Source organism: Mobula birostris, chromosome 4 (genome assembly GCF_030028105.1).
Source record: "Mobula birostris isolate sMobBir1 chromosome 4, sMobBir1.hap1, whole genome shotgun sequence".
NCBI lineage: Eukaryota > Metazoa > Chordata > Chondrichthyes > Myliobatiformes > Myliobatidae > Mobula > Mobula birostris.
This window is the reverse complement of record NC_092373.1, coordinates 179901552-180045730: the sequence shown is the minus strand read 5'-3', so window position 1 is coordinate 180045730 and position 144179 is coordinate 179901552. Positions and strand designations below refer to the sequence as shown.

The 144179-nt window shown below is 41.5% G+C and overlaps 1 pseudogene; it reads left to right on the top strand.

Annotated features, from left to right (window-relative positions):
• The first annotated feature begins 13122 nt into the window (after positions 1–13122).
• Positions 13123–14524, top strand: LOC140197088 (uncharacterized; annotated as a pseudogene).
• Positions 14525–144179: the final 129655 nt, after the last annotated feature.

Sequence of the window (144179 nt, the reverse complement as noted above, 5' to 3'; positions counted from 1 at the left end):
CTTGCAGTGAGAAAAGGAATTGACTGGTGGGGAGTTGTCCATGTGTCCACCCTTGCCTGGGTTGATAGCTCCACCGCAGAAAACTGGTCCCCTTTGTTGAAGTCACAGTCGGTGACTCTTAAAGGATTTCGGAGGACAACGAGAAGATTGATGGCATCAGCTCACCTGAAGACTCAAATCTCTCCCTCTCTCTCTCCATCACTACTCAACTCAATACCACGAACTGAACTGAACTTTACTCATTATGGTAAGACTGCATCTTTTTACCCCTAGACTTAAAGAAGCTTGGTTTTTCACATATATTTCCACACTTACTGATATACTTACTTATATATAATCATTGCTAACCTGTTTGATTTATCTACATTTAGATTACTGTATTGCGTAGTTACTAATAAATATTATTAGTTAGTAGCAATACTGGACTCCAAAGTGTTTTCCATCTCTGCTGGTTCTTTATTCCTGTCACGGGGTACGTGACAGTACAGACTATTATCTAAATGGGGAGAAGGTTCAAACATCAGAGGTGCAGAGAGACATAGGAGTCCTCATGCAAGACTCCCAGAAGTTTAATTTACAGGTTGAATCTGTGGTAAAGAAGGCAAATACAACGTTAGCATTTATTTCAAGTGGAATAGAATATAAAAGCAAGGAGATAATGTGGAGGCTTTATAAGATACTAGTCAGGCTGCATGGAGTATTGTCAACAGTTTTGGGAATCATATTTCAGAAAGATTGTGTTCCAGGAATGAAAGGGTTAACATATGAGGAGGGTTTGGCAGCTTTGGGCCTGAACTCACTGGGATTTAGAAGAATGTGGGGGGTCCCATTGAAACCTACTAAATGTTGAAAGGATTATATAGGGCGGATGTGGAGAGGACGTTTCCTATGGTGGGGGTATCCAGAACTAGAGGACACAGCCTCAAAATTGAGGGGTTACCTTTTAAAACAGAGATAAGGAGGATCTTTTTTTAGCCAGTGTGTAGTAAATCTGTGGAGTGCTCTGCCACGGACGGCAGCGGAGGCCAAGTCTGTGCGTATATTTAAGGAGGAAGTTGATTGTTTCCTGATCTGGACAGAGCATCAAAGGATATGGCGAGAAGGCAGGTGTATGGGGTTGAGTGGGATCCGGGATCAGCCATGATGGAATGGCAGAGCAGACTCAATGGGCTGAATGGCCTAATTGTACTCCCATGTCTTATGGTCTGATGGTCCTATCCCTTTAGCCATGCATTAATTTAATCTATTTTGCTACTCTTCTAAGGAGTGTGTGACACAAGAAGTAACCCAAAGATTACAGTCTTAGAAGTTCTGAAATTTTATCTGCTAACAAACTCTCCAAATTCATGTTCCAGGAAGATTCTAAATAAGTGTAAACCTTATTTTTAATTCTACATCTTTATTTCTTCTCTCTTGATTTTTTTCCCAGTATCTTGTGTTCAAAGCTTTGCAAGTTATGTGGGCACAGTAGTGTAGTGGTTAGCACAATAGATTATAGTAGCATGAGTTTGATTCCCACTGCTGCCTGTAAGAAATCTGTATGTTCTATCCGTGATCGTGTGGATTTCCTCCCACAGTCCAAAAACATACTGGTTGGTCAGTTAATTGGTCATTGTAAATTGTCCCATGATAAGGCTAGAAATAAATCAGGGAACTGCTGGAGGCACAGCTTAAAGGGCTGAAGGGGCCTGTTCTGTGCTGTATCTCAATAAATATATCAATCAATTTATTAAGAAAGCCCGTAAAGGGAGAAATTGAGAGTTGAAATATCTGTGTAAGGTTTATTTATTTGTTGAGATACAGCACGTAATAGGCCCCTCCGGCCTTTCAAACCACGCCGCCCAGCAATCCCTTGATTTAATCCTAGTCTAATGACTTGTATCTCTGAATGGGGTGGGTGCCCGGTGCTCGGCCGGGGGCCGTAGTCAAGTGGTCAGCAACTTGGGCCGGCTCCCCTACCGGACTTAGTCTGGTGAGGAGGGTGTGAGGACATCCAGCAGGACAAAAAAAAACAAGACCTGACAAAGGGCCAATGAACTCCTTGTGAGCCAACGGCCATCTTCCGTGGAAGAGATTAAAGCCTCACCACGTATCTACGAATCGTATGCTATGCACCTAGTTAGAAGAGACATAATGAACTTGGGCGCTGCACCGTGTGCCTGGACCTACCCAAGGCCTCTGCCTAAGGAAGGGCCGAGCTCGAAGAAGCAGCCACGGCTGGAAGCCGACATGGCCTCGGGCTCGAGTTCGGTGGGGGCGGCGGCGGGCGGTGCCAAGGCTGCCAGCAAGAACAAACTGGAGGAGAGGCTTACTCGGTGCTGTCGCAAGATCGAAGAAGATGGAGGTGCATAGCCACCAACCCCGGATTCGGGACGGCACCCACCGACTGACTGACTGAATGCCGGGACAATTTACAATGACCAATTAACCTACCAACCGGCATACCTTTGGACATTGGGGGGAAAGCGGAGCACCCGGGGGAACCCATGCAGTCACGTGGAGAATGTGCAAACTCCGTACAGGCAGAGAGGGGAATTGAACCAGGGTCACCTGTACTGCCAAGCATTGTGCTAACCACTATGCTACCATGTCATATGTAGATACCTAACACTGATGTACAAGTCCATGGAAAATGTCAACTTAGAATATCATTTAAATTTATTAAACATAGCATGGAGGTAAAAGTTCCAATAAGGCACACATATACGAGGGGCAATTGATAAGTTGGTGGCCTAATGTAGAAGGAGATGAGTTATTAACTTCAAACTTTCTGCATTATCACTCAAAGAGTTGAACTGCATGTGCATGTAACGAGAGCTGTATAACTCATCTCCTCAAACACGAGGAATTCTGCAGATGCTGGAATTTCAAGCAACACACATAAAAGTTGCTGGTGAACGCAGCAGGCTAGGCAGCAACTCTAGGAAGAGGTACAGTCGACGTTTCGGGCCGAGACCCTTCATGCAGACTACATCTCCTTCTACTTTAGGCCACGAACCTATCAATCACCCCTGCTGTGGACCACTTTCTGGAGGTCCAAGACGCCGACTTCTACAAAGAAGGGATCCGTATGCTCCAAGACTGCTGGATTAAGTGTGTAAATGTGGGAGGGGAGTATGTTGAAAAATAAATGTGCTAGTTTTTCTAAAATTGACTCCCTCTACCTTAGGCTATGAACTTATCAATCACCCCTCGTAAAAACCTCCTTTTTATGTTATTTGAGATCAAGATGGGGAATAGATTTTGGATAGAGGAGAGGAAGCAGAATCTCTGAAATCATTTGTGAAAGGATTGATGGCACAGTGAAGTGAAAGGCAGCAGAATCTAGATGGATGAATCAAATGGACCAAACGGCTCTCTTCATCCATTATCATCTAATGATCTTGATAACGTTCAATTGTTTCCAATTGCCCACAGGGGAGACCTTTTAATCTTCAACTGTTTCTATGATTTCTGACAGCTCATATTCATTGTACTTCAGATTGAAGACAATCTTCAGAGTGCCTTGTTTGGGCTGCGTGGTAAATGAATGATGGTAGCAAAACTGTATCAAAATCTCCATCACTTTCATATCCAGCCACAGTTTGCCTCACTGAAATGTTTATTCATTTTACCAAGCATTGCTTAATTGTGTACTGTTGAAAACTAAGCTATCAGAAATCAGACCTTTAGAAAGGTGTAGTCACTTATATTTTAACCCTTTCATCAAATTAATGTGCTAGATAATTCCAAATGTATAATTTACAAAGATTTTTTTTAAAGGTCTTCAGGTAAGACAGTGACAAGTTTGGATGCAGTGGCCAACAGAAGCAGTTTTTATGATTGTAGGACAATGCTGGACATTAAGAACTTAACTTCTGTAGGTCTAACCCATCAACAAGTTCAATGATGGTGGAGTAGCTGGACGGTCTGGACTGTGTTGTTCCCCACTACAGGAAGGCATTGAAGGCGGTGTGCAGTCTAACTGTGAGTGACTGTCTTGGATGTTTCTATTACGATCCCAAGACCCTGTTAGATGTTGAAAGTGTAAAATGCTGCAAGTCTGTTTCCCTTGTTTACTGGCAAGACAGGCAGTGGGGGAACTGTGTGGCCTTGTGTAGTGAAGACTAAACCTCAAGCCATGAGCTTGATTGTTACAGCAGTCCAGGAGAGGAGGTGCCAGAGGCAGCGTAGCGCAACATCTGTGCTGCATTGAGAGCTGGTCCCTTCTATTGGTGCTGCCCTCCAATATTCCGTCGGTGGAATGACAAGTTGGATTGCATGTGTGCACGTATTCATTCATCTCCGGACTGCAGAGAACTGCTTGTTCTTGCCGATAATATCCATGCACCATCAATTTACAAGACATGTCACTCAGGTATATATATTTCTTTGTGTGACTGTACATTTACTTACTATCTTATCACCTGGTTGAAGATGGCACTGTTGAAGGTGAGCAACAGCTTACTGGTAGTTCAAAAGGCAAGAAACTTGACTAAAAACATCATTACTAACACCCTTTTTTTTGAAGTAAATGATGGTAAACCATCACCGCAAGCAATGAAGAAGTGAGTGAAGGCAAAATGAATTAGAGGGATGCGCCGTGATGATGCATTGAAAATCAATGTAGATGGAACTGGAGTGTGTGATTCAGAGAGGAGGAGTTGAGACAGAGGAGTTTCCATGCCTGTCCAACTAGACTGGGTGCGACGTTGGTTCGCTGTAAGCAGCAAACCGATTTGGAGGGATCGAGAATGGCTTCGGGCTGGGCGGCGAATTCTAGGCCCGGAGCATTTCGATTATGGAGGGGCTCATTTCCTAACGTGAGGCACGATCTGCTATTTGTACAATTTAAATGCTAGCCCAGATGGAATGGAAAGCCAGGGTTTCAGGACTGGAGCGGAGAGTCGGGCCAATTTCGCTTGCTCTCCTGTGATGTTCACCACTCTCTCTGTGGTGCTGAGGCGGTGAACTGCTCTAGCCGCTGTGCATTGTGTCTGCAAGCTTCGCAGTGGTTCACCCCGCTAATATGATGAACTGAGACCGAGGCTTTAGGCCTACTCTGGGCTTCTCTGGGGGTATGGATCTAAGGGCTCAGTTTGGTTCAGAATGCTGCTGCACACTTCTATTGTTTGCATGATTTGTGTTTTGTTTTCCTTTCTCTTTGCGCTTCGGTGTTGTTTTTACTTTTTAACATTGGGTTCTTTTGGGTTTCTTGCTTTGTGGTTGCCTGTAAGTAGACAGATCTCAAGGTTGTATAATTTATACATTCTTTGATAATAAATGTATTTAGAATAAGTGCTTCCTGTGCCTTGTGCTATGTATGACTGTTGGTACTGTGTTTTGCACCCTAGCCCCTGAGTAACGCTGTTTTGTTTGGCTCTATTCATGGGTATTCGTGATAGTTGAATGACAATTAAACTTGAACTTGGGATTTCATCTCAATAACAAGTAAAGGAGAACAGTAGAAAGAATATTGCAAAACACAGCTGTGATAAGATGCCACGTGCTCAAAACATTTATTTCATCTGGATGTAAATGATACTTCTGCAGATGTTCCTTGAATGGCATTGAGCATATCTACGTGAAACGTTGTCGCAGGAAAGCAGCATCCATCGTGAGGAAACCCCACCCCCCCGGACATACTCTCTTCTCACTGCTGCCATCCAGAAGAAGGTACAGGAGCCTCAGGACTCACACAACAGGTCAGGAATAGTTAATACCTCTCAACCATCAGGTTATGAACCAAGGGGGATAACATTACTCAACTTCATCATTGAAATGTTCCCACAACCTACAGACTCACTGTCAAGGACTCTTCATTGTCATGATTATTATTTCTTTCTTTTTTATTTGCACAGTTTGCTGTCTTTTGCACACTGGTAGAACACCCAGGTTGGTGCAGTCTTTCATTAATTCTATTATGGTTATTATTCTATTATGGATTTATTGAGTATGTCTGCAAGAAAATGAATTTCAGGGTTGTTCATGGTGACATACTTGTACTTTGATAATAAACTTACTTTGAACTTTGAAGACTTGGAACAAAGAGGTGGTCATTGACATCAGGAAGAGGGGTGGTGCACATGTTCCTGTTTCATCATCAGTATTGAGGTTGAAAGGGTTGACAGTTTCAAGTTCCTAAGAGTGGACATCACCAGTAACTTGCCCTGGTCCAACCACGTAGACATCATGGCCAGGAAAGTGCTTCAGTGCCTCTCCTTCCTCAGGAGGGTAAAGAAATTTTGTATGTCTCTGTCGACCCTTACCAATTTTTAATCAACACTCCATAGAAAACATCCTTTCCAGAGTCATTATGGCTTGGTGTGGTAACTGCTCTGCATGTGACCACAAGACCCTGCAGAGAGCTGTGAGCAACATTCAACACATCACAGTGTAACTCTCGCTTCGGCTTATTGCTTGATATAGGGGGTGATAACCCCCGGTCCGGCCAACTTAACGAATCTCATTTGGGTGGATCCAAGGAGACCTTGCTTTGTGGATCCAGAACTGGCTTGCCAACAGAAGACAAAGGGTGGTTGTAGATGGTTTGTATTCTGCATGGAGGTCGGTGACCAGTGGTGTTCCACAGGGATCTGTTCTGGGACCCCTCCTCCTTGTGATTTTTATAAGTGACCTGGACAAAGAAATAGAAGGGTGGCTTAGTAAGTTTGCTGATGACACAAAGGTTGGGGGTGTTGTGGATAGTGTGGAGGGTTGTCAGAGGTTACAGCAGGACATCGATAGGATGCAGAACTGGGCTGAGAAGTGGCAGATGGATTTCAACCCAGGTAAGTGTGGACTGATTCATTCTGGTAGGCCCAATTTGAAGACAGAATATTATATAAATGGTAAGACTCTTGGCAGTGTGGAGGATCTGAGAGATCTTGGGGCCCGTGTTGATAGGACACTCAAAGCTGCCGCACTTTGGAATAAAAACATATACCATTTTCTAAATGAGGAGAGAATTCATAAATTGGAAGTTCAAAGGGATTTGGGAGCTCTAGTGCACAATTCACTGAAGGTTAACTTGCAGATTGAGTCAGTAGTAAAGAAGTCAAATGCAATGTTAGCAAATCTAAGGGTGTTTTGACTATGAAAGGGTCCCGAGAAGTTTTATGAGAATGATTCTGGAGATGAAAAGGTTAACATATGATGAGTGCTTGATGGCTTTGGACCTATATGACTGGAGTTCAGAAGGATGAAGGAGGGATGTCTCATTGAAACCTAATGAACATTGAAAGACCTGAATAGAATGGACATAGACAGGATGGTTCCAGTAGTTGGAGAGTCTGGGACCAGATGATAAAGCTTTAGAACAGGGACGAGGAGGAGTTTCTTTAGAATCTATCCTCTGGCTATGGAATCTATGAAATATACCCAAGTCATTGGGTATACGTAAAGTAGACGTTGATAGGTTCTTGATTAGTAAGAGTGTCAAGGTTATGAGGAGAAGGAAGGAGAATGCAGTTGAGAGGGAAAAATAAATCAGCCAAGATAAAACGTTGGAGACGATACAGTTGGCCGAGCGACCTAATCCTGCCTCCATGTTTTATACTCTTGTAGTCTTATAGTAATCCAGTCCAATGATCAATTCAAAGATATATATGAAATCTTCCCCGCCACACACTAACCCCTTCAGACCCTGCAGCTCCCCCACCCCACACACAGATATACACACACACACACACACACACACGGAAAACAGTAACAGAATTAATGTTTCAGGTCTGTGATCATTCTCATGTCATTTTTTAAAATCTCAGTTCTGATCAGGGCCTTAAGGGCCTTCATCTTGAAGCACTAACTCAACTTCTCTTTCCACAGATGCTGCCTGACCTGCTGTGTGCCCAGTACCTTCTAATTTTTACTTCAGATATCTAGTACCAAGACTGTTCCTTCTGTCTTTGTGATGATCAAAACTAGATAAAATCCCTTCTATCTCCTGTCAAGACGTATGGGCAATTTGTAAACCTAGTCATTATACCATGAAGTAAATCTGAGACTAAGATTTCCTCTTCACTGATGACGCAATTCCACTCATCGTTAGGTTAGCTAAATGGACAGATTGTGCTGTAGTTGTTTACAGGCTGCACATGTCACTGTGTGATTTGATTCAGATACTCTTTTCACTTGGTTAAGTCAAACATTTTGTCTTCTCAGTGAAGGGGAGGAAGAATTTGGACCAACTTAATCCAAATTTAATCCCAATTTTTGTGAAAACTGGCTTTAAACACCACTGTTTAGCAATTACCTACCTGTTCTGTGAGCAATCCTATAGTTACTCCCATGCACTCAGTGCATAACAGAGCAGAATCTTTCCTGCAACCTACTTCAATCAACTCTACAATTTTCATGGTGAACTGTACAATGAGCAAAAAAATAGGCAAATTACAATATAGATTTGATATATATTACCCAACAAAAGATGAACGCAGCCTGCAATCCAGTGTTCTAAATTATAGAAGATTATGATAGGTAATAGAATAGAGATGGTGTAATATTTCAATATTTTCATGCTGCCTGCATTGCAATTATGATGTTAATTAATTATACAGCTGGCAGTTAACACCATCCTAAGGCACAACCATGGTCAATTCAGTGATGTTCTGTGAGCGAGTAATTAACCTCTCCTTTTCCCCAGGATTCTCTACAAGGCAATCATCATGTTGATGATATAATTATTATTAATTCAGTTTCTGTGTTTGGTTGACATTGTTAATTACTTGTCGGTAATCAGCTAATGTTTAATCTGGCTGTTGGATGGTTTTCTAACAGCTGTTCAAAGTGCCTCTGAACCCATATATGGAACACTTTAAAGTCACTTTCCATACACACCCCCTTCCCCCACCCCACTTCAGTCCCCACTGCACTGCAAGTGTCAGCAATGTTGGCACTCATAATTAATTATTATCTTTTTCGCTGCAAAGATCTCTTCAGATCAGGGGTTTTCTCAATCTAATTATATCAGTGCTTCAATTATTTCAACCAGGAAGGCAATACTTGCTTGTCAATAAATCAAGAAAAGCAATGGTACCTCATTAGTGCCAAATTTCAGAAACGATCCTATTTACGCACTTGCCAATATAACCCTAGTCAGAATTATTCTGTCTAGATATGTGAGTTGTTTTCTTAACGATTGAACTCATACATTGCAGCTAAATTGCCTGAGATGACATTTTTTTTCTCTTAATCTGTCAAATCAAATCTCCTCCCCAAAAAAACATTTCTAAACGACAGGAAACATGGTTTTTAAGATGTTGTGATCATTGATGACCCTTCTAGACTGCATGCTACATTTATTCTACAGAAGACTCCTTTACTGTTCTTCGCTTTGCAGGTCCTTTGGTCCACTGACTGGAAGATATGCACAGCCGTGCTGTTGGAATTTCTGCTTTTTTTAATCTTCGTACACATGAGATTCAGGAAGTAAAAGCCACCCCATACTGACATTCAGTTTCCCTTTCAGTAGTTTACTTTCATGACATCAGTAAAGACACTTACAGGAAGAAAATAACTTTTAATCAGCTAATTCCACTTCAGTGCAATCTTTCCATTGCCCTGTATTTGTTTCTCAATAACATTTATCAAATTATTTATAATCAATGGTTGTTTCATTTGACAGTATAAATCTATACAGTTGAATGACAATAAACTTGAACATCTGATCTGAGAACACAGCACTGCCCAAAATGCCACATTTTGAGCTTGATGTGGCAATGGGAGACAACACGTTGGTTTATGAACTGATTAGGGCTCAGAGGTTTGATGAAGTCTCAAACTTCAAGCGAAATTAAAGTTTGTATTTGTTGGTGTTCTAAGTCAGGTTTCCAAAGGATCTTGCTCTTACTAGCTTGCCCCATCATTAGCAATATTATACATTTAACTTGCTTGTCCATACAATTTATTCCAGTAACGATGTTGATCCACATTTGGAAGCAAAATAATGCGCTTTCTTCACAGTTCAGATCTAAGCAGGATTTCAGTGGACTTAACTATCCCAAATTGAGAATTGCTCTAATGTGTCAATTTGATGATTTATCATGCCCAGTGGATAGATGTTGAGCTGTTGTTTCCCTTGAGTGGGATGTTTAGAAATTGGAGTTGCAGTCTCAACATAAATGCCATTCAGAACTGGGCTGAGAATACATTCTTCACCCTGAGGGAATTCTTTAACCAAGAAAGCTGTGAGGATTTTTTCTGGAAAGGGAGAAATATTTTTCTAGGCACTATATTTAAGAAACAAGGGAGATGGGGATGGCACTCGGGGGCAAGGGGGAAGCATCGGACATTATCTTATTCTATATCAGGGTGGGAAAGAGGGACTGAATAACTTACTGTTTTCATTGTCTGTTATGCTTAAGTACTTCATGGGTGGATAGGTAGAAATTGGGATGCTCTCCTCTGGTAATTAAATTAATTGCTTTGCAAACTGAAACTATTGATCAGAATCAGGAATTTGGATCTCACCTTAGCAGCTGGGTAACTTGAATTCAGTCAATCAAAAATTGGAATATATAAAAAAATACTTCCAATAATGGTTACTACCAAAGTGCTGCATTGTTATATAGACCTATCTATTTCACTAATGTTCTTCAGGGAAATCTGCCATTCCAACCTGGTGATTCCAGATCATAAAACCATAGAACATAACAGCACAGAAACAGGCCTTTTGGCCCTTCTTGGCTGCACCGAACCATTTTTCTGCCTAGTCCCACTGACCTGCACCTGGACCATATCGCTCCATACACCTCACATCCATGTACCTGTCCAAGTTTCTCTTAAATGTTAAAAGTGAGCCCGCATTTACCACTTCATCTGGCAGCTCATTCCACACTCCCACCACTCACTGTGTGAAGAAGCCCCTCCCTAATGTTCCCTTTAAACTTTTCCCCCTTCACCCTTAACCCATGTCCCCTGGTTTTTTTACTCCCCTAGCCTCAGTGGAAAAAACCTGCTTGCATTCACTCTATCTATGCCCATCATAATTATATAATTTTATATAGCTCTATCAAATCTCCCCTCATTCTTCTACGCTCTAGGGAATAAAGTCCTAACCTATTCAACCTTTCTCTGTAACTCAGTTTCTCAAGTCCTGGCAAGATCTTTGTAAACCTTCTCTGCACTCTTTCAACCTTATTGATATCTTTCCTGTAATTTGGTGACGAAAACTGCACACATTACTCCAAATTCACCCTTACCAATGCCTTATACAACATCACCATAACATTTCAACTCTTATACTCAATACTTTGATTTATAAAGGCTAATACCCTAATCAACCTGTGACGCCACTTTTAGGGAATTTTGTATCTGTATTCCCAAATCCCTCTGTTCTACTGCACTCCTCAGTGCCTAACCATTTACCTCGTATGTTCTACCTTGGTTTGCCCTTCCAAATTGCAATACCTCACTCGACCAATGACTGTTAAACTTCTCTCTGTAGAGGCTTAGAAAACAGCTTTGCTCAGGGAAATTAGGAAGGGCAATAAATGTCGGCTTAATCAGTAACCCATGAACCATTAAATTGAAAACAATTCCTCTGATATACCTCCAAAACTCTGCATTCTACTCTATGCATTGCATCTACACTATTCTAACTCCTCTATTTGAATGATTCTAGTGTCCATCATTAAGGACTCATACCACCCAGGACATGCTCTCTTCTTATTGCTACCATCAGGAAAGAGGTACAAAAGCTTGAAGACACACATTCAATTTCCCCTCTGTCCCCTCTGCCATCTGATTTCTGAATGGACATTGCAACCATGAACACTACCTCACTACTTTATATTCTATTTTTTGCACTGCTTACTTAACATAATATAAATAAATAAATGAATATATTCAAGTGCCTATAGTTTCATTGCTTTACAACATTGAATCACAATGAAGATAATTTGGCTTTTTTGACACTGATCGGCAGAAAAAGACTCTTTCGTGTCAAAGTGAAAACAGATCTCTACAAAGTGATCTAAATTAATTACAAATATAAAACACAAAATAATTGATTGTGTAGTTACCAACCTTTTCAAGTCAGTATTTAGAAAATGCACCTTTGGCAGCAAATACAACCTTCAGTCTGTGTGGATAGGTCCCTATCAGGTTTGCACATCTGTATACTGCAATTTTTGCCCATTCTTCTTTACAAATCTGTTCAAGCTCTGCCAGATTGCATGGGGTTCATGAGTGAACGGTTCTTTTCAAGTTCAGCCAGAAATTCTCAATTGGATTGAGGTCTGGACTCTGACTTGGCCACCCAGGACATCAACTTTGTTTGTATTTAAGCCATCCTTGTGTAGCTTTGGCTTTATGCTGGGGGTCACTGCCTGCTAGAAACCAAATCTTCTCCCAAGCCATAGTTCTCTTGCAGACTGCATCAGGTTTTCCTCCAGGATTTCCCTGCATTTTACTGCATTCATTTTACCCTCTACCTTCACAAACCTTCCAGAGTCTACTGCAGTGTAGCATCTCCACAGCATGATGCAGCCACCACCATGCTCCATGGGAAGGATGGTGAGATTTTGGTGATGTGCAGTGTTTAAAGAACAGTTCCAGTTTTATGAAGTACTGCAGCACCTCCTGGATGTGATACCAAAAATGGATGTTATATTTATCATTGGAGACTGGAATGACATAGTTGGAAATCACAGAACACTTGGAGTAAGGGGCAACTTTGGCCTTGGAGTACGGAATGAAGCAGGACATTGACTGGTAGAATTTTGCCTAATTAACTCTCTGGTTATAGCAAATACCCTCTTCCAACAGCCTAAGAGGTGGCTGTATATATGGACATCACCAAATGGTCAATACTGAAACCAGATTGACTATATATTTTGCAATCAGTGATGGAAGATCTCTATACGGTCAGCTAAAACAAGACCAGAAACAGATTGTGGCTCAGACCATTAGCTGCTTGTTGCAATATTCAGAATGAAACTGAAGAGTATCAGGAAAATCAATGTACCAGCATAGTTTGATGTTGATAGCATCCCTCAAGAATATGGTGTGGAAGTGAAAAACAGGTTCCGTGCATTCAGCCTGGTAGAGAGAAGGTCAGAAGAACTATGCATAGAAAAGAAGACGAGGAAAGCAAAATGGCTTTCTGCGGAGGCTCTACAAGTGACTGAGCAGCGAAGGGAAATGAAGGCCAGTAGAGATTGGAACAAATACCTCCAACTGAACGCAAAGTTCAAGACAATAGCAAGGAAAGATAAAGAAACTTATTTAAAGGAGCAATGCAAAGAAGCTGAAGAAGCCAACAGAATTGGGAAAACAAGAGATCTATTCAAGATTAGAGAAATAGTCATAGTCAAACTTTATTGATCCCGGGGGAAATAGGTTTTCATTACAGTTGCACCATAAATAATTAAATAGTAATAAAACTATAAATAATTAAATAGTAATATGTAAATTATGCCAGGATATAAGTCCAGGACCAGCCTATTGGCTCAGGGTGTCTGACCCTCCAAGGGAGGAGTTGTAAAGTTTGATAGCCACAGGCCATCCTATGACTTCCTATGATGCTCTGTGTTGCATCTCGGTGGAATGAGTCTCTGGCTGAATGTACTCCTGTGCCCAACCAGTCCATTATGTAGTGGATGGGAGACATTGTCCAAGATGGCATGCAACTTAGACAGCATCCTCTTTTCAGACACCACCGTCAGAGAGTCCAGTTCCATCCCCACAACATCGCTGGCCTTACGAATGAGTTTGTTGATTCTGTTGGTGTCTGCTACCCTCAGCCTGCTGCCCCAGCAAATCAAAGGAACATTTCATGCAAAAATGAATATAGTAAAAGACAAAGAAGCGAAGGACCTTACAGAAGCAGAAGATATCAAAAAGAGATGGCAGGAATACACAGAGGAATTGTACAGGAAAGATCCCAACAGCAAAGACACCTGCAATGACTCCCTCAACAATCTAGAGCCAGACATTCTGGAAAATGAAGTTGAATGTGCGATAGAAAACATTGCCAATGATAAGGCTGCAGGATGTGACAGGATTCCAGTTGAATTGTTTAAAACTTGACAAGGTGATGCTATAAAAGAGTTGCATGTAATTTGCCAACTAATCTGGAAAACCCAACAATGGCCTTTAGTCTGGAAAAGATCAGTTTCCCAAGAAGGAAATGTAAAGGAATGTTCAAGTTACTGAATAATTTCACTAATTTCACATGCTTGCAAGGTAACGCTAAAGATCATGCAAGCAGGACTCCAGCAGTATATGGATTGAGAATTGCTAGATGTACAAGCTGGTTTTAGAAGAGCCAGAGACACCAGAGAGCAAATTCCTACCTACGCTGGATAATGGAGAAATCGAGGGAATTCCAGAAAGTATTTATCTATGTTTTATTGACTACTCTAAAACCTTCGACAGTGTGGGCCATAAAAAACTATGGCAAATCCTTGAAGAAATGGGGATACCTGGACATCTAATCTTCCTTAAGAGAAACTTGTATGAAGTTCAAGAAAGAACAACAAATATTGGTTCAAGATTGGGAAAGGAGTATGATAAGGCTGCATACTGTCACCCTACTTATTAAATCTATATGCTGAACACATCATGAGGAATGCTGGTCTAGCGGACTCAAATGTTGGAATCAAAATTGCCGGATGAAATATTAACAACCTCAGATCTGTAGATGATACTACTCTAATGGCTGAAAGTGAGGAGAATCTGAGGAAGCTTCTAATCAAAGTGAAAGAAGAAAGTGCAAAGGCTAGCAACACACATCAAAGTTGCTGGTGAACGTAGCAGGCCAGGCAGCATCTCTAGGAAGAGGTACAGTTGGCATTTCAGGCCGAGACCCTTCGTCAGGACTAACTGAAGGAAGAGCTAGTAAGAGATTTGAAAGTGGGAGGGGGAGATCCAAAATGATAGGAGAAGACAGAAGGGGGAGGGATGGAGCCAAGAGCTGGACAGGTGATTGGCAAAAGGGATACGAGAGGATCATGGGACAGGAGGCCCAGGGAGAAAGAAAAGGGGGAGGGGGGAAACCCAGAGGATGGGCAAGGGGTATAGTCAGAGGGACAGAGGAAGAAAAAGGGGAGTGAGAGAAAGAATGTGGGTATACAAATAAATAACAGATGGGGTACGAGGGGGAGGTGGGGCATTAGCAGAAGTTAGAGAAGTCAATGTTCATACCATCAGGTTGGAGACTATCCAGACGGAATATAAGGTGTTGTTCCTCCAGCCTGAGTGTGGCTTCATCTTTACAGTAGAGGAGGCCGTGGATAGACATGTCAGAATGGGAATGGGATGTGGAATTAAAATGTGTGGCCACTGGGAGATCCTGCTTTCTCTGGCGGACAGAGCGTAGGTGTTCAAAGTGCAAATGCTAGCTTGTTTCTCAATATTAAGAAAACCAAGGTTATGTCGACCAGCCCAATTAACTCCGTGGTAATAAATGGAAAGGAAGTGGAAGCAGTGACGGATTTTGTCTTCCTCTGTTCAAAGATTTCTATAGATGGTAACTGCAGCCACAAAATTAAACAGCACTTACTTCTGGGGAGCGCAGCAATGGCAAATTTAGATAAAATACTGATGAGCAGAGACATAACATTGTCTACAAAGATCTGTATAGTCAAGTCTATGGTATTTCCAGTTGTGATGTATGGCTGTGAGAGCTGGACTATTAGTAAGGCTGAATACAAAAGAATTGACCCCTTTGAACTTGGATGCTGAAGGAAAGGGTTAAGAGTTTGTTGGGGAGCAAGAAGATCCAACAAGTCAATACCTGAAGAAATACAGCCAGACTGCTCACTAGGAGGCTTGATTATGAGACAAGAGCTCAGATATTTTGACTACATCATGAGAAAACAGGATTCTTTGGAGAAGACTCTCATATTAGGTAAAGCAGAAGGTAAAAGAAGGAGAGGACAATAGAGGCTAAGATGGATAGATAATGTTACTCAGACAATGTGTATGATCTTGAGGGATCTTAGCGGGGCAGTTTCCAACAAGAAGGCTTGGTGTGCAGGAGTCCATGACGTCATGAAGAGTCAGATTCGGCTTAATGACTGAACAACAAGCAGTTTTTGGCTTACGCCAAACATATCGTTTAGTCTGATGGCCAAAAAGCTCAATTTTGGTTTTATCAGACCATAGAACCTTCTTCCAACTGACTTCAGAATCTCCCACATGCCTTCTGATAAACTCTAGCCCAGATTTCACGGGAGTTCTTTTTCAATAGCGGCTTTCCCTTTGCCATTCTCCCGTAAAGCTTCGACTTGTGAAGCACCCGGGCAACAGCTGTTGTATACAAAGTCTCTCCTATCTCAGTCACTGAAGCTTGTAACTCCTCTACTGTTGTCATAGGTCTCTTGGTGGCCTCCTCACCAGACCCCTTTGTGTATGGTTTTTGAGGACGGCCTGCTCTAGGCAGGTTTACAGCTGTGCCATATTCCTTCCATTTCTTGGTGATTGACTTAACTGTACTGCAAGGAATCTGCTGAGACTTGAAACTTTTCTTGCATCCATCTGCTGACCAGTGCTTTTCAATAATCGGAGTTCTTGGAGTGTTGTTTTGTCTTCATGGTGTAGCTTTTGCCAGAATACTGACTCACCAGCAACTGGACCTTTTAGATACAGGTGTATTTTTATTACAATCAATTGAAATAACTTGAATACACACAGGGGATCTACATTTAACTAACTATGTGACTTCTAAAACCAATTGGCTGCACCAGTGATGATTTGGTGTGTTATATTAAAGGGAGGGGGGAGGGGCTGTAATCATTATGTAATCATTTACTTTGTGTTTTATATTTCTAATTAATTTAGATCACTTTGTAGAGATCTGTTTTCACTTTGACACTAAAGTGTCTTTTTCTGTTGATCAGTGTCAAAAAACGCCAGATTAAATCCACAGTGATTCAATGTAAAACAATAGAACATGAAAACTTCCAAAGGGGGGTGGGGGTGTGAATATTTTTATAGTAACTGTATATACTTGATGTAATTCACAATTATTTTTTCTCTATATTGTCATGTATTGCACTGTACTGCTGCCACAGTGTTAACAAATTTCTCAACATATACTCATGAAGAATTGCAAGGGACATTTTGGGTCCTCTGGAAGACCAGAATGGTAATCCATGTGTGGAGCCAAAACAGATGGGAGAGATCTTAAATTCATTCTTTGCATTTGTATTTACTCGGGAGACGGACAGAGTCTATGGAAGTGAGGCAAAGCGGCATCCACTTTGTGGACCCTGTACAGATTACAGAGGAGAAGGTGTTTGCTACCCAGAGCAGATAAATCCCAGGGCCTAACAAAGTGTTCCTTTGGATCTTATGGGAGGGAAATAGAGAAATTGCTGGGTCCCTCGCAGAGTTATTTAGCACTGATGATTGGAGAATAGCCAGTGTTGATCTGTTGCTTAAAAAAGATTCTAAACTGAAAGCAGGAAATTATAGGCTGGTGAGTGTGACATCAATTGTGGGAAAGTTATTGGATGGTATTCTAAGGGATTGGATATGTAAGTTTTTAGATAAACATGGACTGATTATCTGGAAAGTGAATGAAGGCAAGACAGTGGATGTTGTCCATATGGACTTTAGTAGGGCATTTGATAAGGTCCTGCATGGGAGGTTGGTCAAGAAGGTTTAGTCGCTCAGCATTCAGGGATGAGGTAGTAAACTGGATGAGAGCAACACTCACAACACATATCCTCATATACCGTTTAGGTAGTCTCCAGCCCCTTGGTATAAACATAGAATTGTCCAACTTCCAGTAATTCCCTCCCCCTCCCTTCCCCTATCCCTATGTCACTCTGCCCCCTCCCCCAGCTGCCTATCATCTCCCTCATGGTTCCGCCTCCTTCTGCTACCCATTGTGTTTACCCCTATTCTTTCTTCACCTTTCCTGCCTATCACCTCCCTGCCTCCCCTCCCCCACCCCTTTATCTTTCTCCTTACTGGTTTTTCACCTGGAACCTACCAGCCTTCTCCTTCCCACCCTCCCCCCACCTTCTTTATAGGGCCTCTGTCCCTTCCCTCTACAGTCTTGACAAAGGGTTCCGGCCCGAAACGTCGACCGAACTTTTCCACGGATGCTGCCCGACCTGCTGAGTTCCTCCAGCGTGTTGTGAGTGTTGCTTTGACCCCAGCATCTGCAGATAATTTTGTGTTTAAAATTGGATGAGACATTGGCTTTGTGGGAGAAGGCAGAGAGTGGTAGTAGATGGTTGCCCTCTGACTGGAGGCCTGTGACTAGTAGGGTGCCACAGGGAATGGTGATCGGTCCTTTGTTGATTGTCATCTATATCAATGATCTCGATGATAATGTGGTTGACTGGATCAGCAAATTTGTAGATGACCCCCAAGATTGGGGTGTAGTGGACAATGAGAAAGGTTATCATGGCTTGCAAAGGGATTTGTATCAGCTGGAAAAATGGGCTGGAAAATGGCAGATTGAATTTAATGGAGAGAAGTACAAGGCTTTGCTCTTTGGTAGGACCAGCCAGGGTAGATCTTACACAGTGAATGTAGGGCACTGAAGAGTGTGGTAGAACAAAGGATCTGAGAATACAGGTATATGATTCTTTGAAAGTGGCATCATGGGTAGATAGGGTCATAAAGAAAGCTTTTTGCACATTGCCCTTCATAAATCAATGTATTGAGTACAGGAGATGGGATGTGTTGAAGTTTTATAAGACGTTGGTGAGGTTCAATTCAGAGTATTTTATGCAGTTTTGGTCATCTACCTACAGGAAACATGTAAACAAAGTTGAAAGAGTACAGAGAAATTTATGAATGATGTTGCCGGGCCTGGAGGACCTGAATTATAAGGAAAGATTGAATAGGTTAGGACTGTATTCTTTAGAATGTAGAAGATTCAGAGGAGATTTGATGGAGCTATACGAAATTTTGAGGTGTATAGATGGGATTAATGCAGGCAGGTTTTTTCCACTGTGTTTGGGTGGGTCTACTACCAGGCGCTATGGGTTAAGAGTGAAAGGTGAGAAATTTAAGGGGAACATGAGGGGAAGCTCAAACACGAGGAATTCTGCAGATGCTGGAAATTCAAGCAACACACATCAAAGTTGCTGGTGAACGCAGCAGGCCAGGCAGCGTCTCTAGGAGGAGGTACAGTCGACGTTTCAGGCTGCGACCCTTCGTGAGGGGAAGCTTCTTTGTTCAGAGGGTTGTGAGAGTATGGAATGGGCTACCAGGACAATTGATCCATGCCAACTCGATTTCAATGTTTAAAAGAAGTTTGGATAGTAGCGATATGGAGGGTTATGGTCCCAGTGCAGGTTGATGGGAGTAGGCAGTCTCAATGTTTCAGCATGGACTAGATGGGCTGAGGTGCCGGTTTCTGTGCTGTACCTCTCTATGGCTCTATGATATTAAACCTGATTCAGAATCCATTCAGTCCTATGTTTAATGAATCTGAGTATCCAGTATGCTTTTAGGACAATCATGCTAACTTGCCCCATCACTAACAATATAACAAATAAATAATAAATAATATAATACATTTGTTCCTGATTGTTCATTACAATTTTTTCTAGTATCAATGACACGTTTAAGATGGTTACAAACTAGATGGGGTTGATTTTAATCTTCAATTAAAGGGAAATTTAGCATGACTGGAATTTCACACTAACATAACCAGTGTTAGCATCCATGAAGGCAAAAAAACAATGACAAATCTGTAAACAGAGCGGCGAGTGGATATGAAGGTCTCCATTATCCATGAACACACAGCTATCCTAAGCTTTGGAAAACTGAGTTAGAGAAGGAGAAAGTCTCTCATTCAGTGAACTCCTCTGAAAGCTGGCTTGTGGACCATTGATTTCTATGGTAGGAGAGACCTTTACTTTGTGCAAGGGATAGCATTTTTATTTTTTTATATTAGAGACACAGCACGGTAACAGGCCCTTCTGGTCCAATGAGCCTTCACTGTCCAATTACACCCATGTGACCATGTGGCCATGAACTTATCAATCACCCCTCATATGTTTGGAAGGTGGGAAGAAACCAGCACACCTGGAGGAAATCCACATGGTCATGAAGAGAATGTATGAGCTCCCAATATTACTACTAAATATTATTGCCACTGACTTCAATTGAACAAGTTGCGGACTAGTTAGCTGCCTTTCATTTTACACAACTGCATGACAATGTAATGCTTTAACCTAACTATGGACAGTGGGAAGCAGCTGGTCAGTTGCTGGTGAGGAAACATTTAAAAAACTAAACAGAAGGCGTAAGGTAGTAAGTAATGCAGGATAGTGAAATGGGTAATGATGACCAGAGGTGTTTTATTTGTTTATTTATTGAGATACAGTGTGGAATAGGCCCTTCTGGCCCTTCAAGCTGCGTCGCCCAGCAATCCCCTGATCTAATCATAGCCCTATCACGGGACACTTTACAATTCCCAAATAACCTACTAAGCTGTATGTCTTTGGAGTGCAGGAGGCACCACAGCTGGTCATGGGGAGAACATAAAAACTCCTTACAGGAAGCGGCAGTTGGTAGGAAAGATCGGAGCATTTAAAATTATGAGTAAATCTCTAACTCAAATCAAGGTTTCGAAAATGGATAGCAACGGTAAAGTTGAAGCTTTTTGTGCAACACTTATGGAGTCATTGTGAGAAACAGCACTGGAATGATGCCTTCAGCTGATCATCTGGCTCTCATATACACTACTCCATCTTTCATCTTATTTTATCCTCCCCATATTCCTAGCAGCTGCAAGTTCTACTGTAGGGGCAATTAACACTGGCTAATTAACCTACAAACCTTCATATCTTTGTGTGCAGAAACTGGTGCACCCAGAGAAAACACATGAGGTGACAAGGAGAACGTGCAAACTCCACATAGACAGCATGAAAGGTCAAGATTGAACCCAGGCTGTTGAAAGTATGAGGTAGCAGAGTCCTACCATCTGTGTCACTGCCATCTACTGCCTCTAAGCCCATAGTTCCCTTACCTTGCTTTGCTTGCTTCCACCTCCAACCCAAAATCCATAAACCTGACTGTCTGGGTAGGCCCATTGTCTCTGCCTGCTCATGTCTGCGTACTTCAACTCCATTCTATCCCCCTTGGACAGTCCCCTCCCACCTACATCCACAACACTTCTCAAGCTCTTGATCTCCTGACTAACCATCAATTTCCTAGCCTCATTTTCACCATGGTTGTTGAGTTCCTATACACTTCTATCCCCATAAAGAAGGCCTTAAAGCTTTCCGCTTCTTTCTCAATAAACGAACCAAGCAGTTCCCCTCCACCACCCTCCTCTGTCTGGCAGAAATGGTTCTTACCCTCATCAATTTTCCTTACGGCTCCTCCCACTTCTTCCATACTCAATGGGTAGCCATGGGCACCCACATGGGCCTCAGCAATGCCAGCCCTTTCATTGGCAATGTAGAACAGTCCATGTTCCAAGCCGTCCCTGGTAATACTCCCCAAATCTTCCTCTGCTACATTAGCTACTGTACTTATGCTGTTTCGTACACCCATGCTGAGCTCATCAATTTCATCAACTTTGCTTCCAACTTCCACCCTGCACTTAAATTCATTAGGCCCATTTATGATACCTGCCTCCCCCTTCCTCGATCTTTCTGTCTCCATCTCTGGAGACAAACTGTTGACTGACATCTTTTATAAATCTACTGATTTCCACAATTATACTGACTATACCTGTTTCCACCCTGCCTGCTGTAAAAATGCTAATCCCTTTTCTCAGTTCTTTCATCTCCATTGCATCCATTTCCAGGATGTGGCTTTCCCTTCCAGGACCTCAGAGATGTCCTTCTTCTTCAAAGAGTGGGGTTTCGCTTTCTCCACCATTGATGCTGCCCTCACCTGCATCTCCTCCATTTCTCAAACATCAGCGCTCACCTCACCTTCGAATTGCCTTAACAGTGATAGCGTTCCTCTTGTCATCACTTACCATCCCCTGAGCCTCTGCATCCAATGCATCATTCGCCACAAATTCCACCATTTCCAAAGGGATCCTATCACCAGACATATCTTTAACTCTTCCCCACTCTCCGCTTTCCACAGGGATTGTTCCCTCTGTGATCCCCCTGTCTATTCACCCCTCCCCATTAATCTCCCTCCCAGCATTTACCTCTGTAAGCAGCCAAAGTCCTACGCCTGCCCACCTACACCTCACCTACATTCAGAGCCCAAAACAGTCCTTCCAGGTGAGGCAATACTTCACCTGTGAACCTGCTGGGGTTGTCTTTTGTACCTGGTGCTCCCAATGTGGCCTCCTCTACATTAGTGAGAGCCTTCGTAAATTGGGGAACTGTTTTGTTGAGCATATCCGCTCCATCTGCCAAAAGCAGAACTTCCTGGAGGCCAAACATTTTAATTCCGATTCCCAATCCCGATCCATGGTCCATCCATCCTCTTGGGCCACAATGGGTCCACCATCAGGGTGGAGGAACACCACCTTATATTCTGTCTGGGTAGCCACCAACCTGATGGCATGACTATCGATTTCTCCTTCCCATAAAAATAACTTCCCTCCCTTTCCCCTCTTTTTCTATTCCATACTCTGGCCTCTTCCCTCTTCTCACCTGCCTTTCACTGGCCCCTGGGTCCCCTCCTTCTTCCCTTTCCCTTACGGTTTACTCTCTCTCTTATCACATTCCTTCCTCTCCTGCCCTTTACCTTTTCTAGCCACCTGGCGTCAGTTTTTAGATATTGTCCTTCCCCTCCTTCCCACCTTTTTATTCTGGAGTCTTCTCCCTTCCTTTCCAGTCCTGAAGAGGGTCTCGACCTGAAACGTCGACTGTTTATTCATTTCCGTAGATGCAGCCTGACCTGCTGAGTTCCTCCAGCATTTCGTGTGTGTTGATCTGTGTCACTGCACTGCACAGCTTCGTAATGCTCATAGTAAGCTGGATCAATTACTAGCACAAGGTGCAACCTAATAGTCCTTGCTAAGACTTAGTTACTAGGGGACTAAGATTTGGAAGGTGTTTAATTTTTTCAAGAGAATGTAAAATGGAAAATCCTTAGAACATAGAACATAGAAAACTTACAGCACAATACAGGCCCTTTGGCCCACAAAGCTGTGCCGAACATGTCCTTACCTTAGAACTACCTAGGCTTTACCCTTAGCCCTCTATTTTTCTAAGCTCCATGTACCTATCCAGGAGTCTCTTAAAACAGTGGTCCCCAACCACCGGGCCGCAAGGAATGTGCTACCAGGCCGCGAGGAAATGATATGATTTGGCGATAGGAGTCAGCTGCACCATTCCTCATTCCCTGTCACGCACTGTGGAGCCATTACGCATGCAAGATCATTACCCGCATGTCAGCCATGTCAGCGCGGGTAGGAGATCAACTCCTCGAGCTTGCAAATGACGGTGGGCTGAAAAGTATGTTTGACATAACATCTCTGCCGGCATTCTGGATCAAATTCAAGGCTAAGTATCCTGAGGTAGCCACGAAAGCATTGAAAACGTTGCTTCCATTTCCAACATATCGCTGCAATGAATGCAACGAAAACTAAATTGTGGAATAGACTGGACACAAGGAACCCCGTTCGACTATCGCTGTCTCCCATCACCCCTCGATGGCACTGTCATGTTGCAGGGAAACAAGCCCAGGGCTCCCACTGATTCAGCGATATTGGTGTGTTGCAATGATTTTATATGTTCATACGGGGAAAATATGTGCTGCATGTTTAATATCCAAACGTTACTTAAAATGTTATGATGCTATTGACTTATATAACCATATAACAATTACAACACGGGAACAAGCCGTCTCTGCCCTTCTAGTCCGTGCCGAACGCTACTCTCACCTAGTCCCACTGACCTGCACTCAGCCCATAACCCTCCATTCCTTTCCTGTCCATATACCTATCCAATTTTTCTTTAAATAATAATATCGAACCTGCCTCAACCACTTCTACTGGAAGTTCGTTCAACAGTTACTTCAAGCTCCCCTGTCCTCCCCTGATAATTGACTTATCACTATATTCACGCGAGGAGAATATGCGCTGTGTGTTTACTATTAAATTTGTTAGATAAACCCTTTTAGAAATGAAAATGAGTGTATTAGCCACTTATCACCTATATTCCAGTCGTGATTAACACCACCCCCACGAACAGAATCGCCAAAAATGATGTGCAGAAAAAATTGGCACGTACACACATGCACAGGGTATGCATGCACGCAGGTGCCCACGCAAGGCCTCATGGTCATTGTAGTCTTTCTCGGGGTAAACAACGTATTTGACTGCTACTCTTGTCCGTTGGCAACCCTACCTGCCCCCTGCTCCCCCCTCCCACCGGGGTCGCCTGGTCCGCAAGAGTATTGTCGATATTAAACCGGTCCACAGTGCAAAAAAGGTTGGGGACCCCTGTCTTAAAAGACCCTATCATTTCCGCCTCCACCACTGCTGCCGGCAGCCCATTCCACGCACTCACCACTCTCTGCGTAAAAAACTTACCCCGATATCTCCTTTGTACCTACTTCCAAACACCTTAAAAACTGTGACCTCTTGTGTTAGCCATATCAGCCCTGGGAAAAAGCCTCTGACTATCCACATGATCAATGCCTCTCATTATCTTGTACACCTCTATCAAGTCACCTCTCATCCTCCGTCGCTCCAAGGAGAAAAGGCTGAGTTCACTCAACCTATTTAGAAAATATAAAGGCAGGAAAGTTGTTTTCACTGATAAATGAGATTACAACTAGGTTACTTAGCCTCAAGAAAAGTGCTTTTCCCAAAGAGTAGTAAATCTGTGGAATTCTCTACCAGGGAAGCAGAAAAGGCTACCTTATTCTTTATGTATTTCAGACAGTTAGATTTTTGCTAATCAGGGGAACTAAGCATTATGAGGAAAGGAAAGGTAGGTGGAGTTGACTCCATGGCCAGGTCAGCAATGAGCTCATTAACAGGTCAGATGGCTTACTCCTGTTCTTATTTCTTATGTTCTTATAATGGGTATGGTGCACTGAGGGTTTCAGAGGGCTTTGAAAAGATCCCACATAATACATTATTAAACAAAATTCAATCATATGGTATTGAGGTAATGTAATGGTGTGAACTGAAGATTAGATAATGGACAGTTACAGATAAATGGTCCAATTTTGTTTGGGAAGTTGTGACTGGTGGGGTTATGCAGGTATTGCTGCTGGTAGCTCAGCGGATGCAATCTACGTAGACAATTTGGATGAAGGGACCAAATGCAATATAACCAAGCTTACTTGAAGATACAAAGCTAAATTAGAATGTGGGCTGTAAGAAGGATGCAGAGGGCTTCACTGGGAGATGGACAGAAGTGAAAAGTCAAAGAAATAGAAGATGGAGTATAATATGTAATAATGCATGTTCATTTACCTTGGTTGACAAAATAGTCCTGGTGAAGGATCTCAGCACAAGAAATCGATTGTTTATTTCCCTCCATAGATGCTGCCTGACTTGAGTTCCTCTAGCATTTTGTGTGACTTGTGTAGCATCTGCAGAATTTCTTCTGTCTCCGGAAAGACAAAATATTTTTTTTAAATGGTGACGGACTGTATTGATATTCTGAAGTACTGGCTTTCTTGTATGTGCATCAGGGAAAGATAATGTATGTATGCAATAAGCAATTAGGAAGTTGCTGCTTATTGCAAGAAGGCTTAAACATCAGACTGTAAGGCATCTCGTTACAACTATAATGCACAAATTGGAATAAAATCTGGGATACTGCGTGCAGCTTTGGTCACCATATACAGAGAAATGCAGTATATATTGGTAACAGAGAGAGTGCCATGAAAGTTCACTTTAATGATTCCCTACTATGGAGGATTTGTTCTATGAGCAGAAGATATTTATACTCTTTATAGAAGATTAAGAAGTTGTTGCTTTGGAACATTGAGGATTTGCATATGGCTTGACAGGGAAGATGCAGACATGACATTTTCCATGGGAGGGTCTAGGACCAGAGGTCACTGTCTTAAAACATGGGGTAGGCGATTGAAGACTCAGATGAGAAGAAGCTGTATAACATAGAAGGTAGTGAATTCCTATTTAAGAGGGCTGTGGATACTCATTTTATGGATACATTTAAATCCAAGATTTGATTTTTGGACAATGAGGGATTAGGGCAGGAAAAAAAAATCAGCCATTGACTGGCAAAGTAGGTGTGAGGAGTTGAATGACCCAGTTCTATCTTTATCTCTTATGTTCTAGTTCGGTGAGTGAGTTAACCTGCACATTGGAATCTATTACTATTAGTTTGGAAACGCAAACATGAGGAATTCTGCAGATGCTGGAAATTCAAGCAACACACAGCAGGTCAGGCAGCATCTCTCGGAAGAGGTACAGTCGACGTTTCGGGCCAAGACCCTTCGTCAGGATTCAGCCCGAAATGTCGACTGTACCGCTTCCTGGAGATGCTGCCTGACCTGCTGCGTTCACCAACAACTTTGATGTGTGTTGCTACTATTAGTTTGGATTCAACTTGCACCTAACATTCACTATTTACTGAATAGAATTAAGAGAGCTAGGGCTTTACTCTTTGGAGAGAAGGAGGATGAGAGGAGACATGATAGAGGTGTACGAGATAATAAGCGGAATAGGTAGAGTGGATAGCCAGCGCCTCTTCCCCAGGGCACCACTGCTCAATACAAGAGGACATGGCTTTAAGGTAAGGGGTGGGAAGTTCAAGGGGGATATTAGAGGAAGGTTTTTCACTCAGAGAGTGGTTGGTGTGTGGAATGCACTGCCTGAGTCAGTGGTGGAGGCAGATACACTAGTGAAGTTTAAGAGACTACTAGACAGGTATATGGAGGAATTTAAGGTGGGGGCTTATATGGGAGGCAGGGTTTGAGGGTCGGCACAACATTATGGGCCGAAGGGCCTGTACTGTGCTGTACTATTCTATGTTCTATGTTAAGATTTGAAAACTGATTTGACATGAATATTGTTTCTCTGAAATAAGACACCACATGAAATCTTGTGTAAAATAACAGCTTCACAGTATAGAATTACATTGAGTTACAACAGGGAAGCAGCCATTCGGTCCAAAATGTCATGTCCCACACAAGCCTCCTGACACACTTCAAAGCACAAACTTCTATTTTTTCCATTTCATAATTTATTTACATTTTTATAAATGCATTTATGCTATTTATACCAACTACTTTCTGTACTAATCACTTTCTGGTTTCTGCTTGCACACAGCAAAAATGAATTAAGGAATGCAATATAGTTAAATTTCTCAGAAGGCATCATAAACCATTCTGACAGGAGATTGGACGTTTTATCAACACTTATTTAGATTGTGGCCTTGAATTTACCACACCTACTGAATATTGAAATGCCTAGATAGAGTGAACATGGAGAGGTTGTTTCCAAAATGGATGTGCCTAAGGGTATAGTCTCAGAATGGAAGGACAGCTCTTCAGGACAGAGATGAGGAGGAATTTCTTTAGCCAGAGGGTGTGCTGAATCTACAGAATACATTGCCACAAATTGCTGTGGAAACCAAGTCATTGGGTATATTTAAAGCAGTGATTGATTAGTTCTTGATCAGTAAGGGCATCTAAGGCCATGGGGAGAGGTGGGAGAATGGAGTTGAAAGGAAAAATAAATCAGCCATGATCAAATAGTGGGGCAGACTCGATGGACTGAATTCTGCTCCTATGTCTTTAGGTCTTATTGACTAGTTTTTGAGACAATTTTAACATAATTACATTTATAATTCTTGATTTGTTTTACCTATGTTTCTCTTACTTTCTGACAATTTCAGGCTTCGGAGATAAATGTCATCTACATTAACACACATTGACAAATTCAAACTGGTTTGGAATGTATTAATGCCATTTAAGTGATAATTAATTTGTAATTGATTACTGGGCTCTCCAGTGAATAAAATATTCCTTTTTTGACCTTGGTCAAATCTTATATGACATTTTAACAATTTAATCTTTCTAAAAAAGAAAGCAAATATCATCTATGCAACAAATATTGAGAGGGAATACTTAATTTCTAACTCTTTAATTTAATTGGAGCCTTTGATCAAAAATTAAGTTGGCTGCTTGAAATTCCCAGTCTGTACATTTGTTCTTATCTGATTTACAGAGCTTCTCTACTCTAAAAGGACTGCACCATTGATAATATCATGGGTTGATTCTAATCCGTTTCCTGTAATCTTGTTTTCAATCCACTGTATTGTGCAGAGGAATGAATGTGAATGACAGGGAAACTGTCTAATTTAGGCAATGAATTACAAAGTACAGATGAAGGATTTTGAATTTCTGAGGACAGCATCTATTGAAAGCCTCCCAGGATGTAAATCTAGATAAGTTTGTCAAAGGTGTATTTTAATGAATCTTTTTTACCACAGTATAATTTCTTCAATGCATTAATGGACGTCCTTCTGGAGGACCACAACCTTGTCGTAGAGTTTGGAGGTCTCACTGACCCGGAAAGCTACATTGGCTGGAGTCAGGACCTTCTGCTTTGGCTCTTGGTAGGGTCACCCATGCCAAAAAGGTTACAGAGTAGAGGCCAGACTAGGAATGGTCCACTGATCCTCTAGGTTCAGGGGTTCAGCTCAGGGCTAACAACCCTGACTGGTTAATATAATTATTATGGGAACAGCAATGAAGAATCCTTCTTCTACATTTGTATGTGTCTGTATGGACAGACAGAGATGGATGACTTTCATTGCTGCCCTAAATGTCAGCGGAGTAGGTAAGTAAGTAATTCTTGGATATATTTGTTTGGACAGTGATTTGCATGTCCTTCACTCACCCAGTGGCAGACTGGTACAGCATGGAGAAAGGATAAAGGTCCTTTACTCTCTGACTGTTCTTGGAAGGAGACCCACCCACTCTCATGCAACATCTTTTATTTCCCACATTGGGCATGTTGCAGATATCAAAATGATTTGCCCCTAATCTGTTCACAACTGAGGGCAGTTCAATGCATTGGAGCTGACTGAACTGTGCATGTGGGACCATTATAGTCAGCAAACCAAAGAAAGATTTTAAGGAGGTACAGGAAGCTCAATTCCTACGTTTTTTTTTTGCTAATACTAAACAGTATTACTTGGCATACTGCTTTCAGAATTCCGACATACATGAAGATATTTTAAGGTGGAATTTTAAGAAATGCACATTAGGTTATTCCATGAAATGTTGGGTTATACACACAAAATGCTGGAAGCACTCTGCAAATCGGGCATATCTAAGGAGAGGATAAACCATCAACATTCCAGGCCGAGACCCTTCATCAAGACTGGAAAGAAAGGGGGCTGAAGCCAGAATAAGAAGGTGAGGAGAGGGAAGGAGTACAAGCTAGTATCTGACTGCTTATTCTTCTCCATAGAATCAGCCTGACCTTTCAAGTTCCTCCAGCATTTGATACGACTTGCTCAAGATTCCCAGCATCTGCAGAAACTCTCGGTTTAGGTTCTGTGGATTATGTTGTACTGGCATCTTGGAAAAGCTCTTTGTATTGCAAATATAAACTTGGAAGCCTGAGCTTAAACCAACACATAGTATATGTTAACTACAGGAGAGCGTTTCTGCTTCAAAAGCAGATGTCCGAGTAATGCATTAAATGAAAGAGCGCATACCTAGTGCTCAGAGGGATTTTGGTAAGCTGTTGGAGAACCTAGCAGACATTTTCTTTGGAGAATATGGAAGACATTATCTATGCGCATGGGAGGCAAGTATATCTTCCAGGATTTCAGGCCAGTGCTCCTGCCAGTTTGTTGCCATGTCAATCTGTATAAGATTACATAACTACAGAGCTTAGTGGCATCCATAATACAGCAGTGAACTGGCCCTTCAGCTTAACAGCAAAAGTAGCTGGTGTAACTATCACAATTTCATTCATTTGTATGGGGTCATCAGGATGGATTGAAAATTATTTATTTTTCATATATTTATCAAATTTTCTGGTCTTTAAATAATTACTCAGGCATAAAGCTGTTTGTAAGTGCACTCATTTAAGGCATTTTAAAATATTTACATCTATTTGAACAACTTATAGACGTCTTTGATCATGAGAAATATTTTTAAATTGTTCCAAGGCCTTTGAAAGCCACTCCATTCTATTGGATTTAAAGTTCAACGTACATTTATTATCAAGTATGTATACTATATACAACCTTGAGGTTCATCTTCTTTCTTCTTGCAGGCAGCCACAAAGCAAAGAATCACAATAGAATCCACATTTTAAGAAACACACACACACACACACACACACACACAAAGACCATCAAACATCCAATGTGCAAAAAATGAACAAATTGTGCAAACAATATAAAAGTAAACAAATAGTACGCAGAGCATGGACTGCAGATTCCCCGATCATGAGCACACAGCCAAGGAGCCAGCTCAGGGCTCAGGCAAGTGAAGCCTTGGGAAGCAGTAAGCTGAACACTGGTTTATTCTTTGTCCTCAACCTCAACTCCTTAATCTTTTTAATCTGGCTTGGTGCTTAAATCAAATTGCCATGAGAGCCAAGGTTTGTGGACAACTGACCCACTTGGGCCATTGTGAGGAAAAGTGCAGAAGGCCCTGATCAAGCATGATCCAACCTTATGTTTCTACTGTTAAGGAAAATTCTGCTAGAAAATCAAGGATTGAATTTACCACTGACAGCTATGGGAATCATAAAGGATCCAGATTCTTCTTTATCCCAAGTCTATCTTCAACTGCTCAGTCTGTGGCTCTTCAGTTTTGTGAGTAGCTTTTCAAGACCTGGATTTTTAATTAATTAACTCATAGTCAGATAATTCCTGAAGGTTGTCGTAGCTGGGGGTGGTAGTGGGAATGAGCTCCCACTGCCTATGAAACACCAATGGTGTGCGTCTCAAATAGCTTCTGACAACCAAGTCCAGCTCCTGACCTTCACAAGTGGCTTAGTTACTGAGCTTGGCGGTAGTTTCTACTGACAGGAGAAAGGGAAAAGTCAGGTTACTGGTTCCTTAAAACCAGTCGCTCTAGGCAGATGGGGCTCATCAGCCATGGTTGGCAGCTCCTCTAGGAGAAGGAAAACTCTGATCTTAAACTCCACTGCCTTGTGGCTGTACCTACTCATGGGGAAGGCGTCGGGAGTAACCCTGAGAAAAAAAATCCAGATCTGGAGTCCCTGACTGGAAAATCCTGCAATGTCGCTGGTGCTCTGTGTGGAAAAGGGGATCCTGCTGCATGGGCAACAGCTTGTTCTCCTCATTGTACTGCCCTGGTTTGTGTACCAGCTTGTGCATCACAACTAGGACAGAACATCCATGGTCAAATCTGCCCAACAGAGGGCCTCCATTGAATTAAATAGCATGACAACAGGCATATGGCCCACAAAGTCCATGATTTGACTAACTTCATTTTATTTTGCCCAGCTTCTCAGATCCTTCCACACCGGAGGAAATTTACAGTGGCTAAATAGTTTATTAAACGTTATCTTTTTTTTAGGAGAATAAGCAAACTCCATATGTAGAGAACAGGAGGTCAGGAATGAACCATGGAAGCTGAAGGAAGCAGCTCCATTTGTGCACTGGTGTCACTGTTAAGGAATGTGTAGAATGCCAACATTTCTTTCCATCCTGAACAATACCACAAAACTGCTCACTGAGGCATTCAATGTAGATCGGTGTACAGGTAACCCTACACTACAGCTGTTTGGGTAATGGAAACTTAACCATACAGAACTCACAAACTGCTACGCAAAATTTTGAGATGCAGAATACAATTCACTCTCATGGATTTTATGTTAAAAACAAGTAAATAAACAAAAAATCTATTTTTTCAACTCGTGTCCTTGATAACAAGTTTGATAATAGTTCTGTACTTTGATAATAAATTTACCTTGACTTTGACACATGCACAGATGACGTGGTTTCGCATTAAGGAAAATCACAATATGGAACCTTTCCTCAGAAGGTAACCTGTAACACAAGGGTTGTCTGTATCCTTCTAAGGTCAGTCAGATCAGATAAGAGTCAATAAACTAGTGTGCTCTTGGGGTGGTACTGATGCCAAACCACTAAGGCAACGTGTTTCCTGTTCGTGATAGATACTTCGGAACCATTGGGTGACTATGCTTGATGCCAACGCAGCTGCATCCACTGGAAGCTTTGGTGCCTAACAACATAGTTTCATGATAAACATTAAGGATACTGACATTTTAATGACAGATTGCTTAAATAACTGAATTTAAGTTACCCAAACTACTACACGGCTTCAGTAACTTTACCACCCTGCTGTCACTCAAAACACCTTACCTGCCACAACTTGAGTATCCTGCACCTACAGATGGGGAACAAGTTAAAAGGAAGATTAACTGCTGCTTGATGGGCAGGAAAATCACTTTAACAATTGGTTTGCTTCTAAACTAACCAGTCCAAGGTCTGACATGATGACGAGGAAGTTCAATGGCACCTCTCTCACCTGTTTCACAGGCATGAATTAGGCATCGAAGCAGCCAGACTATCAGGGGGTGTTTTGTACACGAAATGTGCAGAAGCTGAAATCCGGCCCGAAACGATCTGACAGTACTTTTTACCATAGAAGCTGCCTGGCCTGCTGAGTTTCTCCAGCATTTTGTGCATATTACTCAAAATCAGAATCAGATTTAATATCAACGGGAAATTTCGCAAAGTTAACAAATTTCATGACATTTGCCAGTGGTAACTTTTTCACCCAGAGAGTTGTGGTTGTGGATCTGTGGAATGCTCTGCCTCAGAAGGCAGTGGAGGCTAATTCTCTGGATGGTTTCAAGAAAGAGTTAGATAGAGCTCCTAATGATAGTGCAGTCAAGGGATATGGGGAGAAGGCAGGAACGGAGTAATGATTGTGGATGGTCAGCCATGATCACAGTGAATGGCAGTGCTGGCTCGAAGGGCCGAATGGCCTACCCCTGCACCTATTGTCTATTGTCTGTTGTCTATTGATATTAAACCTGATTCTGATTCTGGTTCTGAGTACTGTGCAAAGGTCTTAGGCACATATGCAGTGCCTATAAAAAGTATTCACACCCCTTGGAAGTTTTCATGTTTTATTGTTTTATAAACATTGAATCACAGTGGATTTAATTTGGCTTTTTTGACACTGATAAACAGAAAAAGACTCTTTCATGTCAAAATGAAAACAGATCTCTACAAAGTGATCTAAATTAATTACAAATATAAAACACAAAATCATTGATTGCATAAGTATTCACTCCCTTCAATATGACACCAAATCATCACTGTTGCAGCCAATTGGTTTTAGAAGTCACATAATTAATTAAATGGAGATCACTTGTGTGCAGTCAAGGTGTTTCAACTGATTCTAGTAAAAGTGCACCTGTATCTGGAAGATCCAACTGTGGATGAGTCAATATCCTGGCAAAAACTACACCACGAATACAAAAGAACACTCTAAGCAACTCTGTGAAAAGGTTATTGAAAAGCACTTCAGGAGGTGGATGCAAGAAAATTTCCAAATCACTGAATATCCCTTGGAGTACAGTTAAGTCAATCATCAAGAAATGGAAAGAATATGGTACAGTTGTAAATCTGCCTAGAGCAGGCCGGCCTCAGAAACTGAGTGACTGTGCAAGAAGGGGACTAGTGAAGGATGCCACCAAGAGACCTATGACATCTCTGGAGAAGTTACAAACTTCAGTGGCTGAGATGGGAGAGATGGCAAATACAATAACTGTTGCTCGAGTGCTTCACCAATCACAGCTTTATGGGAGAGTGGCAAAGAGAAAGCCACTGTTGAAAAAAAACACATGAAATCTTGGCTAGAGTTTGTTAAAGACATGTGGGAGACTCTGAAGTCAGCTAGAAGATGATTCAATGTTCTGATGAAACTAAAATGGAGCTTTTTTGGCCATCAGACTAAACACCTTGTTTGGCGTAAGTCAGACACCGCATATCATCAAAAACACACCATCCCTACCGTGAAGCATGGTGGTGGCTGCATCATGCTGTGGGGATGCTTCACTGCGTCAGGCCCTGGAAGGCTTGTGAAGGTAGAGAGTAAAAATTAATGCAGCAAATTCCAGCGAAACACAGGATTTGTTTTGCAACAAGAAAATGACCCCAAGCATAAACCCAAAGCTACACAGGAATGGCTTAAAAACAAAAAAGTTAATGTTCTGAAATGGTCAAGTCAGAATCCAGACCTCAATCTAATTGAGAATTTGTGGCTGGACTTGCAAATAGCTACTCACTCATGAACCCCATGCAATCTGACAAAGCTTGAGCAGTTTTGTAAAGAAGAATGGGAAAAAAATTGCAGTGTCCAGATGTGCAAAGCTGATACAGACCATTCACACAGACTCAAGGCTGTAATTACTGCCAAAAGTGCATCTTGAAGTGGATGAGTAATTATGCAATCAATTATTCTGTGTTTAATAATTGTAATAAATTTAGACAAATTTGTAAAAATTTAATTTCACTTTGACATGAAAGTCTTTTCCTGGTGATCAGTGTCAATAAACCCAAATTAATTCCACTGATTCAATGTTGTAAAATGATAGAATATTAAAATTTCCAAGGGGGTGAATACTTTTTATAGGCACTGTGTATAGCTAGGGTGCCTAAGACCTTTTCACAGTACTGTAGTAATTTTACATATTGTGCTGTACTGCTGCTGCTGCTATAAAAGAAGAACAAATTTCATGACATGTGAGTGATGATAAACCTGATTCTGAAGTGGTTCTCTATTGTGGACTCAGAGTAAGAAGGGGGCAGGGGAATCATGGTTGGGAAAAGGGGAAGGGAGATGGGAGGGAGCCAGAAGCACCAGAGAGACATTCTTAATGATCAATAAACCAATTGTTTGGAATCAAAATGAGCTTGCCTGGTGTCTCACGACTGGGTGTGTCTGCATCTGTACCACCCTTGCCCCCGTCATTCTTTCTCTGCCACATGTTCCATACCGCTGCTCCACCTTTGCCATTCCCTACTGTGGTAGAAATGGTTAAAACTAGTGTCTGATGGGATACTTGACCATTTTGGAACAGCTGGGCTTAAGACTGCTGATGCGTGTCGAGAATAACCCCGGATGATAAGCGCAGTACCAGGAACTCCAATTAATAAGATACTAGACCCCTGGAACCAGGCGGGAGGATGCGTCTGGGGGTAAATTATGAGCCCTGATAACAGGGAACAAAGAGGACTGTTAGACTCGTGCTGAGAGATAATTGACATGTCTTTTGAACGATTGATCATGTACTGACGGTGGGATGCCAAACGAAGTTATGTGAAGTTGTTTGCCTTGCTGTATAAATATGAGTTCTTTTTAACCTAAAAACCAGAGTTCTGGTGGCAGTGGAGACTGCTGCAGACTCTCCATGATATCATGTTAATAAACTCTTAAAACGAAACTCAAAGTCACTCTGGGTGTTCTTAGTTAGTGTTTCCACGACAACTACATTCTCTGCTCCCGCCAGATCAGAATCCCAAACAGAATCAGGTTTATTATCATTGGCATGTGTCATGAAATTTGTTAGTTTAGCAGCAGCAGTTCAATGCAATACGTAATATAAAAGAAAAAAATAAAATGATAATAATAAATAAATAAATAAATTACAGTGTACGCCTATTGAATAGAATAAAAATTGTGCAAACACAGAAATAATATATATTTAAAAAAGTGAGGTAGTGTTCATGGGATCAATGTCCATTTAGGAATCAGATGGCAGAGGGGAAGAAGCTGTTCCTGAATCAGACTTCTGTTTCTCCTACCTGATGGTAACAGTGAGAAAAGGTCATGCCCTGGGTGCTGGAGGTCCTTAATAATGGACGCTGCCTTTCTGAGACACCGCTCCTTGAAGATGTCCTGGGTACTTTGTAGACTAGTACTCAAGATGGAGTTGACTAAATTTACAACCCTCTGCAGCTTCTTTCAGTCCTGTGCAGTAGGCCCCCCATACCAGACAGTGATGCAGCCTGTCAGAATGCTCTCCACGGTACATCTGTAGAAGTTTTTGAGTATATTTGTTGTCATATCAAATCTCTTCAAACTCCTAATGAAGTATGGTTGCTGTCTTGCCTTCTTTATTACTGCATCAATATGTTGGGACTAGGTTAGATCCTCAGAGATCTTGACACCCAGGAACTTGAAGCTGCTCACTCTCTCCACTTCTGATCACTCTGAGGATTGGGATGTGTTCCTTCATTTTGCCCTTCCTGAAGTCCACAATCAGTGCTTTTGTCTTACTGACACTGAGTGCCAGGTTGTTGCTGCGACACCACTCCACTAGTTGGCATATCTCACTCCTGTATGCCCTCTTGTCACCATCTGAGATTCTACCAACAGTGGATGTATCATCAGCAACTTTATAGTTGGTATTTGAACTATGCCTAGCCACACAGTCATGGGTATAGAGAGAGTAGAGCAGTGGGCTAAGCACACACCCCTGAGGTACACCAGTGTTGATCGTCAACGAGGAGGAGATGTTATCACCAATCTGCACAGATTGTGGTCTTCCAGTTGGGAAGTCGAGGATCTAATTGCAGAGGGAGGTACAGAGGCCCAGGTTCTGCAGCTTCTCAATCAGGATTGTGGGATTGATGGTATCAAAATGCTGAGCTGTAGTGGGTGAACAGCATCCTGACATAGGTGTTTACGTTGTCCAGGTGGTCTAAAGCTGTGTGAAGAGCCATTGAGATTGCATCTACCATTGATCTATTGTGGCGATAGGGACATTTACAAACTCGTTCTCTGGTCCACGTTGACAAATAGAGTACTCCACAAGTCCTAGGCACCCTAGTTTCTGTGTTCCTGGGATTTCAAGAAACTGCTAATCTACTAGGAACGATGATGCATTTCTTGGATGTGCACAGACCACGTGACCAATTGGATCCTCGGGAGCCCACTTGAGAATGTTTACTCAATAAGTGGCAGCTATTGGCTCAAACTGCTTCAAATCGATCGTGGCACTCAGTAAGTAGAGAGACATAATTTTTGTAATTTACCGGCATTTTATTGGTATAATATTATTCATTACTTTATCATAGACTGGATTTTAATAGTTTCTCTTTTGCAGTCAAACACCTAATGTGTACCCAGCTGGCAAATATTAAGAGCTTTGCATCTTTTTGTTCATTGGCGAATACTTATTATACTATACATTGCATTTATTCACACTCGCCTGTAAATTAAAAGTAATTTTGAGCTATTAAGAGTTTCGCATGTAGTATTTTATACAATACAGAACTATTTCTCAGAGCTACATGGGTCCGTTGCAGTTCATTGTGTTATGCCTTGCTTGTCACAGAATCATAATCCCAATGATTTGACACCCTGCAGTGGGTAATGAAGCAAAAAATGACAAATAGCGGAGGTGTGTGAAAAATCCCTCAAGATCAGTTTGTTCTTGTCAGATGCTACAGTTCAACCTGTGACAAGCATCAAAGTAAACTTATTACCCAAGTTTGTATCTCTGTGTGGAGAGTTAGTCTCAAACACAAGCTCCCACTGGTCGCAGAACCAAACGGGGTATTTGAATTCCAGAGCTGCATTAAGATGTAACATTTTTAAGAGACATGGGCATGCTGAATTGGGTCAAGGTCAGGGTGCAGATTGGGGCAGGGGGCAGGGGGCAGGGGGCAGGAGGAGCCATTATGGGCATTGAGAGCTCTGTCAGAAAACAGACTAACTCTCTTTATTGTCTCTCATAAGTCAAAATCGGAATCAGGTTCATTACTCCTGACTTACCTTGGGAAAATAGTTGTTTTGTGACAGCAATACAGTACATAAAAATTGCTATAAGTTACAGCAAGAAATAATTAAAAAAGTAAAATAAGTAATGCAAAAAAAAAAGTAACATACTGCCGCCGTGTTCATGGGTTCATGGACCATTCAGAAATCTGATGGCAGAACTATTCCTAAAACATTGAATATGTAGCTTCGATCTCCTGTACCTCCTCACTGACAGTAGTAATGAGAAGAGAGCATGTCCTGCCTGGTGTGGGTTCTTAATGGTGGACGTTGCTTTTTTGAGGCATTGACCTTTGAAGATATCTATTTTGTTTTTAATTTATTGAGATGCAGCTTAATGTAGGCCCTTCTGGCCCTTCAAGCCATGCTGCCCAGCAATCCCCAGATTTAATATGAGCCTAGTCGTGGGACAATTTACCATGACAAACTAACCTGCCAACTGGTACACCTTTGGACTGTGGGAGAAACACATGCAGTCATGGGGAGAACATACAAACTCCTCACAGGCAACTGCGGGAATTGAACCCAGGTTGCCTGTACTGTAAAGTGTCATGCTAACCACTATGCTGCCATTCTGCATGGTGGGGAGGCTAGTGCCCATGGTGGAATTGTCTGAATTTACAACCCTTTGCATCTTTTTCCAATCCTGTGCATTGGTTCCTCCATACTGACAGTGATGTAGCCAGTCAGAATGTTCTCCATGGTACATCTGTAGAAGTTTGTGAGAGTCTTTGGTGACAGACCAAACTCCTCAAACTCCAAATTAAAAATAGTCACAGGCATGCCTTCTCTTTAATCAGGCATGATGATCTTCAGAGATGTTGACACCCAGGAACTTGAAACTGTTTACCCTTTCCACTGCTGACCCAAGCAAGACATGCATCAATTTCTGATACTCTTGCTTCTAAGTTAAATGGTCCAGAGGCAAATTCCACCCTAGAGACTTGAAGCCACACACCTTGCCTAACAGTACAGTGCAGTATTTAGAAGTGCTGCACTGTTGGAGGTGTTGTCTCTCTATTGCCCATTATGCCATTGGCATTTAGTGCAGCAATGAATGTCTTCCATCTCTGGCATTGTTCAGGGCTTCCTTCACCATGCCAGTAGCTTGGTTTTCACTACTGTCAGTCATGCAAGTTCAGGGTGGAGCCTCAGGAATACCATCGCACTCAGATGTAGAGGATTACTCATTGCTGTTTCGATAACAGTTCTGTTTTACCAGTCAGGGTTGTTAGCTCTGAGCTGAACCCCAGAACCTGGAGGACCAGTGGACCACTCTTAGTCTGATCTCTGCCCTTTGACCTGTTTGGCTTGGGTGCCCCTACCACAAGCCAAAGCATAAGCCCCTGATTCCAGCCAACAGAGCTCTCTGGGTCATTGAGGAATGCAGGCCTCCAAACCATGACAAGGTTGTGGTCCTCTTGGAGGCTGTGAGAGGTATTGTACTGAAGTCTAATGCTCCCTTGGATAGAATTAAAAAAAACTATAATGCTAGTATGAAGATCAGTGGATAAGTCTTTCTAGGTGTCCATAAGCATTAATTCTTGAAAGATCTGGACTGTGAACCTGACATCTGGATTGGGACAAACAAATGAAGCCATTAGAGTAAGTAGATGGCAGAACAGATACAGAGACAAAAGAGCAGTGGGCTTCAGGATATCCTGAATTGTTTGCATCCCTGAATTGCAGTACAGAGCTCTGACTTGCTCAAAGATCAAGGATCACCTTTGCTCTCCAAATACATTTCAATGCACTAGGAAATTGAATTGCTGTGGTGTGTTGGCACTACATGCAACAAAAATGATGACATTCAACAATTACACAGAATAAAAAATTACACACACATTGGCCACTTTATTGGATACCCCCCGTACTCATAAAATGGCCATTGAGTGTATGTTCGTGATCTAATCACAAACAAGAGAAAATCTGCAGATGCTGGAAATCCGAGCAACACACAAAATGCTGAAGGAACTCAGGCCAGGCAGCATCTATGGAGGGGAAAAAAATACAGTCGACATTTCGGACCGAAACTTCGACTGTACTTTTTTTTCCATAGATGCTGCCTAGCCTGCTGAGTTCCCCCAGTGTTTTGTGTATCTTCGTGGTCTTCTGCTGCGGCACATCCACTTCAAGGTTTGACATGTGCGTTCGAGATGCTCTTCTGCACATCACTGTTGTAATGCATGGTTATTTGAGTTACAGTCGCCTTCATATCTACTTGAACCTGGATATTCTCCTCTGATTCCTCTCCTTAAAAGATCTGCCATTCACTAGATTTTTTTTTTTTTAGTTTTTTACACCATTCTCTGTAAACTCTGGAGACTGTTGTGTGTGAAAATCCCAGCAGATCAGCAGTTTCTGAGATGCTCAATCCACTTTGTTTGGCACCAACCATCATTCCACAGTCAGAGTCACTTAGAACACATTTCCTTCCCATTTTGTTATTTGGTCTGACCAACAACTGAACTTTGACCATGTCTGCATGTTTGTATGTATTGTGCTGTTACCTCATTACTGGTGGTTTATTAATTACTGAAGTTGCATTAATGAGCAGGGGTACAGGTGCACCTAATAAAGTAGCCAAAAAGCATATAAAAATAAAAATTAGAAGTACAGGTATGGAATAAAATGTGCATAAATACCAGCATGTATTTACAATGTAAACAGCATTATAAAAAGTGGTTTAAACTGTTTACCGTGCAGAGATCTTTACTGCTCTCCTGACCATTTTTGATCCTCAAGCAACCTGACAAATAAAAATGGATTATTTGATTATTATCTTATGGCTATTATAAGGGCCAGCCGTGCAGATTGGTGGATGTTTTTCACTATCCAAACTACTCTAATGGCTGCAAATTGCTTTAAAGCAGGAGGATCTGTATGCGTGGGATAAGACAATGACGCGGCTGCCACACATTCTCCCGGTGATTGTGCCAATTTTCTCCCACAACCTGAAGATGTACAGATTACTTGGCCACTTGGTGTATCAGTGAGTGGTAGAATCTGAGATGGGCAGAGTTGTTGGGAACGTTAGGAGAATAAAATGTTTCGGGGTAGGATTTGGATAAAAATAAGAACTTGGTGGGTGGGCAACACAGACATGGTGGGCAGAAAGGCTGTTACTGTGAAGTATTGTCTTTCTCTGGAATTCTCGATCTCCAAGACTGGCGAAGGCCAGATCATTACATATAATCAAGGTGAAGCTAGACTGAGGAATTGAAGATTATGGGGAGCTGGCTCAGAAGAGAATCGAGGCTGGTGTAGATCATATTGAGGATTGAGGGCTTGAGCGACCTAGACCCAATCCTAATTTAAAAACGCAAACACGAGAAAATCTGCAGATGCTGGGATCTCCCCCTCTCCCTCCCACTTTCAAATCTCTTACGATCTCTTCTTTCAGTTAGTCCCGACGAAGGGTCTCGGCCCGAAACGTCGACTGTACTTCTTCCTATAGATGCTACCTGGCCTGCTGCGTTCCACCAGCATTTTGTGTGTGTTGCCCAATCCTAATTTCCTGTTTTCTTGTGTTCTGTCTAAGACTCTACAACTCCAAGTGAAGTGCTGGCTTGCTTCAGTTATATAAGGTACTTGGATTAGGAGTAGAAACGCTGTCTCCCTAGCTAGGAAGGATAATAATTGCGATACAGTACAACAAAAGTTCATCAGATTGGTTATTGGGTGGCAGGTTTTCTGCATGTGGAGAAGTTATGAATGGATCTATGCTCTCTAAACTTTAGATGAACAACGTGCAACAAAAAACAAGATCATTCAAAAAATAAAGAATTATATTTAAAAAAAGTTGAAATACAGATAGAGATGATCTCATTCAAAGGCACATTAGTTTTTGGGGGGAACGTCATGGTAGGTGCAGTGATTTTTTTTTCCCTTGGCTGAGTAGTCTTGAACCAGGTATTACAGTCTTCAAATGTGCTTTGTATTTTCCCAGATTATTTATTTACTCATTTATATACTTGTTTATTCATTGACACAGCATGGAACAGACCCTTCCACCCCTTCGAGCCACGCCACCCAGCAATCCCCTGATTTAATCCTAGCCTAATCACGGGACAATCTACAATGACCAATTAACTTGCAAACTGGTACATTTATGGACTGTGGGAGAAACTGGAGCACCCAGAGGAAATCCAGGCAGTCATGGGGAGAATATACAAACTCCCTATGGGCAGTGGCAGGAATTGAACCCAAGCCCCTGTACCGTAAAACATTGTACTAACCGGTACACCACCGTGGTGCCCCAGTAACACAAACTGATAAAAAAAACAAGCTGGTTATAATTGTTACTATTTATTCTGCACATTGAGCTTCATTCCATTGGAACTATAACTACCACTGTTAACAGTGCTTTCTTCTGATCATTTCGAATTCTTTTTGAAATGTGCATAGACCGGTGGAACACAGTGATATTACAAATTCATCACAGGGTATGAATATCAATTAAGTGCAATGAAACCACAATAAAGTGATTAGTAACTTTGCACACACCACATTTGCAGATCCTTAACATTCTTCATGTTCAGTGCATTTATCTGAATCTGCTCACATGTAATGACTAGCAAATAAAATAGTTTTATTATTGCAAGTAGTTTAATGAAAATTACTTGCGGGTTTCAAATTTTGTTTGATAATTTAAACTTAGAACTTGAAACCTTGACATTTGACACTGAAGAAACAGTCACTCTGTAACCTATTTCTGATCCCCAATTTTGCTTTCAAATGCTTGGTAAGTACTTGCAAAGGAAATTCTACGCAAGTAGCCCCAGGACACTCATTATACATTTTGCAATTTTTTTTCCTTGAGCCCTAATCAGCTGAAACCACTCTTTTGCCCATAAATTTCACAAGAGGATTGCAATATAATAGGCAACTGTTCCTGATGTGTCATCACTATTGTAGCTGGTCTCTTAGCTGTTATTAACTGACTGTGTCTTCGCTTTTCAGCACATTCAATTGTGTTTTACTTTAGCATTCTTGTTTATTCACTATTTTCTTTTGTAGATCTAATTCCTGTTGTGTTCACATCCCATGACCTTTTAGCTTAATTCACTAAACTTTGAAGTAGGAAAACCCTAAATTAAAGAGAACAGAGCGACAAGTAATCAGATTGGGTTTACGTGGAAAAACAATTGCATGTAAGCTAGAAAGAATACATTTACACAGAGCATGGCGGAGTTTGGCTGAATTGAGTGGAAACTAGAAACTGATTGATCCCATTATTCAGCTCAGGGGCTTGATTCCTCATACAGGAAAGCAATATATCGAAAACTATTGACAAATATAATGACAGATACCATAAAATATTAGCAAATATATATATATGTCTGGGAGTGCAGCTTTACATGTATTATAACATGTATTGATTAAATGTATTAGAAATATTGAATACATACGTTGAGTAAGATATATGAAGTGACATACCATCAGTCAAACTGAGAGAAATCCGTTGAAGTTCTGTTCCAGTGATTGGCTGGAAAGAGCCAACATCAAGGATTAGGGTTCTTGTATGTATGTGGTAACTTTGTTTTATCGCTCTACAAATGATACAGCACAGAATGAAGTTACTCAGAAGGTGATTGTGTTGTTCCTGATACTTTGAAAACAACAGTTTCAATATTACTGTTGAACCTGTTTCTTCCATGTCAGAGCAATTTGTGTTTTCTCTTGCTCCTATACCACTCACTTTAAATATGTTGCATCTGTCTCCAAACCCATCTTCCACTCAAACAGCTTCCCCTCACTTATTTTTCTAAAACTATTCTTAATCCTGACAAGACTTTTTAGGAGCACTAATATTGAGAGGGAGCTTGGTGTGCCAGTCCATTGCTCCCTGAAAGTGTCAATACAAATGGTCGGGTAGTAAAGGAGGTTTATGGCGTGCTTATCTTCATCAGTCAGGACACTGACTATAACAACTGGCAAGTCATTTTGCAGCTGTATAAAAAATATTATTGAAGTATTTTATGCAGTTCTGGCCACCACTCTTTAGGAAGGATTTGGAAGTTTTGGACTGGGTGCAGAGGAGATTCACTAGGATTTTGCCTGATTGGAGTTATTAGATATAAAGAGAGGATTGACAGATTATTCCCTCTGGAGCATTGGAGACGAAGCGGCACCCTAATAGAAGTGTTTAAACATATGAGAGGTGTAGGTAGGGTAGATAGACTGCTTCTCCAAGGTAGAGAAGTGAAATAGTAGAAGGCATAGGTTTAAGATGAGAGGAAGGAAGTTTAAAGAAAATTTATGAAGCAGGTCTTTTGCACAGAGGGTGCTGGGAGCCTGCAATGCTTTACCAGGGGAAGGGGTAGAAGCCCATACAATAGCAACATTTATGAGGTATTTAGAAAGACACATGAACAGACAGGAAATAGATGAATACAGATGCATCAGATGGGATTAATTAGATTGACATATGGTTGGCACAGGTGTAGTGAGCCAAAGGACCTGTTCCTGTGTTGTACTGTCCTATATTTTAAGTTCTGTTCGTTATAAATGCCTGTATTAAAGCTGCTTTTTTTTTGCATTAAGGTGAATATTGTGAGTGTAGTGATGTGTGTCATTAGTGTATAATATAGGCACATGTCTGCAGTATGTATGGAGCGGAATAACGAGAGAGATTTTTAAAAAATGGCTGTATTTGTCACATATACATTGAACCATACTGTGAAATATGGCATTTGTGTCAAATCAAATCAGCAGGGACTGTGCTGGGCAGACTGGAAAAGTTGCTTTGCTTCCAGTGCTAATGTAGTTTGCCCACAAATCACTAACCCTAATCTGTATGTCTTTGGAACATGGGAGGAAACTGGAGCACTCGGAGGAAACCCATGTGGTCACAAGGAGAAGGTATAATCTCCTTTTAGACAGTGGCAGGAACTAAAACCCAATCTTATAGCTGCCATGCTGGAAAGTTTTGTGCAAACTGCTGCGCCGCCCTGCTGCGCCATTACGTTCAAGGTGCACGTGTTTTGTCTTTCTCCTTGTCTTTTAGTGCTTTATTGTATTCTTGACAGAATGTTGGAATAAGAATTCGCATGTACAGTACAATTCAGCGGCAGGGATGCAATGAAAGAACCTTTCATAAAGTGGATGCAAGAGCCAATTATCTATCATCTGCATATGTTGTATTGTGTGTTGCGCATTTATTATGGCTATTTTGCCACGTGTGTTGGGGCATGGTAGAAGCAAAGGATATAGTTACGTATTCACTTGGTCTTTAGTTCAGTTCTTAGTCTAGACTAGAACCAGAGGCAGCCAGAATGGTGATTTTTGTTGACTGCTTAAACACATCTAAGGTCATTTAAATACACTAATGTTTAAATGCATTTGAATACGGTTAGACTACCTATCTTGCTATATTGCTAGTTTTAGTTTTGTAGGTTTTTATCGTTACAAGATTGTTCATTTTCTCTTTGCTGATTTCTTAATAAAGGATCAAATGTACTTTCTTCGACTTGGAGCTGCGTTATTCTGGATAGCGCATCATACCGTGTCATCCCCCTCCGTGCTGAGTCTTTGAGCGGTTTTGATTTGTTTTGAAGTAACCGCTACAGTGAAAAATAAACAAATTCCAAACTATGTAAGAACACTTACTTATAAGCCAGCAAGTGTCAGTGACCGCAGTGATAGTCTGAGCCACAAGTAGCACTGCTGAGTAGAGAAACAGCTGAGTGTGACTGAGCACAGCTAGAATGGGAACTGCAGAGAACGGTGTCCAAGGACAGGAAATACTACAGTTTGATCCGCGAGTACTTTGGGCAAGTACAGGCAGGATTCCGGTCAGGACAAGAGCACATAGCTACAATGTGACGTTAAGTGTGCACGATCTGGGGTGAGAGAATTTCAGACAGGACCAGCTTTGCATTGGGAAGAGGATGTAACCGGCAAAGGAACTGCTGAAATAGTGAGACCCTTTGCACATTCCAGTGTGACGTCATCAGCTTGGTGGGGATGACGTCAGAGGAAGAGAACAAAATGGCCGGTCACAGTGCCCCCTGTTGTATAGGATTAGAGTGATGACACTTACAGCTCTTGCACAGAGAGCATGGGAATAGCTTAACCAGCAACAATGAATAGTGGGACCTTTTGGCAATGGCGTAAATGCAGCTCCACAAAATAATGCCATAGAGGAGTGCAGAGATCTGTCTTGTTAGCTGATGGAGGATCTGAAATGTACAGTATGTTAATGAATCTTCTGCTATCATTAAAAATAAAATATCTTTCATTTCACAAGGTTACAAGGTAACTCAATCTTGGATACCATCTGCTATATAAAAGGCAAAATGGTTCCTTCCAAAAATGCCAAAAAAAGGCCACATTTCCTCAATGCACAAGTCTAATGCCAGAATAATTAGCTAAAGAAACATCAGAAAGTACTACTCCTTCACAAAGGAAAACTTTCCCAGGGAGAAGCCACATAGAGCAAGTTTCAATAAATACTAGAGTCAAAGAGAATAACAGAAGATTGTGTTTATAAAGCAGCAATGTTTTAAAGCAGGGTTTCCTTTACGGAAAGCTTGGTAAAAAGGACGACCTATTGACATGGAGGGTGATTGCTCAACTATTGTCAAAACTATATATCTGTGTAGGTTCATCCAAGAATACAGCAAAGCTGCACCCGTATTTAGGTGATGTATTGAAGATTTTAGGCCAGATGAACTATTCAGTGAGTCACAAGAGTCAGCAAATAGAACGACTAATAATTGTCGCTGATTACATTAATCAGTCAACATTGATGAGCAAAAATTGGCTCAGGAAATTGAAACCAGATTGGAAAAAGATTTTCAGCATGGTTCTGTCAATATCACACTTTGACATATCATTGGGAAAGAATACAGAAATGTTTAAGGAAACCTGCATGGGTATTACAGAATATAAAGCCAATATGTTTCATATTGCAAAACTAATCCTGATAAATCTACAATTATTTCATATTCTGAAAACCAGAGGAAGTTTGGATAAATTAGAATGAAGACAAGCCAGATTGACTCAGAAACCCTAATTGCATTAGTGTTTAACTCAAACAAAACTATTCCACTGAACTATTACAAGTGACATTTAAACAGGCAGTTAATGACAACACTATATTAGCGATGACACAGAATCTATATGCAGATTTGGCAGGATATAAAGTTCGATGAAACCAGAACTATTATATGCATAAGCTCAGTTGAATGTGGATAACAAGCATCATTAATATTTGGCAATCTATTTATTTAGCGATTATTGTATGGAATAGGCCCTTCGAGCCTTTCGAGCCACCCTGCCCCAGCAACACCACAACCCTGATTAACCCTACCCTAATCACAGGACAATTTACAATGACCGATTCCCCTGCCCAATACAACTTTGGACTGTGGGAAGAAACTGGAGCACCTGGGGAAAATCCAAACATACTACTTGAAGGACGTCACAGACTCCTTACAGAACAGTGCTGGAGAGTGCCCTGAAATGTTAGCACTTCGCAACGAAGGCGTCCATTAATGCATGTGATAGCTTGTATTCACGCATAAAAATACTTCCGTATGTAAAATCATTTCTGGAGATATTCCAATGTGCAATATATAGATGAGAAACCATATGGTATGGATATGGATCATTGTCTATGCAATCAAAATGTCACACCTACAGGAACAAAAAAAATATATTCATATAATGGAAGAGTTTAGGTGGCTACATAAAAACATAATTTAAGCTCACAAGAAATGAGTGGTCATTTAAGCAAAAAGTAGTTCACCTTGGGTAAAGTATAGGTACAAATGGATGGGAACTTGTCAATAAACAGGTGAAAACAACTATGAAGTGAAGAAAAGCTGAAAGTATTGCAGTTCCTTATCTAGTCCTAAGAGTGGGGTAGTATTTTGCTGGATTTAGTGAGCACAGTAGCAATAACATCATGACAGTAAAGGCCCAGAAAAGCTTCAAAGTATGGAGCAGGACCTGCTCCCGGTTATGTATTATATAATCGTGTTGGCATTAATTTAGAGTGAGATGAACTATACTCACATTCAGAAAGGGGCATTAGGAATTGAGGTGGAGAGTTCATTAGTTCCTATGGGCAAGGCATTTTACATCAGTCACTTGTGCAACTCTTGGTCTTGTATCAGCAATACCAACAATGGGTAGAAGCCAAAGGAGAACCTTTCTCTGATTTCAATGTGAGTTTTTAAAAAATGTAAATGTTTTTTGAGTTCTAGTTGTTTATGGCAAGGCCAGGGATTTTATTGCCCAACCCTCACTACCCAGAGGATGATAGGAGAAGAAGGGCACCAAGTTCAAGTTCCTCGGTGTTATCACTTCTGAGGCCTGGTTCTGGACCCAGCATGTAAGTGCAGTTACAAAGAAAGCACAGCAGCCCTGTAAGTTTGCGAATATTTGACATGACATCTAAAACTTTGGTAAACTTCTATAGATGTGTGCTTGAGGTTGGCAGCATCACACCTGGGTATGGAACCACCAATGCCCTTGAACAGAGAATCTACAAAAGGTAGTGGACACAGCCCAGTCTACCATGGGTAAAGCCCTCCCCACCATTGAGCACATCTACTTGAAGTATTGTTGCAGGTAAGCAGCATCCACCATCAGGGACCCCCAACAATAGGCTCTCTTCTCATTGCTGCCATCAGGAAGAAGGTAGAGGAGCATCAAGTCTCTCACCACCAGGTTCAGGAAGAGTTATTATCCCGCAACTATCAGGCTCTTGAACCGAAGGGGATAGCTTCACTCAACTTCACTTACTTCATCACTGAAACGTTCCTACAACCTATGGGCTCACTTTCAAGGACTCTTCATCTCCCATCTCATGTTCTCAATATTTATTACTTTATTATTATTATTATTTCCTTTCTGTATTTGCACAGTTTGTTGTCTTTTGCATAGTGGTCTCGCACCTGCTTGGTGTGGTCTTTCATTGATTTTATCATGGTTATTATATTTAAGAACATAGAACAGTACAGCACAATACAGGCCCTTCGGCCCACAATGTTGTGCTGACCCTTAAACCCTGCCTCCCATATAACCACCCTCCCACCTTAAGTAGTTGGATAGAACATAGAATAGTACAGCACAGTACAGGCCCTTCGGCCCACATTGTTGTGCCGACCCTCAAATCCTGCCTCCCGTATAACCCCGCCCCCCATCTTAAATTCCTCCATATACCTGTCTAGTAGTCTCTTAAGTTTCACTAGTGTATCTGCCTCCAGCACTAACTCAGGCAGTGTATTCCACACACCAACCACTCTTTGAGTAAAAAACCTTCCTCTAATATCCCCCTTGAACTTCCCACCCCTTACCTTAAAGCCATGTCCTCTTGTATTGAGCAGTGGTGCCCTGGGGAAGAGGCGCTGGCTATCCACTCTATCTATTCCTCTTATTATCTTGTACACCTCTATCATGTCTCCTCTCATCCTCCTTCTCTCCAAAGAGTAAAGCCCTAGTTCCCTTAATCTCTGATCATAATGCATACTTTCTAAACCAGGCAGCATCCTGGTAAATCTCCTCTGTACCCTTTCCAATGCTTCCACATCCTTCCTATAGTGAGGCGACCAGAAATGGACACAAGTGTGGCCTAACCAGAGTTTTATAGAGCTGCATCATTTATCGAGTATGCTTGCAAGAAAATTAGTTTCAGTTATAGAGTATATGGTGATATACTCTATGTACTTCGATAATAAATTTGCTTTGAACTTTTAACTTTGAACTACCCTTGAAAAGAATGGCTTGCTAGGCATTTCGGAGTCACCCACATTGTTGGGTCTGGAGTCACATACAGGAAGACCAGGAGAGGGTGCTGATTTTCTTTTCATGAAGGACATTGGGTATTTACAACAATCTGGTAATTTTGGGATCATCTCTTCCCTAATGTCTAGTTTTTCTGCAAAATAATTGCAGGTCATGAAACAAATTCAAATATCACTAGAATCATGCTGTATGTATAGTTAGGTTTTAACCCTTGCACCACCAGAACACACTATCAACCACAGAGCTTCAAAACAAGTGCTGATTGCAGATCATAATGAGAAATAAGCTTTGGGGTGTGAGAGTGCAATTCTCATGCTGAAAACGGGACAGAGTGAAAAGACAGAATTGTGTAGCATTTAGTTCCTGGGTTGGATCTAGAAGGTAATATCAAGGAGCTATATAGCATGGCGTCTGTAAATAAGTGACATATTAATGATGTGTGCACATGGACAGTGTAGTTGAAAAGGGTGGAATACAAAGACATACACATGGCAAGTCATACTGAAAACTGTAGGTGACGAGTTTCTACTTCTCAAGCAGATCAGAATGAAACATATTGGATCCCTTGCCACAATACACCTTACCATGGAAACACAGATCCATTTTCTCATGTCATGCTTACTCGAAGAGCCGATTCTCAGTTTTATTCATTGCTAGTTCACTGTTTTAGGAATCAACAAGGCATTAAATGCAAGCTGATTTAATCATATTATCCGGTATCAAATGGTGCACTGAGTGATCAGTGAGAATTGCCAAAGAAATGTTGAAGAAACAAATGCTACATGGGTGCTCAAGTTTAACAAACACCACATTCTACAGCAGGATTGAAATTGAAACAACCACATCCTGTCCATGTACAAATATGCCATTAATATATTAGTAGGCAGCAGTCAATCCCAGGGGATCATGGGTTTGTGCCTCTGGTGGACTGTGTCCTTGCCAGGACGCAAGCCTGGACAGGAAGACTTGAATAACCAGCTGTTGCCCATGCAGCAGGTTCCTGCACTCTACGTCACTGATATAGTTCAAGGGAAGGGCAAGCGCCAATACAGCTTGGCATCAGTGTCGTCACAGAGGTTGCCAGCGTGAAGTTGTAAACAACATCAAACTGCCTTAGGGACCCCGGCTCTGGGCTTCTTCCTCGGGGTTTACCCCCGAAGCCTTTCCCATGGGTGGGTATGGCTGCAAGGCAGCGGAGGTTTAAAATCAGTTTTCCTTCTCCTAGGCGGGCTGCCATCCAAGGCTGACGAGCCCAATCTGCCCGAAGCAACTGGCTTTGAGGCGCCAGTGGTCCGCCTTTTCCCCTTTTCTTGTTCGTAGAAACAGGGCCTAGTAGCTGAGCTACACGTGAAAGCCAAGAGTTGGACTTTGTTGTCAGAGGCTGTAAGAGACGCACACCATTTGGAGCACTTTATAGGTAGTGGGAGCTTATCCCCACTACCACCCCCAGCTATGACAACCTTAGGAACCATTATATTACTCACATACAAGCACTACATTGCTTTGCGAATTTTGAACATGAAGTGCAATTTACATATTCATTACGTATTCAAACTTTGCCTCACTGATTTCTAGATTTCCTTGACTTATTTCTTCCATTGTCTTCACCAGATGAACTCTAGAATACACTCTGGATTATGGAAGCCAGGAAACTGAGTCAGGAACAGAAGTTTAACACTAGCCAAGAAGAAAAGCATTTGAAATTGCATGCTAGAGTTTATTCGTTGATATCCAGATGTCAGATTTATGAGTTGATATGTTATAGTGGAGTGGCAGTTAGTATTTGTGAAAATAGGACACAGAATTGACTAGCATTTAGTTCCCAGGACTGCCATAGAATGGCTACAGTAGATGGCGTAGTGTCTGTAAATAAGTGACATATTAGTAACCTGTGTGCACATGAGCAGTGCAGTTGAAAAGGGGGGGATAATAAGATGTATATCAACAACAATTCTTCTTATCTCTTAGAAAAACTTGTTATATATCTTGCATTATATACTGTAACAATAAAAATGCACACATACGTTACAATGGACAACCATAGTTTTTCCTAATTAAGTCAAACAGCCAAAGCCCCCAATTCTCTGTGCTGTGATACTGGGGTCAAAAATCAGTCATGATCTTACTGACTGGCAGGACAGGCACAGGGGTTAAATGGCCTACTCTTACATTAATTCTTCAATTGCTTCCTATTTTGTAAATCCCTTCTATACCTTTAAGACTTAGAATCCTTCCTGAGATATGCACTCAGTGGCCACTTTAGTAAGTATCTCCTGTATCACTAAGTGTATGTTCGCGGTTTTCTACTGCTATAGTCCATCCAATTCAAGGTTTTGTGTGTTGTGCGTTCAAAGATGATTTTCTGCACATCACTGTTTTATGCGTCATTATTTAAGTTAATGTCACCTTCCTGTCATCTTGAACCAATCTGGCTGTTCTTTCTGATCTCTCATTAACGAGGCATTTTCACCCACAGAATTACTGCCTGCTGGATTTTTTTTTTTGTTTTTCTTGAGTTCTCTGTAAATTGTAGATTGTGTATGAAAATCCCAGAAGATTAGCAGTTTTTGAGAAGCTCAAACTACCCAATTTGGAACCAACAGTTATTCCAGTCAAAATCACTTGGATCACATTTCTTCTCTATTCTAATGCTTGGTCTGAACAACAAATGAACCTCTTGACCATGTCTGTATGCTTTTATGTATTGAGTTGTTGTTACATGATTGGTTGATTACTCTACATCTGCAATTTGTTTCATCATGCATTTCCAGTTGCTCTTTTGTTCGTTGACTATACACCTTTCCAATATGATAATCATGGAATTTAACCCCAGGATTTGTTTCATGTCTTTTTGCTGCTTTCAGTGAATAATCCTCGCACACAGGAAGATAAATGCATTCTCCATGATAACCACAGGCTGCAGAAGATTGAAAATATGACTTGTACAAAGAAAAACCAAAGAGCCATCTAATAAATACGCAAAGAACAGCAAAGGGCAGTCTGGTAGCTTAGTGGCTATTACAGTGCCAGCAAACTGGGTTCATTTCTGCTGTTGTTTGTAAAGAGTTTGTTCATTCTCCCTATGAACGCATGGGTTTCCTGCAGGTGTTCTGGTTTCCTTCTACGTTCCAAAGATGAACGGGTTAATTGGTCACATTGGATGACATGGATCCATTGGGTCAAAAGGGCCCATAACTGTGCTGTATCTCTACACAGAGATGTTGGGCCAGAAGGTCTATGTCATATGCTTCACTGAGACGTGGCTGCACGAGGACATATCCGATCAAAGCGTTTCCATAGGGGGCTTCCAGACCGTTCGAGCTGACCGGAATTGCACTGAGAGCGGTAAGCGTAAAGGAGGGGGGCTGGCGGTCCTGGTAAATAACAGATGGTGCAATCCTGGGCATATTACGATCAAGGAACGGGTCTGTAGCCCGGATATTGAACTTTTTGCTGTTGGACTCCGGCCATATTATTTGCCAAGGGAAATCTCGCATGCAATTGTGGTTGTTGTGTACATCCCTCCCTCGGCCAACCCGACGTTGGAGTGTAACATCATTTATACCATCATAGCCAGACTACAAACCCAGCACCCGAGTGCCCTCATTACCATCTCGGGTGTCTTCAACCAGGTTACCATGGCTAGAACACTGCCCAACTTCACGCAGTATGTGAGCTGTACACCAGAGGGGAGAGGGCTCTGGATTTGATGTACGCTAACGTTAAGGATGCATACAGCTCCTCTCCCCTCCCCCCACTGGGAAGGTCAGATCACATCCTGGTGCATCTAAAACCCTGCTACGTGCCCCTGGTGAAGAGTAAACCTGCAGCCTCGAGGACCATGAGAAAATGGTTGGAGGAGGCTTATGAGGCGCTCCAGGGTTGTTTTGAGGTGACAGACTGGCAGGCACTCTGTGAGCCACATGGAGAGGATATTAATGGGCTCACAGAATGCATCACTGATTACATCAACTTCTGTGTGGACTGCAATGTTCCGACAAGAACTGTCCTTTGTTATTCAAATAACAAGCCATGGGTGACAAAGGACATTAAGGACATCCTGAACGCTAAAAAGAGGGTGTTTAGAGATGGAAATAGGGAGGAGCTGAGGGCAATACAGAGGGACCTGAAAGCCAGGATCAGGGAGGCTAAAGACAGGTACAGGAGGAAGCTTGAGTGGAAACTCCAGCAGAACAACATGAGAGAGGTCTGGAGGGGAATGAGGACCATCACTGGGTTCCGGCAAACTAGCAACAGAGGAGCGGAAGGCAGTATGGACAGGGCCAATGAACTTAATCCGTTCTTTAACAGATTTGACATTGTGGCCCCTGTCCATCCCACACATGAGCCATCTGTTGTCGGCCCCCAACCAACACATATTCCACTCTCCCCTCCTACCCCTCCTCACAGTCCCCCACCCTGCTCTCAATACTATACCCCTTCCCCACACGAAACCACCACGGTGGGCTTCACAGCTCTACAGGTGAGAAGACAGCTGAAACGTCTCAACCCAAGCAAGGCTGCAGGACCGGATGGTGTCAGTACCAGGGTGCTCAAAGCCTGTGCCCCTCAGCTATGTGGAGCACTTCACCATGTATTCAACCTGAGCCTGAGGCTCCGGAGGGTTCCTGTACTGTGGAAGACGTCCTGCCTCATCCCTGTGCCGAAGATGCCGCGCCCCAGTGGCCTCAATGACTACAGACCGGTGGCATTGACCTCCCACGTCATGAAGATCCTGGAGAGACTTGTTCTGGAGCTGCTCCGGCCTATGGTCAGGCCACACTTAGATCCCCTCCAGTTCGCCTACCAGCCCCGACTAGGAGTTGAGGATGCCATCGTCTTCCAGCTGAACCGTGTCTACGCCCACCTGGACAAGCCAGCGAGCACTGTGAGGGTCATGTTTTTTGATTTCTTCAGTGCGTTCACCACCATCCGCCCTGCTGTGCTGGGGGAGAAGCTGACAGCGATGCAGGTGGATGCTTCCCTGGTATCATGGATTCTTGATTTCCTGACTGGCAGACCACAGTACGTGCACTTGCAACACTGTGTGTCCGACAGAGTGATCAGCAGCACTGGGGCTCCACAGGGGACTGTCTTGTCTCCCTTTCTCTTCACCATTTACACCTCAGACTTCAACTACTGCACAGAATCTTGTCATCTTCAGAAGTTTTCGAATGACTCTGCCTTAGTTGGATGCATCAGCAAGGGAGATGAGGCTGAGTACAGGGCTACGCTAGGAAACTTTTTAACACGGTGTGAGCAGAATTATCTGCAGCTTAATGTGAAAAAGACTAAGGAGCTGGTGGTCGACCTGAGGAGAGCTAAGGTACCGGTGGCTCCTGTTTCCATCCAGGGGGTCAGTGTGGACATGGTGGAGGATTACAGATACCTGGGGATATGAATTGACAATAAACTGGACTGGTCAAAGAACACTGAGGCTGTCTACAAGAAGGGTCAGAGCCGTCTCTATTTCCTGAGGAGACTGAGGTCCTTTCACATCTGCCGGACGATGCTGAGGATGTTCTATGAGTCTGTGGTGGCCAGTGCTATCATGTTTGCTGTTGTGTGCTGGGGCAGCAGGCTGAGGGTGGCAGACACCAACAGAATCAACAAACTCATTCGTAAGGCCAGTGATGTTGTGGGGATGAAACTGGACTCTCTCACGGTGGTGTCTGAAAAGAGGATGCTGTCTAAGTTGCATGCCATCTTGGTCAATGTCTCCCATCCACTACATAATGGACTGGTTGGGCACAAGAGTCCATTCAGCCAGAGACTCATCCCACCGAGATGCAACACAGAGCATCATAGGAAGTCATTCCTGCCTGTGGCCATCAAACTTTACAACTCCTCCCTTGGAGGGTCAGACACCCTGAGCCAATAGGCTGGTCCTGGACTTATTTCATAATTTACTGGCATAATTTACATATTACTATTTAACTATTTATGGTTCTATTACTATTTATTATTTATGGAGCAACTGTAAGGAAAACCAATTTCCCCCGGGATCAATAAAGTATGACTGTGACTATGACTATGACTGTCTCTAAATAAAAATAAGCACTAAATAAATAAATACATTTCTGATGAGTGGTCATCCAGAGGACGAAGAATGGCCTTCCCTTTTCCTTGTGTGTTATCTGAAAAATTATAAGGTTCACAAAATTATTTGTTTCGATGGTGATTTTACTATACTTGGCTCTGGAATAAGGTCATAGCCCTTCAAAATTAATTCATTGTGGGAAAACTGTGAAACATTCAACAGGATAGGCATGGTTGTGGAATGGTTGTTTCTGTTTCATATTTGTATTCCAATGGTTTACCAGCAGTGCACCAGAGGATGGGAAGATTACACTTCCAGTCATAAAGTGGAGGCAGATTAAACCCATCAACTACAGCACAGTCAGAGGAAACATTTAAAGAACCCAGGTAAAATTAATTGGAGACACAAGTGCCTGCAGATGCTCTAATCTGGAGCAATAAACAATCTGCTGGAGGAACTCAACAGGTCGAGCAGCATCTGCGGGAGGAAAGGAATTGTAGATGTATCGGGTTGAAATCCTGCATCAGAAGTGTGTTAATTGGTGTTCCTTCAATTTAATTGGTTTTCATTCAGTCAATAGGCATTTGGAAAATCGTGGCCTAATAAATCAGAGCCAATGCGGATCTGTTAATGACAACTTGAGAGTGATTTTTAAAAAATTAAATCTTCAAATAATGACAAGGCTTGAAGATAGTACAATTTATTGGGTGTTGCTAACAAGGCTATCATTTTATTGTTGTCCCTAACTATGCTCAAGAAGGTAGTGCTGAACTACCTTCTTGTAGGCCTTCTAACGAAACTATTCCTAGTCCTGATGAAAGGTCTTGGCCTGAAACGTCAACTGTTTATTCTTTTCCATAGATGCTGCCTGACTTGCTGACTTCCTTCAGCGTTTTGCATGTGTTGCTTTGGATTTCCAGAATGAGCAGACTTTCTCATGTTTGCTATTCCCATACTGATAATTGAGGAGGGAGCTCAAAGTCCCATCCCTGCAAACAAGAAGGGATAGCAATATATTTCCAGATCTGTTTAAAGTGTTTTTTGGAGTTGGCGGTATTATCATTGATCAGAAACCCTTGATTTGGATGACTTCAGCGGGACTAATTGTACAGAATTGTCCGTTTTCATCAGCGTTCATCATTGAAACACAATGAAACTTTTCCTCATGACCCTTACTCTGGTCTAGCAAAAATCCACCCAGTCCTTTGGCGATCGGAAACTGAGAGCCTTTGCAAATGCTGGACTGCAAAGGGTCTCAACAATAGAACACCAGAGGGCTGGTTGGATTTTTGCTAGATCTAGATGATGGAATTGATGGCTTTGTGAACAAATTTATGGATGATACAAACATGGGTGGAAGGGCAGGTAGTGTTGAGGAAGCAGGAAATCAGCAGACGGACTTGGACAGGTCGGGAAAATGGGCAAAGAAATGGCAGGCAGAATGCAGCATAGGCAAGTGTATGGTCACGCACTTTGGCAGAAGGAATAAGAATGTGGACTACTTCCTACATGGGGAGAGAATTCAGAAAATGGAAGTGCAAAGTGACATGGGGATCTTGGTACAGGATTTCCAAAAGGTTATCTTAGGTAGGGAAGGGAGGCAAATGCAATGTTAGCATTCATTTCAAGATGACTAGTATATAAAAGCAAAGGTATAATGCTGATGATTTATAAGGTATTGGTCAGACCTTGTTTGGAGTATTGTGAGCAATGTAACACAAAATGCTGGAGGAACTCAGTAGGCCAGGCATCATCTATGGAAAAGCGTACAGTTGACATTTCAGGTGGAGACTCTTTATCAGTCCTCAATTCCTTTTCTTCAATATTGACAACTGAACTTCCTATCCTCTAGGTTATATGATCTAGAAATCCCTCTGCTTTCATGTTACTCTCCTTAGTACATACTCTGTTATCCAAATACCTCCTTTATAATTAAACACTATGTCTTTTTGAGCCAAAGATTTACAGAGCAACATCTCTTGGAGTCAGGCACAACTTACCACCAAGATGCCGGTCTAAGGCAGTCCTATTTGCCCCGATACCACTAAATCAGGAGTCCCAACCTGGGGTCCACAGACCCTCAGTTGATGGCAGGGGTCCGTGACATAAACAAGTTTGGAAACCCCTGCTCTAAACCTTTCCAATCCATGTATCTGTCCATCTGCCATGTGAAGTATAGGCAAATTGTCTCATTTAAGGTGTGCACAGTCGCTTTAATTGACATTGCAAAAAGGTTCATTGTTTGAAATGAATTACATCCAGTAGAGTGAAATGTATATCCCTCAGCCATTTAACGGACGTTTATTTTGCTAGCTGAAGGGAAATAATTTAAGCTGGCAAACCACCCGGCAGACAGTGGGCCAATCTTGTACTACATCCACTTTGTATAAGAACATGGAATACAAAAACATCCGTTCTGTACAAACATGGAAAATAGACTGTACAGCTCTTCAGAACTAGCCCACCACTCAACAGAACTGCCTTGCTTCTGAACCTCCACTTTCCCAATAGACCCCCACATCTCTTGATTCTTTTCCCCAGTCTTGCCTCCCGGGCTGAAGCTCCAGTATCTCAGTATTCAGCTGCAGTCTCACAGGAGGCAGCTGCTTGGGATCTTCTTGTCACAAGTTTCCATCAACAGTGATTTGGAACTGTAGAAAATAATGTTATAAAGGAACAGGTGTGAGTGAAAAGGGTGAAATTGAATGAATTAGCATTCAGCACTCTGTGCCTTATTACCCCTGACTGTAAAATATTTGGAAGCCACTAGGGTCCCCTCAAATGTTATGATTTAGTAAATTCTACCCTCATGTGTTTTTATTCAACGACTCTTATTGAAATTGAATTGATATTTTATATTTACTTCATTGGTGGGTAATGCAATCTGACAGGGACAAATTTGAGATAGAATTGTTTTCAAAGCTTCTTCAAATGAAACTTATTATTGAATAAATGTGGATTTCTTTCTTTTTTTTCTCTCTCTCTCTTTCCCTTTGTTGGCTTTCCCCCCTGTGCCTTCATGCCCTGAATATGTATCAACCTTTTGAGGTAATTGAATTGACTGTATCACAAGGAGGGAGGACAGAAATGGGCAACAGAGAATAGTTTTGCTGATAAAATTGGGAGAAAGAGAAATTTCTTTTACCCTGAGCCTGTTAGGTCATACTGCCATCGTATGAAAGATCACAGCAGTGTTTTACTGATTATCCGGCAGGCCACAATTGTCTTACAAATAATCGCCCTTTGATATAACGCAGACTTTTCCAATTTCAGAGGCCTGTGCGGGGCCCAGATGTGTTACATATTAATTTCCTTCCCAGAAAATTTGCCGAGCTTTAGCTCAAATTCAGTTAGCCGGATTGATGAAAGTGGCAAAAGGATACGACGTTTACTGATTCTCTCTTTTCACCTTTGATTAGCTCGACCTGTGAATTATTCTTGCCCTGTCACTGTACGATTAAAGAGCCAGGGCCAAGGTTGCTAGTTCATAGTTTCTGATGCGGCTGAGGCTTGCTGGAGGAAATAGGCTGGGTGATGATTTGTCTGACACAGGACCCGGGATTACTTTAATGCTGTGTGGCTGCTACTTCCAGCAGGCAAATTCACTTCACAAAACACCCATCCTGACCCTGACTCTAATCCTTTTGTACCTCTTTGCCTCAACATAATCCTGCTTTGATCACCAGGCTCTTATGTAAAAGAAGATGCCTAGACACTCTACTGCAAAAAATGAATTCCTTGTTAACCTTTTTTTTCCTGAACTGTCCCTTCTGATAAATTAAATTAGATATTCCTTTTTCTTCAATAACTGCTTCCCTGAAGTGAGTATTATGGAAGCAAATTAAACGACAGGAATGTAAATGAAATAGCATAATGTACTAAAGCTAACTTGAAGCTCCATTTCAAGGCACATGAATAATCTTTGAGTAACATATTACCTGAGCGGTAGATCTGAATTCACGGAGCTCTTGGCTTTTCATTTTTTCTCTGTCTGTTTTTTCTTTCTTTTGCAGCAATGCTACGCACAATTTAATATCGGACTTTAGAACGCACTTATAATGGTGGGGATCTCAACAAAATGCCTCAAGATTGGCCTAATTTTAAAATACATAAATGTAACACAGGAATGGAAGTTCTGTTGACAGCTACTTTAGGTCTACAACCTAATAAAACTGCACACGTGCTCCAATAATGAAATCTGTTTTAATTTGTTTAGCTAATAATTGTTGCCATTACCTGCTTTGGAAAGGGGTTGTTCATGGAATTTCAGCTTGTGATAATAAGCAAATGTGGGTTGAGGGGATAACTTGTACCATGACCTTCTGTGAGAGCTAATGGTTGGTGATTGACAAGGATACACATAAGAAAATTGAAGTAGATGTATGCCAACTGACTCCATAAGCCTGTCTCACCATTCATGGCTACATTGTCCTAGGCCCCTTTCCTTCCTTTGTGCCAGTTCCATGACCCCTGGTTTCTCAATTTTTCACCATTGTAAACCTTTTCCTTAAATATCTCCATTAATCCAGGCTTCACAACCACTGGGGCAGAGAATTCCAGAGATTTACCATCCTCTGTGAGACATTGCTTCTATGCACCTCTGTTTGAAATAATTGTTCACTTTTCTTATATCTGTGTTTCCTCATTCAAGACTCTCCAACTAGTAGAAAAGTCTCAACAACTACTCTGTTATGCTGACTAGGATCTCATTTGTTACAATAAAATCTCCCTTGATTCTTCTAAATTCCAAAAGAAATGGGTCTAACATGTTAGCCAATTATGTTAGTACAACCTTTCTTTCTGTGCTGAGTTAACTGGCTAATTTACATATAAAGGCATGAAAATAATAGAATATTATTTTTTGCTAAGCTAGTAATAAAGAAGTAATAGTTGACCATCTATTCGTAGCATTTGAAATTCATAGTAAACCTTTTCCTTGTTGGTTAATTTGCACAGTCCAAATTGTTTTGTCTTGGAAGCACACACAGTTGCTTTATTAGCTAAGTTGAGCTCTGATTCAGTTTTTGCAATTCACAGGGAATCTTTTCCTTGTTGGTCAATTTGCACAGTCCAATTGGTGAGTATTGTAAGTGCACAGTTGCTTTATTAGCTAAGTTGAGCCTTGATTCAGTTAAGTTCCCCAATGGTGTGGATGTTGCACGTTCAACACAATGGAAACAAAAATCTAGATTGATAGTAATCAGGCAGTCATTTATTGTCAACCATAAAAGACTAGAGCCACAAATTGCCCATTAATTCAGGTCCTCTTGGAGTAAAGGCTTCCATCTCTGTGCTGTCTGCTTCTGCCTGTTGTTGTTGAATATTGGAATGAAATTTCCCCGGTCAAATTACTTTCGTATGATGACAGAGAACTGCACGCAATTAGAGCTGCATAGTTAACTGTATTTGATAATATTAGTGCACCTTTTCTTAGATGCTTGCTCAACTGAAAGGTAACATCAGAACACATTCAATTATTTGTAGATTTTTAACTTGCAGGCAAATTACAGGATGTGGATTGCAGCAGTCATCTTTCAGAAGAAGTAAATCGAGGGGAACATCTAGCTATTTTGTGAGCTGTCCACAAAAATGTCACTTTATGTCACCAGCGGCACCTTGAAGATCAGGTAGGGGAGGAAGAGGGGTGGTGAGCTGTCTTTGACAGCAGCCTTCAAATTTAATGTGGAGTTGAGAGGAGCATTTGTATTCCTTTTAGCTTCATCATGAGACAGGAAGTTATAGACTGACAGTCTCCAGTGAACAGAAGGATGACTTGTTTTACTGCTGAATGGCAGTGAAAGGCCTTGCCAGCATGCAATGACAAAGTAATTAACATATTTAACAAATGGGGCCCAAAATAGAATCTAGGTTCTCAATTTGTTCTGTGAGTCAAACCAAACACCAGTACAGGAACCTCTGCCAACACACTACATACTGTTATGACCAGTATGCATGCATGCAGCTAGCTTTATGCATGCTTAAATACTTAGTCTACTTCTATAGAATGAGCAAGGGACAAGAGTACAATAGTAGGACCTCTCTCAGTAGGACCTACTGTAAGGGTCCCTCGTGAACTCAAGTGCAGGAATCTCAAAGACTTCAGCAACTCAAACAAAACAAAACTAACAAGCCCAAGCAAACTTTGCAGAATCTTGAAGAATTGACATCACTCATGATGCACAGTAGAACCGGGTTTGAGTTTCACCAGACAAGGATCCACAATGACCAAGCAAACAGAGGTTGGCATGTCCCCCTGAAATACACCCTGGAGTACATAAGAATTGCAGTGACTAGTGGGGTACCGCAAGGCTCAGTGCTGGGACCCCAGTTGTTTACAATGTATATTAATGACTTGGATGAGGGAATTAAATGCAGCATCTCCAACTTTGCGGATGACACGAAGCTGGGCGGCAGTGTTAGCTGTGAGGAGGGTGCTAATAGGATGCAGGGTGACTTGGATAGGTTGGGTGAGTGGGCAAATTCATGGGAGATGCAATTCAATGTGGATAAATGTGAAGTTATACACTTTGGTGGCAAAAACAGGAAAACAGATTATTATCTGAATGGTGGCCGATTAGGAAAAGGGGAGGTGCAACGAGACCTGGGTGTCATTATACACCAGTCATTGAAAGCGGGCATGCAGGCACAGCAGGCGGTGAAAAAGGCGAATGGTATGCTGGCATTTATAGCAAGAGGATTCGAGTACAGGAGCAGGGAGGTACTACTGCAGTTGTACAAGGCCTTGGTGAGACCACACCTGGAGTATTGTGTGCAGTTTTGGTCCCCTAATCTGAGGAAAGACATCCTTGCCATAGAGGGAGTACAAAGAAGGTTCACCAGATTGATTCCTGGGATGGCAGGACTTTCATATGATGAAAGACTGGATGAACTAGGCTTATACTCTCTGGAATTTAGAAGATTGAGGGGGGATCTGATTGAAACGTATAAAATCCTATAGGGATTGGACATGCTAGATGCAGGAAGATTATTCTCGATGTTGGGGAAGTCCAGAACGAGGGGTCACAGTTTGAGGATAAAGGGGAAGCCTTTTAGGACTGAGATTAGGAAAAACTTCTTCACACAGACAGTGGTGAATCTGTGGAATTCTCTGCCACAGGAAACAGTTGAGGCCAGTTCATTGGCTATATTTAAGAGGGAGTTAGATATGGCCCTTGTGGCTAAAGGGTTCAGGGGGTATGGAGGGAAGGCTGGTGCAGGGTTCTGAGTTGGATGATCAGCCATGATCATACTGAATGGTGGTGCAGGCTCGAAGGGCCGAATGGCCTACTCCTGCACCTATTTTCTATGTTTCTATGTTTCTATGTAATTCAGTACCAATCAGACAATATGGCTGTCCAGACAAAGCAATAATCCCCACAAGACAACAACTACAATGAAGTACATTAAAAATAGTGCTAATTAAATTGTCCCAAATTGAATAAAAGTGATAAATACAAAGAAAGCTTAAAAATCCCCATGATCCAAATGTAAACAAAGTGAAAAACCAGGGCTAGTCCAAAGGCAAACAATTAGACGTAAAAGATAATCAGTCCAAGGAACACTGCATAGCCATGAGGAGTCAAAATCCATATACTAACTGAAAAAAGATCTCTTATTTTTCTTCTACAAATTGCCTCTGGTAAGTGTGTTCACAAAGAAGGCACAGCAGTGCGTCCACTTAGAAGTTTGTGTAGATTCGTCAGGTCACCAAAAACATTGACAAACATCTATAGATGTACAGTAGGGAGAAAAATTAATGGTTGCATCATAGCCTGGTATGGAAACATCAACACCCAGGAACAAAAAAGGCTACAGAAAGTGGTGAATATAGACTAGTGTAAAGGCAAAGCCCTTCCCTGCGTTGAGTACATTTACACAGAGTGTTGCCAAAAGAAAGCAGAATCCATTATCACCGACCTCTACCATCGAGGCCATACTGATTTCTCACTACCACCATCGAGCATGAGATGCTGAAGCTTCAGAAACAGTTATTAACCTACCATCTAGCTCCTGAAGTGGTGTGGATAACTTCAATCACCACTACTTTGAACTGATTCTACAACATACAGACTCACGTTCAACAATTCTTTACAACTCGTGTCCTCAGTATATTTTATATTTGCACAGCTTGCAATTTTTTTGCACCTCAGTTGCTTGTTAGTCTGTTTATAATGCTTTTTGTAAATCCTATTGCATTTCTTTTTTTCATAATTGCCTGCAAGAAAATGAATCTTAAACTAGTATGTGGTAATATATACTCATTTCAATAATAAATTTACTTAGAACTCACTTAGAATTACTTAGAAATTTATTTAGAATATTTGAGAGAACACTTAACCAATCTTGTGGACATGGCAAGCTAAAGACGAAGATTGCCACCAAAATGATCAGTAGCTTGGCGCGTTTTCTGGTGTTTTTTTCCCCTTTCTTTTCCAGTCCTGAAGAAGGGTCTCGGCCCAAAACACTAACTGTTTACTCTTTTCCACAGATAATGCCTGACCTGCAGAATTCCTCCAACACTTTTTGTGTGTTACAAATGTACCAGTTAGGAGCAGTGCTACCTTTCAATATGATCACCGCTGATCTTATTGCAATGTTACACTCCCATCTACTTGCTGTAACTTTTCAGCCCTTTGCTTATTATATTTCAACCTCTTCCTATTTGACGATAGATATCTAGAAATAGTCACCAGGTTAAAACTAACAATTATTTTGTTACACATCAGAAACATTACCACAATCTTGCACACATTTTGGCTGGTCCAAGATCAAACAAATTACAAAGAAGATATTAACAAATTACTTGCACATATTGATAAAATCTTAGTAATAGGTGACGACTATTTGCCTGGGCTGTTTCTTTGATGCAGAATTACCTCACTATGCTGAAGAATTTCTGCACCAGACTATTGAAAAACTACATATTAGAAGCTCCTGTTTATCTGATATAGACTACCCCACTTGACCGAAGCCAGAGATCTCCAAGTGCCAGTTAAGAAAGAGTAGGGTCACAATGTCTCCGTGCCCAGGAGAGCTAAGTCTTTTCAACTTGTTGTCAAGAAACATGGGCAACCTTCCCAATGGTTTGTCACCTGTAACAGTTCATGAGCTAAGGCTTGGCTAAAATTGACTCACCTATACTTTCAGGTCATATAAATGGCACAAAAATGCTTGGTCAGTATTAACTGGGTCCGTATTTGGTACCTTGCATCTTATTTGATAATGGTGCTTAAACACTGTTTGACTGTTAAAGTACTCACCAAGCAGTCTTTCAAGGATATCTGAACATATGAAACTTAAGTATTCAGAATTAAGTTTAATTTGGTCACAAAGTAAGTGAAATTGAACTGGTCTTGGTCAAGCAGAGTCCACGTATTTTTTATTTAGAGACTCACAAGAGACTGAAGATGAGGGAATATGAAGAAACAAGCTGTCAGCTGAAGGAACTCAATGGGTTGAGCAGCATTTGTAAGAGGGAATGGAATTCCATCTCCCCCACAGTTATTGTTATTTAGATTTATTTATTTAAAGATACAGCGCAGAACTGGACTTCTGGCCCAAGGTGTCACGGCACCATGCAACCTGCCTATTTAACACTAGCCTAATGCAGGACAACTTGCAATGCCCAGTTACCTTACTAATTGGTTTGGCTTTGGACTGTAGATCATGGGGAGAACATATAAACTCCTTATTGGCAATGGCAGAATTGATCTCCGAACTCCAACGCAATCTGCAATAGTGTGGCGCTAACCGCTATGCGACCGTGGTGACCTCCAGTAGTTGTTGCTCCAGTTGTTTTTCTGTTTTACCTATTGCATCCCCTATCACTCAGACTTATCTCCATTGGAATAGCAGCTGGATGCTTCTCCCTGCAAAAGGACAGTGCTGAGAACTACCTCAGAGAAGCAGTTACCCACCCTACCTCTTTGACTAGCAGCCATGGGACCTAACGTAGAAACAAAACAGCTTAGAGGAAGGGGGAGAAATAACGTGCATAAAATGTGCATTGACTGCTATGGTCATTAAGTTCCAACTCTTCTTCACAACGATCCACGGTCCTAATGTGGGGAAATAATCATGTTTTAACATAAATGTACAACTGTTAAGTAAGCATCATTAGCATGGCTGTAAAAATTGACAAAGTTCATAACGTACAGTACCAGTGGTGCAATAAAAAAAATCATCTTAGCACCCTTACATCAATGTAGCACTAACCTTTATCTCCAAAGCCACTTACACTTTGTCATAAAATACTAATTGGTTATTGACCAATGCACTGTTTTGGGAAAGGAGGTGAATAGCATGCAAAGATCAAGGCACAGAAATAATTGGTCAATAATAATAAGTTATTGACTGATCTGCAGTTTTACAGATTGGATTAGATGCCTTTCGCTGTTATCCTTCGTTGGAGTTAACCCTTTCCTGCTCAAGTTGTAGTTATTTTCCTGTGAGCATTGGTGGGAAGCAGTTAGTAATTTGTTAAACAGTAGGCAGTTTATTAGGCACATCCTATACCTAACTAAGTGGCCTCTGAGCGCATATTCGTGGTCTTCTGCTTCAAGCCTATCAACTTCAAGGTTCAATGTGTTGTGCTTTCAGAGATGATCTTCTGCACACCACTGTTGTAATGTGTGGTTATTTGATTTTTGTCACCGTCCTGTCAACTTGAACCAGTCTGGTCTTTCTCCTCTGACCTTTCTCATTACACTTGTGTCTTCACTCTTAGAACTGCTGCCCTCTGAATGTTTTTAACTTTTTGCACCATTCTCTGTAAACTTCAGAGACTGTTGTGTGTGAAAATTCCAGCAGACTAGCAGTTTCAGAAATGCTCAAAAATCCCCAGTACATGCTTTCCACAGTCAAAGTGACTTGGGTTTCATTTGTTCCCTTTCCTGCTATTTGGGCTGAAGAACAATCGAAACTCTTCACTATGCATTGAGTTGCTGTTGATCATGATTGGCTGATTAGCTATTTGCATTAATAAACAGGTGTAGAGGTGTATCTTGTAAAGTGGCCACTGAGTGTATCTTCAGCAAATTCCTAATACACGCAAGTGTTTATGGTGAATAGTTGATGTGGTGTGTCTAGTGTCATGGGTGGTGATTGTCACTCTCACATTCAGCTTCCACTGCTGCCTAGCAGTCTTTGGAAAGGAGAGCTGAATGTGTAAATCCCTCCCTGTCAGTACATAGCACCTCCAAAAGCAAGCCTCGTGCAGTGCCTCGTTGCTTGGGACACATGGAAACTGAACTCCTTTTGGACCCAGGCTGTACTACAGAGGACAGGAAGGGGTCTGACCCCGCACACATAGCATGCAGGCCCTCTGGTGTGTGGACACACCCTGGTGCTTGTGAACCAGATCCTCAGCTATGGGTAGATAGCCTCACTGCCTTGTGGGCAGCCTTGGGAAAGATGAAGGCTAAAGGAGTAAACGCACACAGCAAGTCCTGAGTGGAGCCCCTAAGGCGGCTGGATGTCATTGGACATCCTTCCGGCAGCTCCTGCAGCCAAGCTGCTGCAAACATATTGTTTCATAAGCTTTCCTTTGGACTACACAAGTGAGGCCGAGAGGAGGATTTTGACAGCTGGGGCATCTCAGGATCTCCATACCTTCCACCCAGGCTTGTGATGATGATCATCACCCATTGTCCTTCCAGACAGATGGATGCCAACAACAACAATATGGCGAATAAAGTTGATTCTTGATCCTTCAGGTGGGTTGAAGTTGTAGACCTTTCATAAAAATTCTGCCACACCCCAATTCCCGAGTTAGTAAAAGAGGGCAACTCCTATTATTGACTAAATATATTTAAATGCAAAATCCTGCCGGTGACAGAGCTCTGAGGTGACCAGGAGCTGCTGGGATCAGTGTTGAAATCATTGTAGTTTGTCCAGTGACTTGGAAGAAAAGTAGATGGGCTGATTAGTAATTTTACTGGTGACACAAAAATTGATGGCGTAGTATAAGACCATAAGACATAGGAGCAGAATTAGACCATTTGGCCCATCAAGTCTGCTCCACCACTGACTCATGGCTGATCCTTTATTTCTCCCCCATTTCACAGCCTTCTCCCTGTCGCCTTTGATGCCATGTCCAGTCAAGAACCTATCAATCTTAGCCTTAAATACACCCAATGACCTGGCTTCCACAGCTGCATGTGGCAACAAATTCCACAAATTCACCACCCGCTGGCTAAAGAAATTTCTCTGCATCTCTGTTTTGAATGGACACCCCTCTATTCTGAGGCTGTGCCCTCTTGTCCTAGACTCTCCCACCATGGGCAAACATCCTTTCCACATCTACTGTCTAGTCCTTTCAACAATGGAAAGGTTTCAATGAGATCCCCCCCCCCCCCATCCTTCTAAATTCCAGCAAGTACAGAGCCAGAGCATCAAATGTTCCTTGTTTGATAACCCTTTCATTCTTGGAATCGTCCTTGTGAACCTCCTCTGGACCTTCTCCAATGCCAGCACATCTTTTCTAAGATGAGGAGCCCAAAACTGTGGACAATACTCAAGGTGAGTCCTCACCAGTGCCTTATAAAGCCTCAGCATCACATCCTTGCTCTTGTATTCGAGACCTCTTGAAATGAATGCTAACATTGCATTTGCCTTCCTCACCACCAACTCAACCTGCAAGTTAATCTTTAGGGTGATCTGCGCAAGGACACCCAAATCCCTTTGCATTTCAGATTTTTGGATTTTCTCCCCGATTAGAAAATAGTCCCCACATTTATTTCTACTACCAAAGAGCATGATCATGCATTCCAACATTAGATTTCATTTGCCACTTTCTTGCCCATTCTCCTAATTGGTCTAAGTCCTTCTGCATCCTACCTATTTCCTCAACACTACCTGCCCCTCCACCAATCTTCAGATCATCTGCAAACTTGGCAACAAAGCCATCTGTTTCATCATCTAAATCATTTGTATACAGCATAAAAAGAAGTGGTCCCAACACCGACCCCTGCAGAACACCAATAGTCACTGGCAGCCAACCAGACAAGGATCCTTTTATTCCCACTCGCTACCTCCTACCAATCAGCCAATGCCCTCGCCATCTCAGTAACTTTTCTGTAATACCACAGGCTCTAAGCTTGGTAAGCAACCTTATGTGTGGCACCTTGTCAAAGTCCAAATATACAACATCCACTGCATCCCCTTTATCTAACCTCAAAGAATCTCCTCAAAGGATTCCAACAGGTTTGTCAGGTAGGATTTTCCCTTAAGGAAACCATGCTGACTTTGTACTAGCTTGCCCTGTGTTGCCAAGTATTCCATCACCTTGTCCTTAACAATTGACTCTAACATCTTCGCAACCACTGAGGTCAGGCTAACTGGTCTATAATCTCCTTTCTGTTGCCTTCCTCCGTTCTTAAAGAGTGGAATGAAATTTGCAATATTGCAGTCCTCTGGCACCATGTCAGAGTCCGATGAGTTTAGAACGATCATTTTTAACGTTGCCACAATCTCTGACAATACCTCTTTCAGAACCCTAGGTGTAGTTCATCTGGTCTGGGTGACTTATGTACTTCTAGGTCTTTCAGCTTTTTGAGCACCTTCTCCCTTGTAATAGTAACTGCACCCATTTCTTGTCCTTCACACACTACAACATCTGGCACACTGCTAGTGTCTTCCACAGTGAAGACCGATGCAAAATACTCATTTAGTTCATCTGGTTCATCCTTTTACCCATGCAGTTTCTTAACTCAACCCACAAGGATTCAGCATCTTCCGATCCCATGTCACATCTTTCTACTGATTTGATGCTATTCTTTACCAGTAGAGCCACACCACCCCCTCTGCCTAACTTCCTATCCCTCCGATAAAATGTGTGACCTTGGACATTCAGCTCCCAACTACAACCATCCCTCAGCCACGATTCAGTGATGGCCACAACATCATACCTGGCAATCTGTAATATTGCAACAAGATCATCCACCTTATTTCTTATACTCTGCGCATTGAGATACAACACCTTGAGTATTGTATTTGCTACCCTTTTTGATTTTGCATCCCTAATGTACTGATACTCACCCTGTTGGTTGTGACTATGTCCCATCACCTGCCTGCCCTTCCTGACAGTCTGACCGTAAGCTATCGTTACTTCTTTACCATCTGTCCTATCCTGAGTCCCATCACTCTGGTTTCCACCCCCTTGTCAAATTAGTTTAAAACCTCCCCAACAACTCTAACAATATCCTCAAGCCCGTGAGAATATCGGTCCCTCTTGGATTCAGATGCAACCTGTCACTTTCGAAAAGGTCATACCTCCCCCAGAAGAGATCCCAATGATCCAAGAGTCTGAAGCCCTGCCCCCTGCACCAGTTTCTCAGCCACGCATTTATCTGCCAGATCATCCTGTTTCTACCCTCGCTGGTGTGTAGCACAGGCAGCAATCCAGAAATTTCTACCCTGGAGGTCCTGCTTCTCAGCTTTCTACCTAGCTCTCTAAATTCTCTCTTCAGGACCTCTTTGCTTTTCCTTCCTATGTCATTGGTACCAATATGTACCAAGACATCTGGGCTGCACTCCTTCCCTCTCCAAAATGTTGTGAATGTGATGGAGTCGTCCCTGACCCTGGTACCTGAGAGGCAACATCCCACCTGGCTGTCCCATTCATGTCCACAGAATCTCCTGTCTGTTTCCCTCACTATTGTCCCCCTTTCACTACCACTCCCTTCCTCTCTCTCTTTCCCTTCTGCACCAAGGACCCATGCTCAGTGCCTGTAAGCCAGTTGCCGTGGCATTCCTCAGGGAGGTCATTCCCCTACAAAAGTATCCAAAGAGGTATACTTATTTTTGAGGGGAATAGCCACAGGTGTGCTCCGCTCTAACTGCCTAGTTACATTTCCATTCCTCCTGACAGTCAGCCAGCTACTCGCCTCCTGCAACTTTGGTGAGACTACTTCCCTGTAACTCTGATTGATCATCTCCTCACTCTCCCAAACAAGCTGAAGGTCATCCAGTTGCTGCTCCAGATCCCGAACACGCTCGTCAAGGAGCTGCAGCCAGATTCACTTCATGCTGATGTAGTTCCCCGGGAGACTCCAAAATCCGACATTAAGAACCCATGACCACCACTTACCATACCAGGTACAGTAAGAGAGAAACAAAAAGAAAATCTTAACAGAAATCTACCCAGAGCCAACGCCTCCCCTGAGACAAAGCCTGACACTTCTGCTCTCACCACTGGCCTACTCCCAACAATAGCTGCTCTGCTTGTCCCTCCTGTACTTTTATTTAGTTTGCAGTGCTCTGCGTCCGCCGCTGATAGGGCCTCTGCAATGGCCAAATGCCCGCGAAGCTCTCTTTTTAAATAAGCGTCGCCAACCTGCGAGAAACTTCTTCACACTGCTCTGCTCCCACTGCTGATTAGGCCTCTGTAGTAGGTTGTAAAGAGGGCTGTGAAAGGATACAGGGGGATACAGAAAGGATCGGCGGGAGGAGAAGATGGCGATGCGACGCAGTGCACATAGCCTCTCCTGTGAAATGATATCGTATTTATAAGTAGGATGCCGTGCACAATTCTGATTTGATGGAGACAGATGTGAGAAGCAGAGGAACATCTGGAGAAATTTCTGAAATGCCCGGTTCGCTGTCGCTGCTACTGTGCGATCAAGAATCTCCAGAGGGAAGGCCCCAAAATCCCCGGCTTTGCCTGCTGCTGGCAACCGAGGCTGAGGTCGAAGCGTTCGGCAGAGATGGCGCTCGGTACTCGATGTCAGAGGGCTGATCGGAGCTCGAAGTTTTCGGACGGCTCAGAGTTGGACTGTGGTCAGGCGTGGCAGGTAGAGTTTTCTTCCTTCTCCTGTCTGCGTGAGATGTGGACTTTTGAGAGACTTTGAACTTTTTTACTGTGCCATGGCCTGTTCTTCATCAAGTTATGGGATTGTTGCCCTGTTGGAACTATATTTTATAATTATGTGGTTTTTGTTAGTTTTTCAGTCTTGGTCTGTCCTGTGTTTCTGTGATATCACACCGGAGGAATATTATATCATTTCTTAATGCATGCATTACTAAATGACAATAAAAGAGGACTGCGTGTCCTCATAATCTAAAATCTAATCTAATGTAGATCAGTTGGAAAACCGGGCAGAGCAGTAGCAGATGGAATTAAATCCAGGCAAGTGCGAGATAATGTATTTTGAGATGTCAAATACTAAAAGAAGATGTGCAGTAAATGGCAGTGTTGACATGCAGAGTGACCTTGGGGTACAACATAACTTCCTAAAAATTACAGCACAAATTGTTGGGTAGTGGAAAAGGCATTTGGTATGCTGTGTCTATGTAGGCTGAGGCACTGAATATAAGAGCTGGGATGGCATATTGTAATAATACAGTTGGTCAGGCCGCACTTTGTTCTGGTTAATTAATAGAGCAGGACCACTCAGGTGTGCAGAGGCCACCTTAAAATTCAAAGTTCAAAGTAAATTTATTATCAAAGTACTTGTATATCACCATATACTACCCAGAAATTCATTTTCTTGCAGTCGTTCACGGTTGAATATGAAAATACAATAGAATTAATGAAAAACTACACATAAACAAAGACTACCAAACAAAAACCTTGAAAGTATACATTGCTGAAAATAGCAAAAATGAGCATAATTCTGATGTAAGATCATTAACTTGAAACATTAACTGTTTTTCTTTTATGCTTTTTTATGATTGCAAGACACTGCAGAACACTAAGAACATCAGGTACTGCAGGACTACCCCACTAGTGAGTTGTTCAACAGTGGTAGAGCTGGATTCGATTTTGTATTGTGTTATAGCCTTCTTCAGCCACCCGCAGAAGAAGTCATTAGAGGTGTTGAATAGATGTGGTGTGCAATGCTATGAACTATGCTGGTGATTGTCTTGGACATTTTTATTGTGCTCACGAGACCCTGTGGGACAGTGGTAATGTAGAATACTGCAAGTCTGATTCGTGGGTGAGACCAACAGTGAGGAAGCTGTGTGACCTTGGGTGTGGCTCGGGTCGCCTGTTGCAGCCACCAGGGTGGGAGACGCCGGATCTGGCTGTGTGCTACTGGATTATGTACCGGGTTGGAGTCTAGCCTCTGTTATGTTTTGTACCTTCAGAACATTAAACCAGTTTAAGAAAAAATGCAGGAGTCCAAAATGTGTGTCTAACTTCATGTTTACTTTAAGTGAGGCACGCACGTGTCGGCGTGGTAGCATCATGACATATGCATATTTACATATAACCATAATGAGTTATATAAACAACAAAGAATACTTAATCAAACCATATATTTACAAGATTATGCAAACATTACTGAATTATTAAATACACAACATTCTTCCCTGCTTTGCTATAAACTCCAACACACAATATAGAATGCATCTGAACAATATGCACAATATACCATATAATACAGCTATTATACAGACATCTACAGCATAGTAAATTTTAAATTGTCCCATTCAGGCCTAAAGATTTAATTGCGTCAATGATTTCTTACTCTTGTGTGATAATGCCTTTCCTGACAAGAGAGGTCACTCTGTTTTCAGAGGCTCCTGTCTCACCTGCCAAGCAATCTTAGTTCTGGAATATTCTCTGTGGTGGTTGTTGACTCTGAGACTGCAGGAAGTAGCTTGACAACTCTGGAATCTGCTTTGATCCTTGCTTCTCTCCCGGTCCTGGTTTTTTTTCTTTCTCTTTATCCGGCACTCTTTCTTTCGCATGTTCCCTTTCTGTTTCATGTCTTTCTTTCTCTCTTTCCCTTCTCTCTTTCAGCTTCTAGTTTCTTGTGAGTATCTCTGAATTTCTTGAGAAATTAAGTCTCATTCATCCTCTTCCATTTCCATAGCACTTGTATCATCCTCTTTCCTTTCCTTTTTCTTCCTTCTAGAATGTACATATTAATCTTGGGAATGTGCATTTAGTTCACGGGAGTATTCTCTTATTAATCCTTTTAATGCTCCCTTTACAATCAGATTCCTCCTCTTGGTTTCCTCATCCACAACATAATCTTACTTCTGTTTTCATATTGCCTTTGACTCCTTTCTTTCTGGCCTTCCATTCATTCAGCTGAGTTTTGGTCTTTGTATTTACATTTACAAGCAGCATTTAGTCTCCCACTTGAAGTTCATGCAATATCCTTAATCCATGCAGAGTAGATTCTGGTTCCTTATACTCACAAAAATCCAAATGTTTGCAGCTTTGCGGAAGTTCCTCAAACTCTCTTCCAGCTTAAAACCTGGCCGTGTTTCACAAGTAAATAGCTGATTTCTCAGATGTGTTGCCTACAAAACGGTTGTAGTGGGACCATTGTTTTTGTCATTTTCTTGATTCCTCTGAACAGCATGGTCCCTCCTTGGTCCAATATGCTTTCCAACCAGTGGCACAGAGGTTGACACCAACACCTGTTTGCCCTCTGTGGGCAGTAGTTCATGGTGTACAGCATGGAGACAGTTGTTGCATCATCCTGTACCTTTCTTAGTTGACACTCTTGCAGGGGATGTGGCATTCAGATGGTAGAAGGGTCTCGAATGAAGTTGTACTTGCCTCAGCCAATCATATCCCCACAATACTGGTCGTCCTGTTTTTACCACATACAAACCCACTGTGGCTTGTTTGTTGTTGTATTTCACTGATATGAATGTCTTTCCCACAGGAGTTACCTTTTCTCCAGTATAAGTTGGATATCTTCAGGCTTCAGTTTACTATCTTTGAAATAACTCATTTTTTGGAATGATTGAAACAACCAAGCCAGTTCCATTTTAATTTACCATTCACTTTACGTGTAAGCCATATTGTTTGTCTACTATTAGTTTTCACATTTTAAATCTGTAGGCTACCAAGTCCCATGTAACTCACACCGTTATCAGTTTTTCATCAAAGACATTCAGATTCGTGCTCTTTTCCAAACTGCAAATTGACTTTTTAGCTATTTCTCTTCCCTGTTCAGTTCATTTACTTTTGTCTGCCCAAAATGCTCTTTGTGTCCTACTTTGTTGCATTTTCTGCAAGTTTTACCTTTGAACCTGTGTTGGTCTGGAGTATGTGAGCCCCTGCCACAACAGTAACACAATTTGGTCAGCCAGACAGGTTTCTAATTAAACATTGCAAGTTTGTTTATGCTCACTTTCATTCCTGAATGCAACTCAGTTGTGTCTCTATCTATGGTTTCCATTGATACAGCTATTTCAACTACTTTTAAACGTAAGTTGTGCTTCAGTTAGGAGCTGTTTTTGAATGCTTTCTTGAAAGATTCCACAAACTAAATGATCTCAGTGTGTCACTTAGCCCAATATCGAAATGACAATGATCAGACAACTTCTTCAATTCAGCCTTGTGACTCCCCCTCCTTTTGATTCCACTTGTGAAGCCTGAAGCATTCTGCAATCAACAATGGTTTCGGTTCTAAATGTTCCTGCATTAATTTCATGATATCAGCCAAGCTCAATTCGATGGTTTGGTTGAAGCAGTCAAACTCCTAAGCAAACTGTGTGCTTTTCCATCCAATGCACTCAGCAAAACTGGTACTTGTTTCTCATTGGCTATTTCATTTGCTTTGAAATATTGTTCAATTTGTTTAGTATACATGAGCCAGTTTTCCATTGAGCAATTGAGTGTGCCTATCTTTCTGACGTAGCCAGCCATACCTGTTTTAAAAAAAAAATTATGATTATTATCACTTGGTACTCACTGTTTATGAAGCTGTAAATTCATCTGTTTTCTGCTCTTTTTTTAAGCTCTACTGTCTCTGCACATGCTGTGCTGTTATTTTACTCAACCATTTCCTGCGCACCTTTTTTGAACTCTAACATCTCGCTGCACATTTACTGTTGGTAGATGTCCTGGATTCACTTGAAATTTTCTTGTCACCACTGTTATTTTTTGTAACTCCAAAACATTAAATTAAGTAAAAGAAAGATGTAGGAGTCCAAAAGTTGAGTCTACCTTCATGTTTACTTTAAGTGAGGTGTGCACATATCACGTGGTAGCATCATGATGTATACAATTCATGTATTTTTACCAATAACCATAATGAATTATTTTAACAATAAATAATGTGCAATCAAACAACATATTTACAAAATGACCCAAATATTACTGAAATATTAAATACTCTACAGCCCCACTTGTCAATACTTGCTTGGTGGAAGACAAGCCGGATTATATTCATGTGAGACTGCACTTGTATAAGATGAGGAACTGCTGTGGACTTGTTCTTGCAGAAACATGGCTCCAAGACAACATCCATGCATCATCAATCTACAGGCTATGACCTCAGGGACTTGAGCTATATAATTTTTTTTTATAAACTGTATGTTTTTCAGCTAAGTGTGCTGCATATAACTATTGGTACTGTGTTTTGCATATTAGCCCTAGAGGAACACTATTTCATATGGCTGTATTCATGCGTATGGTTGAATGATACTTGGACTTAAAGAGTTGACTGCAACACCATGGAAAATATTTTGCATTAATCAGCATATTAATGATGCATTGACCGCTAGAGACATATTTCTTTTGAGAGAGCCTCTGAAACAGTTGCACAATTGTACCCTCTCTGAACTGTAGATGGTTTTATGGCTAAAATGCAATCTATTCAGGCCAATAAGACAACTGATAGTGGTATCGGATAATGCGAAACTGATTTGCATACATAGCCAGACAAACTGTAACCTGATTAATTAAGGAGTCTACTGTTGAGTCAGTCATATAACACTACAGCACAGAAACAGGTCCTTTGGTCCACTTGGCTCATGTCGAACTATTAACCTACCTGCACCCAGATCATAACCCTCCATATCCCTCCCATCCATGCAACTATCCTGTAGTCATAAGTTTCTATGTAAACTATATGTAGTGGTTATTTTACAAACGTATTTGGCAACATTGGCAATTAAGTGCATAGCTATAATAAATGGATATGGTGACTGATAAGCTAACAGGGTTATAATAACATTTCCATTTTTCTTTATTTAATACTTTACTTTAACTTGCAATTGCTTTTAATCACTAATATTATTAAAATCATGGCTTCTTAATACTGCGGCCTACATGGCAAATTACACCTTCGAGGTGAATCCGTATTTATACACAAACTGTAAGTATTTTGTGGAAAGTGGTTATTAAACTACTTGCATCTGATTCAAAACTACACTTTGCAGTGTTAGAAAGAGTAACATAACTCTGTCGTTGAACTAAATTACTGTGCAAAGAGTTCAATACCATTGGTTTTCATTGTGTTTTTTTAAATTAAAGTTGAGTTGAAATATAAATGGCTTGATCTTCCAAGTGGTCTTTTTGTGATAGAATGTGAAGCTTTGCAGTTATGGTTGGTTCAAATGCACACATCATTCGGATGCCTCTATTTTATAAGCACCTTTTGAACTTTAAGAATTATATAATGGGTTGGAAAGCTTAGACAAGGTCAGAGATGGAGAGAAACAGAGCACAGAAACAGGCTCTTCAGCCCATCTGGACCATGCCAAACTACTTTCTGCCTTGTTCCATTAACCAGCACCTGGAATATAGCCTTCCATATGCTTATCCAACAAAGAATTAAAAATTTAGGAAACAGGTTATTTTTAAAAATGTTTCTATCAAAATGTTGTCATCTGAGATCTAATGTACAATTCAGAACATCTCAGCAAAAAGTATATAATCACATAAAGCAACAAATATTTTAGTGGAATGATTATAATCAATAGAATCCATGTTTCTTAAATTAATTGAATGTTTTCCTGATTTGCCTTAGTTTCACAGATACACTTGCTTTCTGATTTTTCTGATTTTTCTCTCAAAATAATTTAAATTCTTGAGGATAGTTTCGGTCGAATTATAAAACTTTGGGACAGTGCATACTCATTTACGAAGCTGTAGAATACTTACAAAGAATAGGAGAGTTTATTAAGTGATGCAGCTTTACAGAAAGATGCTTCATAAATTCATGGATGACTGATAACAATCAAGGACTTGGTAAAGCTGTGGGGGAATTGCAAAGCATGGATAGTTTACAGAGTTATGTATCTTTTACGAAGGTCAGAAGATTATAGAGCAAAAGGTATTTGACAGCTTGGACTGCTTATAAAGCTTCATTTCTTATTAAGACATAATAGCTTATAAATTACGAATAGTCTGTAGAAAATCTACTGTTTATAAAACAAAGGTGGTTTTAAAGCTTGGTTAATGTATAGGGCTTTGGTTGGTTTATAAAAATTGAGCAAAAATGCTATTTAATATTATAAACAAATGGTTTGTAGAGTTACTGAACTACAGAATATTCACAAAGATATAAAGGGCCTTGTTTATGGATAGCATGGTGAGATTTAGAAAAAAAGGAAGATGTTGTTAAAGCTATTGATTGTAAACCAAGCCTCCTGATAATTTATTTAAAAAATTGTTATGGCAGTTGGGTATCACTAGCGAGGCTGCCATTTATTTTCCATCCCTAATTCCTTAGTGGTAGTCAGCCATCTTACTAAACCATCATAGTTCTATTGACAATGGTGCTGAAGCAGTGCCATTGAGAAGTGAGCATAATGAAGCCAATGACTAGGAGGTTTAAATGGTTCAGCATAGACTAGATGAACTGAAGGGCCTGTTTCTGTGCTGTACTGTTCTATGACTTCATGATTCTGAAAATGAAGGAATGGTGAGGTATTTCTGAGTCACGAAGCCATGCAACTTGAAGGGGAACTAGCTGAGCTTGTCCATCTAGGTAGAAGTTGAGGGACAGGGAAGTGTTGTAGGTGTCGTCAAAGAGTATATGTAGTTAATTTTGGGAATGGTACACTCTATACCCATAGTGGCAGAGCAGTTTGTTTGGTTTGTGCTGTGTTGTATTGACATGGGTGATCATGGTCTTTCCAGGACCATGACTGTTCTTGACAAATTTTTCCACAGAAATGGTTTGCTGCCTTCTTCTGGGCAGTGTCTTTTCAAGATGGGTGACCTCAGCCATTATCAATATTCTTCAGAAATTGTCTGCCTGGCATAACCTTGTCTTGTGATATGTACCTGTTGCTCATATGACCATCCACCACCTGCTCCTATGGCTTTATGCGACCCTGATTTGGGGGAGGGGAGGGACTAAGCAGGGACTACACCTTGCCCAAAGATGAACTGCCGGCTAGTGGAGGGAAAGTGCGCCTTTCACCTCCTTAGTATAGATGTACCTTCATCCCAGATTTCCTTGAATCAGTAAAAACCCTAGTTTCCCAGTATATCCAAGTGATAAATTACAAACCATAAGTCATTACCATGAGCCACAAGCCATCAGTAATGTTGTGGGGGTAGGACAGCTCTTCCAGGACCCTCCAAGGGCTGACAAATCTTTCTCCTACAGTCCCACTACATCCCCATAACAATCCCATTAAGTACTCTCCCAGCAATTTGGAATTCTGAGAAATCTGTGCTTTAATATTTTAGAGATCTCCTGTGAATGAATTCTCAGGAAAAGGTAATAAGATCCTTCTCTCTATCTGCCCAATTTCTTTGACACAATTGGAGTGCTGGTTCTGCTTTGAATAAATTTTCAATCTCAAATGAAGATCAGCCTCAAAAAGGTATAGATTATATGAAATATTAAAAAGTAATGTTGTCTTTGTGTACCAGCTTTTCAAGTCTCAGAACAATCACTAAAAGGCAAAAAATAATCCCAAAATAATTATAACCAGCGCTAATGTTTGAAAAATCTTTCATTTAAATAGCTTTTCATGTTGCTTGGTAAAGTGGCATGAAAATGATAATGTGTGTATATGGGGGTAATAATAGTCAACTAAAATCTACAACAGGCAGAATTGACAATGAAAAGGCAACAGCATCAGATTAAAAAAAATAAATGGGATTTATTGAAAGACTTTGTGAAAAAAAGAGACAAAAGGCATAAACTGGTAATAAGAGATGATAGAAAATGGGTTCCAAGTGTCTAGATGCTCTTTGTGGAGAGCTATAGTAGTTTGAGATAGATTGAGATATTGCTAGAGATGCTTCTAGCTGTGTGACTAATAGATTTTCTGCTCTTGTGTCTTCTAAAACTTTTACAGGTCTGTAGAGGAATGTCGTGCGTATGTTTGTGATTGTCAAGTTGAGAGGTAAAAGTGCTAGTCCATTTCACAGTTGTGACAGCGTTCATAGTGGACTTAAAGAAGTCTCTGAGATTAAATTACATAATAACAGTTCAGGCACATTAATCATGAAGATCACATATTTAAAAATAACATAACCATATTATGTGGTTATATAATATGGTTATATTATATTAGAATATAACATGGTCGCGTTGCAGTTAGCACAATGCTATTACAGCTTGGGGCGTCAGAGTTTGAAGATCCATTCTGGTGCCGTCTGTAAGTAGCTTGTACATTTTTTCCCATGACCACATGAGTTTACTCCAGATTCTCCAGTTTCCTCCCCCAGTCCAAAGGCTTACCAGTTGGTAAGTTAATTATAAACTAGGCTAATGTTAGTCTTAGTCATAGTCATACTTTATCGATCCCGGGGGAAATTGGTTTTCATTACAGTTACACCATAAATAATTAAATAGTAATACAACCATAAATAGTTAAATAGTAATATGTAAATTATGCCAGGAAATAAGTCCAGGATCAGCCTATTGGCTCAGGGTGTCTGACCCTCCAAGGGAGGAGTTGTAAAGTTTGATGGCCACAGGCAGGAATGACTTCCTATGACGCTTTGTGTTGCATAAATACGTGGGTTGCTGGGTGGTCAGTCTCATTAGACCAGAAGAGCCTGTTCTACACTGTATCTTAAAATATATTATATGAACAAATATTAAATTCTGTATTCATTTGTGTAGAATATATGTTTTCAATCAAGTTGATGTGGAAATTGTGGTTAAATTATATAGGCGGACAGTATTATAGTTGATTTAGTTACTGTCGCAATCAAGTTTCCTATGTACTTGATGTTAAACAGACCAATATGTCAGACTGTGCCCTAGCAAACAAACTGACCAAGTTAACTTATTCCCAAGTTATTAAACAGACATATTTGTTATACCTGGTGGTTTTGCCTGAGTGATTAATGCTGGCCATGGGCAACACACTTTTATAAACGTCACCATGGGATTGTCGACATCCATTTGTTCTACTGGAAGTAGCAGGCAGACAGTGGGAGAGGGAGGGTAATGATTATAATCCCTCATTTATGGACAGAATAATGGAAAAAAAAACTTGCACTACTCCAAGGAAGTATAGAATGAAGAACACAATCTAGGAACTGTATATTTCATATCATAGAAACGTAGAAATGTAGAAAACCTACAGCACAATACAGGCCCTTCGGCCCACAAAGCTGTGCCAAACATGTCCTTACCTTAGAACTACCTAGGCTTACCCATAGCCCTCTATTTTTCTAAGCCCCACGTACCTGTCCAGGAGTGTCTTAAGAGACCCTATCATTTCCCCCTCCACCACTGTCTCTGGCAGGCTATTGCATGCACTCACCTCTCTCAGCGTAAAAAACTTACCCCTGACATCTCCTCTCTACCTACTTCCAAGCACCTTAAAACTGTGCCCTCTCGTGCTAGCCATTTCAGCCCTGGGAAAAGTCCTTTGACTGTCCACACAATCAACACCTCTCATCATCTTACACACCTCTATCAGGTCAGTTCTTATCCTCCATCGCTCCAAGGAGAAAAGGTCGAGTTCACTCAACCTATTCTCGTAAGGCATGTTCCCCAATCCAGGCAACATGGAATATCTGCTGTGCAGGAAGAGATCATGAGTCACACTATGTTCATGCGAGCTCTCCATCAGAGTGCCTCTCTAGGTCCTCTCAGTACCCTTGCAAATGATACTCCATCATATATCTGATTCCTCGTGAAGGTCACCATGGAACTTGACTCCATCACCTCAGCAGGCATTTCATTATAGATTCCACCCACACACTTTTTCTTTCATACCACTTAATTCTCTTCCCTTTTATATTGTACAAGACCGTAAGACACAGGAGTACAATATCTTTGACATTTAGTCTGCAAGCCTCTACCCAAAAAAAACAGTCTCACACCTTCCATTCTGTCCAGGGCCAGTACCTCTATCACACCTCTCCTCCGTATTTTCAGAGAAACAGTCCCAGCCTTTTCCTGATTCTTGCTGCTTCAACCCAGAGTGACCACCCACTGCATCTGTACTAACTTCACATAGTTGCATTCACTGATTGCAGCCTCCTATGCTGAACCACAAGCGTCTGCCAGCTGATGATATCCCAAGACCATCGATCCATTGGGGTGGCTCTACAGCACTCTCACGTCTGAGTGAATTCTGGATCACTTTTCTGTCCATGACTTTGATACTTTCAAAAAACAATCCCTCAATCTAGGTGACAAGACCCAATCCTCCTTACAAAATGGGTCTCTCCAGACTAGGTCCACAAGACTAGGGTTAGATAATGGGGATGTTTTGGATACTCCAGGTATATCCAGTCCCATCACAGAATGACTCTATCCATCTACATTCCACAAATAGTATCTTTTATAAATGGGGTTGAAGCTATCTTTGTAATTTATAGTGTCTCAATGTCAAGAAAAAGGTAAGATTTTAAATCTTGCTGTATCTGACAAGCACCTCAAAACACTTCAAGTAAGATGAATTATTAAATTACTATGACTTGCTATCTTTCGATCTTTTTCACTTGGAGGGTGGTACGAATGTGCATCGAGCTGCCAGTGGAAGAGATGATGCGAGTTTCATTGTAACATTTGAGAGAAGTTTGGACAAGTGCATGAATGAAAGGGGTATGGAGAGTTATGGTCTGGTTGCAGGTAGATGGTATGAGGTAGAAGACCAGGCTAGAAAGGACTAGATGGGCTGAAGGAACTGTTTCTGTGTAATAGAGCTCTATGACAAATGCAAGGCTATTGTTGCACTGACTGAAATGTGGTAAGCAATGATGAAACGTCTGGACTGTTTTCATTCTAGCATGGGTTGCGACTAGAAGTCAGAAAGTTACTGTTGTGTATTTAATATTTTAGTTAAATTGGAGTAATTTTGTATACTGTATATATTTGATTAAGCAGTCTTGTTTAAATAATTATGGGTTAAATGTAAAAATACAATGAATTGCATGCATCATCAGGCTACCACGTAATGTGTGCGCATCTCGTTAAAGTAATCTTGAAGTTAGACTGCATTTTGGACTCAAATGTTTTCCTTCGAATTAGTTTAATGTTTTGAAGTTACAAAACATAAGTTTGCCGACGCTCCAGTACTTTTGATTTTACTCTAGACAGTCACAGCACGTGGAACTGTACAGCGCAGGAACAGATACCTTGACCCATGATGTCTGTGTTCAACATGATGCCAAATTAAACTAAATCACTTCTGCCTGCACATTTATTTTTAAATTTTTTAAAATTTATTTAGAGACACAGTGCAGAACAGACCTTTCCGGCCTGGTGAGCCGAGCCACCCAGCGACCCACCTGTTTAACCGTAGCCTTATCACAGGACAATTTACAATGACGATATTCAGGGATTTATCTTCCGAGTCTGAATGAATATGCCACAGTTGTCACCGACTCATCAAAACCTGTGTGGATGTGTGTGTGCCTACGAGAACGTACTGTACATATGCAAATCAAGAGCTATGGTTGAACCAGGAAGTTCGTAGTCTGCTGAGGGCTGAATCTGCGGCATTCAACATCAGTGATCCAGAACTATAGAAGAAATCCACGGACTACCGATGGAAGGCTATCTTAAGAGCGTAAAGGCAATTTCAATTGAGGTTAGAGACTGCTCTGGCACTGTCTGCAGGATATTATCTCCTACAAACTGAAACCTGACATCATGAATGGTAGTGGTATTGCACGATTTGAAAGTGGAAAAAAACTAGATCTATGCAATTCCCTGCAGCACCCGGCTCTCTGTCTCAGAGGCCGTTGTTAGAACATCTTTCAAGAAGGTGAACCCTCACAAAGCGTTAGGCCCTCATAGTGGGGCACTGAAAATCTGTGCCAACCAACTGGTGGAAGTGTTCAGGGACATCGTCAATCGCTCACTGCTGTAATCAGAGGTTCCCACCTGCATCAAAAGAATGAGAATCATATCAGTACCCAAGAAGGGTGAGCTGCCTCAATGACTATCACCCAGTGGCACTCACATCTACTGTAGTGAAGTGCTTTGAGAGGTTTGTCATGGATAGAATCAGCTCGTGCCTGAGCAAGGCCCTGGACCTACTACAATTTCCCTATCACCACAATAGGTCTACAGCAGATGCAATCTCATTAATTTTCCACTCGGCCTTGGATCACCTGAACAATAGTAATATTTACAGCAGGCTGCTGGTTTTCAACTGTACCTCAGCATTAAATATAATCATCACTCAGTTCTAATCAACAATCTCCAAAACCTGGGCGTCTGTACCTCCTGTATCAGTGTGGATTGAAAATAACATTTTCAATCCTCCTCCTCCTCCTCACTGACTGTCAACACTGGCGCACCTCAGGGATGTGTGCTTAGCCCACTGCCCCACTCACCCTACACCCATGGCTTGGTAGCTAGGCGCAGCTCAAACACCGCCTATAAAAAACCATTGTTGGCAGAACTTCAGATGGTGATGAGGGGGCATACAGGAGTGAGATAGATCAGCTGGTTAAGTGGTGTCGCAGCAACAACAACCTTGCACTCCGCATCAGTAGGACCAAGGAATTGATGGTGCACTTCAGAAAGGGTAAGTACAAAGGCACATTTAATATCAGAAATGTATACAATATACATCCTGAAATTCTTTTTCTTTTTAACCATCCATGAAAACAGAGGAGTGTCCCAAAGAATGAATGACAGTTAAATGTTAGAACCCCAAGGCCCCCCAGCTCCCCTCCCCCACGTGTAAGCAGCAGCAAAATAACAATCCTCTCCTCCCCCACCAGCAAAAAAACGCATCAGTGCCCTCCACCGAGCACTCAAGTGTACAGCAAAACATCAATAAAGACACAGACTTGCAGTACCCCAAAGATTACTCATTCACCTGGTACTCAACATACCACAGGCTCTCTCTCTCCCTAATAAGGGAAAAAGAGATGTCTCCATTGCACAGTGAGAGGGGAGACATAACAAACAACAGACTCCTCACAGATGATGTTGGAATTGTATTCTGAACTCTCGATGCCCCAATCTGTAATAGCGCCGTCCGTACCACTGTGCCACGGCAGTGCCCGTATGAGCCATCTCACTCCATTCCTTGTGTACTCATGCGTCTGTGTAGCTGCTGCCACCCCTGCCAGCCTGTTCTAGTCACCTTTCAAAGTCTGCCTTAACAAAAAACTTGCACTGCACTTCCCTGTTAAGCTTTCCCCCTCTAACCTTAAATCATTCTCCTCTAACATGTGGTATTTCTTCTTCGGGAAAAAGATTCTGACCGTCTACCCTAAACTTCTGTCAGGTCTCTTCTCAGCCTTCTACATCCCAAAGAACATAACACAGGTTTGTCCGACATCTTCTTGTTGCTCATACCCTCTGATCCAGGCAGCATCCTGGTAAACCTTCTCTATACCCTTTCCAAAGGCTACGCTGCCTCCCTGCAATGGGGTGACCAGAATCGCACACAATACTCCAAGAGCGGTCTGAGTGTGACTGGAAGTTTTATATCGTTGCAAAATGACTGAATGGCTCTCATTCTCAATACCAAAATGCAGAAACATTTATTTATAAAAACCTTATTTGAATTAAATATTCTTAAAAGACTCTGGAGAGTGATCTTTATTATGAACCTCATTTGGAGTACATTGCAGCAAAGAAGCTGGAAATGAGGTGGTGTTCATGCTGGTACGGTATCTTTTTCCCAGGGTTGAAATGTCTACCAACATAGGGCATACTTCTAAGGTCATATGAAGAGTTCATTCCAAAGGAAGGTGGGGGCAAATTATTTTACACAGAGAGTGGTGCATGCTTGGAATGTGCTTCCTTTGGTGGTGGTAGAAACAGATACACTGGGGACTTTTAAGAGATGTTTAGATAGGTTCATGAATGTAAAGAAAATAAAAGGATATGGATATTATGCAAGCAGAAGAGATTAGTTTAGTCGGCCATTTGATTACAGGGCCTGTTCCTGTGCTGTCCTATGTTCTATTGTATCACTTGTTCCGACTCTGCTGCATCCGTTGGCACTGAGCGCCGTGCACAAAAACTGTAGCTAAATATCCTCACAGCTTTAAGCCAAAATTTATTTGAATTCTCACGTACCCCGTGATGGGGATAAAGAAACCAGCAGAAATAGAAACCACTTTGGAGTCCAGTATTGCTATAAGCTACTAATATTTATTAGTAACTACGCAATACAGTAATATAAATGTAAATAAATCACACAGGTTGGCAATAATTATATATAAAAGTAAGTGTGGAATATATATGTATGAAAACCAAGCTTCTTTAAGTCTAGGGGTAAAAAGATACAGTCTTACCATGTTGAGTAAAGTTCAGTTCAGTTCGTGGTATTGAGTTGAGTAGTGATGGAGGGAGAGAGAGAGTTGAGTCTTCAGGTGAGCTGATGCCGTCGATCTTCTCGTCGTCCTCCGAAATCCTTTACGAGTCACTGACTGTGACTTTAACCGGGGGACCGGTTTTCCTGTTCACCCCGCAAGGGTGGACACATAGACAACTCCCCACCAGTCAACCCCTTCTTCACCGATGGAATAGCAATTTGGATCGATCTGCCTGATCGATCCTCCAAAACCCACTTTCTCTGCGGGCACAACAATGCTCCTTCAGTGTCCAGATCATGTGTCTGAGGTCTGTATCATCTGACCTCTCATTTATTTCACCAGGCTGAGCATCACCTTTCATGCAAAGAGTCCCTCCTTCCTTTGTCTGTGAAGAAATGCACAAGCAGGCAACAAGTCCTTGAAAGTAACATCAACAACCTGCTGAAAATCATAACACTGAGTGTCCATTAAATAACACTGCCTTCGGTCACCATAGCAACCTTCGAGCTGCTCAGTGCTGTCTCCAACTTCAAACTCAGTAGAAATCCAAAGTTACTTCCAATGCCTAAAGTGACAGTCCAACCGTTAATATTCGTCTCTCTCTCCTTTCCAAACAAACCATCAATGATGAATGTCTCTCTCTGTCTCTCTTCAAACAGTTAATAGGGGCACTCCTGGATCCCCTCACAGAATGGAATGACGAGCCTTGATTTGAAAGGCAAATGCAGGAAAACAAACCTTTTTGAATTTTACCCCGTGTTTCTAAGTAATTTATAACACTGAATAGTGGTTTAAAGTTTAAATAAAATTTTAGATACTTTAAAATTATTTTTACCCTTTGGAACACTTTCTAGATATCAATGATCAGAGATGGAGAACATGGGAGTGTAGTACCACACACTAACAGGCCCTCAGGCCCACCATATCAGCACTGAAAGGCCTTTAAAAGCAGTTAGACATCATAGGTCATGGGCTGATCAGAATGGGACCTCAGTGATCTGACACAAGGCCTGGACAGCTCTTGTGGATCATTCAACCTTATTTTACAGATATGGCAATGAGGCTTTGTGCTCTGGTGGACCCAATGAGTTTGCCAAAGGGATGGGATAGTTAAAAGTACCAGGCTGGATCCAACTCACAAATCTAACTCCTTTTCTGAGTTTCAGATTTCCAGAATCTGCAGCCTTACATGTGTGTTTACAGGAGGAAGTGTAAAGTTCATTTAGGTCAGGGGTCCCCAACCCGGCATCCACAGAGCCCTTGCTTAATGGTATTGGTCCATGGCATAAAAAAAAGGTTGGATCCCCTGATTTTGGTGGAACTCTGGTGCGTCCGCAAGATGATAATGTTGCTGACGAGGGCCACTATTTATTGTTATTTCTAACAGGCTGCTTGGCCAGTTCAGAGGCATTTAAGAGTTAACCACATTGATAAATCTGGATTTACACATCGGACAACCAGCCAAGGATGGCAGATCATTTCCTGTGTGACAGTAATGAACCAGATGTGTTTTTAATAGCAATCCAATAGTTTCACAGTAACTGATACTAGCTTTTAAAGCCAAATTTATGAAACCACTGGGGGATTAATTCAATTTGTTTAATTAAATTCCCTGGTTGCCATTGTGGGATTTAAACTCAATAGTCTGATCAGTAGTCCTGTTCTCAAAATACTATTCCAATAATTTAATCACTATGCTGCCATTCCCCGCTGGAAGCCCATGTCAAAGGATTGGTCATGGTAGGGGGCGCAGTGCAGAGTTGACAGTATATTAGAGATCAAGAGGCTAAATGGTAAGCCAGGTTCCACAGGCTAAATTTGTATGCTCTCAAGCAAACAACATTAAGATTTGACCTAACTAGGCTTAAGAAATAGATCTGGATCCATGAAATAAAGGATCATGAATTTAAGAAGAGAACTATAATGTTCAAAGATTTCAGGAATCAATTTTTCATGGAAAGGTTCATGCAAATCTCTGGAGCTACCTCCTCCAAACAGAAGGTAAGGCCAAGGCAATGGAAAACTAAAGGTTGATTCTTGTTAAGAAATTAATAAGATCAAATGAAATAAACCCATAGATTAACTATGATTTAACTGAAAGGCAGGATAAATTTGACATCCTGAATAATCTGAGTTAGCCAAGAATGAAACTGGATGTTATCTTGGTGTTGGCATGACTGAACTTTAAACACATGACATAGGGGCAATGTGGTAGTGTAGTGGTTGCTGTAACACCATTACAGTACCAGGGACTTGTGTTCAGTCATACTGCTGCCCGTAAGCATTTTGTATGTTCTCTCCCAGAAGGCTTCCTCTCACATTCCATAGACATATGGGTTACACATATAGGTTGGTAAAACGTGGGCCTGCTATGTTGGCGCTGGAAGTATGGCAACACTTGTGTGCTGCCCCCAGCACTTGCTCAGACTGTGTTGGTCGTTGACACAAATGACACATCTCACCGTACGTTTTGATCTGATGTACATGTGACAAAGTAAGCAAATCTTTAATAAAGCTCATCTTTAGCAAGACATCAGCTAATGCATACAATTTTCTGGTGCTTTAGTTACACCATGGCAGGAGGATTGGAGTGGCATGGTAGTGGAGTAGCTCTCATGTTATTACAGCACAATCAACCTGGTTTCGACGCCCGCCACTGCCCATAAGGAGGGACCACGTGGGTTTCCTCTGTGTGTTCTGGTTTCCTCCCACATTCCAAAGACGTACAGGTTAGTAGGTTAATTGGTTACACGGGTATAATTGGAACAGCACAGGCTCATTGGGCCAGAAGGGCCTGTTACCAGTTTTATCTCTAAATGAGATAAAATAAGATTGTAAAGAAGTCCTTATCAGAGAGTAAGTTACTCAGAATAGACCATGAGACAAAGGAGCAGAAGTCGGCCATTCGACCCATCGAGTCTGCTCCACCATTTTATCATAAGCTGATCCAATCTCCCATTTAGTCCCACTCCCCCCACCTTCTCACCATAACCTTTGATGCCTTGGCTACTCAGATAGCTATCAATCTCTGCCTTAAGTACACCCAATGACTTAACCTCCACTGCCACCCGTGGCAACAAATTCCACAGATTCACCACCCTCTGACTGAAAAAATTTCTTCCCATCTCTGTTCTGAATGGGTGCCCTTCAATCCTTAAGTCATGCCCTCTCGTACAAGACTCCCCCACCATGGGAAACACCTTTGCCACATCCACTCTGTCCATGCCTTTCAACATTCGAAATGTTTCTATGAGGTCCCCCCTCATTCTTCTAAATCCAAGGAGTACAGTCCAAGAGTGGTCAAACGTTCCTCATATGATAACCCTCTCATTCCCGGAATCATTCTAGTGAATCTTCTCTGAACCCTCTCCAACGTCAGCACATCCTTTCTTAAATAAGGAGCCCAAAACTGCACACAGTACTCCAAGTGAGGTCTTACCAGTGCCTTATAGAGCCTCAACATCACATCCCTGCTCCTATACTCTATTCCTCTAGAAATGAATGCCAAAATTGCGTTCGCCTTCTTCACCACCAACTCAACCTGGAGGTTAACCTTAAGGGTATCCTGCACGAGGACTCCCAAGTCCCGTTACACCTCAGAACTTTGAATTGTCTCCCCATTTAAATAATAGTCTGCCCGTTTAATTCTTCTACCAAAGTGCATAACCATACACTTTCCAACATTGTATTTCATTTGCCACTTCTTTGCCCATTCTCCCAATCTATCCAAGTCTCTCTGCAGACTCTTTGTTTCCTCAGCACTACCAGCCCCTCCACCTATCTTTGTATCATCAGCAAACTTAGCCACAAAGCCATCTATTCCATAATCCAAATCGTTGATGTACAAAGTAAAAAGAAGCGGCCCCAACACAGACCCCTGTGGAACACCACTGGTAACCGGCAGCCAACCAGAATGGGATCCCTTTATTCCCACTCTCTGTTTCCTGTCAATCAGCCAACGCTCTATCCACGTATGTAACTTTCCCGTAATTCCATGGGCTCTTATCTTGTTAAGTAGCCTCATGTGTGGCACCTTGTCAAAGGCCTTCTGAAAATCCAAATACACAACATCCACTGCATCTCCCTTGTCTAGCCTACTTGTAATTTCCTCAGAAAATTGCAATAGGTTTGTCAGGCAGGATTTTCCTTTCAGGAAATCATGCTGAGTTCTGCCTAACTTGTCATATGCCTCCAGGTACTCCATAATCTCATCCTTGACAATCAACTCCAACAACCTCCCAACCACCGATGTCAAGCTAACAGGTCTATAATTTCCTTTTTGCTTCCTTGCCCCCTTCTTAAATAGCAGAGTGACATTTGCAATCTTACAGTCCTCCGGAACCATGCCAGAATCTATTGACTTTTGAAAGATCATCGCTAATGCCTCCGCAATCTCCACAGCTACTTCCTTCAGAACACGGGAGTGCATTCCATCTGGTCTGGGAGATTTATCTACCCTTAGACTATTCAGCTCTCTGAGTATTTTCTCTGTCGTAATTGTGACTGCGCACACTTCTCTTCCCTGCCACCCTTGAGTATCCAGTATACTGCTGATGTCTTCCTCAGTGAAGACTGATGCAAATACTTGTTCAGTTCCTCCGCCATCTCTTTATCTCCCATTACAATTTCTCCAGAATCACTTTCTGCCGGTCCTATATCTACTCTCAGCTGTCTTTTACTCTTTATATACTTGAAAAAGCTTTTAGTATCCTCTTTAATATTATTTGCTAGCTTCCTTTCATAGTTCATCTTTTCCCTCTTAATGACCTTCTCAGTTTCCTTTTGCAAGCTTTTAAAAACTTCCCAATCCTCTGTCTTCCCACTAATTTTTGCTTCCTTGTATGCCCTCTCCTTTGCTTTAACTTTGGCTTTGACTTCTCTTGTCAGCCACGGTTGCATCCTTTTTCCATTAGAAAATTTCTTCATTTTTGGAATATACATGTCTTGCACCTTCCTCACTTCTCGCATAAACTCCAGCCACTGCTGCTCTGCCGTCTTTCCCACCAGTGTCCCTTTCCAGTCAACTTTGGCCAGTTCCTCTCTCATGCCACTGTAATTTCATTTACTCCACTGAAATACCGACATCAGATTTCGGCTTCTCTTTTTCAAATTTCACAGTGAACTCAATCATGTTATGATCACTGTCTCCTAAGGGTTTCTTCACCTCAATCTCTCTAATCACCTCCGGTTCATTATACAATACCCAATCCAGTACAGCTGATCCCCTAGTGGGCTCAACAACAAGCTGTTCTAAAAAGCCATCTCGCAGACATTCTACAAATTCTCTCTCTTGAGATTAAGTGCCGACCTGACTTTCCCAATCCATTCGCATGTTAAAATCCCCCACAATTATCATAACACTGCCCTTCTGACAAGCCTTTTCTATTTCCTGTTGTAATTTGTAGTCCACATCATGGCAGCTGTTAGGAGGCCTGTAAATAACTGCCATCAGGGTCCTTTTACCCCTGAGATTTCTTAGCTCAACCCATAAAGATTCTGCACCTTCCGATCCTATGTCACCTCTTTCTAATGATTTAATATCATTTCTTACCAATAAAGCCACACCTCCCCCTCTGCCTACCTTCCTATCCTTCCGATACACCGTGTGTCCTTAGATGTTCAGCATTCTAAATCTGAGAACCAGGCTATTCAGTCCAAATCCCATATGCTGCTGCGTACGTTTTGCAAAGGCTTCCTTTCCTTTTCTGTAAGAAAAAAATTTACTGCCTTTTTCCATTTTATTTAGAAGTACTGACATGAATAATAATGGTTACTTTAATTGTAATGGATATTTACAGTACAAGCCGGGAGCTCCCAGTTGGCCCCCATTTTATTTCACCTTCTGATTCCCACACTGAGATGTCTATCCACGCCCTCCTCTCCTGCTCAGCTGAGGGCAGATGCAGTTTAAAGGAACAGAACTTCATATTCCGTCTTAGTAGTCTCCAACCTGATGGCACGACCATTGATTTCTCAAACTTCCAGTACCACTCCCCCCTTTTTTCCCCTTTATCCCACCAGCCCTATTCACCCTCCTTTTCCCCCTCCCCAAACCTCTTGATCTACCCATCCCTCACAAATTCTTCCCTCTAGTTCCTCTCCTCACTTTCTTCCCATTATCCCTCAGTTCACTTCCTCTGCTATCAGATTCCATGTGACCCCTCCACCTGTCACTTTCCAGCTCAATACATCATTCCTACTCTTCCTCCCTCATCTGCCTCTCCTGGATATCCTATCACTCCTTTATACCACTCCTTCACCTCCACTTTTTCAAACTGACTACCTCCCTCACTTCTTTCCAATCTTGAGGAATTGTCTGGCCCCAAAATATTGGCTATCATTTTCCCTCCATAGATGCTGCCTGACTTGCTGAGTTCCTCCTGCATTTTGTGTGTTGCTCCTTATACTCGCACTCGTATTTGAAACAGTATGCTTCAACATCCTGCACGGTGACTCCATCAACTGAGATGATGTACAGTGGAGGGTTGTGCAGGACAGGGTAGCAGGATGGAGAACTAGTCTCCTTGAACATTCAGATGAAATCAATAGGAAAGTGAATGGTGTCCAGACATTCCCAGTGTGCAGAGTATGTACAAACTCGTGTTTGCATCAGAGTCGGAATTTCAATTCTGTTTTTGAGGTAGTTTGTGTTATGACAATGGTGTTGGTGATCAGGCATAAAATAGTACAAGGCAAAGGAGGGCAAATCTGACAAGAAACCACCACCCTATTCACCAAGGAAGAACAGAAAAGAAAATGGAGTGGGTGGAATGGGCTGCCGGTGACAGTGGTGGAGGCGGATACGATAGGATCTTCTAAGAGAATCCTGGACAGGTACATGGAGCTCAGAAAGGTAGACGGCTATAGGTAACCCTAGGTAATTTCTAAGGTAAGGACATGGTTGGCACAGCTTTGTGGGCCAAAGGACCTGTATTGTGCTGTAGGTTTTATGTTTTAAAATAGAGTTATTTAAATAAATCAAATGATGAAGGAGAAAACCTATATACAATTTTGTTTAAGAAAAGGCTTCCCTATATTGAAACCTTTTTACTAATTTAAAAGAAAATAACAGCAGGAATGGTAGCAAAGCTGGACTAACACCATGACTGATTCCATCTTTGATATCATTAAAAAAATCACGAAACCATTGGATATTACTGTCTAAGATATAGATCTATCCTTTGTCAGCCTAAAGAAAAAGTGCACACAACCGTGCATGGCATAAATAGATCATACAGAAATTTTGAAATTTAATTTTATGTGGGTCAATGTGACTTATAGAAATCAAAATCATATTCCCTGGCTAGCTTTAATGAAATCCCCTCACAAGTACAGGAGTAGACTGTTCAACTGTTCAAGCCTATTCTGCCATGAAATTAGACCATCGGTATCTCAAGTTCAAGGTCCAAAGTAAATACATTCTCAAAGTATGTATGCTCCCCTGAGTTTAATTTTCTTGCAGGCATTCACAGTAAAACAAAGAAATACAGTAGAATTAATGAAAAACTACACACAAATAAGCATGACAAACAACTAATGCGCAAAAGACAAACTGCACAAATCCAATAAGTAAATACTGAGAAAGGAATTGTAGAGTCCTTGAAAGTGAGTCCATAGGTTGTGGAACCAGTTCAGTGTTGAACTGCGCGAAGCTATCCCTGCTGGTTCAGAAATTTGGTGGTTGAGGGGCAGAGACGGTTCTTGAACCTGGTGGTTTGGAACCTGAGGCTCCTGCATCTCTTTCCCGATGGCAACAGTGAGAAGAGAGGATGGCCTAAATGGTGCAGGAGGTCCTTGATGATGGATGCTGCTTTCCTGTGGCAACACCCCATGTAGATATGCTCGATGATGGAGAAGGATTTTCCTGTGATGGACGGGTCTGTACCCCCTATTTTCTGTAGGCTTTTCCATTTTTAGGATACTGGTGTTTCCATACCAGGCTTTGGTGCAACTAGTTAGGATACTCTCCACTGTGCATCTAAAGTAGTTTGTCATAGTTTTAGGTGACATGTTGGGTCTACTCAAACTTCTAAGAAAGTAGAGATACTATCATGCCTTCTTTGTAATGGCACTTAAAATGGAAATTTTTTTTGTAATGGTAGTTAAATTTTTAGATTTAGATTATGTGAACACTCAGTCCTCTTTTATTGCCGTTTAGAAATGCATACATGCATTGAGAAATGATACAATGTTCCATTACCTGCCATTTGCTCCATAACCATCAGAACACTTGCCTAACAATATTACACATGTAGAAGTAATTGTTCTGTCCCAGGTTACTAATGCCAAATATAGCCTTGTTCTTTTCATTATCCCTATTTCTCTGCTTATTATTAATTTACTCACTCATGAGGTAACCCCCTTTTTCTTAGATACAGACTGCGATGATACAAATTGGAGGCAGCTGCCAAGTGAGTCTGGGTAAATCAGGAAGGATACATGGCTGTGATAGTGAGTGGCTTAATCCAGGAAGGATGCATGGCTATGGTAGCGAGTCTGGGTGCTGTGTGACACCAGCAGAAATAACCCTACTTCTTCCTGTAATCAGCATTGAGTATAGGCCAGACTTTGGCTGGAGATGCAGTTCTTCAGCTGGCTAGAACAATGCTGTTTGAAAATCACATTGATTTAATTTTGTTAGGACATAGAACATAGACATCTACAACACATTACAGGCCCTTCAACCCATAATATTGTGCTGACTACGTAACCTGCTCTAGAAACTGCCTAGAATTTCCCTACTGCATAGCCCTCTATTTTCCTCAACTCCATACACCTATCTGAGGTTCTTTTAAAAGACCCAATTGTACCTTTGCAGGCAGTGCATTCCACAAACCCACCGTTCTCTATGTGAAAAACTTACCTCTGACATTCTCATTGTACCTACTTCCAAGCACCATAAAACTATGCCCCATCGTGTAGGCCAATTCAGCCCTGGGAAAAAGCCTCTGGCTATCGACACGATCAATGCCTCTCATCATCTTATACATGTCTCTCAGGTCACCTCTCATCCTCCGTTGCTTGGCCAAGTTCACTCAACCTATTCTCTTAAGGCATGATCTCCAATCCAGGCAACATCCTTGTAAATCTCCTCTGCACTCTCTCTATAGTATCCACATCTTTCCTACATTGAAGTGATCAGAGCTGAACACTACACTCCAAGTGGGGTCTAACTAAGGTCTTATATAGCTGTAATATTACCTCACGGCTCTTGAACTGAATCCCACAGTTGATGAGGGCCAACACACTATATGCCTACTCAACAACACTGTCAAACTGCGCAGCAGCTTTGTGTATCCTGTGGACACGGACCCCAAGATCTCTCAGATCCTCCATACTGTGAAGAGTCTTACCACTTATATTATATTCTGTCTTCAAATTTGACCTCCCAAAATGAACCACTTCACACTTATCTGGGTTGAACTCCATCTGCCACTTCTCAGTCCAGTTCTGCATCATGTCGATATTGCGCTGTAACCTCTGACAACTCTCCAGGCTATCCACACCACCCCCAACTTTTGTGTCATCAGCACACTTTCTAACCCACCCTCTACTTCCTCATCCAGGTCATTTATAAAAAAAATCACAAAGAGGAGGGGTCCCAGAAAAGATCCCTGCAGAACACCACTGGTCATTATACGAACCATCTACAACCATCATTTCCCTTCTGTGGGCAAGCCCATTCTGGATCCACAAAGCAAGGGTTCCTTGGATCCCATGCCTCATTACTTTCTGAATGAGCTTTGCATGGGGAACCATATCAAATACCTTACTGAAATCCATATACACTACATCCACTGCTCTACCTTCATCAATGTGCTTTGTTACATCTTCAAATAATCAGCCTGCGGCGGCCTACATGCGGGCTGATACTGACCTGGCTCTCAAGGAACTGTATGAGACCATCAGCACACTGGAGACTGCACATGCTGAGGCTGCCTTCATCGTCGCTGGTGACTTTAATCGAGTGTCACCGACAAAAATCTCCGATGTTTTGTCATCCCATCCAGGTGAACATTCGTGGAGATAACACACTTGACCACTGTTACACTCCCTTCCGCAATGCTTACAAAACTCTCTTTCACCCAGCTTTTGAAAAATCAGATGACTCTTCATTCCTGCTTTTGCCAACATACAGGCAGAAGCTGAAACACGAGGTGGCGCTAGTTAAAACTGTCCACTGTTGGTCTGACCAATTGGCGTCCATGCTGCAGGACTGCTTCGATGACGTCATCTGGAATCTCTTCCATGATGAGGATGTCTCCGAGTTCACTGATGGAGTCACGTGCTTCACCCGCAAGTGCATTGACAACGTTGTCCCCCAAAAGTCGGTCAGGGTCTTCCCGAATCAGAAACCCTGGATCAATAGTTCTGTGCGAGCAGCACTTACTGCGCAACATCAAGCTTATATAGCTGGTGATCAGCTAGAGCTCAAGAAAAGCAGCTATGATCTGTGCAAAGCTATCAAGTCTGTGAAACAACAATATAGGGAGAAGATTGAGTCAAGATTCACAACAAATAGCACATGTGACTTGTGGTGAGGGCTGCATACCATCACAGACTTCAAAGCCAAACGTTGTGATGCCGCCAACATCGCGGCCTCTCTCCCAGATGAGCTCAATCGCTTTTTACTCAGTTCAATGTCGCTAGCTCTGACCCTCTGAGGAAAGCCACCACTACAACTTGCAACCTGGTCTTCTCTGAGGATGAGGTACGCAGATGTTTGCAACGAGTGGACAGTCGCAAGGCTGCGGGACCGGACGGCATCCCAGGGCAGGTACTCAGGATGTGCACGGCAGAACTGGCAGGTGTGTTTACTGACATTTTTAATCTCTCCCTCTCCCAGTGTAGAGCGCCCTCCTGCTTCAAATTATCCACCATTGTCCATGTACAAAAAAGACCAAGGTAACATGTCTGAATGATTGGCGTCCTGTCACACTCACCTCAATAATAAGCAAATGCTTTGAGAGGCTGGTCAAGGATTACATCTGCAGCTTGCTACCACCCAAACTGGACACCCTACAATTTGCCTACCGATATAACTGATTGACAGATGACATAATAGCCATTGCTCTACACACCATCCTTACACATCTGGAAAAGAAGGATGCTTATGTGAGAATGCTGTTCTTGGACTACAATCCAAATTTCAACACCATAGTTCCATCCAGGCTCAACAAGAAACTTGGAGACTTCAGCCTTGACTCTGCCTTGTGCAGCTGGATCCTGGATTTCCTGTCAGATTGCCAGCAAGTTGTAAGAGTGGGCTCCCTCACCTCCAACCCTCTCATTCTCAATACAGGAGCCCCTCAGGGCTGTGTACTGAGTCCTCTCCTTTACTCCCTGTGTACCCATGACTGTATTGCCACCCACAGCACCAATCTGCTAATTAAATTTGCCGATGACACTACATTGATTGGCTTTATGTCAAACAATAATGAGGTGGCCTACAGGGAAGAAGTCATCTCTCTAACACGGCAGTGTCAAGAAAACAACCTCTCCCTCAATGTCACAAAAATAAAGGAGCTGGTTGTGGATTAGAGGAGAAATGGAGATGGGCTAACCCCTATTGACATCAATGGATCTGGGATTGAGAGGGTAAACAGCTTCAAGTTCCTCGGCATCCACATCACCCAGAATCTCACGTGGTCTGTACACACCAGTTGTGTGGTAGAAAAGGCGCAACAGCGCCTCTTTCACCTCAGACCGTTGAGGAGGTTTGGTATGGGCCCCCAGATCCCAAGAACTTTCTACGGGACACAATTGAGAGCATCCTGACTGGCTGCATCACTGCCTGGTATGGGAACTGTACCTCCCTTAATCGCAGGATTCTGCAGAAGTGGTGCAGACAGCCCAGTGCATCTATAGATGTGAACTTCCCATGATTCAGGACATTTACAAGGACAGGTGTGTGAAAAGGGCCTGTAGGATCATTGGGGACACAAGTCATCCCAACCACAATCTATTCCAGCTGCTACCATCCAGGAAACAGTATTGCAGCATAAAAACCAGGTCCAACAGACTCCGGGACAGCTTCTTCCACCAGGTCATCAGACTGATGAACTCATGCTGATTTGAATGTACTCTATATTACATTGACTGTTCTATTTATTATAAATTACTACAATTGCACATGGCACATTTAGATAGAGACGTAACAAAGGTTTTTTAATCCTCATGTATGTGAAGGATGTAAGAAATTCAATTCAATTCAATTCAATAAGGTTTGTAAGGCATGACCTGCCATTGACAAAGCCATGCTGACAATCCCTAATCTGATTATGTCTCTCCAAATACTCATAAATCCCGCCTCTCAGGATCTTCTCCAATAACTTGCCCACCACTAAACTCAGACTCACTGGTCTATGATTTCCTGGGTAATCTGTACTCCTTTTCTTGAACAAGGAACAATATTTGCAATCTTCCAATCCTCTGGTACTTCTCCCGTCCCTATTGGTGATGCAAAGATCATCGCCACAGGCTCAGCAATCTCCTCCCCCGCTTCCCACAGTAGCCTGGGGTATATCTCGTTCAATTCTGGTGACTTATCTAACTAAATACATTTCAAAGGTTCCAGCACATCCTCTTTCTTAATGTCTTTTTTTTATATTAAGTGCAATCGTGAACAATAGCCAGATCAGAAATGCTGATCAAGTCAACTAGTTCCCAAAGAGAACTCTGATAGGCCAATCAGATGTTTCACTGCTGCTCAGCAATAGAACACACAACAGGCACAAAGGTCGCTAGCCCCTGTACCCCAGAAACACACTTGAGCGGTGCGGCGAAGGTATGTGCTATGCATGACCTGATCTGAAAGCATCATGTTGACTCAACAGATTGTGTTCATGGTAGAACAGCTTAGTCAAGGATGGGATGATCAGCACAGATGGACATATTATAACCTCCACTACCCCTTGACTGTCTACACACTCAAGTGTTTCAGTCCGCTGTAAGTCATCCCCACAATTGCCAAGGTCCTTTCCACTGGTGAATACTGAAGCAAAGTATTCATTAAGTACCTCCGCTACCTCCTCCAGCTCCATGCACACATTTCCACTCTTGCTCCTGATGGGTCCTATTCTCACACAGCTCATCCTCTTGTGCTTCATACACTTGTAGAATGTCTTGGGGTTTTCCTTAATCCTGTTTGCCAAGGCCTTCTCATGGCCCCTTCTAGCTCTCCTAATTTCACTCTTGAGCTCCTTCCTGGCCCCCTTGTAATTTTCTAGCGCTCTAGCAGTACCTAGTTTCTTGAACCTTTCGTAAGCTGTTCTTTTGTTCTTAACTAGATTTTCTACGTCTTTTGTACAGCATGGTTCTTTTACCTTACCATCCTTTCTCTGCCTCAATGGAACATACCTTTGGAGAATGCCATGCAAATGTTCCCTGCACATTTGCCACATTTCTGCCACACATTTCCGAGAACATCTGCTCTCAATCTATGTTCCCAAATTCCTGCCTAATAGCATCATACTCCCCCCCCCACCACCCCAATTAAATGTTTTCCCAAATTGTCTGTTCCTATATTTCTCCAGCACTATGGTGAAGGAGATAGAGTTGTGATCACTACCTCCTACTAGTAGCGTAGCAGTTAGTGTAATGATTTATTGTGCCAGTGATTGGAAGATCGGAATTCAATTCCCAACACTCTCTGTAGGGAGTTTGTACCTTCTCCCTGTGGGTTTCCTCTGTGTGTTTTGGCTTCCTTCCACATTCCAAAGATGTACGGGTTAGGGTTAGTAAGTTGATGATATGCTATGTGGGTGTCGGAACCATAGCGACACCTATAGGCACATTCTCGGACTGTGTTGGTCGTTGATGCAAATGACGCATTTCACTGTATGTTTCAATATACGGTACATGTGACAAATAAAACTAACTTTTAATCTTTAATTTTACCTTCTGAAAGGGAGTTCTTTCTGGTTCTTCCCCATGTTTAAATAGTCAGTGATCAGTGACCTCCAACCTAACAAAACTATTGTTCCTTTACAACAAAGATTCCCATAATCCTCCAGATCACACTCAAGACAACTTCCTGCAATGCCAAAATCAAAGTGGGATTTATTGTCATGTATGCACAAGTGCATGTATGCACAGGTGCAATGAAGAATTTCCTTGCGGAGGAATCACATGCACAAAGCATCCTATAAGCAGCACGTGAAAAGCACAACGCAATGTTTACAAGAAAGAACACGGAACAATAAAAAATCCATTGCAGTGCAGAGTGACTAACGTGCTCACTAATTGCCCACGCCTGCTTGAGGCTGTTTTAGTTTATTTTCTTAACCTATATTAAGTGGGTAATTCAGAGAAATTATGCACTTCTGGATTCCAACTACATTCAGACTTGTTTTTAGTGCACTTCTAAGATCTTTCTTTCTGAAACGTATGATAAAACAAAGGTTCATGGGCCTCAGGCTGGTTTTCCTGTTAATTGCTATTGGCAGTTTGAAAGGGCAGGAAAAGAAGTTGTGAAAGTGAATGATGGTATTTCTCGACCACAGGAAGAAAGAAAAATAAGCTGTTAGCACCTGTTACTACCAATTGCTTTACAGCCAATGAAGTACTCCTGAAGGACAGTAAGGAGAGGTGGCAGTCATTTTACACGCAGGAAGATCCCACAAGCATTAATGAGCAGACAACACACATCAAAGTTGCTGGTGAACGCAACAGGCCAGGCAGCATCTCTAGGAAGAGGTACAGTCGACATTTCGGGCTGAGTCCCTTCGTCAGGACTCAGCCCGAAACGTCGACTGTACCTCTTCCTAGAGATGCTGCCTGGCCTGCTGCGTTCACCAGCAACTTTGATGTGTGTTGTTTGAATTTCCAGCATTTCAGAATTCCTTGCGTTTGCATTAATGAGCAGACCATCTGTTTCAATTATATTGACAGAGGGCTAAATATTGGCCAATCCATCAAAAGCCAGTAACTCTGAATCCACAATACTCATTACTGTATTCATTTAGGGATGATATTTCATAATTTGTGATTATCTTTAAGTGCCAGTAAATTAACTGTTATGATTTTGCAAGATGAAATTCTCCTGATAACACACACAAAGTTCTGGAGGAACTCATTACAGAAAGAGAAATTACACAGTAAGAAAGATCTTTCAAGTGCACTAAAACATATCCGAGTACAGTTGAAATGCTGCAGTCCTGATGAAGGATCCTGGACTGAAATGTTGAACCTTTATGCCTTTCCATAGGCATTGCGTGACCTGCTGAGTTCCTTCAGTATCTTGTGTGGGTTACTCTGGATTTCCTGCATCTGCAGAATCTCTTGTGTTTATTCTCCTGATAATCTATTTTTTTAACCTGTTCTCAGGCAACTCACGACTGTGGAATGGTGTCAGCAACACTCAGGTGTCCAGATGGCAATACTCAATCAAACTGGCGTGTTTCCCCCCGCCACCAGTGTAGGACCTGACCTCCTCTGCCATCTCTGACAGCATGGACTTTTTTTCCAGTTGGCTCCCACATGGGGTGGCAGGTTACTTGCTCCTAGTGTGCACGTAAGTGACTTAATTTGGAGGGAAATAATAATAGTTTTTAGAAAAAGATTGGAATAAAAAGGTTCTTGACAGTCAGAGGAACAAAGTCCCTGATTCTGTCCGATGTGACTTTATTACTCCAATTTCCTCAGATACCATGGTGGAATTCAAACTCTTGCCTCCGGACCAATAGTCTAGAACTCTAATTGCTATTCCAGTAACTAGATAGATAGATAGATACTTTATTAATCCCAAAGGAACTTACAGTGTCACAGCAGCATTACAAGTGCACAGATGTATAAACATTAGAAGAGAAGTAAGAATAAAAAAAATAGTTACTCAAACAGTCTGATGGTGGGGGGGGGGGTGGGAGGGGAGGATCATCACTTCCCTCGGCTATAGGTTGACTCATTATAGAGTCTAATGGCCGAGGGTAAGAATGACCTCATATAGCGCTCTTTGGAGCAGCGTAGTTGTCTTAGTCTATTACTAAAAGTGCTCCGCTGTTCAGTCAAGGTGGCATGCAGAGGGTGAGAAACATTGTCCAGAATTGCCAGGATTTTCTGTAGGGTCCTTTGTCCTACCACAGTCTCCAGTGTGTCCAGTTTGACTCCTGTAACAGATCCAGTCTTTCTAATCAGTTTATTGGGTCTGTTGGCATCACCCGTGTTGATGCTATTGCCCAGCACACCAATGCATAAAGATTGTACTAGTGACAACAGACTGGTAGAACATGTGAAGGAGAGGCCTGCACACTCCAAAGGACCTCTGTCTCCTCAGGAAGTGGAGGAGACTCTGGCCCTCCGTGCCAGATCACTGTGACAACTGTGCTACAGATCTAGGTTCAGAATTATTTATTAGACATGCATCGAAACATACAGTGAAATGCATCTGTTGCTTCGACAGCCAAGGATGTGCTGGGGACGGCTCACAAGTATGGCCCCACATTCTGGCACCAACATAGCATGCCCACAATTCTTGGTAGAACAACACAGAGCACAATAAAATGGAAAACAGCAACAACAAAACAAATCCCCTTTCTCTCTGGCACCCTCCCTTCTATCCACACATATGGACAGTCCTCCCAGGACGGGCCTCTGGGCCTCCAGTCTTCAGCCATTGGGCTATGACCTTTGATAGAGCTTTCAGCTTTGATTTTTGGGATCAAACTGTACAACTTAACTGTGTCCTCCACCTTACCTTCTGAAAATATTAATGATGCATTGTTCAGTTGGCTCTCATATCTCCCCAGTACATAACCCAAAGGGCCATTTGGGAATCAGCTGCAAGATTTGGGAATAAGTCTGTTTAACTTTCGAGGCATTATTGCCTAGGCTGATCCTGGTTCTGTGGATATTCAGTTGGCTGATATTTAAGTTCAAAGTACATTTATTATCAAAGTATGTGTACAGTATAGAACACCGAGATTCACCTTTCCACAGACAGCCACAAAACAAAGAAGCACCACGGGACCCATTCAAAGAAAACATCAAACACCCAATGGGCAGAAAATAAAGAACAGATCACACAAATAGGAAAAAAATGAGTTAAAAAACCAGAGAATACTAAACATCAAACCACAGAGTTATTGAAACTGTCTAGGAGTGTTCAGTTTAGTTCAGCTCAGTTCAATTTAGTGCGTGTCATTTATTGACTGCAGGCCACAGAACTAGTCCTCCCCAATCAAAATCACACAAAATAACAATTAAAAAAAAGGAGTCACCAGAAATCAGAAACGCATATGTATCATGAACTTCTGTGCCCAAACCATAACCACTTTGATTAAACCTTGCCCAAGATCCAAGAATCCAAATTCTGGCGAGGGAGGGAAGGAGATATATCAAACTCGGGCAGATGATGCTGAACACCTGCTCACCTTCCGCTCTCGTCCTTGTTGATTTCAATCTTGCTCGCCCTTTAATTGGCAAATTTTCTCTATTATATGATCTCTTTGGCTCTTATGTTGGCTTTGACTTCTCTTGTTAGCATGGTTGTGTCATCTTGCCTTTAGAATACTCCTTCTTCTTTGGGATGTATATATTCTGCACCTTCCGAATTGCTTCCAGAAATTCCAGCTATTGCTGCTCTGCGGCCATCCCTGCCAGTGTGCTTTTCCAATCAATTCTGTTCAGCTCCTCTCTCATGGCCCTGTAATTCCCTTTACAGCTCTGTGATACTGATGCATCTAACTTTAGCTTCTCCTTAAATTTCAAGGTTAATTCTATCGTATTATGATCAGTTGCCCCTAAGGATTCTTTTACCTTAAGCTCTTGAATCAATTCCAGTTCATTTCACAACACCCAACCCAGAATAGCAGATCCCCTTCTGGGCTCAACCACGAGCTGCTCTGAGAAGCCAACTTGTAGGTATTCTAGAAATTCTCCCTCTTGAGAATTAGCAACAACATGCTTTTCCCAGTCGACCTGCATATTGAAATCCCCCATGACTATTGTAACATTGCCGTTTTGGCATGCATTTTCTAACTTCCATTGTAATATGTAAACCACATCCTTATTACTATTTGGGGGTTTGTATACAACCCCATCAAGGTCCTTTTACCCTTGCAATTCCTTAGGCCTACCCACAATGATTCAACCTCTTCTGACTCTATGTCATGTCTTCCTAATGATTTGATTTCATTTTTTTTTTAACCAACAGAGCCACCCCCACCCCTTCTGCCATACCTGCCTGTACTTTTGATACATTGTATATCTTTGGACGTTAAGCTCCCCCCTGTAGTCTTCTTTCAACTATGATTGAATCAAAATTCCAATCTGGAACTTTGTTACAAGTTCATCTACCTTATCCCGTGTACCGCGTGCATTTAAGTACAACACCTTCAGTCCTGTTTTCACCCTTTTTGATTTTGTCCACCTTTCACATTGCAACTCATCCTGTTGACTGTGATTTTGCCCTATCATCAGCCTCTCCTTGCTCAGAGTCTCACTACACATTGCCTCTGTTTGTAAACCACCTACCTCATCCTCAGCACTATCACTCCACTTCCCATCCTCCCGCCAAATTAGTTTAAACCTACCCGAACAAGTCTAGACAACCTACCTGCAAGGATCTTGGACCCGCTCTGAAGATGAGGTAGTTGGTAATCTAGGATCTTAATGATTTTCAGTGATGAACTATGTCTCAGAGTACTTTATCAAGATGTCAGTGCATTTACAAAACACATTCAATAATATTTTTAGTCAGTGAGTTATAGGGGGTGGTTGAATAGGTTAGGACTTTAGTCTGGAGCGTAGGAGAATGAGGGGCAATTTGATAGAGGTATACAAAATTATCGGGGATATAGAAAGGGTAAATGCAAGTGGGCTTTTTCCACTAGAATTGGTTGATACTAGAACTAGAGGTCATGGATTATGGATGAAAAATGAAAGATTTAAGGGGAACATAAAGGGGATCTTTATTCAGAGGGTGAGTGTTTGAAACAAGCTGCCAGCAGAAGTGGTGGTTGCTAGTTTGATTTCACATTTAAGAGAAATTTGGATAGGTACTTGGATGGGAAGGGTTGGACAGCTATGGTCTGGGGGCATTTCAATGGGACTAGGCAGAGTAATAGTTTAGCATGGACTAATTGGGCCAAAGGGCCTGTTTCTGTGCTGTAGAGTTCTATGACTATGACTCCAATGAAAGAGCTTATTGTACAGTAACTTGGACCTCTGAGCAGGAGCAGTCAGAAGCCTTGCTGCTGAAAGTCTTGACTGGATACTGTAGAAAACAAATCTAAAGTAATTGTGGCTTTCCTTCAAACATGGCTGTACTCCATTGCTTATAGTGATATTGCATGATTCATTTAGGTAGCTTTCTGCTGTGCTTTGGCTAATTGTCTTAAGCCTTTCCAGAAGCAGGTGGATTGTGTAGTTTTCCAGGCTAAAGTTTGAGTCAGGTACAGAAGGAAGTCAATTAATTGATGGCTCTGAATGCTAAATAGTTGGCTAGGATCAGAGGTCTGAACAATTACTTTGTTTTTTTCTCTCATCACTGTTAGCCATTTGCAGTGGAAGGTAGATAGAGACACAAAATAAGTACTCTTTACAGTAAGCCATTAAACTGCCATTTGGGCAACTGTGCATGAAAAGGCATCAGATAACGGTCAGTGCTGATGCAAAGAGTGGCTTGTGAAACATAGTCTCTCCACAGTACCTAAATCACACTCAGGACTGAAAGCAGTCAAGGATTTCATTAAAGGAAGACAGCCAGCTGAGAAAAATTTCAGAAGCAAACGTTATCCTATTAAAAGAGCATTATTCCTGGCACCCGGCAGATACAGTCTGAAGGTAAGCAAAAGTATTTGTTCAGCAACTTACACAAAATGCTGGAGGAACTAAGCAGGTCAGGCAGCATCTACGGAAATAATTAAACAGTTGACATTTCCTGCCAAGATCTTTCTTCAGGACAAGTATTTGTTTCTTGTTTGGGCGCACGTACTCTCTTCCTGCGTTGCTGGGTTAAGTACATACCTGACGTAAAGAAGCCCGAACATAACTTCCCATAGGCAAGCATCTGCAGGAGTCATGGGGTGAGATTTGGTAATTTCACTTCCAAATCATCATCTGACAATCAATAACACTATATTTATTATGGCTATACAATTGAGAAAGTTTATGAAGGGATTTAGAAGGAGACCAATTCTAAAGCCATTGGTAACTCTATCTCATGGAGTACAGAAAATTAAGGACTGATGGATGAACTGGCCTTGGTGCTGAAGGAAAGAGACAGCATTGGCCAATAGAGTAAATTCATTGAAAAAAAATCTTAAGGAGAATTGATAGGGCAGAGATTGAGAAACTTTTTTTCCCCATAATGGAAACCTTTAAAACCAGTAGGCACAGGTCTAAAATGAAGTGTAAGAGGATTAGCAGAGAAACTCATTGAGTTATATAGCATGGAAACAGGCACTTTTGTCTGACTGGTTCATGCAAACCAAAATAGTCTTCTAAGTTTGTCCCATATCAATCTAAACCCTTCCAATTCAAGCCCATGTCCAAGTGTCATTTGAATGTGGTTGATATACTCACCTCATCTGCATCCACTGGCAGCTCATTCCATGTACTGACTACCCTCTGGGTGAAAGAAGCTTTCCTTTAGGTTACCATTCAGTCTCCCCATACCCACATTAAATCTACGTCCTCCAGTTCTTGATTAGGATCTCTGGGAAAAAGACAGTGTGCATTCACCCTGTCTATGCCCCTCATGATTTCATGCACCACTATAGATCACTCCTCTTTCTCCACACTCCAAAGAATAAAGTATGAGCCTCCTTAACCTCTCTCTTTAACTCTGTTCCTTGAGTTCAGGCAATTTTAGAACATAGTATAGTACAGCACAGTACAGGCCTTTTGGCCCACAATGTTGTGCTGACCCTCAAACCCTGCCTCCCATATAACCCCCACCTTAAATTCCTCCATATACCTGTCTAGCAGACTCTTAAATTTCACTAGTGTATCTACCTCCACCACTGACTCAGGCAGTGCATTCCATGCACCAACCACTCTCTGAGTAAAAAACCTTCCTCTAATATCCCCCTTGAACTTCCCACCCCTTACCTTAAAGCCATGTCCTCTTGTATTGAGCAGTGGTGCCCTGGGGAAGAGGTGCTGGCTATCCACTCTATCTATTCCTCTTATTATCTTGTACACCTCTATCATGTCTCCTCTCATCCTCCTTCTCTCCAAAGAGTAAAGGCCTAGCTCCCTTAATCTCTGATCATAATGCATACTCTCTAAACCAGGCAGGATCCCAGTAAATCTCCTCTGTACCCTTTCCAATGCTTCCACATCCTTCCTATAGTGAGGCGACCAGAACTGGACACAGTACTCCAAGTGTGGCCTAACCAGAGTTTTATAGAGCTGCATCATTACATCACACTCTTAAACTCTATCCCTCGACTTATGAAAGCTAACACCCCATAAGCTTTCTTAACTACCCTATCCACCTGTGAGGCAACATTTTCTTGTCAATCATTTCAGGATTCTGTCCCGCTTAATGACGTAATTTCTACAGTAGGCTGATCAAAACTGAACATATTGTTCCAAATGTATCTTCAGCAATGTCTTGTACAATGGCTACATAACCTCCAAACTTCTATACACAGTACCAAACTGATGAAAGTCAGCATGCCAAAAGCCTTCTTCACCACCCTGTCTACCGTGATGCCACTTCCACTGAACCATGTACTAGGTCCGTCCCTCCATTCAACAATATGCCCAGGGTCCTACGATTAACTGAATTAAATTCAACACTGAGAGGATCCACCCAGGGGATGGACGCAGTCTGAAAAGTACTGCTTGAAAAAATGATGGAGGCAGATACTCTCACATCCTTTCTAAAGGATCTGAATGGGAAATTGAATTGCATTGACATAAAAGGCTATGAACCAAACGTTGGTTAATAGTATTAGTATAAAGGGGTACTTAATTGGGTGGTGGGTTGGAGATATGTCTCTACTTCAGGAGGTGGAAGGTGCGCCTTCCCTCCGCTAGCCTGTAGGTCACACTTGGGCAAGATGTATTACCTGTTTAACCCTACGATCAGGGTCATGTAAAGCCACGGGAGCAGGTAGTGGATGGTCGTATGAGCACCTGGTGCATATCATAAGTCTTGATTATGCAAGCACTGATGCCAGGCAGACAATCTCTGAAGAGTATTGATAATGGTTGGGGGTCACCCATCTTGTAAAGACATTGTGCAGAAGGCGGCAATGGCAAACCACTTCTGTGGAAAAAAAGTTGCCAAGAACAATCATGGTGATGGAAAAACCATGACTGCCCACATCATATGACAGGACATGTAACAAACAAACAAACAAATGAATTGTCAACATGGACAGAGTGGGCCAGGAGGCCTTTCCCTGCTTAATAACTCTTTTCCTACAAGCCATTTTCTTTGATATGAAAAATTAAGAATTAGAGCAATCTCAGGATTGCTACCAGTGCCATGTGCAGGCGGGTTTAGAAGTAGTAAGATAGCGCAGATCAACACGTGGCTGAAGTCATGGTGCAGGAGGGAGGGCTTCAGATTTATAGATAATTGGGCAGTTTTCCAGGGAAGGTGGGACCTATTCCAGCAGGACAGTCTACATCTGAACTGGAGGGGGACAAATATTCTTGCAGGTAGGTTTGCTAGAGAGGCTCCAAAGGATTTAAACTAGATAGAAGGGGGGGAGAGGAAACAGAGTGTAGGAACAGATGTAGGGAAAAAGGAAGAAAAAGAAAATAGTAAAGTTGTTTGCACCGTTAGTGATAATCTGAGAGTAAGAGGTAGAAAATTTCTTAAATGCATTTATTTTAATGCTAGGAGCATTATAAGAAAGGTGGATGAGCTTAAAGCATGGATTGATACCTGGAAGTATGATGTGGTAGCTATTAGTGAAACATGGTTACAGGAGTGGTGTGATTGGCACCTAAATATTCCTGGATTCAATTGCTTCAGGTGTGATAGAATCGGAGGGACAAGAGGGGAGGTGTTGCATTGCTTGTCAAAGAAAATATTACAGTGGTGCTCTGGCAGGATAGATTAGAGGGCTCATCTAGGGAGGCTATCTGGGTGGAATTGAAGAATGGGAAAGGTGTAGTAACACTTATGGGGGTGTATTATAGACCACCAAATGGGGAGCGAGAATTGAAGCAGCAAATTTGTAAGGAGATAGCAGATATTTGTAGTAAGCACAAGGTTGTGATTGTGGAAGATTTTAATTTTCCACACATAGACTGGGATGCCCATACTGTATAAGGGCTGGATGGTTTGGAGTTTGTGAAATGTGTGCAGGATAGTTTTTTACAGCAATACATAGAAGTGCCAACTAGAGAAGGGGTAGTGTTGGATCTCTTGTTAGGGAATGAGATATGTCAGGTGACGGAGGTTTGTGTTGGGGAGCACTTCGGGTCCAGTGATCACAATGCTATTAGTTTCAATATAATCATGGAGAAGGATAGGTCTGGACCCAGGGTTGAGATTTTTGATTGGAGAAAGGCTAACTTTGAGGAGATGCGAAAGGATTTAGGAGTGACTTGGGACAATTTGTTTTATGGGAAGAACGTAATAAAGAAATGAAGATCATTTGAAGGTGAAATTTTGAGAGTACAGAATCTTTATGTTCCTGTTAGGTTGAAAGGAAAGGTTAAAAGTTTGAGAGAGCCATGGTTTTCGAGGGATATTGGAAACTTGGTTCGGAAAAAGAGAGATATCTACAATAAATATAGGTAGCATGGAGTAAATGAGGTGCTCGAGGAATATAAAGAATGTAAAATGAAAGAAATTAGAAGAGCTAAAAGAAGATATGAGGTTGCTTTGGCAAGTAAGGTGAAAATAAATCCCAAGGGTTTCTACCATTTTATAAATAGCAAAAGGATAGTGAGGGATAAAATTAATTCCTTAGAGAATCAGAGTGGACAGCTATGTGAGGAGCCAAAAGAGATGGGGGGAGATTCTGAACAATTTCTTTTCTTCGGTATTCACTAATGAGGAGGATATTAAATTGTGTAAGATAAGGGAAACAGGTAGGGAATTTATGGAAACTATGATGATTAAAGAAGAGGAAGTACTGGAGCTTTTAAGGAATATAAAAGTGGATAAGTCTCCAGGTCCTGAAAGGATATTCCCTAGGACATTGAGGGAAGTTAGTGTGGAAATAGCAGGGGCTCTGACAGAAATATTTCAAATGTCATTAGAAATGGGGATGGTGCCGGAGGATTGGCATATTGCTCATGTTGTTCCATTGTTTAAAAAGGGTTGTAAGAGTAAACCTAGCAATTATCAGCCTGTAAGTTTGATGTCAGTGGTGGGTAAATTGATGGAAAGTATTCTTAGAGATGGTATATATAATTATCTGGATAGTCAGAGTCTGATTAGGAAAAGTCAACTTGGTTTTGTGCATGGAAGGTCATGTTTGACAAATCTTATTGAATTTTTTGAAGAGGTTACTAAGAAAGTTGACGAGAGTAAAGCGGTGGATGTTGTCTATATGGACTTCAGTAAGGCCTTTGACAAGGCTCCACATGGAAGGTTGGTTGGAAAGGTTCAATTGTTAGGTATTAATATTTAAATAGTAAAATGGATTCAGCAGTGGCAGGATGGGAGACGCCAGAGAGTAGTGGTGGATAACTGTTTGTCAGATTGGAAGCCGATGACTAGTGGTGTGCCTCAGGGTCCAATGGGTCCAATGTTATTTGTCATATACATTAATGATCTGGATGAAGGGGTGGTTAAATGGATGAGTAAGTATGCAGATGATACTAAGATGGGTGGAGTAGTGGATAATGAAGTAGGTTTTCAAAGCTTGCAGAGAGATTTAGGCCAGTTAGAAAAGTAGGTTGAAAGATGACAGATGGAGTTTAAAGCTGATAAATGGGAGGTGCTACATTTTGGTAGGACTAATCAAAATAGGACATACATGGTAAATGGTAGGGCATTGAAGAATGCAGTAGAACAGAGGGATCTGGGAATAATGGTGCATAGTTCCCTGAAGGTGGAATCTCATGTGGATAGGGTGGTGAAGAAAGCTTTTGGTATGCTGGCCTTTATAAATCAGAGCATTGAGTATAGGAGTTGGGATGTAATGTTGAAATTGTACAAGGCATTGGTGAGGCCAAATTTGGATTATTGTGTACAGTTTTGGTCACCGAAATATAGGAAAGATCTCAACAAAACAGAGAGAGTACAGAGAAGATTTACTAGAATGTTACCTGGGTTTCATCACCTAAGTTACAGAGAAAGGTTGAACAAGTTGGGTCTTTATTCTTTGGAACGTAGAAGGTTGAGGGGGACTTGATAGAGGTGTTTAAAATTATGAGAGGGATAGATAGAGTTGACATGGATACGCTTTTTCCATTGAGAGTGGGGGAGATTCAAACAAGAGGACATGAGTTGAGAGTTAAAGGGCAAAAGTTTAGGGGTAACATGAGGGGGAACTTCTTTACTCAGAGAGTGGTAGCTGTTTGGAATGAGCTTCCAGCAGAAGTGGTTGAGGCAGGTTTGATGTTGTCATTTGAAGTTAAATTGGATAGCTATATGGACAGGAAAGGAATGGAGGGTTATGAGCTGAGTGCAGGTCGGTGGGACTAGGTGAGAGTAAGAGTTTGGCACGGACTAGAAGGGCTGAGATGGCCTGTTTCCATGCTGTAATTGTTATATGGTTATATCAAGCTAATCTATTTAGGAGAGAAATCAGGGAACACTTTTTTTTCCCCCAACAAGGAAAGCAAAATATAGAATTCAAAGGGATAACTGGGAATTTTAAGATTTCAGTTTGAAGAACTTGAAACAGAAAGGTAGCATAGTATAAAGGCACACAAATGAGTATGTAATTCTATGTCAGCAATGAAGCACAGCTGATGAAAGTAATTTGCACCAAATTCTAGACTGGCTCAATTTAATCAGATCAGATGTCACCTCTCTGGGAAAGGTAAGCACTTTTAGCTTGGGATATAAAATATGGAGATTGGCTGGATAAATTGTAACTAACTCAAGGTACATATAATAATAATTTAACTAAATGATGGAACTGGCTTAAGGAACTGAATGACCAAATAGCGTTCCTAATGTTCATAGAAAAGTAATTACGTTTCAGGACACGACAATTTGTCTGTTCATAAAGTAAGTTTAAAAAGACAATTGCAAAAAGTTTTTCATTGATTCCATCGTATCTATTTGTTCTAATGTGAACACCTGCAAGAAAATGAATCTCAGGGTAGTATATGGTGTTATATACATATTTTGATAATAAATTTTCTTTGAACTGTAAAATTCATCCAAATCTCAGTCCAGATAATTTATTTTCAGTATACAGTGGAAAACACATTCATTGGTACAGATTTTTAATTTTTGGACTGAGGAACAGGTATATTTCAAATGTGAAAAACGTGCAACAGTAATGGTCAAGGAGACCCTAGTACCATAAACAAAAGCATTGGAATATTGCAGTAATTCAATTATAAGGTATTCAGACAAATGTGAAAGGGATTAGAGCTGAAATCCAGAAAAGGATTGTAAAGCTGATCAAAACAAGCTAAGAACACATTGGAAATCACCTTGGTTTACTGATTTGGAATATCAATGTAACTATTAAGGGGTTAGATCAGTAGCGTAGAGATCAGGAGGTAAGACTTATAGCAGAAGTTGAGAAACAGTATTCAATAACTCTCAAAGAAAATGACAAAACAAATTATGAGAGACCTTTTTAAAAAATATTGCTGGAAAGGGTCTTGGCCCGAAACATCGACGGTACCTCTTCCTAGACCTGCCTGGCCTGGCCTGCTGCGTTCACCAGCAACTTTGATGTGTGTTGCTTGAATTTCAAGCATCTGCAGATTTCCTCGTGTTTGCTGGAAAGAACCTTGTTTTGTTTGCTGATCATATTGGTCCATTGAAGCATTCTGATTTCATCAAAGAAAACACAGAAGCATGGAGAAGCACCACAATGGGAGAAGATGTTGAAGTGGAGTCAGGTGGAAATTACGTGGAGCTGCTTCAGCTACAGTCTAGGTACGTTCCCATGAGGGAGAAGAGGAGGGAAATCAACTTTGGAACTTCCTGGATAATTAAGAAGGAACAGAAAAACAGAAACAAAAAAATTAACAGATGAAAGGCTTTTAATACAAATATGAACCAGGTTGATTATAGATCCCCAAGTTCAGTTCAAATGGAGAAGAGAGAAAAAGTAAATTAGAGAAGCAAATACAAAACATGAGGAAAGATTGTCAACAAATGATATCCAAAAATATTCAGTAGACATACTGTACGAGGAATGTGGGGCCAGTTAGAAATGACAAAGGAAATTTATTGATGGAAGCAGAGGATGAAGGTAGTAAATGAATACATCACTCTTCACTAAGGAAGATGATGTTTGAAACTTGTTTGAAGATGATGAAACTGAGATTCTGGATGATAATGTGATAGAAATTGTTAAGCTACACTTAAAATGGATAAATTCCCTGGTCCATGTGGGATGTATGCCAAGTCTGTTGATGGATAGAGCTCTAGAACTAAGATCAGGATCACATTTTGCAGTAACTTGAGTTCAGTGTGGATAGATCAGAGAAAGCCAACATGAATTCATTAAAAACAAATTGCTTCTACTAACTTAATCAAGTTTAATAATACCAGAGAGGATAATTGAGCAGCACACTTGAATAGGTGTATTGTCTTCAGTGGAAGACAGAGCTAGTGAAATGCAGCTGTACTGAACTAGAATAGCTCAGCTTGATCAGATCTGATTTCATTTGATAAAATGCTGAACACCATTGAATGAAAGCAAATGTAGTGGTATGAATAGCCATGACAGTAACCATGAAGCCAGTAGGCAGAGCAACACACACAAAATGATGGAGGAACTCAGCAGGTCAGACAGCATCTACAGAAATGAATAAACAGTTGGCATGTCCAGCTGAAACCCTTCATCAGGACTGGAAAGGAAGGGGGAACTTGCTAGACTAAAATGGTGGGGAGAGGGAAAGAAGACAAGTTAGAATGTGATTGGAGAAGCCAGGTGGATGAGGGAAGGGATGCCAGTATGTTAAAGCAGTTCGGTTAGAGATAATAATAAAGGCAAGAAATTATTTGAGCAAGTGGTGTACAATCCAACAAAAACAGAAAGGGATATGAAGAAACAATGAAAACAAAACTGGGAATTTACAAGATAGCCTAAATGGGGAATTCATAAGATAGATAATTTCTTTAAGCAATATCTCATGGAACCAACCAGAGACCCAGAAGATTCAGCATGATATCTAAAACTTCGACAAAATGTGTGGTGGAGAGTATATAGACTGGTTGCATCAGCCCTTGAATAGAAAATCCTACAAAAAGTAGTGGATACAGCCCGGTCCATTATGGGTAAAGCCCTCCCCACCATTGAGCACATCTATGTGGAGCGGTGTCACAGACAAGCGACATCCATCATCGGGGAACCTCCCCCCCCTCACCTCCACCACCACAGGTCATGCTCTCTTCTCATTGCTGCCATCAGGAAGGTGGTACAGGGGCATCAGGACTCACACCATCAAGTCCAGAAACAGTTGTTACCCCTCAATCATCAGGCTCTTGAACCAAAGTGATAACTTCAGTGGCCCCATCACTTAACTGTTCCCACAACCTACGGACTGTCTTTAAAGGACTCTTCACCTCATGTTCTTGTTGTCCACCTTGTTGGTGCAGTCTTTCATTGATTCTATTATGGTTAGTGGATTTATTGAGTATACCTGCAAGAAAATGAACCCCAGGGTTGTATATGTGGCATATATGTACTTTGATAATAAATTTACTTTCAACATTGAGCTGTACAAAACCTTGTATTGTGCAACAAGGTAGAATTGGTTAACGATCTTACAGTAAAGGACTTCTAAGTAGCAGCAAATATAATACAATTGAAATTCACTTTCAGCTGAGGGACAGAAGAACAGCACTTTAAACTTAATTAAGGGCAATTATGAGGGTGTGCAAGCAGATTCAGTGCAAGTGAACTGGCAATGTAGTTCAGGGATTGGTCTATTGAGCTGCAGTGATAGACAGTGGAGGAACTTTTCAGAACATCGAATGAATACATTCCAACAAGAAAAAATCCAAGAGAGGATCCACCACCCGTGATTAATTGAAAAAAAATTAAGGTTGTGTCAAACTTAAAGACAGGTGGTCAAAATATTGGGAATAATATTAAATTAAAAAGACCAAACATTAACAAGGAAAGAAAAATTACGGTACAAGGCAAAGCTAGCTAGAAATGTAACCTTTGATAATAACTGATTTCTTTTAAGGAAGGTCTAAAGTGAGCTATAGTGCTACAGAAAGTGAGTATTGGGAATTAGCAATGAAAAATAAGGAGGACAATTAAATGGACATTTTGATCAGTATTTGTTCATTGCAATAGCTTTAAATCATAAACTGGATGGAAGGGAAGAAGTCGGAAGCATTTTAGTCACCAGGAAAGTGGTACTGAGCAAATTCTTCGAGATGCGGGTCTCAAGTTCCCATTTCTGAATGGCTGCACCCTCGAACCTAATGAAGTTTTCATTTTCCTAGGGCAATTCCCTTAGATTTAAAATGCAAATGTAATGCCTTTATTCAAAAAGGTGAGAGATAAAAAGGGAAAATGTTATAAGTCATTATTAAAGATGTTATAGCAAAGCACTTAGGAAAAAAAACAATTTATTGGAGCTCTGAAATTAATGGTGCTGGGGATAGAGAGGGATCAGTGCATATAGTATGCCTAGATGTACAGAAGGCATAGGATAAAGTGCTGTGAGAGAAGTTGCTTTTGAAAATAAAGGCATAGAGAATAGGAGGCAACATATTGGCATGGATGAAAGATGACTATCAGGAAACACAAAGCATACATAAATGGATCTTACTCTTTTGTTTGACAATTTGCAATAACTTTATGCTACACGGATTGGTGGTGGGCTCTCAATATTTTGCAATATAAATGACTCAGATAAAGATAGGTAGGCACTGATTTGCTCAATTTATTGTTGCACAAAGATAGGCAGGAAAGTAATTTGAGAGCAGAACATAGCCTATACCACCCACTGTTTAAAACCAAGGATAAAGATGTGGCATTTTTGAGTTCTGAAGTTTAAAAGGGCAGTGGAAACAGAGTTTTTGACTGGTAGTGGGATCACATTGTAGCGATGAGAAATGTTAAGAATGTGCTGGACTTGCAGGCTGGTAGGGTGGAAGGTAAGGATGAAGGGAAAACTATCCCTGTTCTGTCTATGGGAAGTGCAGGAAATGGAGGAGGTGTGGGTGTGGGTTTCTTTTACCACAAGGAGTGGGATTGGATGTAGGGAAGTCTAATGGGCTCTTTTTTCCACCACATTTGCTAGAGTAACTTTCAGATCACTATCATTCTATGATGGTATCCTTCACTTCCCTCCTTTTAAAATTAATGTTTCATCTGCACTCAGAGCTTTCCTTCTGATGATTTGTCTCCCCATCATAAATCCACTGAAGTTCCAAAGTGTATCGTAGTTAGTAAAGATAGGCCTAAAATGTAGTCACTGTTGTAATTGTGGTAGCCAATTTTTCTTAGCCAGATCCCAGAAACTAATTTAGTTTGGTTGAACTCTCAATTACTTTGCCCACTAACACTTAGTAGCAATTGACCTAATAAATTCTCTGCTACAATAAGTTGAGTCAATAAAACAGCCCATGTTATGATCAACACCCAACTAAGTATTATAACACAGGAGAAAAAAAAAATAATCCTTTGCATGAAGCCAATTTGTCAGTCAGCATCTGTAGAGGGAAATGGACAGTCAACATTTCAGATTGAGATAATTTATCTGGTTTGTGTAGATTACAGTACAATAACTTTCCATTTATCCAAAGAACCTGCTCTCCTTAGAGCTTAATAGATTTGCTTTAATTGCTACTCCTAATTGACTGACACTTTCTAAGGAAGACACCAAGCCTTGTAAATCCCAGAAATAAATGCATTGGCAGCATCTGGGAGAAATGCATGAGTTTGATGGAAAATAATGCTGTTTAATATTTAAGTTGTGCTCCAGACACAATATACTATGGAATATTCCTTAAGTGGTGAATGGTACAGAAATAATAAAAGCAATCTAACAATAGGAATCTTCATGAAATATTAAACAACTAACCACTAATACTATCCAACAGGATAGACAGCATTTTGGAAAGCAAAACAAAATTAATGTTTCAGATCTGAGAAATTTGGTCACAACTTTTTGGCACAAAGCTTGTATTGTATGTCCATTTTTGGAAAGGTTATGTAGAGCAGAAGAGATATCAAAATATTAAAAGCGCAAACAACAGGAATTCTGCAGATGCTGGAAATTCAAGCAACACACATCAAAGTTGCTGGTGAACGCAGCAGGCCAGGCAGCATCTCTAGGAAGAGGTGCAGTCGACATTTCAGGCCGAGACCCTTCGTCAGGACTTCGAAGGGTCTCGGCCTGAAACGTCAACTGCACCTCTTCCTAGAGATGATGTGTGGCCTGCTGCGTTCACCAGCAACTTTGATGTGTGTTGCTCAAAATGTTAAATTGTTTTTTCATTATGTTTTAAAATGAATTTTAGTTATTTAAGGTTACTTGGGTTAATCTTTTATATTTGACAAAATGCTTTATCACTTTTTCCCTCATTTTGATAGCATTTCAATCATTGAGAAAGGCAGAGATGTTCAAAGATGTTCTGAGAAATGAGAGGGCTGGGCATGGATTAATTGTCTATCAAAGCTTTCCTTGTCACCTCTGTAAGAAAGGTTTGTATAGTCTCCCACACAGGAGCTTATGTAGTCTCCTTGCTGATTGGTATAGAAGCTGTCGGGGAACTCTTGGCCAGTAAGTTTGGTCAATCAGTTACCAATCAGATAACTGTGCTTCAGGAGGATGCTAAGTGGCTAAGTGCCTGGCAGTGGGTCTGATAAGTAATATCTAGCACAAAGTAAGGTGATGAAATATGGTCTTGTGGGTGGGTCAGGACAAGCTGAGGTGCTGAGGATGCCCTTGATGAATGATAAAAGTATGAGCAACTTTAGCACCTGTTTCCAGCTCTCAGAATATCTCTGAACATCCCTGCCACACAGAAGCCTTTTGTAAAATAGATTGTTTACAATTATTGCAGACATGCTCATTTTGTTTTTCAAACTCATCAATACAACACAATGCAAAAGTGTAAAGAAGTTTAAAATCTGAAACAAAGTACCGAAAAGAAAAGGCAACACACTGGAATTATGGAGTTTAAGATCAGAACATAAAAATAAGGCGTGCATATTAATATGATCAAAAGTGGTACTCGGCAAACTAAAATTTGAACAGCAACCACTATAAAAAGAAGTAGGTACTAAATTGAATCTGGGAACAAAATGAAGGTGGTCTGACCTGTGGTGTATTTCAACCCTACAGACAACAAATATCAAAGTATAAAGTATTCAGGACAAACTTTGCTGAAGCAGTGAAACTTGTGACTGTGTGAAGTGTCTGAGGGGAAATGATGGAGACCTAGAAATTAGGCAGAGAAAATAGAGAAATAAGGAGCAGGTACTGAATATGGATTGGAATGAGTGAAGAGGGATGGAGAAGGCTCCAATGGACTACACAGACAAAATTCAGTAAGGCCTTGATTGATCTGAAATCCACATTCCTGCCTATCCCAGCTATTTTTTTTTCCTATTAATCTAGCTACTTCTACCTTAAACATATTCAAAGTCAGCTTCCATTGCCCTTTTAGTCCTTGGAACCCCATGCTGCCCCATTCTTTACTCTTCCTTTTAAACAGTGTCTCCTAGCTCAAGATTCTCCCATTAGAGAAAGCAGCCTCTTCACATCCACCCTGTCGGCACCCCTCAGGATCTTAAAAGTTTCAATAAATCCCCTGTAACATTCTTAGATGAATGCAATCCAGGTTTTTCCAACCATTCCTCAAAAAATAAAACTTTGCCTTTCCAGGAAATAGTTCAGTAAAATTTCTTAATTAAATAAAAGGATAATATTGCACACAATAACCTGGCTGTGGTCTCAGCGATACTCCATAGAACTGAATCATAACCTCCCTACTTTCGTAATTCAATTCACCTTGCTTTAAACAACAACCTGTTCCGTTGCCCCTTTCTGTGGTGATGCACAGTGCCTGCAGTTCTTCAGAACTTCATCCAAATGGTTTCGTTCATCCGTAAAATGAAGCTAATTCTGTATCTATTTAAATTCACGTGGGCCCTGAGTGGTGCTCCGATGGAAAGCCTTGGGTTTTTTGCCATACTCTCCAGCTTACTGATAGATTTCACGAAGTAAGATAGGTTTTGATTAATGAGGCTTTAAAAAGTATCTTGCCACATTTGTAAAGAAGCCATGAAATGTTTTTGAGAAAGATTCACCAGCCATGATCGAATTACAGATTAGGGCTAGAAAGTTGTGAGCATAGTATGCTGGTGCCAGAAGCACAGTGGCAATTGCGGGCTGCCCAAGCACATATTCGGACTGTGTTGGTTGTTGACCTAAATGATGCGTTTCACTGTCTGTTTTGATGTATGTGATAATTAAAGCTAATACTTTACATATAGAAATAGGTTCAGGAAAAGACTATTCAACTGATGAAGCTGCTCCACCATTTAACACAGTCATGGCCGATCCTCTGCCTCAATACTATGGCCCCATTCTTTGCTTATACTTTGGTGCCCCTTTTGTCTAGAAATCAATCTGAAGAAAGTATGTAGGTCGATTACTATCAGAAATGGGAGAGTTCATAATGGAGGAGAAAGAACTAGCAGGGTAATTATCCATAGAATCATAGTTCGTAGTTCTACGGCACAGAAACAGACCATCTAGTCTGTGCATTGTTCTGCCTGGTCCTAGAGAGCTGCGTCCAGACCATAGCCCTCCATACCCCTTCTACTTTGGTTTATTCTTCGTGCAAGCGGACACAGATAAATTCCTGGAGGTGCTAAACAACCAAAATTTTAATGGAAAGAGGAAAATAAAATACATTGTTACTTGTAAAGTGGAATTAATGGGGCTGGAAGCCAATAAACTCTCAGGGCCTTGTAATTGCATTCCACAGTATGAACTAGGATACTATGCTACCTGTGGATATACTGGTTGTCATCCCTCAGCATCTGTAGAATTGTGCAATGGTTTCTACAGATTAGAGAATGGCTAAAACATCCACTATTTAAAAGAAAGTGGGAAAGAGAGAGAGGGAAAACAAGGATCTACAGACCAGTAAACCTAGCATCAGTTGCAGGGAAGATTCCAGGGTCTCTATCTTATTAAGTAGTCTCATGGGATTAAGAATGAACTGCTTCCACTTTTGGTAAGTAGTTCCTAAATTGGCTAATAAAATCAATAGTGAAGGTTGGAGTAAAAAGGATTAGACAAAGGCAATTAGTTTGTGAAAAGGCCCTCATCTTTGACAAACCTAATGGAGTTTTATTTACTTTAAGGAAGTAACTAATAGATTAGGTTGAGGAAGAATGGGTGGATGTGGAACATTTGATTTTCAGAGGGTCTTTGATAAAGTCTCACGAAATAACTTCATGTGTAAATTTAAAAACACATGGCATTGGATGTATTGGCCATTGGATGTGTTGTCCTGGGTGGTAGGGTTCCTGATGATGGATGTTCCTTTCCTGGAACAGTGCTCCATGGTGGTGTGCTCTGAGATGGGGAGAGTTTTACCCATGATGGACGGGGTCATTTCTACTACTTTTTTTGTGAGCTCCTCATTCAAAACCGTTGGTGTTTCCATAACAGTCCATCATGCAAACAGCCAATATATTCTCCACCACACACCTTTGGAAGTTTGTGAAGGTTTTCGATATCATACCGAATCTTTGCTAATGTCTAAGGAAGCAGAGGCGATGCTGTGTTTTCTTCATAATCGTACTTACATGTGAGCCAGGACAGGTCCTCTAAAATGATAACACCAAAGAATTTAAAGTTGCTGATTCTCGTCAACTCTGCCGCGCACCCTCCCCCCCAAGTGAGAACTGGATCATACACTTACAGTTTCTTCCTCCTGAAATCAAAAATCGTCTCCTTGGTCTTGCTGACATTGAGTGAGATGTTGTTGTTGTGGCATCACCCAGTCAGATATTCAGTCTCCCTCCTATATGCTGATTTATCACCATCCTTGATTTGGCCAGCGACAGCAGTGTCATCAGCAAACTTAAATATGGCATTGGGGGTGTGTTTAGTCACACAGCAAGTAAAGCAGGGGACTAAGCACATAGCCTTGTGGTGCACCGGTGCTGATGGAGACTGTGGAGATGCTGTTGCTAATCCAAACCTGACTGGGGTCTGCAAGTGGAGAAATTGAGGATCCAATTGCACAAAGAGGCATTGAGGCCAAGTTCTGGAAGCTTATTGGTTAGTTTTGAAGGGATGATAGTATGAAAGCTGAGCTGTAGTCCATAAAGAGCATCCTCATGTATGCAGTTTTGTTGTCCAGATGTTCCAGGGTTGAGGAAGAGCCAATGAAGTGGCATCTGCAGTAGACCTGTTGTGCTGGGAAGCAAATTGGAGCAGATCCAAGTTGCTTCTCATGTAGGAGTAGACATGTTCCATCACCAATCTCTCAAAACACAATCGGTGTGGGTGTAAGTGCTACTGGACAAGTCACTGAGGCAAGTTACCACATTCTTCATAGCACTGGTATAATTAAAGCCTGCTTGAATCAAGTGGGTATGTTAGACTGCAGAAGTGAGAGGTTAAAGATATTGGCTGCAACGTTCACCAATTGATCAGCACAGGTCTTTAGTACTTGGCCAGGTACCACATCTTGGCTGGATGCATTCTTCACCCGTTTGAAGAATGCTCTCACATCAGCCTCAGAGACTGAAATCACAGGGTCATTCAATGCTGTGGGATTTTGTGATGGTTCCTCCATGCTTTGATGGTCAAATTAAACATAGAAGGCATTGAGCTCATCTGGAAGCGAAGCCCTGTTGTCACCCAGGTTGCATGATTTCACTTTGTAAGAGGGGATAGCATTCAAGCCCTGCCACATCTGTCGAGCAACTTTTATTGATTCAAGTTTAGTCCAGCACTGTCATTTTTCCTGTGAGATGGCTTTCTGGAGATCATACCCAGATCCCTTGCAAGTTTCTTGGTCGCCAAACTTGAATGCCTCAGATATGACCCGTAGCAGATTGTGGACCTTGTGGTTCATTCAAGGCTTGTGGTTGGGGCAGACTCTGAATGATTTTGTGGGTCACACATGGCTATGACTGATATTCTGTTTTGTTTCATATTCTGAAGTATTCAACATGGTATAGAAGGCTTCTTTGAACAGTTTTGTGTCATTTGTGGAATGATCACTTTTTCAAAGCATGTTTACATTGGCTCTGAGAGATTGTGTGGAATCCTTATTTCACTTCAATAAAAGACTACTGCTCTCTCCAGGAATATGGCTTATAATTAACCATTATAAAAAGACATGTTTTGACTGTTTGGTAATTAACCTATTTAATGGAAGACAAATATTGGAAATGTCATTTATCATGCTGTTGCAATGGATAGAATTACGCAGGTCAAATAGTACAAATAAGTATGATGGACAAATATTAACATACAAGATAGAACACAAGAGTACAACACTGGGCAGGCCATTCAGCCCAAAATGTTGTGCTGACTCTGAAGCCAATTTATACTAAATGACCTCCTTTTGTGCATCATCCATATTGTCTTCAAGTTATTCTGCAATCGACACAGACTTAAGTTTCTCTGCTTAAAATATCTATGTGATGAAGAGGAAGATGAGTTCCTTATTGGTTTACAAAGGAATCTGAAGACACATTGCCAATACAACTAGCTTCACAAGCTTTTGTGTGGTAACTTTGTGATCAGTACATCCCTGTGAAGAGTCTTGGGATAAATGGATTGGATCTAAACAAGAACAGAAGAAAATAATAGCTATCTGAATGAGACATGACTAGAGTCTGAATAGTTAATACTCCAGGTATATATTTTTTCAAAAAATCCTTGAAAATGTAAATTCAACCATGAGCTAGAGACTAGAAGATGTAACAATGTAGATCAACAAGGACAGAAAAAAAATATCTAACTGGTCTTGAGTTGTAGGCATATTTATATAAATTACTTGAAGTGATGTTAGAAACCAAAATAAATCAGCTAATCAAAATTGGCTAGCATAGATTTATTAAATTGCCATAGTTTAAATATCTTCCTCAGAATTTAGAAGCAAAAAATTCAGATTTCTGGCATTGGCAATAAAACCAGAAATGCCCGAGATGCTTAGCACATTAGTCAACATCTGTGGTGATAGAATCAGGGATGGCTTTCCATCAGCTGAAAGATTATCCACCTGAAACATGAATTGTTTCTCTCCTCAAAGACACAAGTTCATTCTGATTGACTTAACATTTGCATCTCAGTCAGGATTGCAGATTATTGGGGAACCATCATGAACAGCTGTTTACCTCAAATGCAGGATGATTGGATAAGAGATCGTGACCCCTTCAGACCAGCAGTATCTAATGTCACAAGCTAAGGCACAAGTGTAAATGGGGGGGGGGGGGGAGAATGGTCAAGAGTGGGAACTCCCATCAACTTGAACTACAATCACCTTGGTCCTGAACGTGATCTGTGACTCATGTTAGCGGAAGAACATTTTACCTTGGACAATTGTATGGCCCACGTGGATATCATGGCCAGAATCTTGGGCTAGAAGCCTGGAAGAAGAATAGAAAAAATAAAAATCATTTTAGAGCATATGACCCTGATGCAGAATTAAAAAAGCACCTACTCTTATTTCCTCCTGCACCTTCTAAGATAAAAATATGAGAGTAATATAACCTTCCAGCCCCATCAGCCTGACCTCGATTGAGATGAGATTATAGAGACTTCTCCAGATACTTGGCAACCCACTGAGGGTATTTCATGGAGTTATCATTCCAGAACTTGATATACCTTTGTGGGTAAAAATGCTAGCTTGTTGAATTTCAAAGTTCACCCTATAAGCACGCACCTGAATAACTAAAATCAAAAGCATGTGGAATCTGGAGAAGTTAAATTGAAACAAATGTTGGAAAAATAAACTCATCAAAAAGGCTGGATCCATCCTTGGCTACAACCCAGACTCTTTAGAGTTAGTGGTGGAGAGGAGGTCACTAAACAAACTCTAAAACATTGTGGACAATCAGGCCTACTCCATGACCTACTGAGCACCCTTTTGAACAGGCTAATTCAGCTCTGCTGTCACAAGGATCATTACAGAAAATCTTTCCTACCAAATGCAACAGTTCATCTGTGCGACAGAAAAACACTCATCATAGTACAATAGTCTCTGCTTTATTATTTTGTACAGTATTGTAAGGTATTGCACATTGGTAAATTGTGTATATTATTATTATATACTTCATTAGTTAATATTATATTTCTCATTATATTTGTTTCTAAATGTTATTATTATTAAATACTTGGCAGATTTGGCAGTTAATTGTTCAGGTCTAGAAGCCTTCATCACATGAATGAGTATACAAAGGCCCAGTGTAAATCAGTGAAGGTGCACCTGCTCAGAAACTACCCATACATTTGTCTTATATGTATGGTGTACGGGGTGTTGAGACTGGAGTAGCACTTGTCGTGAGGAGGCCTGTCAGGACCTTTCTGGGGCAGCTCACTCACCTTTGGTCCCCACTGGACACCCAGCTCTCACCTGTGGCTCCAAGTAGCTGTTTGTGTGCAACAGCAGCCATGCTGTGGTACACAGCTTCAACAGGTGGGCTAAACCAGATGAGGTTAGCCGGCGGGCCTCATACCTGGTGAGGTGGGGGCATGCCTGTCCTAGTATGCAAAGTGGACTAGGTGTTTGAGATCAACAGTGAGATCCAATGGCCAGGAAGGTGGCTTCTGGAGAGTGAGGGGCATGACTACTCGTACCACTGGACCCAGACTTCCGAGGTCGAGAGAATGGAACTGCCCCTGTGCAATGACTTCTCCACTTTAAAAACTCTCCACACAGGTTTCTCGTGCAGCTCACATCATCTAAATGAACTGCACTAATCTGTCATCAATGAACACTTCAGGCAATCAATCAAACACCTGTCTTGAGAGTGATTCCTGCCCTATCTGTGGGAGAGTCTGCATTTTCCATCAGCCACCTCAAAACCAAAGAAACTAGAACAGAAGCAAGCCATTCTTGATCCAAGAAGCAGACTGCCTGCCAAGTACAACAGCAGCTTTCAAAAGGAAATTGTGGGCACACCTGTGAAAGGAAAACCATCGCTGAACTCTGAGGAAAATGCACCTTTGGCGTACTGCAGAGACAAGATGAACAGAATAATCCCTGAAGCTCCCTAATGGTTTCAGAAACATAAGAAAATGTTCGGTAAATCCCTAGATAGTAATTAGTGAACAAATGAGAGAGATTTGCAGAATAGAAAAAATTCACTTGACCCATCATGTCCCTACAAGTCCGAATTGGATTTAGATTAAACAGCAGCTCATGGTAGTTTACTGAGAGTTAAAGGACAATAGGTTACTTCTAAATTCCCACTAGAGGGTGTAGGGGGCTTGTACCAGAGGAAAATTGAGAAAAACACAGGGAGGATGATGAGGAGCTAAGTGAATAACAAACTGACAGGAAACAGATTTGTTGTTTAAAGTATCACATGAAGGCTACTTGCTCATGAGCCTGTTTATTAAGGCATAGGCAGCTATGTTTTCCATGTCCTAGGAAATGTGGCAGCTGATAGCAGATCAGAGGTTCTGAATTGATGAGGGGAGAGCCTTCATTGCATCATTTATAGATTAGGAGAATACATGCTCCATTCAGGCCCATAAGTACCATGTACAGAACTTCTCTGCCCTTTCTTAGACTACCACAGAGTTGGAAAAATCGGCTTCTTCATGCAGAGCAAGATTGGTTAGCTATCTGACACCCTGCTGCATCGAACTCCTTAATACAAGACCATTAGATATAGGAGCAGAATTAGGCCATTTAGCCCATCGAGTCTGATCTGCCATTTTACCAATTTTCCTCTCAGCTCCAATCTTCTGCCTTCTCCCTGTATCCCTTCATGCCCTGACCAATCAAGAATCTATCAACCTCTGCCTTAAATATACATAAAAACTTACTCTCCACAGCTGCCTGTGGAAACAAATTCCACAGATTCTCCACTCTCTGGTTAATGAAGAACACCCTTCTATTCTTAACTTGTGTCCTCTGGTCTTAGACACTCCCACCATAGGAAACATCCTCTCCACATCCATTTTATCAAAGTTTTTCTCCATTCAATAGGTTTCAATGAAGTCACCCCTCATTCTTCTGAATTCTAGTGTATACAGGTCCGGAGCTAGCAAACACTCCTCGTAGGACAAGCCATTCAATCCTGGAATAATTTTCATGAAGGCACTGCTCAGTAAATTCAAAAAAAGTCAACTTTCACAGTTCAGGTGTAGGTGTGTGTGGTGTGTGCAGGTACAGTCTTTTTTGTGCATCATCAAACCACATAACAACTGCATCACAACATTTCTAAAAGGAACCTCCAAACAAAAAAGAAATGACCAAAACTGGGACCACGTTGCTCTGCAAGCACATCCACCTACAATGATTTCCAAAATTCTCACTTCCTCTACATCTTTTGGTCTCAACTTTGTAAAGCACCTTGTTACTGGATAATGTTTGGAGAACTGCTTCCAAGATGCTGACAGTAGCACAGCCCCACACACACTGTTGTACTGCACTCAAGAGCTTACTCCCAGGTTAAACAATGTTCACTGGGATGTTCAACTTCCAATTCATGACAGAGAAAAGGTCACCTTGAAAGGACAATGAAATCTATCCACCTTTTTCCCAACTCTATAAAGGCTCCTGAATGGATAAGTGGCTTTACAGAAAGAAAGGAAGTAGATAAAATTCAATGAATGCTGTAACTGGGAACCTTTGGTTCTGCTTGTGACTTAGACATTTTTGTATTAAAGACATTTTTAATTCACTGAAACACAATCTACTCAGTCTAAGCACTTAACTTAAAGCATTAGAAATCCTCACACTTAGAACTGGTCTTCAAAAATCCTCTCGACTTAAAATTTATGAACTAAAGGGGAAAAAAAAAGCACCTAACATATATTTAGTTCCAAACGCCACCTCACACATCTTAAGGGGGGAAAATTCAATTAAGTAGGATTTTAACAGTTTCAATAAAAATTGGACCTTCCCTCCACAAGATAAGAGCTGGCACTGCTGCTGTGAGCTTTGTGTGGATGGAATATCCACTTCTGCTAAACGTATAATCCTGGCTCAGAGGACAATGAGCAGGACATTTATACAGCAACAAAAAAAAACCCTACTTGTTTGGTAGAATTGATTTTAAATTACAAAATATACTGAATTATACAGAATGACTGGGAAAAAAAATGACTTCCCTGGAGATGTAGGATTAAAAGTATCTTAAATGTTAGAAATTTTTTCCCCACTGCAGATCCAGTTCGATATCATTCCAGGCTGAATTAAGCATGAATAAGATTGTGTGTAAACGCTTTGTCCATCCATTGATATGTATCAGGTTTTGCCAAGGATCACTCAGTGCTGAATTTTTTAGATATAAAAAGGAAAATTGTTAAACTTACCAATTTGGAAATGCTTCTTAATGTTCACTCGGAAGGGTACCATGATATAATGTTGTGAGGAATGTTAACTCTATCCATGCTAAATATGATAGGAATTGTATAAAAACAGAATGCAGAACTAATTAACATTAACAAGGATTTGAAATTTACCTTTTCCTGTGTCACATCAATCAAAAACAAAACCTGAACTGTAACCTTGTTCACCAATCAAAGGAAAAAAAAAACACAAGAAAATCTGCAGATGCTGGTAATCCAAAGCAACACACACATAATGGCGGAGGAGCTCAGCAGGTCGGATAGCATCTAAGGAAAGGAGTGAACAGTCAATGTTTCGGTCCGAGACACTTCTTCAGGTCTGAGAGGGAAGGGGGGAGATGCCTGAATTAAAAGGTGGGGGAGGGAAAAGAGGCTAGCTGGATGGTGATAAGTGAAGCTAGGTGGGTTTGAAAGGTCAAGGGCTGGAGAAGAAAGAATCTGAAAGGAGAGGACAGTGGACAATAGGAGAAAGGACCCGGGGGAAGTAATAGGCAAGTGAGAAGTAGTAAAATATCAGAGTGGGAAATGATTGGGGAGGAGGTGGTGGTAAATTTTGTTCACCAGAAGTCAATATTCACGACATCAAGCTAGAAGCTACCCAGGTGAAATATATAACTTGTTTCTCCTCCACCCTGAGGATGATCTCATCTTTGCACAAGAGATTGCCATGGCTCTACATGTTGGAACGGGAATGGGACTCAGAATTTAAAAGTTTGGCCACCGGGAAGTTTCACGTGGTGGATGGTGCAGAGATGCTCAACTAAGCAGTGTTTGAGGTACATGTTATTATGAAACAAAGATTAAACCAACACTCTAGAGCAATATGTCCAGTACATTCTATGCGGAATGATATCATGAGGTAGCCTCCCAATATAGAGTCAATAGTTCAGCAGAGGATCTGTGGAGAACAAGGATTTCCATGTAAAACTCCTATTATGTTACCATTGCTAATATGCAGAAACATAGAAGGCCAAAAGCCTGGCAGGAGAGGGACATAGAGATCCTGTTGACCTGAGTGATATATTGTAGCTGTTCCTCAGAAAGCAGCTGGCCAAATAAACAGCTTTAACCTTTGTTATGACAGTTAGGCCCCTGCTTTTGTTTTGTGAAGCCTCATCAATTTAAGATTCAAGGCGATACAGAGTCATAGAATACTACCACACAGAAACAGGCCTTTTGGCCAATATAGATTGTGCCAAACTATGGTTCTACCTAGTCCTATCGACCTGCACCTGGACTGTAGCCTTCAATACTCCTCCCATCCATGTACTTATCCAAATTTCTCTTAAATGTTGAAATCAAACCCACATCCCCCACTTCTGCTGGCAGTTTGTTCCACACTCTCACCACTCACTGAGTGAAGAAGTCTCCCCTCATTTTCCCCTTAAACATTTCACCTTTCACCCTTAACCCATAGCCTCTAGTTCTAGTATCACCCAACCTCAGAGGAAAAGGCCTGCTTGCATTTACGCTACCTGTATCCATCATGCCCATTATATGCATGTTTGAGTAGCTCAATGGTGATACCTTAACTGTCTCTTGTGACTCAGCTGATGAGGGTGTAAACAAAGAACAGTAGTGATTAAAATCAAGGCCAGTGCTATAACAATGGGCCATTGGTTTTGCAGCAATAATCAATAAAACACCAATGCGGATAGTAGGCCTTTCAAAGCTAGGCGATGGTCTTACAAAATTGTAAATTAAAGATACATACCTGTAGGATAGAATGGAAATCAGATCATTGGCAGAAGATTTTACATTCCATGTCATTTTCTTTTGTTATACTCCCAGGATAAGTTCCATAATTTCTGTTTTGAAAAGAAATAGAAAGTTTATGCTTCAGGGCGATAAAAATTGATATCAATTTTATAAAGAAGTATGACACTTAAATTAGTGGCGGGTGTAAGCATAAACTAAGGTATAGTAGGGATATGGCTTGTTCTCATTGTAAATACAGTCCCCTCATGTTCCATAGAAACCATAGAAACTACAGCACAGAAACAGGCCTTTTGGCCCTTCTTGGCTGTGCTGAACCATTTTCTGCCTAGTCCCACTGACCTGCACACGGACCATATCCCTCCATACACCTCCCATCCATGTATCTGTCCAATTTATTCTTAAATGTTAAAAAAGAACCCGCATTTACCACCTCATCTGGCAGCTCATTCCATACTCCCACCACTCTCTGTGTGCAGAAGCCCCCCCTAATGTTCCCTTTAACTTTTCCCCCCTCACCCTTAATTCATGTCCTCTGGTTTTTTTCTCCCCTTGCCTCAGTGGAAAAAGCCTGCTTGCATTCACTCTATCTATACCCATCATAATTTTATATACCTCTATCAAATCTCCCCTCATTCTTCTAGGTTCCAGGGAATAAAGTCCTAACCTATTCAACCTTTCTCTGTAACTGAGTTTCTCAAGTCCCGGCAACATCCTTGTAAACCTTCTCTGCACTCTTTAAACCTTATTTATATCCTTCCTGTAATTTGGTGACCAAAACTGAACACAATACTCCAGATTCGGCCTCACCAATGCCTTATACAACCTCATCATAACATTCCAGCTCTTATACTCAATACTTTGATTAATAAAGGCCAATGTACCAAAAGCTCTCTTTACGACCCTATCTACCTGTCACACCACTTTTAGGGAATTTTGTATCTGTATTCCCAGATCCCTCTGTTTTATTGCACTCCTCAGTGCCTTACCATTAACCCTGTATGTTCTACCTTGGTTTGTCCTTCCAACATGCGATACCTTACACATGTCTGTATTAAACTCCATCTGCCATTTTTCAGCCCATTTTTCCAGCTGGTCCAAGTCCCTCTGCAGGCTCTGAAAACCTTCCTCACTGTCTTCCAGCTTCTTCATTCTCCAGACAAGCAAATTTTTGAATTTTCTTCCAATCTAGATGGTGTCAATAACAGTCGCACACACTTCCACCAATTAAAAAGTTTTGAAAAAGCAAATAAAATTAACCAGTTTTGGTGCAAAGGGACTTGCAATATTTCAGGTATTTTCCTCAGATTCAGTTGAAGGTTCCTGGGAGCCTAAGGTCTCACACCACCAGGGTGAGGAACATTTACAACCCTTCCACCTGAACCAGCGTGGATAACTTCACTCACCCCGACACTAAACCTATGGACTCACTTTCAAGGACTCTACAACTCATGTTCTCAGTATTATTTACCTATTCATTTATATGTTTACTATTAGTGCTTTTAGATTCAAGATTCAAAAAAAACTTTATTGTCATTCTAACCATACATCAGCTCTGCAGGGCAGAATGAGACAGCATTTCTCAGGGGCAGTGTAATCATAACATAACAAACGCAACACTAAATAATAAACATAACAATAAATAGTAAAACACAACAGCCACATGTCAGTTAAGATCAGTTATAAGTGTCCAGTGCAAGTTAAAAGTGTCCAAAGCAGTCAGGTGGAGCAGCTATTTAGCAGTCTGACTGCCTGTGGGAGGAAGCTGTTTAGTAGCCTTGTGGTTTTAGTTTTGATGCTCCTATAATGTTTGCCTGATGGCAGAAGAACAAACAGTTCATGGGGAGGGTGTGAGGGGTCTTTAATGATGTACCGTGTCTTCTGGAGGCATCGACTCTGAAAGAGGTCTTGGACAGAAGGTAGGGAGACCCCAATAAGCTTCTCTGCTCCCCTAACCACCCTCTGCAAGGCTTTTTTTGTCGACAGCACTGCAGCTGGAGTACCAGGTTGTGATGCTAAAGGTCAGCACACTCTCAATCACGCCTCTGTAGAATGTAGTTAAGATGTTAGTGGGGAGTGATGCTTGTTTAAGCTTCCTCAGAAAGTGCAATCTCTGCTGGGCCTGTTTCACAATCCCAGTGGTGTTCCTGGACCAGGTGAGATTCTCTGAGATCTGCACCCCAAGGAACTTGATGCTTTCCACTCTCTCCACTGTGGAGGTATGTGTGCTCAGGCTGAGACCGTCTGAAATCGACGATCACCTCCTTGGTTTTGGTGACATTAAGCATTAAGTTGTTATCCCTGCACCAGCTCTCTAGGTGTTTGACCTCCTCCCTGTACATAGTTTCATCTTTTTTGTGTTTGCCTCATGTTGCACATTGGTTTTTTGTCAGGCTTTGTGTTTAGGCTTTCATTGATTCTATTTTCTCTCTTTCTTCTGCTGTAAGTGTCCAAAAGAAAATGAATCTCAAGATAGTACATGATGACTTTGATAATACATTTATAGAAATCTACAGCACCTTACAGGCCCTTCAGCCCACAATGTTGTGCTAACTATGTAACCTACCCAAAAAGTTGCCTAGAATTTCCCTTGAGCATAGCTCTCTATTTTTCTAAGCTCCATCTACCTATCTAAGAGGCTCTTAAAAGACCTTTTGTATCCTCTTACACCACTGCTGCCAGCAGTACATTCCATGCACCCTCCACTCTCTGTGTGAAAATACTTACCCCTGACATCCCCTCGGTACCTACTTCCAAGCACCATAAAACTATGCCCCCTTGTGTTACCCATTTCAGCCCTGGGAAAAAGCCTCTGGCTAGCCACACGATCAATGCCTCTCATGATCTTGTACACCTCTATCAGATCACCTCTCATCCTCCGTCACTCCAAGGAGAAAAGACCAAGTTCACTCAAACTATTCTCAGAATGTATGCCCTCCAGTGTAGGTAACTTCCTTGTAGGTCTCCTCTGCTCTCTTGTTATAACATCCACATCCTTCATGTAATGAGGTAACCAGAACTGAACACAGTACTCCAAGTCTAACCAAGGTCTTATATAGTTGTAACATTACCTCACAGCTCTTGAAATCAATCCCATGATTGATGAATGACAACACATGATAAACCTTCTTAACAACTCTGTCAGCTTGTGCAGCAGCTTTGAGTGCCCTATGGACACAGACCCTAAGATCTCTCAGACCTCCACACTGCCAAGAGTCTTACCATTAATATTATATTCTGTCTTCAAATTTGACCCACCAAAATGAACCATTTCATACTTATCTGGCTTGAACTCCATCTGCCACTTCTCAGCCCAGTTCTGCATCCTTTCAATTTCCCGCTTTAACCTTTGACAACTCTCCAGACTATCCACAACACTCCCAACCTTTGTGTATCAGCAAACTTACTAACCCACCCTTTAATTCTTCATCCAGGTCACAAAGAGGAGGGGTCCCAGAACAGTTCCCTGTGGTACACCACTGGTCACCGACCTCCATGTAAAATAAGAACTATCTACAACCACCCTTTGCCTTCTGTGGGCAAGCCAATTCTGGATCCACAAAGCAAGGTCTCCTTGCATCCCATGCCTCCTTACTTTCTGTAGAAGCTTGCATGGGGAACCTCATCAAATACCTTACTGAAATCCATATACACTAAATCCACTGCTCTACCTTCAATGTGTTTTGTTACATCCTCAAATAGTTCAATCAGGCTCATAAGGCAGGACCTGCCCTTGACAAAGCCATGCTCTCTATACCTAATCAGATTATGTCTCTCCAAATGCTCATAAATCCTGCCTCTCAGGATTTTCTCCAACAACTTGCCCACCACTGAAGTCAGACTCAGTGCTCTAGAATTTCCTGGGTTATCTCTACTCCCTTTCCTAAACAAGGGAACAACATTTGCAACCCTCCAATCCTTCTCCAATCCCTATTGATGACTCAAAGATCATTGCAAGAGGCTCAGCAATCTCCTCCCTCACTTTCCACAGTAGTCTGGGATACATCTCATTCGGTCACAGTGACTTATCTAACGTAATACCTTTCAAAGGTTTCAGCACATCCTCTTTCTTAATGTCTATATGCTCAAGTGTTTCAGTCCACTGTAAGTCATCCCCACAATTGTCAAGGTCCTTTTCCCTGGTGTATAGTGAAGCTTTAAACTGAATACTTTCAACTTTGTCTTTTGCAAGCTTACCAGCAGAGCTTTTGGAAAATGGATCCAGTGTAATGTGCTCTACAGGGGATTGATGGCATTTATGAGCAGGTAAAAGGGACAGGGAGGCTCTTCAGATTGAAGAAACTTGGGAGCACCTGACTCTGCTTTGGACACTTTTAACTTGCACTGGACACTTATAACTGATTTTAACTGACATGTGGCTGTTGTGTTTTACTACTTATTGTTATGTTTATTATTTAGTGTTGCATTTGTTATGATTACACTGCCCCTGAGAAATGCTGTCTCATTCTGCCCTGCAGAGCTGATGTATGGTTAGAATGACAATAAAGTTTTTTGAATCTTGAATCTTCAGTCATTCGGACTGTTATGACTGGATTATTAAAAAGAAATACAAATTACAACTAAATCAATGAATAAGAAGTGAAATTAAAATTTAAGATGTTATTGGAATAAAAGAGACAAAAATGAACTGTTGATGCAGCAAATGTAAACACAAGCAGAAAATGCTGAAAATACTTAGCAGCTCAGCCCCATCTGTGGAGAGAAAGAAACAGAAGTAATTATTGTTTCATGCTGATTACATTTCATCACTCTAAAACATTACCTCTGTTTTCTCTCTCCATAGCTACTGCCTGAACCTTTGAGTACTTCCAGCATTTCTGTTTTACTGTGAAGAAGTTAAATGTGTAAACTCTCCTATATTAAATTTTATTTATAGGATGTCATTTACTTGAAGAAAATTACTTTTTCTCAGCCAGTTCAGTTGTGTAGCAGCACTTACTATACAGTTAAAAATTTATTTTGGATCTCCATTAATAGAACTACATACACCAGTTTACCATGCTCAATCATTTTGCTATTGGAAATTCTTTTATCTTGCACTCAAAGGCAGACTGAGGAGCAAGGGATCTGAATTCACCTAACTGTGTGATTAAAAACAAATACTAGATTTAGGAATAGTTAAGTAATTAGCTATTACTCAATAGGTAATTACCTAAGATTAAGGTAAAGAGTGTGCAAGCGTTAGCAAATGATTTCATGTGGTGTTTAAAATCAGGAGAAGCTTTGGCTCCTGGACCAGCCTCACTCTCTTTAGCGCTGAACTGAGTTCACAGATTGTAGACTCACTCTCCAGAACTCTCTGTGGTTTTTCATGGATTCTATTGTATTTCTTTGTTTTGTGGGTGCCTGTAAGAAGATGGATCTCAAGGTTATATGTGGTAACCTTTGATCATAATTTTACTTTGAACTTTAAAATTGATAACCTTTTCCAACATAAATTATGAGGGGTTTACAGAAATAACTAAGAGAGGGGTGATGAAATTTATTTAAAATATCATGCATGATTATTTCCAGCTGAAAAGACAATGTAAAAAATAAAGGCAACTTTGAAAGAACATTGGAGAAATTTTTGCCGTGTTATGGGGATGGAACCAGAGAATGGGACTAGCTGGATCTTCAAACAGAAAATAGTGATTGGCCCTCTATTCTGGAAGTCTCTACAGAAACCTATCATAGATACCCCTCTGCATGGTCTAGAAACAGGGAGGCTACAGTTGATGGCATCTAAATGCATCAGATTGAAGTATTTACATGGAATTGTTCATAGACAAAACAAAGATTAACTGTGCCTCATAGTGTACAATCACTGTTTGCCATTAAAATAGAATCTCACTCATTGTGCTCACTCTTCACCAATGAAAGATGACTTTACCACCCCTTTCAACTGCCAATCCCATGTCACTGACTAATTGATTGTTTTAGGTGAGGTTAATTAATTAATTTGCAGTATGGTTGCATTAAAAGGTGCAAGGCTCAAAGAGATATATATTGAATCTTAAAAATGTCTATTAAAAGTGCAATTTAAGTTTAAACAATTTATAAAGAACAGAATAAATTGTTGATACTTCCATTTAATAAACCATAAAATTACTTGCTTCATTATGTTTTTAGTTACTTTTTTTTCCCTCCCGTGCAGTTTCCACCACCTATTGCTGGCAAGTTTTAAGTGCCTATTTGAAATCAATTTCTCTAATAATGGGTTTAATGAGATCATCAATTAAGCCTGCCATAATGTAATGTAACTGCGTGGTTTCAGTTATCAGTTAAACTCTGGAACTAATTTCCATGCTTCATCTATCAAAAATGATTGGCTAATATTGTTTAGCTTCTGCTCGAGAATGATAGAGGAACGAGTGGGCCCATTCTCCTTGTCCAAGCCTTGAATACCCCACAGAGGGACGATAAATGGCAATTAATATTTGCATCTTGTGCCATCCCCCACTCCACCACCCCTAGAAAACTGTGACATGCTTAACACTTTTTAAGAAAAAATCCACATAGTAATTAGCTATAATGGATTGTGTTTCAACCTTCCTTAGATAAGCAAGCATTCCAAGGACTGTTCCACTTCAAAAATTCCATTATGATTATTTTCCCCCTTGCTCCTTGTGTTTAATAAGCATTGCTCTTTTTTAACCCTTTTAGTTATAAGTATATTGATGAAATGGTACCATAAATTCTGTATGTATATTCATGTGTCATTTAATATCTAGATACATGTTCATTCTCAGTTACGAGTTGCTTTAAAATGCAATTTTGTCCCTTCTGGATTACTTAAGGAATAAATTTAAGGGAGAAAGTTCTGTCATGTTTCTATGGTCAACAGACCATCATGGTGTCAGTATGAGAGTGTGTAAAGCCATATTATATTTTACCCTGGTATACGAAGCAGGAAGCAGACAACCCCATTTGCAAGAACTGTGGTTTTTCCAAAGTCCGTCCTAAAAAGAAATAAAAATATTGATTTGGAGATAAACATATACACAGGTTAGATCTCTTATGCACACCTTTTAAAATTAATTGAAAAGCTTTGTCACTACATAACATGTTTAAAGAATTAAATGTTGGTCATAGGGATGTGCATTTAAAATATATATGCATTATTTAAATTGATTTATTTACTAACTATACAATTTCTTAGTGTTGGAGTGAAAAGATAATTTTGCAACTTGCAATTAACTTGGTCCAGTTTATACCATGTGTTAAAGTTGCATAAATTCCGGGTTTAGTCACAACCAACTGAATTAAAATGCATTTCATTTTGTTGTAAAGGTTCTTTTCCAAATGTGATATAAAAGAAAGCAGAAAGATAAAGAACGTATTATTGTGATTGTGACACATTACTTAGAATGCTCGCTATGTAGAAAAGCTCTACTGCAGAGAAAATAATGAAATGCAAAAAAAAATCGCACAGACTGACAATTCAGAGCCTGTGTAGCAGCTTACCCCTGTTGGTCCACGGCTATTTATCATAATCAACAGCACTTTTCTCATTAGCAAAAAGCCATTACCAGTGGACTTTATCAGCGCCTTCAAGTTATCAAAGAGCACACAGCAATCGTAGCGTGCAGTCTGAGGGTTGAGAGGGTCTCTCAGCTTCTAATAAGTGAACTACTGCGGAAGTTCTGAGTCAGGTGTCACTTCTCTGCAAACTGGTCAAGTATATCCTAACTGTTAACCCTTTGTGTGTCAAAACGGAACAGTTACAGAATTCGTTGAAATATCATAATGGCCATAAACGTTGAACATTGTGAGCACAGTTTGCTTTTGATTGATCTGTTTATGCTTAATCTAATTCGGAGTAAAAGGAGACAACTGACAGCAAATGCGTAGTGTATGTCTAGTAGTTTAACGCACCGCAGTTACGACTAGAAAGATTCAGATGATTTCTTACACTGTAAAAGAGCAGCTGAAAAGAGTTATAACAAATATATCGTGTTTCCACTTCTACGGCGCCTTAGCACGTTGGTAATCTCATGAATTTTCGATATAAATTAAGCCATTCAATGATCTACTTTGGACACCACTCAGTTATCTCTCATGAAGGGCGTCCATTTGGTGCTGCCGTTCAAATGAAATACAGTATGTATGTACCCTTACAAATCTATTTCATTAGCAGAGATATTATAGGTGTTCTGGTACCTACCTCTAAATTTGTGACTCCAGTCAAACAGGGTTTCTTCAGAGTTTTTGGGATGCAAGAGAAGATGCTTACCTGGATAAAAGGGGAGATTTGCTTTTTTTCCTGCTAGCGGGATTAAGTGCAATTGACTGGATTGAAGTAAGCAGTCTGCCTCAATCTATTATCATATCCAAAGAAAGGCACTTTCGGACTGACGATGCGTTCGAGTGCTGATCAAACGTTTTTATCGGATCAGCATTTAACATGTGCCCCCTTGGGGAATTAAGGGTTATGGGGAAAGGGCAGGCAGGTGGAGGTGAGTCCATGGCCAGATCAGCCATGATTTTATCGAACAGCGGAGCAGGCTGGACGGACCAGATGGCCTACTCCTGCTCCTATTTCTTAAGTTTTTATATGTACAGGTATTGTACCCCTGTTTTCCTTATTGCAGATGCAAACGACTATTTGTTCAAATTGGTGCATTATGGATTAATTTGCTTTCCAATGAATGAGGCTGGATTAAGTTACAACATTGTACGGAATAATTCGCACCGGAGTCCCTGTGTGCCTAACACTACAGCGATAACAGCTTCATGTTACGCCATGTTACCGCAGATTAGGGACCATGTGCGTGCTTCATGCCTACGTTATACTTTCATGCAGTCAGGAAGAGACAGACGATTTCAGATTTAGAACACAAGTTAGTATCTAATGTGTAAGATAAAATCTTTTAACTCATACTGAGAATTGGTATACCTGCACTGATACCATTTAACTGTTTCCCTCCAAAACCTTTATTCTTCAATTTTCTTTTTTTTAATGAAATCCCGAGTTTAAATCCATTTGAAAAACCAAAGGCTGTAATGAATTTCCTGTGCTTGCAGTACTAATCGTAAATGTGTGCGCTGCGCCCATCGGCAGGGTCTATTGACTGCATTATCGTTTATGCTATGCTCTACGATGATAAATCTTGAGATGCTGCTTCTATTAGATATGATGGCTCTTTCACATGTGAGCAAACCTTGCTCTACGCACTGTTCTTTGCTAGTGGCAGAATCACCATGTCCCATTAGGTCCAATATTTCATTAGATCTCTTTCTACCTCTTATCGGGCATTTCCTCTTTGTGTGAAAAAAGGAAACGACACCGATTATGCGTGTTTATAAACAGCGAGAGACATTGACGCGTCCAAATAGTCCCGACGGTCTAACCCCTTGAATTGCATTACAAGCGTTGCGACCGAAGGTGTTTTCCACGGACTGCTCACTGACAAATCATAGTTGGTGAGAAAACAGGCTTCGACGCAAGAAGAGGAGGAGGAAGCCTGGTATGGGTCTAAGCACTCTAGCGATTGCAAATCGAAATTCCCTTGCCTGGGTGCTATGATTTTACCGTGCAGTGCCGGAGATGAACTGCGGATATCAATACAGACCCCGCGAGGAGTTGAGCGTTGAGAGTGAACCGGATTTCTGCATCCGAGAAAAGTCCTGTCAAATTAACAAAAACCACCTTGGCTAATTGTCATCTAATGATGTTCTAGGTGTAGAATACCTGAATTAATACAACAGTCATCTCTAACTTTCAAAGGCCGGCTCATTCTCACAACAGCCCCACTGCTGGAATTGTATCTTTTAGCTCCTCAACTCAACCTCATCGGGAAGTTGGGGACAGACATTCCTGTAATTAAAACAAACATTCACTGGACACGTCAACAACAAACAAGAGGGTCAACCAGAGTTTGGAGTGTGCGCTCTCTACGGCAAATGGGAATAGACGGTGTTGCCTCTCAGTTATGTCGAGCAGATGCCCAGGAGAGGCGAGGACAGAAAAGGTCTCACTAGTGCAACAGTCCGCTGACTTCACCACGCTCAACCGATGAGACTTGTCAAATGAGAGCTTCACTCTAATGCCAGAACGTCACAACCATTCAAAGTTAGAGAAAATACGGGCTTGGTAAAGAGTAAATGTTCACATTAACAATCTCTCCAATAATTTAGATAATAAATGGCCATCCAGATCATGGTCTCTTTTCGCTGCTGCCATTGGGAAGGAGGTACGGGAGCTCTTGGTCACACACCACCAGGTTTAGGAATAGTACTGACCTTCGGACATCACGCTCCTGAGCCAGCATGAATAACTTCACCCACCTCAACTCTGAACTGATTCAACGACCTATGGACTCACTTTCATGTTCTCAGTATTATTTATATATTGATCATTATTATTTGATTTTTGTATTCGTACAGATCGTCTTCTTTTGCACATTGATTTTCAGTCTTAGAAACAAAGAAACATAGAAAACATAGAAAACTTACAGCACAATACAAGCCTGTCAGCCCACAAAGCTGTGCCGAACACGTCCCTACCTTAGAACTACCTGAGCTTTACCCGTAGCCCTCTATTTTTCTAACCTCCATGTACCCATCCAGGAGTCTCTTAAAAGACCCTATCATTTCTGCCTCCACCACCGCCACTGGCAGCTCATTCCACGCACTCACCACTCTCTACGTAAAAAACTTACCCCTGACATCTCCTCTGTACCTATTTCCAAGCACCTTAAAACTGTGCCCTCTTGTGCTAGCAATTTCAGCCCTGGGGAAAAGCCTCTGACTATCCACACGATCAATGCCTCTCATGATCTTGTACACCTCTATCAAGTCACCTCTCATCCTCTGTCGCTCCAAGGAGAAAAGGCCGAGTTCACTCAACCTATTCTCATAAGGCATGCTCCCCAATCCAGGCAACATCCTTGTAAATCTCCTCAGCACCCATTCTATGGTTTCCACATCCTTCCTATAGCAAGGCAACCAGAATTGAGCACAGTACTCCAAGTGGGGTCTGACCAGGGTCCTATATAGCTGCAACATTTAGAAGGCATATGGTGCATTGGCCTTCATCAATCGTCTCTTAAACTCAATCCCACGATTGAAGAAGGCCAATGCACCGTATGCCTTCTTAACCACAGTCAACCTGCGTAGCAGCTTTGAGTGTCCTATGGACTCAGATCCCAAGATCCCTGTGATTCTCCACACTGCCAAGAATCTTACCATTAATGCTATATTCTGCCATCATATTTGACCTAACAAAATGAACCACCTCACACTTATCTGGGTTGAACTCCATCTGCCACTTCTCAGCTCAATTTTGCATCCTATTAATGACCCGTTGTAACCTCTGACAGCCCTCCACATTATCCACAACACCCCAACCTTTGTGTCATCAGGTTAATAACCCATCCCTCCACTTCCTCATCCAGGTCATTTATAAAAATCACCAAGAGTAGGGGTCCCAGAACAGTTCCCTGAGGCAAACCACTGGTCACCAGCCTCCATGCAGAATATGACCCGTCTACAATGACTCTCTGCCTTCTGTGGGCGAGCCAGTTCTGGATCCACAAAGCAATGTCCCCTTGGATCCCATGCCTCCTTACTTTCTCAATAAGCCTTGCATGGGGTACCTTATCTTTGTGTGCAGTACTTTACTGATTCTATTGCTTTTTTTGTTTTGCTGTGAACACCTGTAAGACAATGAATCTCAGGGTAGCATTTGGTGACATGTACGTATTTTAATAATGAATTTACTTTGAACACTGAACGTTGAATAAATGTGAAATGAGGCCACATGGTTTTATATTAACTGTGAAGAGCAGGTATGGGAATCGTGATCAATATGCTTTGTCTGTACTTTGATTGGCTGTGATATGTGTACTTTGCATTTAATGGGAATAAAATGCGGACAAATCAAAGTCATCTAATTAAGTAGAGATGGTGAGAGATGGGGGTTGGGTTCTGAGGTACCGTGTGTCCATTTAATGAGAACATGTGAGTGTAGCTATGAATTAAGAAAGTAAAAAAGATATTGACCTTCATTATAAGAGGATTTCTCCGCAAGAGTAATGTCATATGAAAGCATCATTATTGTGGCCTGGTGAGGCAGTGCCGAGAAGATTGACTCAGAAAGGAGGTATAGGAGCCTTTAGGTCCAACAGCAACATTTTAAGGAACAGTTATCCTGCAAACATTAAGCTCCTGAACCAGCATGGATAATTTCACTCACCTCAACATTGAACTGATCGCTAAACGTAGCCCATGGACACAATTTCAAGGACTCTATTACTCATGTTTTCAGTATTTGTTTATTCATTTGTATTTATACAGGTTTTCTTCTTTTGCACATTGGTTGCTTGTCAGTCCTTTTGTGTAGTTTTTAATTGATTCTATTGTATTTCTTTGTTCCACTGTGAATGCCTGCAAGAAAATGAATCTGAGAATAGAATATATACGTGGTGACATACAATGTACATAAAATTTGCTTTGAACTTAGTTGTGATAGAATAAGGTGAAGCAAAGGTTCATTGTACTGATTGTTGAAGCTATGTAGAAGAAATGTAAGCTGCAAGAATCTCCTTTGAATTCAGAAAAATGATAGGTGAGCTCAATTAAAAATGAACAATTTTTATGGGGCCTGACCATGTTTTAGAGATGAAAAAATAATGTTTCCCCTGTGTATCACAGTCTCAAAATTAGGCTTGGCTTTTCAGAACTGAGATGGAAATTAATTTCTTCACCCATAAGATGGTGAATCTTTGGAGTTATCAATCCTAGAGGACTGTGGATGTCCAGAAATTGAAGCTAATTTCAGACAAAGTAAATACATTTTTGGATCTTAAGGAAAGTAGAGCATATGGAGTAGTCAAGTCAAGTGAAGTCACTTTTTAGTGTCATTTCAACCGTAACTGCTGGTACAGGACATAGTAAAAACGAGACAACGTTTTCCAGGACCATGGTGCTGCATGAAACAATACAAAAACTACATTGAACTACGTAAGAAAAAATACAAAAACTACACTAGACTACAGACCTATCCAGGACTGCATAAAGTGCACATAATGCTGTTTGCTTTGCAGATGTAGCGTGTGGTGTAAATGTCTGTGATGGCAGGAAGAGAGACCCCGATGATTTTCTCAGCTGACCTCAGTATCCGCTGCAGGGTCTTGTGATCCGAGATGGTGCAATTTCTGAACCAGGCCGTGATGCAGCTGCTCAGGATGCTCTCAATGCAACCTTTGTAGAATGTGGTGAGGATGGGGTGTGGGAGATGGCCTTTTCTCAGCCTTCGCAGAAAGTAGAGACACTGCTGGGCTTTCTTTGCTATGGAGCTGGTGTTGAGAGAACAGGTGAGATTCTCGGCCAGGTGAACACCAAGAAATTTGGTTCTCTTAACGATCTCTACGGAGGAGTCATCGATGTTCAGCGGAGAGTGGTCGTTCCGTGTCCTCTTGAAATCAACAACCATCTCTTTTGTTTTGTTTACATTCAGAGACAGGTTGTTGGCTCTGCACCAGTCTGTTAGCCGCTGCACCTCCTCTCTGTATGCTGACTAATCGTTCTTACAGATGAGACCCACCACAGTCGTGTCATTGGCGAACTTGATGATGTGGTTCGAGCTGTGTGTTGCAGCACAGTCGTGGGGCAGCAGAGTGAACAGCAGTGGACTGAGCACACAGCCCTGGGGGGCCCCCGTGCTCAGTGTGATGGTGTTGAAGATGTTGCTCCCGATCCGGACTGACTGAGGTCTCCCAGTCAGGAAGTCTAGGATCCAGTTGCAGAGGGAGGTGTTCAGGCCCAGTAGGCTCAGCTTTCCAATTAGTTTTGAGAAATGATTGTGTTGAATGCTGAACTGAAGTCTATGAACAGCATTCGAACGTATGTGCCTTTTTTGTCCGGGTGGGTTAGGGCCAGGTGGAGGGTGATGGCAATGGCATTGTCTGTTGAACGGTTGGGATGGTACGCTAACTGCTGGGGGTCCAGTGAGGGGGGCAGCAGGGACTTGATGTGCCTCATGACGAGCCTCTCGAAACACTTCATGATGATGGATGTGAGTGCAACGGGATGGTAATCATTGAGGCAGAGCACTAAAGACTTCTTCGGCACGGGGATGATGGTGGCGGCCTTGAAGCACGTAGGAACGACAGCGCTGCTCAGGGAGATGTTGAAGATGTCAGTGAGAATATCTGCTAGCTGGTCTGCACATCCTCCAAACACTCTGCCAGGAATATTGTCTGGTCCAGCAGCCTGCGCAGGGTTCTCCTCACATCGGCCACGGTAAGACATAGCACCTCGTCATTTGGAGGAGGGGTGGTCTTCCTCGCCGCCATGTCATTATCCGCCTCAAACCGAGCATAGAAGTTGTTCAGCGCATCTGGGAGGGAGGCATCACCAGCACAGGCAGGTGTTGTTGTCCTGTAGTTGGTGATGTCCTGAATGCCCTTCCACATGTGCTGCGTGTCTCTGCTGTCCTGGAAGTGGCTGTAGATTCGCTGGGCATGTGCACGCTTTGCCTCTCTGATGGCCCGGGACAATTTGGCCCTCGGATGTTGCCTGCTCTGAAGGCGGAGTCATGGGTCCTCAGCAGTGCACACACCTCCACGGTCATCCATGGCTTCTGGTTAGTGCGTGTAGTGATGATCTTGGCCACAGTGATGTCATCAATGCACTTGCTGATGTAGCTAGTCACTGGTGCCGTGTACTCCTCTAAATTGGTAGAGTTGCCATCGGTTGGAGCCTCCATGAACATGTGCCAGTCAGTGTGCTCAAAGCAGTCTTGAAGAACAGAGATGGCTCCCGCAGGCCAGGTTTTCACCTGCTTCTGAACTGGTCTGGAGCATCGTGACGAGTGGTCTGTATGCTGGGATTAGCATAACAGAGATGTGGTCTGAGTAACCGAGGTGAGTGTGGGGCTCTGCCCAGTACGCGTCGGGAATGTTTGTGTTTCCCCCCTCGTTGCAAAGTCCACGTTCTGATGGAATCTGGGGAGCACTGACCTGAGGTTTGTGTGATTAAAATCTCCAGCGACAATAAACAGTCCATCAGGGTGCGCCTTCTGCAGTTCACTAATAGCCCCATACAGTA